The sequence below is a fragment of the Gossypium raimondii genome, chromosome 5, assembly GCF_025698545.1.
Source record: "Gossypium raimondii isolate GPD5lz chromosome 5, ASM2569854v1, whole genome shotgun sequence".
Lineage (NCBI taxonomy): Eukaryota > Viridiplantae > Streptophyta > Magnoliopsida > Malvales > Malvaceae > Gossypium > Gossypium raimondii.
Window position 1 is genome coordinate 20559307 of NC_068569.1, and position 104811 is coordinate 20664117.

The following is a 104811-nucleotide window of genomic DNA, read 5'->3' on the forward strand; positions in this document are numbered from 1 at the left end:
AAAAAAAAAAAAAAAGAAATCAAACACTAGAATTCATCCTAGGGTTCATCTCCCCTAAGTATTAAGATATGGTTCTTAATGGTAAGAGTAAACACCAAAAATACAATATAACCACTAGAATAAAAGAAATCCATGATAACTCCCTTGGAAATCAACTTGAACTCTTGAATCCTGGTGGAACATTGCTTGAAAATTGGCTTCAATGGTGTTCTCAAGGTAATTTCATGCTTTCTTTTGGTGGCTACTTCTTTTCTATCTTATTTCCCTATTTATATCCTTTTAAAGTGCTAAAAACCCTTAAAATTGTAACTTTCAGCCATTAGCACACAAAAATCCCGAGATCGACACACCTTGACACGACTGTATGGGTTGCCTGTGTGAGAATCTATTGTATGTGTACAACTTTTGAAATGCTGCAATGTTCTAATTTCCACCGTTTTTCACTTTGATTGCTCCCAAGTACCTTATTAAGCATCAAAACATTAATATAAAGGATTAGGAGTATATATTTCATAGTTAATGCCACACAATCATCCAAAATTGCACTAAGAATGAGGCTAAAATATGTTACTTTTAACACTTATCACAAACAAATTTTATAACTTAAATTTAGTACTTAAATTTTCAATACTTAATTTTTCAACACTTACTTTTTTGGCACCTAATTTTTCAGTTTATCAAACAACACCTTAGTGTTATAGTTGTTGTGGTGCCCCAAACCCGATCGGGACGGTCCAACCCGAATTTCAAATGTCACATTAGCCACCTAAATGACTCTCTGTTTAAACCACCACAAAACACACCAACCGACCAATTACATCACACAATTAATCATGGAATATTTAATAAAAACATAATACCATACTTCCGTTGCGCTACTCTGATCAACAATCTACAATAAGACTAATTCATAATTTAATATTTAATAGACAATTACCTCGAAAACTTTAGTTAAACATACATACATGCAGTAGGATATTTTTAAAAAGGCTATATCTGTAGGGACTTGAAAAACCATTTAGTTTAAAAACATATAGTTAGATTTAAAACGTAATATATAGTAATATGTTGGAAAAACTCCAATTCATAAAGTTTAACATTAGTATTGTAAGATTTAACGATAAGTCTTATTTTGGAAATTTTATTAAAGCATCTCACACAACCTCATAACATTATTAATTAATTAGTTAGCAGACATTTAACAATTTACATGACTTAACCAAATTCTATGTTACAGCTCAAGCATACCAAACACATGTTTGTATCCAAATCACACATAAAACATCTAAGGCTTACCTCGATGTCTAGGGACTATTCAACCTGCACTTACAAGTTAGTTGAACAGTTATTCGAATAGTTATTGAAACCAGTTGTCAAACAATCATAATCCATCAATCAATCATCTATCTAACACAATGATAAAAGTTTTAAACCAAACAATTACATAGTCTATAGTGTCCAATTACAACATCCCATAACTTGGTTCCATATTGCCTTCTTTACTGGATTTGGGAACACAACAACATACCCAAGTATAGCCTCGATTTGGATCACTTGGATGACTCACTCCTACACCTCTTCACAAGATAAGTCATTGTAATATTAAAAGGGTAGATGAGCTTATGAAAGCTCAGTAAGTGCCCAAACATACTACAAATAAACATATCGGTTAGGTTAAAAGGTGACAAACAATAATGATTCACATATTATTGCAATCTACACAAAATAGTATCTCACACGACAGAACAATTCTTATACAATAAGCAGTGTACATATAATAAGTAATTCGCATAAAATGGGCAGATAACATAAATTATCAATTCGCACCAAACACCTGTTCATATGAAATAACAATTCTTACCAAATGGCAGCTCATGCAAAACAATAGTTCATATGAAATATCAGTTCATACTGAATAACAATTCATGCAAAATAACAGTTCATGCTCCATCGTAACTCATTTATCTCAAATAATGATAAATTGACATTTTTGTGATTATGAAACTTATAGGGGACTCTATCACCACCTATAAGTAGACTCTATAACCACACAATGGATAAACGGATCTCCAAAACAAACCACATAACTCATAAAGTCGTACGCTATCTCCATGTAAGTGTAGCACGTATGCTCACACTCTCCAAACACACCACACTATGTCCAGTGAATGGAGCTATGCTCAACATTCCTTTATCTCTCCAATGCATCTCCGGGCCACAATGCCTATCGTAATAAAAAAGGGTGAGTACTCACAATCCTATGACATGCCAACTATATCCAATGGTTCCATAAGGTCACAATGCTAAAATATCTCTTTAACACATTCACAATATTTAGTATAATAGAGCTCACACAATATAACACAGTTCGCAATTCACAATTCGCAATAGAGCATGGTTCGCAAGTAATATTACCTCCATGGAACATATATTGCATTCATAATCACAGTTCATATATCATTCATGACATAGCTCACATAAGTCATTGTTCTCATATTTTATTTAGCATAGGGCACTCAATAGCTCAGTTTACATGCAATACAACTCAAAATCTCACAATATACAGTTTGACAAAATACATCTCACCATATTAATACAAATCACCAAATTAACACAGTTCACCATAATAATATAATTCACCAAGTTAACATGGTTCACAATATAACACAATACAAAAATATAATTGGCTCGCATTACAGTTGAACTTGCACTTAGCATTTCACAATAGTATAATTTTGCACTAATCAAAGCTTGCAATATCGTAAAACTCATAATTCACTTAAGGGTTCGTGCATGCATAAATGTGCATTATCATTAAAATTCGCATATTATAGAAGTCCATATTATATTATTTATTTTAATATCCGTTTGCAAGCATTACAAAATCATATACGAATATATATTACATATATATACATATCTATTTAGTGGCCTTTGTCTCGTCAAATTTTAGCATACATTAAAAGTCTCATATTTGTATAAATTAGATAATACAAAACCTATAAACACATATATATTATATATAATAAAACCCACACATATAATATATGTATTCAACCCCACACGTTTATATATATGTATATTACCAGAACCCATTAATATATATACTATATATAAAATAAAGCCCATGTATATATATCATAAGTTCATGCATTTTTTTCACCATTAAAATCGCACAGTGTATATACTCAACGATTCAACCAAAATTGTAAGGATTTGCACGAGGAAGAAGTCAAGGTTCGCATACCATAAGTGGGGTTCACATATGTTACCTTCGCCTATGTATTGGAGTTTAAATGTAGTATATCAAACCACTCACCTTAGCAACCATTGCTTCAACTACCATGCTCAAGTAAGCTTCTATTTGCCTTTGTCCATGGTTGTAAAGGCTCCCAAATGAATTGACGCTTTTCATACACATCAAACACATTACAAAGGTATTACTAACATCAACAAACACCATTAAATCATTCTAAAATCCTAGATCAAAGCCAATTAACTTCTATATCGAAATTTTAACTGGTTTTATAGAAATAGGTGCTTAACCACTCAAATCTTACTTCTAAGCTTAAATTTCAACTTCATACATCCTAAATATCATCTAATTACAAATCTAAAACATCAAATTTACCCAATTTCATGGATTTAATTTTTCCGGAAAAATCAAGCTTGTGTGATCTTTTAAAAGGGAAGACATTCAATTTGCTTAAATTCATCAAAGATTTATTAAATTAAGATCAAATAATTTTAATTAGGTCAAAATGAGTTAGAAATCACTTTAACACCAAAGCTTAGTTAAGAAATACGAGATCTATCATTTTCAAGCCAAAATCAACTTAAAATCAAGTGATATATTGAGATTTGATTAAATCATTTAAATCTCAAATTGAAATAACAACTCACTTAGTTTAATCATAAAAAGTTAGAATCTCATTTTGATTTTACAAAATCGATGAGCTATGGAGCTAATTCTAGCTAAAATATGTGAAGATCTCTTGAGGATTTTAAGGATGAAAACATGAGTTTTCTTCAAAATTGAAAAGAGATTTTGTGTTTAGAGAGCTTAGGAATAAAAAAGGATGAACTAATTTAGGAAAAAAAAATTTTGATTTGATGTTTGACAAATTTTGGAAGAAGATGAAGAATGGGAGGGAAGGAGACGTGGGGCTGTTAAATAGTCAACCCATTTTTTAAAATTGGGCCATTGCCCATTTAACCACATCGAGTTTCTTCCCTTTTTCAAATAGGTCTTTACTTTGCAATTAAAACCAAATTCAAAATTATTTTCAAATCAAGCCTCGTTTTTATATAAAATTGAACATTTCTTGAGGACTTAAATTTCGTGGGCATATGATAGCCTTTTGTTTTCTTCTTTGATCAGTTTTCAAATGAATACCAGCTCCACCCAAAGTGTTGGAAAGAAAATTAATTAAATTGGCCCCTCACGTGTGGCTTGGCGACGACAGCTTTGACACGTTGTTTCATTTTTCCAAGTCTGTTTCAGTCTTTCCTGGAAATTTAGAGACAAGTCTTGACAGTATATTTCATACTATTTCTCATTTCTCAATCAGCAGAGGGAATAATAAGTAGGTAGACTTTGCATGAGCCGCCAGTTTCGCTCTAATTTTGCTTCTTTAACCTTTTATCTTCTTTTGAAATTTAGAAATTAGTTTTGTGATTCATCCTCATATTTTATGAGAATGTTCAACTTTTAATAATTTATTAAAAATTAATCTTAACGAAAGAGTAACATACAGTTGTTGAAAGGTAGTCAAACTCCTGGATATCAACATGGAAATTTTAAATTAAATACAAATCTTGTTAGTTGATAATCCTTCGAGATCGTAATTAATCTCAGGACTGACCTATTCTTTTTTCCTCAATATGAAAACAAACCCTAGAGGCAAGACTTTACCAATTGTTAGATATACATTTCATTGAACTTTAAAGGATAGCTACAAAGGATAAGTGAATTCTTATTTAAAATCTATCGAGTAGTGAAATTGTGTCCAGCAACTCAACTCCATCACCGTTAAATACAAATTAAGAAAATAAAGTAAAAGGTAAGCTTTTTTAACTTTACAAAACATTTCACTAGCAATTTCCGATTAATCATTAAAACTAAAACTAAAACACCACTTAGCTACCCAACACAACTCCACAATTTACTCAAAACCTTTATCAATCAACACCTTTGCCCAATGCTCTGAAATAAAATATACCAAAAGATTAGAAAAAAAGTCGTATATTTTTCTTCCTATACAACACAAAGGACCTTTTCCATTAATTCCAATAAACTAATAATTACAATTTATATTTTTGAATGGTGATTAAATTTGTATTTGATAATAAAAAACATAAAAATAATAGAGGAAATAAACTTCACAAATTCCAATTATATATTATTATACAAATAAAAATTTGTGTTGTTTTAAAGAAATTTAAAATGATCATGATCATACTTTGTCTTTAATCAGCATTTTCTATTTTTAATAGGGTTGACGGAGGATGGGATCTTGAAGTTTTAATGTTACTTTTACTCTCATATTAATTATTTTGATTTAAATATTATTATGTGCCAAGTTCTCCAAAACTTAGTTTACTTTATGTTAGATACATTTTCAATTATTAGCCCAAAATTTAGTTATCATAATTTGCTTATAATAATGAAATCTTCTCTTTTATATTGTTGTCTGTATTTTGAAGATTATTATATTCCTAGAAAGAGATTAGTAAAATATTGGTTTTGTGATTGTTGAATGAATTTGATAGAATTAGTGAAGCTCAAATGCAAGGAAACAACATTATCAATTCTCTTCTTAGTGCATGTTTATTGGAAAGAGCTAGTGAAAGGGATGGAGAAGTTTGTGTGAAGATATATGACATGATCCGTAACATGACTTTATGGATAGTAAGTGAGTGTAATGCCCCAAACCCGGCCTAGACGTTATGGCCGAATCTAGAGATGTTATAAATGAGGGTTTTGAAAACAGAGTCATTCGATAAATCATCCAAATTTCATAACCATTACTGAAAGCGTTAATTAATTCGTTCGCCAAAACATAATTTATAGCGAAAGTCTTAGAAATGGTTATATTTGAAAAATCCCGTTCGTATTTTCAAAAAAAACCTTCGTTTAGTAAAAACCATGTTTTTAGCCAACCGTCGCAAATAAAAAGTTAATTTGAAAATCCGAATCCAAAATAAAACCAAACAGTCCGGAGAGTCCTTTAATTACAAAAATCCCAAAAATAATCCATAATTAAACAAAAACCATTAATTAAAAACATTTCACAAACTTGTGGTCACTGTGAGATTCTGCCGCACCGATCCACGTCCTAAGTCTGTGGATTACCTGAACAGAATAGACAAACAGATGTGAGTTTTCGTAAACTCAATGTGTAACCCAACAGAAGCAAACATGCAATATACACAGAAATCTCATATACAGACAGATACAGATTTGGACTTAGGTCCATGACAGATGCAAATAACATAATTAGATAAGCAAAGTCCTACCCCCACCCTCTACACACCATCTCTGACCATCCCATCACACCATGTGGGGTTAAAAACACTCACCCATCCTTACACACCATATAGTGTCGATGTGACACATGTTAGACAATTTGCAAACAAGCTGCCAGAAAATAGACAAAGAGTCGTCATATAGATCACTTCCTCCACATATACAATTCCCACCCCAATCATCAATACAAAAATATAGATACAGTAATAACATGCATAACATAACAGAACAGTCAGATATACACATAGATGTCCTACTCAGAGCAGTCTATCATAATATCAAATCACATAACCTAGGGTTTGGTTAGCCCTTACCGACCCTATGGTAGGCCCACAGTCAATCGGAATGAACCGTGTGACTTTAGAGAAAATTCCAGAATTATGGGCACACATGCCCTTGTGGCCCACACACCCAGATTGGCTTGCCCGTGTGGCCCACACGCCCAATATGGCCTATCTCGTGTGGCTCACATGACCACACTCACACTATTACACAGTCGTGTCTTGCACACGACAACACCTTCGTCAGACACATAGTCGTGTCTCGTACACTGCGAGGCACATGCCCATGTTGCGTCGACAAAATACTTTTTCAGCTTTCATCGAAACCTATTTTTCTACGTTTTGGGAATACACCTGGTTCGTTTTAGATGTTACAGCAATCCTGAGCCCTCCAAAACCTAAGAAACAGTATCCCATTCATCAATTAGCAATCAATTTACGAATCGACACATAACCCGAAATAACTCACAGAACTTATCGACAACACGAACAACCACTAGCGCGATTTAGGGTGAATTTGGATGGGCGATTGGGTGCGGTGCGGTGCGTTTAGCTTACTTTTTGTCTCACGCTACAGTATCTAATCTCACCGCCACCACTATTTTTACACTAACCACAGGTAAACGCACCGCCTATATAAACTCACCCTTAGGCTATCGGAGTAAAACTTCTCTGCTCACAACCTTCTCTTACACCACAAATTTGCAGAAAGCAAACCCTTATCTACTCACCAATTCGCCAAAACAAAAGGTAAAGCTCTAACCAGCGTTTTGTAAATCAAAGGTTATAGAAACCAAAATCTCACTTACCCGAATTGTACGAAGAACACCATAATATTGAGAAACAAAGATACGACAGCAGATAAAAAGAAACAGAATCGCCGGAAATGAGAGGAAGAAGAAAATGGCAGGGAACAGAGAAACTAACGTCATATTGTTTTTGGGTTCACTCCCCTATTTTTCTCCCACTAACCACTAACCCACTAACTCACAACCACCTCAGAATTTTAGCTCTACCGAAACTCTATCAGACAACCGAGAAAAAATTAACACCCTTGCTCATGCAAGAATTCAAACACGAGACCCCTAACACAACAACTCCTTACCACACGAACCAACAGGCTCATTCTGACATAAGTTTACTAAAGATAGTATAACCCAATCTACCAAGGATAAGACTAATATTAGAAAAATAACAAAATTTACAAATATGAGACTTGAACCCAAGACCTCAAATATACACCCACAATACTTAACCACTAAAGTAGATACACACTTGTGTTAAGTATTTACAGAAACAAAAATAAATTAAGCAGGGCGTTAAAGTGAGCTTGAAGCAGAAGAGAATGAAATTTTTTGTCAAAGTCAGGGTTCAATTATTCGAAGAACTAAATGTTAGGGCATGAGAAGGTGCAGAAAGAATGTCAGCGATGAAAAATTAGATTGAAGTTCTCAAAGAAACTCCTAAATGCCCAAATCTTCGAACTTAAAGGGCTTTATTTAGGTGGTCTACCAGAATTGAAGAGCATATATTTGGATGCCCTACCCTTCCCATGTTTGGAAATTATTTGGGTAATTAATTTAAGGCACAAATCGGAACCACTAATTTTGATTTGGGCCTCCATTAAGTAATTTTTTTTTACGTAGAAAACATATTATTTGGGTAATTAATTTTTTACCTTTAGTAAAACTATATATATTTCATATTATTTGGGTAATTTCCTCTAAAATGGTTTTTGCGTTTAAGTTTTTAGTCTAGGATTATATGTATTAAATCAAATAAAATTATCGGGATTTTTGAAAAACTAGTTGTAATACCTAAGATTACATTTGGTTTTAAAAATATTTTATTTTAGTTATTTTTTCATTTTAAAAATTTAAAAAGGTATTTAGTGAATAAAAAATATTTTAATAATAAAAATAAAAACACAACATCCATTTTTCTATATTAGAAACATAATAAAATTTTCTACATCTATATATATTTGAAGCAAATAATGATTTGATATTTAAAATTGTTGAAAAAAGTTATTTTTGTTATGAATTTTATTATTAGGTGGATGTCCATCAAGACCAAGATAAATTTTGATGTACTTTAAATTTTAATAGTCATTAGGATTAGAGTTCTATTTTATTTATACTTCTTATGTCTATAAATATAAACTTTGGAGAAGCATTGTATATTATTCTCATTGATCAATAAAATATGCACCCTCTTTTGCTCTCCCATTTCCTTTGCTCTTTATTCTCTGTCATTTTATTTTATAATACGTTATCAGTATGATGATTCTCTCTGTCTCTCTTTTTTTTTTTTTTTCACTTCAAAATCTTTTGAAGTCGTACCACAAATCCAATTCCTCTTTCACCCTTATAACTTCATCTCGAAGATGTTCAAAGATTCAATTTCAAAATGAATCATGGTTTTTAGTCCCGATTTTTTTATTTATCATTGTACAAACATGAGTAAAGTATACATTTGGTAAGAAACTTTTATATTTTGACCATATTTTCTTTTTCAATTAAGGTATGACTACTACTAATTTTTATTTGACATAAATTTCACATTCGATGGTATTTGATTTTTGCCTCTCTAAGTTAAATTTTTTAATGTAAAAGACATATTTGTTGATTACATATGTTTGCTATTAATATGGTATATGTATTACTTTTTATAACTTATTATTTTAGGATGAATTCTCTTTGATTAGATTCAATGTTTTGTCATAAGTTATTTAATTTCTTTCATAGTTAAATTATGATTAACTTATATATCAAAATTATTAAGTGATTTTTCATGTACTCTATTAATGAATAAAATAATCATGATCCTCTTTGACTTATTGGTTTTTTTAAAAATATATATTATCTTAACGTTATTTTTATATATGTCATGTGAGACAATATTCGTCTCTAAATTGGTTTCCTATTTTCAGCCAACTTTTGTGGAATTATTGAATTTTAGATATTTCAATCAATTGAAAATAGTTTGAATTAGGTGCTTGTCGATTAAGCATTAAGAAATTATATATATTTATGATTTAAAGTAAGTGCTTGTCGATGAAACACTAAGAATTTACTTGAGTCGTACCCAAGGGATTGCAGCTTGGGAAAAACTACTATTAAGCCAATTTCCAGAAATAATTACTAATCTACTTGAGTCATGAATTAGTAGTGTTAATTTGGAAGCAAGATGATAATAATAAACCAATTAAATTTAACTAAACCTAAATGTACTCCTAGGTTAATGTATCAACTTTTCCTATAACCTAAATGTACTCCTAGGTTAATGTATCAACTTTTCCTATTCCTTGTTTCAACTACACGAGTTCCTTTAACCTAGATCCAATTGCTTTACCTAATTAACTATTAATGTAAGACTCTATTCAACCAGCTAGCCATCAACCTAGCTGCGCTTCTTGGCGTCCAACTAACCTAATGATTTGGCAAAAACTACTTATCTCTCAATGTCACAGTCCAAACCAAATTGGGGTAAGGTTATCACGGATAGGTAATATCAATTTCGGGTTCATTCTCACCTATATGACTTCATAGGATCATCAAGCATAGGGTTTTAGGTTCTTCTTTTCCCAACCAACTGATCCGCTAAGAAACTCTACTTTCTAATCAATTAATTAGGTTAATACAATTGAAACATGAAAATATGTATATAGCACAAATTCTAATCTTTTCACAAACATTCAATTAACAATGTTAAAGGAAGAGATATAAAGAATAGACTAAAGGAAAGAGATGCTCATGGATTTCATCAATGTAAAAGTGTGACTTCGAAGCAATCTCTGCTTGCTATTGTCTAATGTCGAAATAGGATCTTTTGATTACACGAACATAATATAAACTAAGTAAAAACTAAAAACGAAATAAATACCTAAGAATAATTTATCTCCCAAAAATTGTGTGTTTAATCTGGTTACAATGACCTTTATATAGGCTAAACTTGTAATACCCCAAACCCGGCCTAGACGTTATGGCCGTATCTGGTGTGTCACATTAAAGTGTCTCTCAAGATTTAGACTTGTTGGAAAAACTCGTTTCTTAAGTTTGGAAACCTCTTTAGTAATGTTTAATGGAACATTTAACCAAATATTTGCCTTATTAACTGCCATTTTTATATTAAGTTGATTTAAAACGCGGAAGCATTTGTTAAATCTAACGATTAAAGTTTGTGTCTTTGAAAACAATAATTATTTTGAAAACTTGTTTCGTCTAACTAGCAGTTTAAAATATAAATCAATAGCCAAATTAAAAACTTAAACCAAATTAAAGGCCTTAATGCAAAAACAAAACCCAACTTATTATTAAATTAAAAATCAAGGCTAATGTGAGCCGCAGTGATTGTGTGGCCATCTCCGAGTCCCTCGCAGCACTGAATCGTCTAAGGCTGAAGATTACCTGCACAGTAAAAGGAAAGGGTGAGTTTACGAAACTCAGTGTGTAATCCCCTTTTAAACAATCACTATACAACATGTAGAATCAGTTTGGGCTTGAGCCCTACACAATATCAGTACAGTGTGGGCCTTAACCTATTACAGTAATAGTGTGGGCATTAGCCCAATATAGAAATTAGTACAATGCAGTGATGTAACCCATCTCAATCCAGCCAACACACCACTCCGTACCACCAACACACCATGTGGGGATAAAATGGACCCACCCAGCCAACACACCAATATCGCAGCAAAGCTGCCAGTAATAATATCATAGCAAAGCTGCCAATAACAGTAACGCATCAAAGCTGCCAGTGACAGTATATGTGGCAAAGCCACCAGTACAGTATACTTCCCTTATATCAGAATCCCAACCCATGTAGTATGTCATGTCATAAATCATACGTGTATGCAGTATGTCATATTCAGTAACAGTCATGTATATATATCATAGAGCAGATCAGTCATACACATATTTCAACTCCTAGGGGTACAACAGTCATTTTACCCAATAGGGGTATTTCGGTCATTTTACCATTCGAAGGTATTTTGGTCATTTTACCCTATGGGGGTATTTCGGTAATTTTACCCTTCGAGGGTATTTCGGTAATTTTTACCCTTCGAGGGTATTTCAGTACTTTTTTAGCCCAAGCCCATGAAAATGCCCATGGAGGCCTCTACAGTCCAACACCCACTTTCGTGGGCTCGATTTTCTGCACGAGCGATCGCACGCTCATGTGGCCTCGATTGTCGTGTTTCAGCTTTTCAGCTTTTACCGATTCGCGGTAGAGATGGTGTGGATACACACTTGATTGTGAAGATGCGTTAAATCCATGGATGCCGAACCTATATTTGGCAGACAAACTTCGTTAATCGACTACACAGTTATATAATTAATTAAACTTAAGTTGTTACGACCGCTCACTTACCCTACTTCGATCGAGCAAAGAAGAACGGTTTGCTTACTTAGGTATCCGCCAACCCTCGTCCCTTCACGAGATTCCTAGGCACCAACAGAAATTAGTAAACACTTAAGTTGATTTGATATGAGAGAATCACTTATTTTGCTATACTTACCCAACGTGCGAGAGTACGACGACGAGAAGTGGCCCGACGATTGGCCCCAAAAAAGAAAAAGAAAACGACGATCAGAGGAAATAAGAAGGGGGAGTTGATTGGGGGAAAACTGAATAGGTGAGGAGGAAAAAGAAAAGAAAAGGTGGGGGAAGGTAGTTGTGAAATTTGGCCACAAGGAGAGAGGAAGGTTCGACCAGAAGGGAAGAAAGAATCGGGTTGGGAAGGAAGGATGAGAGAAGAAGAACAACCAAATAAAGAGGAGATGAGCTTTAGGCAGCAGAAGAAAAGAAGAGAGGGGAGAGTTTCGGCCAAATTAAAAAAATAAAGAAAAAGATAATATGAGCAGAAACAAGTTCGATACTTGCCGAAATGAGCACTTAACGTGAAAAGAAAGTGACCCGAAGTTGGCGTCACAAAAAAAGGCAAAACACTTCCAAAACCAAAAGCTTCTACTGTCAAATGACTGATTCGGCACAAGCCTAGCCGAAACCTTGAGTACCAGTGCCTCAATTCGGTACAACTCTCCCTTTCAACCCCTCCTCGATTTTCTCCACATTTCTCTCCCCTTATCACTCCACCATTTCCTCCTCAACTTCCCCCATGACCAATTCAAACTTCATTCGGCAGTATTTCACTCCAACTCTGCCACTTACACGACTCAAGCAACAAAATAACAATTCATTGCACAACCTAAGACTTGAACCTCAGACCTTACAGCTACACAGCACACCACCTTACCACTAGACCACAAGCTCTTTTTGTGTCATAAAACCAACACTAATATTTATAAAGCCTATATGCCAGTGTCTAGATTTATTTAAGGGTAAAACTTAAAAATTCTGCAAAAGCCAAGACTTGAACCCAAGCTTCTTAAACATTCCCATACACACCTAAATCACTTAGCCATTAAAGCAAACAAGCAATTTGTGTCATTTCCTTGAACAACTAAATATTTATGTGCAGTCTCCTAACTACTCCCTTTTATCAAAACCTATTTCTTCTAGGCCCAAAAATCGGGGTGTTACAAAACTCATAATATTAAAGTGCCTAGTTCGATTAGAAAAAAATACTCCTAATTGCCCTAAAAATGCAGCTGTCACATGTAGGGATTTTGGGCCGCGCATTAATGGTGTTGCAACATAGGTCGGTGTCGCAACATAGTAGGCAGTTTGGCTCCATGACTTGTTTTTGCTTATATCTTTGGTGTTGCGGCATTAGTGTCTTGATGTTGCGACATAGGCAACAGTTTTGGCCTAAATATGCATATTTAGCTCCCGATTGTTCTACATGACCATGTATCCTTATTTAGATATCTAAGATGTAATAAAAACTACTAAAAAAACATAAATCACTACTTCAAGAATGAAAACATAGATATATACTAAGATGATTTTATTTACTATTAAACAAGCTACGATTATATGTATAAAGGGATTTAAATAAGAATGTAATTAATGGCGAGATCAAAGCATATTGAAATTCTTGGGAAATTGTTCATTTATATGAATTGAAATAACTTGAACATATGTAGTAAATTTGACTTAGTGAATAGTACTCGAAGGAGGATTATAAAATGATCCAAAATACCTATTTGTATTTTTATAGAAGAATCATGACTAAATTTTTTACGATTATTGTTGAAACTCTTGAAGAGATCAAAATATATTTATCCAAAATTTTCCTCACTCATGACTTTTAAAAGAATGGTGATATAAATGCTTTGCGAATATGCTTATATAATCATTTGAAAACTAGTATTCAAGATTGAATACATAGAATATGAGATATTATATGATGTTTCATGAGGGGGAGTAAACACATGTTGTACTCTTTTTCCTTAACCGATATTTTGTCCCATTGGGTTTTCCTGATAATATTTTTAATGAGGCAACATGTTATGCGTATTATAGATATGTGTACTCTTTTTCCTTCACTAGGAATTATTTTCCCCACAGGGTTTTTATATTAGTAAGGTTTAACAAGACATATTATCTACCAATGGACATCCAATGGGGAGTGTTATGAATATTTTATTATTAAGCGGATATCCATCAAGATCAAGATAAGTTTTGATGTACTTTAAATTTTAATAGTCATTAGAATTAGAGTTCTATTTCATTTATACTTCTTATGTTTATAAAATAGATTTTGGAGAAGCATTGTATATTATTCCCATTGATCAATAAAATACGTTCTCCTTTTGCTCTCTTATTATTTTTTGTTCTTTACCCTTTGTCTTTTTATTTTATAATAATTTTTACATTTATTTGAGTTTGCACTAGTAAAATTTAAAAAAACCCGATATTTTCAACATTTTAATTTTACAAAGTATTTTTAGATAAAACAATGAAATTTACTTTTATTATTATTTTTAATTTTCACATATTTTTAATTTTATTTTTCCAAAATAAATTTTAAAATTTTCAATCAAACACCTTTCTTTAAGATGCATCTAATATTGAATTTGAATGTAATTGGTTGTAATATGCATGATATGTTTGGGTAACCACATTATAATTAGTGATTCATTGAATTAGATGTAATTGGAGCACCTCAATTACACTCTCAAATTCTTAAGGAGAGGTGAGAATCGATGTAATTAAGTAGGTTACAAACAATTACACTTAAATCTAACTATTCGTTGACTTTAGAAACAAACTCATACATGATTTAAGTTTAAGAAGTTATTTTTATACAATAATATATATTGTTATGAATATCTTATTAAGTGGATGTCCATCATGATTAAGATAAAGTTTTAATGTACTTTAAATTCTAATAGGTATTAGAATTAAATCTCCACTTCTTTTATACTTCTTATGCCTATAAATAGAGACTACGATGAAACATTATAATCACTCTTTTGATCAATAAAGTACATTCTTTATTGATTTCATATTTTCTTTGTTCTTTGTTCTTTATTCTCTCTATCTCTCTTTATTTTTAATATATATATATATATATATAATTAATTTTAAGACATGTTTTATTTTTAAAATATAATTATATGCTATTTTCTAACTTCATTTAAATAATTTGAAATTTTGATTGGTGAGAGAAAATTTCCCATACATTTGACCTACTAAATAGTTAACTATATTATAAATTATTTAGACTAGTTTTAACTAATTACATGATATTTATTATTAATTATTTATACTTGATCAGACCTATTGATGATAACAAAGAGTTTATGTTTAATATTATAAGATGAAATAATCTAACAAATATGAAATGCTAGAATAATTAGATAAAGTTGTATGTTTATTTTTCTTATTAATTTTATCAGTAATAATATTGATCGATACTTTCTTGGACTAACTTATTACATATGCCAATTTAAATTTAAGTTTTGTTACTTATTTAAAGTGTTTTTTTCAAGTATTATTGATATTTCTTAATAATATTCTTTTTTATAATTTAAAATTACACAATTGTGTAATTGTAATTTAAAATTATAATTTAAGAATTATATATAATTGTAATAGCCAATTTTAACCCGGGGCCCAAATTAACCAATCAAATCCAATAAAACTTGGGCCAATCCTGACCCAATTGCATTTGGCCCAATAAGGCCCAAGTGTGCTAACCCTAGCCTAACCCTAAGCAGCAGTTAGCAGTAGCCACCCCACGTCGCAGCAACCTCCAGTGCCGTGCACGCCCCACGTTCGGCAGCCTCCCAAACTGTCCCACATCTTTGCTGGCACGTCCACTCGCAAAACGCTCACACATTTGCAAGCCACAGACAACACTAATAGGATATACACACAACAAAACAGTTGTAAAAGGATTTAGGGAGGGCTATATAAAGGCCAATGATTTTCTGTAACTTGGTTAGAAAAATTTTGTACTAAAAAGAGAAAAATATTGTATTGTAAAAATACTGAAATACAAACAAAGAATCAAAAACAATTTTTGAAGGTAATTTTCTTTGTGTTTTATTTATTTATCTACTTTTTTTTTCTTTGCTTCTCTGTTTTTGGTGCAAAAGAAAAAGCAAAAAGAAAAGGACGAAACTTACCTGAATCGGAGTCGGCGGCGAAGCTTGAACGGCGGTGGCGTGGCGATAGTTAGGGCTTTAAAGAAGGCCTAGCAGATCCCTCTTTCTTCCCTCTGTTGTTTTAAAAAAGAAAAAGGAAGATGAAGCAATTTTGCGCCTATTGCTGCTGCAGAGTAGGCTTTTAATTGGAGATGAAAAGGGTTTTAAACACTGATGGGTTATTTGCGTTTTTAATCCTTCATTTTATCCCATCATTTCAAAATCATTGTGGTTTGTTTTCAAATTTTGCCATGAAATGTTGAATTTGTTTTATTAATCCATTGCTGCGTGGAGTTTTGGACGGAGGGATTAATTTCACTTTCGGTCCTCCACTGTTAACTGCATGTTCCATTTGATCCATTGGTGTTTTGTTTATTTCAGATTTGCCCCTAAAACTTCAATTATTTTCAATTTAATCCATAATCTTTCATTTTAAGTTTTTTAGTTTATTTTATTAATATAGTTATTATTATTTTTATTATTACTATTATTATTATATTTATTATACTTACATATATACACGCATGTGTACTTTATAATATATGTGTATATTTTTTATTTCTAAATGTTTTAAATATATATATATATATAGTGCGTATATATTTTATTACCATATTTTATATATATATATAGTTTATATATATATATATATTATATACATTCATATTTTTATAATTATTTATGTTTTCATGTTTTATAATTCATATGTTTATACATTTTTATAATATGTACAAATCATATACTTCATTATTACTTTATTTTTCTTAGTTTTATATGCATACGTACATATACTTACATTTTATGATTTTCACATCGTTTTTCATTTTTTTAAAAGAAATTAAAATATATATTTTTACATATATGCATATACATATATTATTCAAAACTTTTATAAATATATTTTCCATATATTTTATATATACATATATACCTATATTTTCATAATTATTAATATATTATGCTTACGTTTTATTTTTATGACAACTAATTATATTTTATGATTATGTTCTTTTATAATTTTGTATACATATATAGGTATATTTTAAATTAGAGTAATGATTTCATGTTACGCATTAGCGTTTTATCATACTTTTAAAGAAAAATCTATTTTTGCTTCGTCAAAGCATTAAAATCGTTTTTTTTAATTTTTATATATTTAGCAATCATGGTTCTCGAGAAAGATCGTGTCCTAACTTACTGGATCGTGATCATTTTTTCGATGAATTTAACGAGTTAAGTATTTATTTTACAATAAATTTGCAATTTTCAAATAAAACCTTATTCTCAGGAATTCAAAATGTCGGGTCCTAACTTACTGGTCGTGACATTTCGTTATCTCGAAATAAGAATTTCTAAAACAAAAAGTAATATTCGGTATTTTGAAGATATAAAATATTGTGCCCTAACTTACTGGGTGTGGTGTTTTATTTCTTTGAAATGAGAATGTTTTATCATTTTAGATCCATTCACGGGTTAAAAATTTCTATTTAAAATCTTTTCAAATTTTCGACATCAAGACATTAAATAATCAATTTGGTACCGATTTTTGGGCGTTACGAGGGTGCTAACCCTTCCTCGTGCGTAACTGACTCCCGAACCTGTTTTCTCAAATTTCGCAGGCCAAAATTGTTTTTAAGGTGAGCCGATCACACCTCAATCAAGGATCGGTGGCGACTCCAATTTTTATTTTCAAAGTCGATAACTTATTTTTGTTTTCAAAAAAATGGTTTTGACAGCTTGACGACTCCAGTGGGGACCATTAGAGAGTCGAGCCATGAATTGATTATCTTTTGTCTTTTTTGTCAAAAATTAAAATTGTTTTAAAACCTGATTTTCTCTTTGCATTCATTAGTTTTAATTGTCATATGCTTGTTTGGTTGGTTTAAGTCTGTCGGTTTATTTGCATTTTTGCATTTCATGGTCAATTTTACCCCTCTAAGTGGAAGTGAGAAACTAGTCCTTCGTGAGGTTTTCACCTCCGTGTACGATAGTGGATCGCTTTCGGAATACATCTGTACCTATGTCTTCGTGAGATTTTCATCTCCGTGCGACCATAGGAAATGTATTCCCCGAACCGAACTTGGTCCATATGAGCCTATAATGGGTGAGGATCGAGGAATCTGCTGGTTCGGGTACCCTTGCTCTAGAAGCCAAAACCTCATATAGTGAACCTTAGGAACCCACCCTAGGTAGAATTACTTTGAACCTTAGTAGACACCTAATTAGGAGTTTTTACTATTTCTTGGTTGTATTGTATTTAATTGTTACTGACTTTTTGTGTTTTACTCTGATTGCATGGCATTACAATTACATGGCATTCCATTATAAAGTGGCGTTTCGTATTCGGTTGCTAGACAGAAAGTTTATCATGGGAAATGGGTTTCTTGATAAAGTAGAAGATAATACGTCTGCCTGAATATATTCTAAGAAACGCTAGAAGGGTGATGGAGGAATACATGACTTTACTTCGTGCCTCAAGGTCAAGCTGATTATTCAAGAATTTCTGACATTTCAACCTCATTAAAGAAGCTGATAACCCTTACGAGGATGCGCAGACGTTGGATTATAACCAGGATCAAGTAAAAAGGGAGGTAGAGGAGATACCCCTTTTGAAGAATTCGCAAGATTTATCTTAGCATCCAGATGAAGAAGGAGAAGATGTCTTCGCCTGGAGTATGAGGCAAAGCCGTATATATATATCCGCTTTATGTAAAGAAATTCGTCTTCTAGTAAAGTTTTCTAAATGGAATTGAATCAGAATCAACGTCTCTTTTTGCATTCATCTCATGCATTTGTATTAATCTCATCATATGCACTAAAATCCACCAAAAGAGCCTAGTCAATTAAAATTATTCTTCAGTTAACCCGGAAACCAACCAGCCAACCCAGCCCCATTACAGTACAAGAGCGAAATCAAAGAATATGGATCAAAGATTAGAAAAGCTCGAGCAATTTCAAAAAGACATGCAGGATCAGCTCCAGCAACAAATGAAGGAACAGCTTGAAAAAATTTAGTAGAAGTTGATGGACAAAATGGAGGAATCCTAAGGAAGCATGATAACCCAGTTAACTCAGCTCTTAATTGGCGGAAAGGATAAGGAAGGAGCCTCAGAACAAATATTGAGGAGGAAGGCGAGGATGGACTCCAAGATCCTCCGGCTTCACTCCCCGGATGTGCGACCCTAAGTGGAAATGTGCCGCGTAAATCTTACATTACCATTAGGCCTCAGCAATTTCAGGCCGATACTTCAAAGGCGATGAATTACCAAACTGGATCAGGCTCTAGCCCTGAGAATATTCCCGTCAATCTTGTAGTCCCTAACTTCGATGAAGTGGTTGAAAAGGAAAAAGCAAAGGAAGAATTGCCAAAGCAATTTGAAGAAAGATGGAAGTGGGTCGAAGAGAAGTTCAAGGCAATGGAAAGTACTGAGAGATATGGTGGGATTGATGCTAAAGATCTGAGTTTGGTACCAGATTTGGTGCTACCTCATAAGTTTAAAATGCCAGAATTCGAGAAGTATAATGGGACCAGTTGCCTTGAGACCTATATTACCATGTTTTGTAGACGAATGGCTGGGTATGTCAATAATGAGCAGTTATTGATACACTGTTTTCAGGATAGCCTCACGGTGGCAGCGTCTAAATGGTATAATCAATTGAGCCGTGCTAAGATTAGTTACTGGAGGATTTGGCACAGGCTTTTATGAAGCAGTACAGTCATGTGGCAGAAATGGTTCCTGACAGAATTACTTTGCAAAACATGGAGAAGAAGTCGAATGAAGGTTTCAGCAAGATGCGCTTCGAGAGATGGAGGGAGGTTGCAGTTCAGGTCCAACCACCGCTCCTTGAAAGAGAAATGGTGATGCTCTTTATAAATACGTTGAAGGCCCCATTCATCACACATATGTTGGGAAATGCCACAAAAAACTTTTCTGACATAGTTATGAGTGGTGAGATGATTGAGAGTGCTATTAGGAGCGGAAAGATTGATGCTAGAGGAAATAACAGAAATCAAACCCCAAAGGAAGAAGAAAATGAGGTGAACAGCGTGAACACGTACAGCAAATCGATTACGGTGAATCAGCCAAGAAAGGTGGTTACTAATCAGCAGGGTTCATCAAGACAAGAATCAGGTGTGAAGCCAGGTACTGAGAAGCTCCAGTTCACACCAATTTCGATGTCCTATAAGGAGTTGTATCAAAGCTTGTTCGATGCGCATGTTGTTGCTCCTCATTACTTAAAACCTCCACAACCTCTGTATCCTAAGTGGTATGATGCGAACGCGCAATGTGACTACCACGCGAGAATTACGGGGCACTCAATAGAGAATTGCATTACCTTTAAAAAGCTAGTTGAAAAATTCATCAACATAGGTATTGTCAAGTTGGGTGACTCATCTAATGCAGAAAATCCGCTACCCAATCATGATTGACAATAAGGTGAATGCGATGTATGAAGAGATGTTGGGAAGTGTTCACATCAATGTCATAGATGAAGACACAATCGAAAAGGGAACTTATTAGATATCCACCTTTGTAAACCTGTGAGTGTTTTAAACAATCGAACTGCGGAAGAAATATTTGTAGTATTTAGGGCTTATTTAGAGCAATGTTCAAAACACACTTGTTGCTTTTAGCCTAGAGCCAATAAGAATTCCTTTGTGAAGGAGGCTCATGTCTAAATGTCGTTATTTTAATGAAATGCATCCTTGCGATCATTTTTGAACCAATATTCTTTCAGTCTGTCTGAATAGTTATTCTTTCATTCTTTTGGATTTTCTTCCACATCATTCATTCATTCATAATCATATTGTATAGATAGTTCTTCATAAATCTATACATTCTTTTGTATATTCTTTGATATTTATTATGGGCCCCTAGATATCAATGACATGAATGACACTGCTACAGATTTAGAATCTCTTTTTGAGCAAGACATGTGTTTAGAGGGATCTCCTGACTTTGAAGATGACATAGATCGTAGCCTATCTCCAGACTTGTTGAGGATGGTAAAGCAAAAAGAGAGCAAATTTTACCTCCTGAAGAGACAATGGAGATTGTGACTTTAAGAGAACATGCATAACCGGAGAAATGAAGCAAGACCTTGTTAAGTTACTTCGAGAGTTCAAAGATGTTATCGCATGGTCATACCAGGACGTGCCCGAGTTAAGTACTGGTATTGTAATTTGAGCAACAGCACAACGTCAAAAATTTGCAGTATGTTCAAGATTCACATCATGAACGATGTAGTTAGAATTCTTTACCGGGGTAATACCTTCTTCTCTGGCTTATTCCGTTGAAGTCAAGTTGTAATTTTTTCCGTATTTTTGTTAGATTTGATCCTAATTGAAAAGGAAGATCTAAAATTTTCTCGTCATAGTTAAATTTCGCCCCAAAAGGCTCTATGAGAGAAACCTGATGCCAAAGAAGATCTTTCGTATACAAAATGAAAGTGGAAGTTATGGGGAAGACCTTATCTGGAATAATATTGATTCTGATCGAAAGAGATGACCAGGACTTGCCTAATCCTATAAGTGCAGATTCAATCCAAAAAAAAGAAGAGAGAAAACAAAAAAAAACAAAAAAATGGGAAAAGAAAAAAAAGAAAAAGAACCCCGCTGGGGCAATGCCTTTCTCTTTAGCTTATCACAGTTTTCCATTTGAAATTCTTTTTCTTCGGGTATTGGCTGAGCTGAAGTAGGATGAAGATCCAATCTCGATAAGATCAGTTGAACTTAATTGAAGGAAAAAGGCTATTCGTCACGATCAGATGTACCAAAAACGGATGATGCGAGCTTACAACAAAAAGGTTCGTCCCAGAAAATTCCACGAGGGAAACCTGGTATTGAAAAAGATCCTTCGACAAAAGGATTTTAGAGAAAAATGAGTGTCAAAGTGGGAATGTCCTTATATTGTAAAGAAGACCTTTTTTGGAGGAACACTGATTTTGAGTGAGACGGATAGTAAAAACTTGTCTAATCCTATAAACTCAGAATCAATTAAGAAATGCTTCACTTAAAGAAGGAGAGGACCAAGGTAAAAACCTGCAAAGGGCACTTTGAGTCACAAAAAAAAAGAAGAAAAAAAAGATGTGAAAAATAAAAAATGAAAAATGGAAAAAGTAAAAGTGGAGAGGCTAAGGTGAAAACCCGCAAAGGGCGCCTTAGACCAAAGGGGATTTGAGTTGAAAACCCGAAAATGGCGGCTCAAATATTGGTCAAAATGGGCATGAGGTAATCAGAGCAGCTCAAATGTTGATTAGAATGGGACATGTTGTGATCTTGATATGCCTTAGTACGCGACATCTTGGGACATCGACAGAGTAATGTAGATCTCCTAAACACATGTCAAACTCAAAATGGTCTTCAAGAAGTTTGTACAGAGAAGTTCAAGCTACGACATCTGGGGCACCTCGTCTCCATACTATTTATTTTGAATTTGTTATTCTTGGAATACTTCATTCTTTTCCAAGATACGCATTCCCAATCAATTTCTTTGTTATCTTTCTTTACTATTTTTGATAATTTATTCATTTCGAGCTATGCTCAAAACTAACTTTATTCTTATCTATTGTTATGAGCTTTTTGCAAGCATGTTGCATTGGAATAATGATTAATGGACTAATAAAACTTTCACAAGGGAAGTTTTACATATTACTCTAGAAGTTTCTAAACAATATAGGAGCCTGAAACAGGACTGTTGTTTAGAACGCACCAGGTTTAAAGGTTGGAAATCTGAGAAAGAAAAGTCTAAATTAGGACTTTCTTTTTGATTTTGTTGTCAAAAACATTGAACAAAATGACAGGATGATAGGTTGGTGGCAAGACTTAAATGAACAAGCAAGCAATAATCACCAAGTAATAAAAATGAGTTTTTTTGGAGAGAAGAATCCTTCATTCGTGCATAGGCATTTGGGTATGACACCCTGAGATTGGTATGAAAGACCAAAGAGCTTCACATTTTGCATCCTTGAATTGCGATAGATGAGGATTGAGAAAGACCAAAATTTTCTACCCTTGGGTTACTGTGGAGAAAGATGGTACAAATTTTACGTCCCAATGGATGAAACTTTGAGGTTTACTGAGAGGGCAATTTGATCAAGCGTTTATTTGGAGATGTGATCCGAACAAAAGACGTTGTAGCACGTCAGTGATACGACTTTAATAAATTTCGAGTAATGACAACCTAAGCGGGATCATTCTCGGAGAGTAAAATTTTGCATTCATGCAAACACCATTCACACATGTCTAGTTAGGAGCTTTTGATTCATTTTGATCATGCCATCCTAATCATTAGGCATAATTAGGTTCATTATACAGGTCATGTTCTCCGGAGAACAGATCAGTGAAAGTAGCAGATCTTGCCTTCCTGCATCGACAGCGAAGGAGATCGAAGATACTAATTCTATCTCCCTGGTTGGTAGTGGAATAGATTGAAGATTTCAGATCTTATCTCCCTAGGCATTAGTGGAGCAGATCGAAGATGACAGATTTTACCTCCCTGTGGTTACAGTGGAGTACATTGAAGCCGTAATTCTATCTCTCTGGTTGGCAGTGGAATAGATTGAAGATTTCAGATCTTATCTCCTTAGGCATTAGTGGAGAAGATCGAAGATGGCAGATTTTACCTCCCTGTGGTTACAGTAGAGTACATTGAAGCCGTAATTCTATCTCCCTGGTTGGCAGTGGAATAGATTGAAGATTTCAGATCTTATCTCCTTAGGCATTAGTAGAGTAGATCAAAGATGGCAGATTTTACCTCCCCGAGGTTACAGTGGAGTACATTGAAGCCAGTAATTCTATCTCCCTGGTTGGCAGTGGAATAGATTGAAGATTTCAGATCTTATCTCCTTAAGCGGTAGTGGAGCAGATCGAAGATGGCGAATTTTACCTCCCTGGGGTTACAGTGGAGTACATTGAAGCCAGTAACTCTATCCCCCTGGTTGGCAGTGGAATAGATTGAAGATTTTAGATCTTATTTCCCTAAGCATTAGTGGAGCAGATCGAAGATGGCAGATTTTACCTCCCTAGGGTTACAGTGGAGTACATTGAAGCCAGTAATTCTATCTCCTTGGTCGACAGTGGAATCGATCGAAGAATAGCAGATTTTATCTCCCTAAGCAGTAGTGGAGTAGATGATGACGACGGATCTTGTTTCCTCGACATTGTAATTGGATATATTGAAGAAGATAATCCTATTTCCCTGAAATTGCAGTGGAGCAGATTAACACCACGGATCTTATCTCTATGAATTGCAAAGGAGCAGGTCGCGTCAACTTTCAGTGGAATAAATTGAAGCTACAAGTCATATCTCCCTGAAGTTGCAATGGAGCAGACTAAAGATAGCAAATTTTGTTCTTTTGAGAAGTTACAAGATAAGTCCTATCTCACTAACGTTGTAGTGGAGTGGATTGAAGCACCAATTCCTATACCTCTGAAGATGCAGTAGGTTGGAATGAGGCTACTTGAAAAAGAATGGCGCTAAGGTTCAGCACGACCGGGCAAAATTGGCTATTTCTGAAGTCTTTGCTATGTTTTCGTTACACGATAACAAGCAAAGAGAGGCAGCTGTAATAGCCAATTTTAACCCGGGGCCCAAATTAACCAATCAAATCCAATAAAACTTGGGCCAATTCTGACCCTATTGCATTTGGCCCAATAAGGCCCAAGTGTGCTAACCCTAGCCTAACCCTAAGCAAGCAGTTAGCAAGAGCCACCCCACGTCATGAAGAACCTCCAAAGGCTGCACGCCCACGTTCAGCACCTCCCAAAGCGTCCCACATCTTATTTGCACGCCCACTGCACAACGCCACACATCTGCAAGCCACAGACAACACTAATAGGATATACACACAAGAAAACAGGTTGTAAAAGGATTTAGGGAGGGCTATATAAAGGCCAATGATTTTCGTAACTTGGTTAGAAAAATTTTGTACTAAAAGAGAAAAATCTTGTATTGGAAAAATAATGAAATACAAACAAAGAATCAAAACAATTTTTAAAGGTAATTTTCTTTGTGTTTTATTTATTTATCTACTTTTTTTTCTTTGCTTCTCTATTTTGGTGCAAAAGAAAAGCAAAAAGAAAAGGACTAAACTTACAGAATCGAGTCGTGGCGAAGCTTGAACGGCGGTGGCGTGGCGATAGTTAGGGCTTTAAAGAAGGCCTAGCAGATCCTCTTTCTTCCTCTGTTGTTTTAAAAAGAAAAGGAAGATGAAGCAATTTTGCGCCTATTGCTGCTGCAGAGTAGGCTTTTAATTGGAGATGAAAAGGGTTTTAAACAACGATGGGTTATTTGCGTTTTAATCCTTCATTTTATCCCATCATTTCAAAATCATTGTGGTTTGTTTTCAAATTTTGCCATGAAATGTTGAATTTGTTTTATTTTAATCCATTGCTGCGTGGAGTTTTGGACGGAGGATTAATTTCACTTTCGGTCCTCCACGTTAACTGCATGTTCCATTTGATCCATTGGTGTTTTGTTTATTTCAGATTTGCCCTGAAACTTCAATTATTTTCAATTTAATCCATAATCTTTCATTTTAAGTTTTTAGTTTATTTTATTAATATAGTTATTATTATTTTATTATTACTATTATTATTATATTTATTATACTTACATATATACACGCATGTGTACTTTATAATATATGTGTATATTTTTATTTCTAAATGTTTTAAATATATATATATATATAGTGCGTATATATTTTATTACCATATTTTATATATATATAGTTTATATATATATATATATTATATACATTCATATTTTTATAATTATTTATGTTTTCATGTTTTATAATTCATATGTTTATACATTTTTATAATATGTACAAATCATATACTTCATTATTACTTTATTTTTCTTAGTTTTATATGCATACGTACATATACTTACATTTTATGATTTTCACATCGTTTTTCATTTTTTTAAAAGAAATTAAAATATATATTTTTACATATATGCATATACATATATTATTCAAAACTTTTATAAATATATTTTCCATATATTTTATATATACATATATACCTATATTTTCATAATTATTAATATATTATGCTTACGTTTTTATTTTTATGACAACTCATTATATTTTATGATTATGTTCTTTTATAATTTTGTATACATATATAGGTATATTTTAAATTAGAGTAATGATTTCATGTTACGCATTAGCGTTTTATCATACTTTTAAAGAAAAATCTATTTTGCTTCACAAAGTATTAAAATCGTTTTTTTAATTTTTAAATATTTAGCAATCATGGTTCTCGAGAAAGATCGTGTCCTAACTTCTTGGATCGTGATCATTTTTTCGATGAATTTAACGAGTTAAGTATTTATTTTACAATAAATTTGCAATTTTCAAATAAAACCTTATTCTCGTGAATTCAAAATGTCGGTCCTAACTTATCGGTCGTGACATTTCGTTATCTCAAATAAAATTTCTAAAACAAAAAGTAATATTCGTATTTTGAAGATATAAAATATTGTGCCCTAACTTCTTGGGTGTGGTGTTTTATTTCTTTGAAATGAGAATGTTTTATCATTTTAGATTCATTCACGGGTTAAAAATTTCTATTTAAAATCTTTTCAAATTTTCGACATCAAGACATTAAATAATCAATTTGGTACCGATTTTTGGGCGTTACGAGGGTGCTAACCCTTCCTCGTATGTGAATCGACTCCGAACTGCTTTTCTCAAATTTCGCAGGCCAAAATTGTTTTTAAGGTGAGCCGATCACACCTCAATCAAGGATCGGTGGCGACTCCAATTTTTATTTTCAAAGTCGATAACTTATTTTTGTTTTCAAAAAAATGGTTTCGACAATAATTGCAACAAAGCTTAATTAATATGCTAGTAATTATACTCTATTCAATTAGTGTCCAAAAATATTTTAGTGTTTTCAATTTAAAATAAAATAAATAAAATGACCATTGTTTCTTGAAAATGACCAGTGTAGTGTCCAAATGTACTTTGATATTTTCTTTTAACTTTTCTTAAAATAGCTCTAAATTTTTAAAAAAATTAATAATTCATTCTATTTAAATTTCTATATTTTGTGATTTTTAAATTTTTTCTTTAAATATTTGTAAAAAATATTTGTGTAATACAATAAAATTTTATTTAATTGTATGAAAATATTTAATTAATTTCAAATATGAAATATTATTAAAGATATTTAAAGATATTTTTTTAGAGTAAACTACACTCAAAGTACGAAACTATTAGTAAGTTTACGTTTTAGTCACTCAACCTCAAAAAGCTACAAAATGATCATTGAACTATTTGAACTTTTATTTAGAGATTGGGCTATTAAGTTTTTTTTAAAGTCTAGCTACTGAGCTCCAAGCATTGATTTGGTGATCAGTATGGTGGATTAGTAATGATTGACGAGTAGGAGAACATATTTTAAATCCAAGTTAATCTAATGGTCAATGTTAAAGATTGAAGAAGAAAGTTGTTTGGATTTTTGTTTGCAGATACATTGCATTTAAAGTTATTTCATAAAAAACAAATTGATTTGTAGAAGAGAAGGGGAAGAAGAGTTATTGATTGGTGCAAGCAATGCGAATGAAGAAGGCTGTAAAGTAGTAATTTTAAAAGCCCAATGATTTAAATGAAAGCTTTCAAATAATACAGTGATCATTTTGTAACTTTTTGAAGTTATATAATCAAAATGTAAATTTACTAATAATTTAATGACCTTGGATATAGTTTACCCACTTTTTTTAATACACTCTTGAACTTTTGTTACAAAAAACATATCTAACATATTAATTTTAATTCGATAAATACATCTTCATACTTATTTTGTAATTCATGTTCGAGTTTCATTTTGTGACTACTTCTTTCAATAATGTTGACTTCAAAATAAAAATTGATATTCTCTTTTAAAAGTGTAATATGTGTTATCATTACACCCGGTAATGATTGATTTTCAGCCACTAATGTCATCCCCCCCCCCCCCCCAAAAAAAAAAATTAGCATTGAATTATAGTGAACTTATTAGATACGTTTGTGAGATAATTGCTAAAAGTCAAAACAAGAAACAGAGGGACAAGGTGTTTCTGTTTTTAAAATAAACATAAAAAGAAAACAAAGGCGCAATCTCCTCAAAAGACCCCAATATACATATAGATAGATACATATCATGGTGAAAAGGATGGCCCTCTAGAATTTCTTGACTTTTATGAGCCTAAAACCCCACTCAATACCACACCCTTATTAAAACCAATTTGTTAAAAGAAACTGATAAAGCGACTATAAGGGTCGTTGGTTAAAGATAATGGCTCGACACCCACTTTCTCATAAACAATCCTCTATCATTCCCCTGACACTTCCTTCGCCTTCCTCCCAATTTTCTTCCCCAGAAAACATGCTTCATCCTCCCAAATCTAGTTTCTGTTTATCGGAACACATGGTGAACAACTATGATTCTAGAGTGCAAAAGACAGCTCAAAATTATAGGCGTTGGAACACCATGGAAGCTGATGTGACTTCGATGATGGAAGACGATTCTGGAGCATCCACTCCTTTATGGGGATCAACCAATCCTTCAAGGAGTCCTTCGCATGGAAAGAACATAAATTACCGATGCTTATCACCGTCATCCAAGGCTCAAGCTATCGCTAGAGGCCAAAAGGAGCTTATGGAAATGGTCAGCAGAATGCCCGAGTCTTGTTTCGAACTTACTTTGAAAGATCTTGTGGAACAACAACAGCCTGTGGTTGTTGAACCGAAACAGGAGAGTTTTGCTGAAGGGAGAGCTACCATCGACCAACATACGTACAACAAAGAGAAGGGGAAGAAGAAGATGAAGAAGAATCCGAAGCCTCAATTTAATAGAAGTGGGAGCATAGATAATGGAGGGCTTCTTCTGAAAATGGTGTTTCCATTTTCCTTAGGGTCAAAGTGTAAGAACAAGAAGAAGAAGAAGAATGAGTCTAATACAAATCATAATTCCAAAGTTTCTCCAAAGCCAACTGTATCAGATGAATCTGGTAAGATCGTAGATAAAGAGTGGTGGAAGAAGAGATCGGGATCGAGCGAGAGTGAAGGTGGTGGATCCAATATTAACAGTGGAAGCAGCAAAAATAGCCATAGTAGCAGCATCGGTAGCAGCAGCAGCAGCAGCAGCGGGAACATCAACAATACCGGCCACAGGTATGTCATAACTGAAAATTTCAGCTATCTTTGTGCTTTCAAATGTTGGATTTGCTTAAATGATAAAAAACTCAATTTTCACTTCAATCATGTGTCTGAATTTTTCATACTCATATCAAAATATGAATAATAGCAAAGGTCGGACACTGATTAGGAATTTCTTTAACTTTATGCAAATGATAATTATTTCCTGGTTTTAGAGTAAGTTTCATATAGGAACAGAACAAACTTTTGCTGTAAATGCAGGGACAGCAGAGTCATTGGCCTTATTGTAGTGGATACATATAGCAAGTAATATTTAATTCTTTTTTCAAAATTCTAGAATAGCTAAACAGAGGAAAATATCATCTACTGTAAATTTCCAGCTCACAACGCCTAGTCAAAGTCTTTCATAAAGAAACAAGGAAGCAAAAGGAGATAAAATCATATACGACATATATTTTTATTTCAAACAGGACTGCAGCTTTTGCACCAAGAAACCTTTATATATAATATCAATTAAAGGCAAAGATTCAAATTTCAATCTGGAGACCTCCATTTTGAAGGTTACCATCAGCACTTAATGTTTAAGCCAAATAGTCAAAAGCTATTATAAATTACATATAAGTTTCAAAAAGTTGTGGGGATTGTGGCTAAATGCATACTAAACAGGAAAGGACAAAAAGATTCTCTTAAAGCCTTTAAGAGATGACCAATGTTTATGAGCTCTAACATTTGAGTTCTTATGTTGAAATAATGCAGGCATAAAGGGAATGGGTGCTTAGCTTTCATCTTCACTAGGAAAAGCAAAGCATCGCGGTGAAAGGGCAGCCTTCGGCCTACTTTGGAAATGAAGTTCAAGGTGTAATTATGTTCCAGTAATGCTAAATGTTTACGCTAAATGAGGTTGGCATGCAGCTGCAAAGCCTCAGAGATTGTAATTACAGAGTTCTCTGTTTTTTCTTCTTAGCTGAAGATGAATCATAATTTTGGTGTCCTCTAGTTTGAAATGAGCAGAAGACAAGTGATTAAGGAGTGCCAAGATGAACAGGTTTATGGGGAATCTGTGAATGATATCTCTTACCATAGCGACCAGATTTAAACTGTATCTTGTATATCTTCTTTCTTTATGTGTTAAAACTTGGGAACTTTTTTGCTTGATCTTAACATTTTACTGAAATCATATTCATGGGGTTGTGTTTTTCATTTTGATTACGCCTTTATCTTTTCAACTCGACCTTGGTATATTCATTTAAAGTGAATCAAACAAGGGCCTGGCAACAATTCCTTTTTATAGCTCATATAATATCATATCATATCATATCCCATTCCCACCCCCATCACATTGAACCATGGTCTCCTCTCAAAGTCCAAATTTTCAGGCCCATTATTTCAGCTTCGAATAGACATTTATCATTAATCGTTTCCTGGTCCACCTTCCGTTTATTTATTACCTTTATTTGATTTTCTTCAACGGCATTGCCTACCTAAAACTGTCATCCCATTCTCCTCAAATGGCACCTTCTTAGATAGGTAATCTGTTGTTTATTCATTTCATATTAACATATTTTATTATATTATAATAAAGTTTAGAATATTGTTATACACCTATCCCAATGGGGACACATGGCAATATGAGAACCAGCTAGAAACATTTGTGAGCAACCCTCCGCCTTGTATTGTCCGGATAGTCACCTAATGACCGACTATCTCTCCCCCAGAAGGAACCATCTATCCTTGACCAACTGGTCGAGTCCTTTATTAAGCCATCCGTTATTAACGGGTGCACTCTTCTTAGAAGGGGACCACTAGAGAACCATCACCTCTCTTATAAATATCCCAAAAGCACAAGCCAACAAAGCCTAAGAAGCCAAGCCATCATCCTCTCCCCTCCACTCTCCTATTTTTTTGGCTCTCGGCCCCACTATGGGTGAACCGGTCTTCCTCGTCAACATCCCCTCCTCTTTTTCTAATCTCATTGATTTCGCATATCAACAATGGTGCGGTGAGTGTGGATGGTGCCTTCTTCATTCCCTGCATTTTTCACATTGATTTTTCTTTGTTGTTTTGTATAGTTTCGTCCCTACGACTACTTTCTTTGAGCTCTTTCATGGTGATCCGTACATGCTAATCACTAAGTTTTCCTCTCTCCCTCTCCTCTCTTATTTCCCTTTCCCCGTCTCTCTTTTATTCTTATTTCGTTTCATGATATGCTGTTTTTCTGATGTTTTTTAAAGATTGGTTTAAGCCAAGGCCATCAAAAGTTTCTTCGAGAAAGTGTAATGATGTGCTTTTTTAGTTTCTTAGCACTTTGTTATATGGTCAGTGACTGCTGACCGTTTGCCTTAGCTGTTAGAATATTGCAATACATTAGGGCATTGCTCTATGAACATATGGTTTGATGTATAGGGGTCATTGTTGATGCTATTGTTGTTGTTGTATGGTTAAATTGCCAAGAGTAGCAAAGATTTAGCAAAAATGAGTGCCATGAAATTCTTTTTCCAAGAAAGACTTGTGCGTACTTCAGTCTTTTTATTAAATGAGAAACCTTGGTGATTCATGTTTTTATTATCAAGTGACACGTTATCTAAGTGATTGGGGAGGATAACATATTTGCATTGATTAATTCTTTGAATTCAGCAACTATATCTTTTCTCCTTCAATATTCCTTTTAGATTTCTCTAATCATTAATTTGGGTTGATAAAAAAATTCTATTCTTTTTTGGGTCATCCCATGTGGTGTCTTCTACATGTGGGTTAAGGCAGTAAAAGAGTTGGAGCTACATCATAGGGATTTTTATGGGTTAATTTTTCTTTCAGTATTAGAGACTTTTTAGTAGAGTTGCGTAGATGTTAGTATAGTTTCTTGTCAAAAGAAAGAGCGAAGAGAACTTGAAATTTGTTAAGGACCTTTCTTTTCAATTATTGTTATTATTTTATTTTTAATTAGTTCGTGTTAAGCTTTAGGATTTAAAATTTTCATTATCTTATAAAATAATAATTTTGTTAATTACCAACTTTACCTATCACTCGTACAAAAGTACTTGAAAGTGAAAATTTTAGGTAATAGCTAACTAGCTCTCTGCTCTGCTTTGGTCTTTCATTTCCCTTTCACTGACCCGCTATCCCTATTGTAAGTCAGATCTTTCTTTTCTTTTAATATGCATAAACATACAAGCATATTAATAATATATGAATAGCAATAGCAATCTCATGAAGCGGGGTTAAGGAACCTCGCCAAGGGTGACAACATGCAATGCAATGCATGTATCTATATTTAATAAATAAAGAAGGAAGTTGTTAAAGGGAAACCACGAAGGGTTACGACTTTTTTTCCGTAATAATTTGGAAAAAAAAAGGTAATGATCAGAATAATATGAATTCTTTTAACTACATTATGACAGCAATGTTTGTAGCATGGTACGACACATCAAACCATGGAGTATGGCTGCGAAACTTTATCACTGGACTGCGCATTTTGGAGAATATAGAATATCACTCAAATTATTTTGTGACAATTAGTCAACAGTGTTGTATTCCAACAACAACAAAAATTTATTTTAAGTCAAATCATATTAATATAAAATTCCTAGTTGTGAAACAAAGAGTGTAAAGTAGACAAATATCAATATAGCACATTGGGACAAACTCTATGATAGCGGATTTGCTCACAAAAGATTTACCATCCAAGGTTTTTCATTAGCACACTACTCATATGAGTTTGTATTTTATTTGCTTTATGTTTGTTTTCAAACATTTATGTATTTGGTTTTTTTTTTTTATCAGAAATGAAGTATTCAATTTATTTGATACTAACCTCACTTAAATTTAAGGAGGACTAATTGAAAATAGACATGTTTGGTTCACATTGCATATAATTTTCATGCTACGCATTCATTATTCACACCTTTCCGCTAAGGGTTCATTTTCATTCCACTAAGGGTTTATTCATCAAATGGTGGCTCATCTTATTACATTTGCATAATCTTGAATGGTTGCTATTACCTTTAAGGTGAACTTAATTTCGAATGGTCATTTTTCCTTCAACGTTAGGATAATTTTAAAATACTCACGACTAACATTTCCTTCAATTAGGAAGGAGAAGGCAATTATTATAGACATGAATGCTGACCACAATGTGAGTCCCACAAAAAACCCTTATATATATACACCCCATTTGGGATCCGCCGACGTATTGTTAAAAAGAGTAGACATGAATTTTAATAACCTTACAAGGCATTGTACATTATTGGATCATTGAGCTAATAATTGCATCCTTCGTCCCGTTGCTTCATTTGCAACAACTACCACTTGCGAGGGCAACTTGCAAATGGTCTCAAGGCACAATCACTTTATAACCTAACTCTTGACTGGGAGAGGGGACTATTGTTATACCCCTACCGCGATAAGGACATGTGGCAACACGAGACCCAGTTGGAGAGACTTGCAAGAAAATCTCCACCTTTGACCGTTCAAACGGTCTCTTAGTGACCAATAATCCCCCCCACCGAAGGAACCGTCCATCCTTGACCTCTCGGTCGAGTCTTCTGTTAAGTCATTTGTTATTAATATGTGCACTCTCCTCAAAAAGGGATCGCCCAGGAACCACCATCTCTCCTATAAATACCCCCAAAGCCTAAGAGACCAAGCCATCATCCTCTCCCCTTGATTCTCCTACTTTTTCTGCTCTCAGCTCCAACGTGGGTGAACCGACCTTCCTCGTCACCATCCCTTCCTTTTTCTCCAACCTCGTTGATATCGTGTATCAACAAATTTTATATGTTTATGTAAATTTTGATAAGTTAGTAATTTATATTATAAATTTACCTACTAGTTAAATAAGAAATTTTATCTAAATGAATTATCTAAAGAAAAAATAACTCTACTTAAATAAAAATAATGATAAACTTTATCTAAATAACTACATTAGTCCCCTTCTCAAAAAAGAACTTGTCCTCGAGTTAATTCATCTTCCAAATATAAAAGTTCATCAGATGGATGATAAAGGGAGAGATCAATTACATTAAAAGTCCTAGAGATTTTGCATATTCTTTGACAGCTCCATTACATAACCATTATCATTTATCTTCTTTAAAATGAGTTCGTCCCATACATATTGTGTTGTAGCTTGTTATACGTGCCAACCAGAAACCTTTCCTTCAGCAAAGCACCATAACATTATATTTTTCTTCGAAAGTTTGACAACTTCGATGCTTATCAGCAACGACTTTATATTTAGCATTGATCTTTTCAAGTCTTTGTTTGATCTCTGCTTGTATATTTTGTACTTGTTTCGCCATGTGGGATGCAATTATGCTTGATTGCTAACAACATTGAACAGTGCCTAGTGGAAACATTCAGTTCATATGGTATTGGCGATTGGAACACATTGTTCTACGTAGTCCATCCCGGAGGACAATCTATCCTTAGAGGAATTGGGAAACGAGAAGCTTAAAGCAAGCTGGCATGTGCTAAGTGAATATGGAAACATGTGGAGTCCAAGCGTGCATTTGTTCTTGATGAGACGAGAGAAAACAAAGTAAAAGCAGGCAAAGCCGTCGCCACCACCACCACAAGGGAAGGGTTAGACTGGGGTGTCTTACTCGCCTTTGGGCCGGGTCTCACAGTGTAGACCGTGGTGCTTCGAAGCTTTGCTTTGGATTCAACTTAATTACCAACTAGCCATCAGATGCTAGCTTTGTTACCGCTACATTATTAATAAATTCTCTTTGGATGTGAAAAGATGAACATGAAAAACCTAGTTATTACTCTCCATTGCCCTGTCATTTCTTCTTTCTTTTCAAGCATATAAGTTTCTCTCTCTTTTAACAAATGAATTTTCATTAATAAGCGACAAGCAGTTACAAGACAAAAAGTAATTAACGGAATTTTGTCTTATTGACTGGCAATAACCAAAGTTTGTTCAAGTTATTCTCGAGTGAAGCTCAAATTGCAACTTGAATCACGCAGCTTCTTGCAACTCTGCCTTTGCATTATACCGAGCGGGGCAAGGGGGACGAAAGCTTACACCTTCCATCTTCTAAAACTTAAAGTTTCCGAATTACCATTAATCAAATTAATTAAAATAATAAGTCTTAATTGTTAATCAAATAAAAAAATTTTACTCACGGAAATAATTTAGGGTTTCTTTCTTTTTATTTTTTATTTGTTTTTTTAGCTTAAATATATATAAATCTATTGTGATTTTAAGCTCATTATAATAATTTGTATAAAATTCATTCTTTAATTTTTATATTTTGAGCTTAAATATTATATTAGGCGTATCTAATATATTGGGCCTATAATATTTTATTATTAATAATTCTGGTTAATTGATTAATTTAGTTAATTATCCGATTTCGAACCGAATTAATTACTAAACATAATTTTAAAAGAAAAAAACCTTAATTAATCCCTAACTGAATTAGATTCGGTGGTTTCTCGATTAACCAAAATAATTCGATTCGATCGATTAATTCAATTAAAACCAAATTATGCACACCCCACCCATATTCCAAGAAAAGTGATATTAACAACTAAATTTCACAATATTTCATGTTGTAATATCAAAATATTTAGTTGCTAAATATAATCTTCAAAATATTAAATAAAATGACAAATGTTGTTATGAATTTATATGCAACAATAAAATAAGTTGTTAAATATTATAATATTAGCAACGAGTAATTTAACTTTTATTTATTAATAGTAACAACATTAAACGTCGTAGTGTAAGATTGAAATATTTGCAATTGTTGCTAAATTTAATATATTAATAATCCCAACAATAAAGTTTTTCGTTCTAAATTTTAATTTTAAGTTAAAATACTTTGTAAAGTTTTAAATTTAATCTTTATATTTTAATTTAATCATTTTTAATTTTTGTATCTTTTAAAATTTAAAATTTTATTTGTAATTTTCGTTACCATTTTGATGGTAACCCACCAAAAACCATCCAAAAGGCAAACTGACTAAAGTAAATCATTTTTGTATAAAGAAAGGTGAAAAACGTGCAAATTATGTGTCTGCATCGATTCCCATTGTGATGGTTGAAAAAATATAAATATCTCTTAGGAATATGTGAATTTGTGGATCTCATAAACAAATGAGCTAAAGAAATAAAAAGAGAAAAACTTTGAAAAAAGATCTGCGACAACCGGAAAGGTAAAAGTAAATCTGGTTTCCTCCACCAAAAGCTTTCATTGTCATCTCTACCCTCCTCTTACTTTCTTCTTTTTATTTTGTCCTAATATGACATGTGATATTAATCACATTGATTTCTTATCGTATAAAGATTATGAAATCTGGCCTCAAATGTGTATATATATATCAGAGAAGAAAAGTAGATTAACAATGCTCTTGGCCTCTAAATATTAAACAGCCACCACCATCAACCATAATATACCATTTCTGGCCCAATCCCATTCTAATCAACTCAATTTGAAGAAAACTGAAATAGCTGGATGGGGTCGTTAGATACAATGAATGAGAACAGCCGAGGAAGAGCTGCGGTTCTAGCGATTGGCACTGCAAATCCGCCCCATTGTTTCAACCAAGTTGATTACCCTGATTTTTACTTTCGAGTTACTAAAAGCCACCATCTTACATCTTTGAAGGATAAGTTTCGACGTATCTGTAAGTATCAAAGGGTTACCTTGATTTTCTTTTTACTTTTTAATGCAAATCTTTATTACCAAAGAGAGATTTCTATCAACTGAGATAGGAATAATTATAAATTTAGTCCTTTAGTACTTACATTTTTTTATCAATTTTTCCTTCATTCTTCCTTTTTTTTTTTTGAAGCTAAATTTGGTCTGCCTCCAACTTTCAAAAAATCGTTAGCTTGCTTTTTTTTAACAAAATATCATCTAAAATGTTAATCTTTTAAACATGATACACTATATTTCATTCTAATTTTTTTGCATGTTTTAATAATTCTTAAATTATTTTTCAATATAAATAATATATGTCAACATAAAATATCACACCAACATCTGAAAGACAAAAAATTTAAACATCAAGGGCTCAACGAATAAATAAGAGAAATAGATACCCTTAGAAGTCCAAAAACATGTTGCGTTTAGTTAGTTAACCAAAACTTGAACTGATGACCGATATTTCAAATAAAAACAGTTTACTTTATATTTTCATGGAGATGTCTGCTATGGTTTTAAACTTTTAGTGTTTTTAGGTGAGAAATCTGCAATTAGGAAACGTTACATGCACCTGACGGAAGATATTATCAACAAGAATCCAAACTTAATTATCTACAAGGCTCCATCTTTTGATGCTCGTCAAGAAATCCTTGTAACTGAAGTGCCCAAGCTTGGCAAGGACGCGGCATTGAAGGCCATCAAAGAATGGGGACAACCCATTTCAAACATCACTCACCTTATAGTTTGTACATCATCAGGGATCGACATGCCAGCTGCTGACCATCAGCTTGCAAAGCTCATCGGCCTAAAATCTTCAGTTCAGAGATTCATGCTTTATCAACAAGGTTGCTTTGCTGCTGGGACTGCCCTGCGCCTCGCCAAGGATTTGGCAGAGAACAATCCCGGAGCTCGAGTACTTGCTGTGTGCTCTGAGATCATGGTAGGGTCTTTCCAGCCACCCTCGGAGACCCATTTAGACGTACTCGTGGGATCTGCACTTTTTTCTGACGGAGCTGCAGCTGTCATTGTTGGTGCCAACCCTAACGCCACCATCAACGAGCGCCCTTTGTTTCAAATTGTATCAGCTAAACAGGCTGTTATCCCCGACTCTGATGACGTGATAATAGCAAAAATACGTGAAATGGGTATGGCGTATTATTTGTCTAAAAAGTTGCCCAATGTGATTGCCAACAACATTGAGCAATGCTTATTCGAAACATTAGGTCCATGTGGTGTTGATGATTGGAACAAATTGTTTTACGTAGTTCATCCCGGTGGCCCAGCTGTTCTTAAACGTATTGAAGAGAAACTTGGATTGGGAAGCGACAAGCTTAAAGCAAGCTGGCATGTGTTAAGTGAGTATGGAAACATGTGGAGTCCAAGCGTCCTATTCGTTCTTGATGAGATGAGAAAAAGGTCAACAGAAGAAGGCAAAACCGCCGCCGCCACTGAAGGGCTAGAGTGGGGCGTCTTACTGGCCTTTGGGCCGGGTCTCACGGTGGAGACCGTGGTGCTTCGTAGCATTGCTGCGGATTCAGCTTAATTATTAACTAGCCTTTTGAAAATGGAAACAAGGCGGAAAAGGCCGCAAGCCGAAGAAAATCTTGCGACATGATCTCCAAAATAAAATCCCATTACAATTAGGTGTAGTGTCCATAATATCCACTTGTTAAATAAGACAACTAAATTAAAGTTATCGTCCCATCTTTAATGCTTTATTGTGGTTGAGTGGGTGAACAATATTTATTTACTATTTTATTGTTGATACAATAAAAAATTGTTATGTTTTATCATGTAATTTACAAATTTCTATGGAAGTTTTGTATTCTCCAGCTTGAATTTCATAAAATTCTTTTGGATCATCATTAATTACTAAATTTAATTTCTTTATTAATAAAAGTTGATTGGCGAGAAAAAATGTGAGCATAATCAGTAAGAAGGTAAGTTGATGTGGCTTTTATTGACAAAATTTCAGCTAATAAAAAGGACACAACTGTAACAGATAAAATCTTACTTAAATTTTGCATTGTAAAATGCCATCATTATGGGAAAGCCTTTCATCAAGTTTTTTCCCTTTTGAGAAAGGTAAGCAAGACTTTTTCCCAACCAAATTCCTTAGGATATCTCATGTTTCTTACTACACAAACTAATTCTGGGTTTTTTTTAAAACATTTATAAATTCTTGGTTTTTATTTTAAGCTTCAATCTTTATATATATGTTCACTACCATTTTACTTATATTCATGCCAAGCTTACATACCTTTTACTGTTTTAATTTTGATTAATATTCATAATAAAAATAGCCAACAGTAATAATTAAATTTCTTTCCTAAATTTACTACCAAAACTTGTCACTCACTTCCAATATATGCATAACTAGTAGTAATATGAACATTAGAACATTATTAATTGCAATAAATTATGTGGGAAAAAACAAAAGTCAATTTGATTTATTTTTAAATTTGAATAAAAATTTGGGTAATCTTGTATAAAAGAAACTCACTATGCTAATAACAAAATTAAAGAATTAATTACTCATACTTAATAAATATGTGAATTTCATTAAAAATATAAAGATTGATAGTAGGGTTATAACCTACTCACAATAGGTTTATTGAGTGGCCTACTTATATTTTATAGAGTTATCAATAAAGTTACGAGAATTTTTATAGGATGTGATGTAAGACCTATCAACATTTCACAAAGTTTAGAGGAGCTTTTAGTTGGACAAGCCCTTATAGCTGCCAGCTCTCACTTCATATACCTGGTTGACTTGACAAGGTCTTTTAACTAAGGTTATAATTTGTAGCTTTCTCAATTTGGTCTAAATGTTACAGCAGGATTAGGGAGATTATATCCGTCACTAAATAGCCTAGTAGCGACGAGGGTTTAAAACAGCTATTTTAGAATATTTGTTTAATTTTAGAAAACGTACGAGTTATCAAGAATCGATTTAATTTAGCTCTCTTATGTAACAGTGACTACTTTTAAGAAAACTTAGTTAATTTTTCGATTTATTTAATACCTAATTCTTATTTATAAATTAGCAATGAAAAGTGATAATAATTTAAATTTTAATAAAATTAGAAGTTTATGCATAATTAATTAATATTCATATTTTGATATCCTAAAATCAATTAAATGTCATGTATGCTAAAAGAAAACAAAACCTAAGTCCTATGCCACGGTAATCCTTAAGATATCAAATAATAACTTAAGAATATTTTAGTAAATAAAATTGAGCTGAGACCCTAATTAGCAAACAACAAACAAGTCAAGCAAAATATCAACTCATAGAACAAACCACAACTAAATTAGCAAATACAAAATATGGTAATTCAGAGCAACTAATCAACATAATATTTCAATGTTTGTAGCCATGTAATTGCTTATGAATGCAATGCAAATTTGGTTTAACAGTAAAAAGGTTCTACCCTACCGCTACACACCACAATTAGGAGTTCCTTAGAACTCCTCTACCTTCATACCATGTTGTGGATAAACCACTTCTTTGATATAGAAATCAATATTCCGAGCCGACCCTCAGAATGTCAAGTCCGCGTCTTAACCTTGTGGGTTATCTAAAAGGAAAGAAAATAAGGGGGTAAGCTAAAAAAGCTTAGTGTGAGTTCAATCACAAGGAACCCGAAACAAAACAGTATAGAAAGCACATGAGTAAACAATTCTAAGAATAATCACAATCATAAAGCACTTTAGATTAATGATTTTACATTGCATCACTTCGCGGCACTATTTCAGAAATCATAGTTTTGTATGCATATGCTAATGAATGCAATGCAGTTTCAAATTAATAGAAAAATCCTACTCAACTCCACTACACACCTCACTTAAGAGTTCAGAACTCATGTACCATATCACTCCAGATTGTGGACGAGCCACCACTGCTTTGTAGATAAACTGCCGCTTTGTAAAGAAAATGAAACGTAGGTAAACCACTAGTATTTTAAATAAAAACATTTGCAGTTACTGTCACTTGTTATGAATACACAACATAGTTGCAAATTAAACAAACTGCCATTGGGTTTGTGGACGAGCCACCACTTGTTTGTAGATTTAATAAACTGTCACTCTTCCTTCATATAATGTCCCGCCTCATGCAATGCACTATGTCATGCTATGTAATAAATCAACACTAATAATAGTCATGTAACATATACTCAATTCATCACTATCACTTAACATGCTTATCATGTTTTTCATAGGACGGTAACAATATCATCACTTTCAATTTATCAGTTTCACTTTATCAAAAATACCTCTTCTAGCCACTTGTTTCAAATTCTAGAAGCAACATCGACATCCTTACATGGAGCTTGGTTAGTGAGATTGAAATATTTTTTTCTAAATTTAAAATTTGATTAAAAAGTTAAAAGATTACAAAGCCAATATAAAGTTAATGAGACCACAAGTAAAAACTCATCATGCCTAAGCACTAAATTACCAATGAATTGGCGCAACACCATATTTAGAGCTTAGGGTCTTTTGTTTTTCCCAATAAGCATTCTTCAATTTCCTCGAGCACTTCGAATTTGTTTCGTAAGGCACCCTAGTAGTATTTCAACATGGCCCAAAATCTGGACCTATTTCATATAAAGGCAATGAAGGCCCAGGTTTGTTAGAGAAGAACAGCCCATCGTTATTATCCCCACTCAATCTCATTTTATCGGGTCCCATCTGACTCTTTTCTAACCTGGTTATACTCACGTGGGTGCTTTTATCTAGCCACTTGTTTCAAATTCCAAGGCAGCTAGGAGTGTTTTTGTCGATACCCTTACTTGCAATTAGCTTGGATTAATGTAGTGAGATCAAGATTTCCCCGATGTAAAGAGAAAATTATACATGTAAATGTTTCGTTCGTGAAAGCTAAATCATTCATCAATCAACCATTTTTTTAAATGTCAAATTTTACTGATTTTATATCTTAATAGATTAGTAAGTGTTGATGTTATGTTTGTAGTTTAAGTTTTTATATCAATAATATGAAAAAAATTATAAAAAGATAGAAAACATATTATTTATGAAAATGGTTTGTGCTAAAATAATCTACATTCCACCCCATTTTCCTAAGTTATTTATTTTTCATATTATTGACGTAAAAAACCTAGTTTTTTATTTGTTATTTTTTATAGAATCTGTTAATTTTTTTATGTGTAGAATTTATATATTATTATGTTTATATTATATTTTTAATAAATATACTTATGTTTTTATAATTATTTATTTTTTATGTATACTATTTTTATAAAATTATAAAACGCATAATTTTAAATTTTAAAATTTAAAATAATATATAAAATTGAAAAATTAAAAATATTTAAATTTCAAGTTTTGCAAAAAAAAACTTGAAATTTAAATGCCATTTTAGAATTTTAGAATTATATATTTTGGAATTTTATAAAAAATATTTTAAAACTTTTTATAATTTTTACATTTTTGTAATAATATTATTAATTTCAACTAATTTCTTTTCAATTATCATATTTTTGTTGTAAATTTTAGTTTTATAATTTATATGTTTTTTCTAGATTTTATATTTTTTCTGAATTTTATATATTTATTTCTATTTTTATATTTTTAATGTGTCTATACATTAAATAAATTTTTTTGTAATACCCTCAAAATTTTGGTTTCTAAGAAAGGACAAGTGTTTTAAATATAAACTAAGTATTTGGAGAGAAAGTATGAATAATGAAATTTAGTAAGGATTAAATTGCAAAATTTTAAAAGTTGAAAGGTAAAAGTGTAAATTTATCATTTTAGAAAAAGGGCAAAACTTTAAGAAATATTTTTATGAATGTGACAGGAGATATATTGATATATGAAGTTGGAAAATCAAGATAAGGACTAAATTGAATAAAATGGAAAATTACAAGACTAAAGTGTAATTTTCCCATTTTGTGAAGGAGGGACCTAAATGCAACTTTTCTATTTTTAAATAATATTTGGAGACAGAATGATGATGTTAAACACCTAAGCTCATGAGTTGTATATTTTAAGGAAAAATGTGGTAATTATGGATGAAAAGTGGCATAATTTAATTGGTTGATGAAATAAGGATTAAATTGAAAGAAAAGAAAATTGTAGATATTTCTATAGGAGAGGTAAAGTGGGATGGCAGAAACTTGGATAACAAAAATAAAAGGGAAAGAAAGAAAGAAAGCGAGAGAAAAAGAAAGAAAATTTTCCATGAATTTCGTATCTTAGAGTGTTATGGAAATATTTTCAATCATAGAAACAACTTAGATGAAGATGAAAGTGAAGGAAAGCTTGAGAATGTGAAGAAAATGTTTATTTCAAGTGAAGAAATAGGTAAGCACTTAATTGAAATTCAAGTTTTTTTTTGAATGTTTGAGTATTTAAAACTTTAATATGAAATAAATAAATAATATATGATTGTGAATATTGAATTTAGTAGTGAATACATAAATAAAGGTATGTTAGTAATGTAAGAAATGATAAAGTGATAATTTAGTGATTAATGAATTTCATGAAACTAAAGATTAAATTAGAAAGAGTGAAAATTTATTTGTTTGTCATAAATTGATAAGTGAATAGATGTTGTAAACCAAATTATTATAGAGAGGACTAAATTGGAAAGTGGATAAAATGTGCTATGTGAAACCAATATTGTGATTAAAGACTTAAATGAAGTGTTATGTAATAGTAATGAAGTGTAAAGTGATATAATAATTATTGAATTTACATGAAATTAAGGATTAAATTGTAAAATATTCAAAAGTTACTATGTGTGCTAAAATAGTGAAATAAAATATTTTAAGTGAAGTGTTATAAGGAAGTAAAGTGCTTAATGATAGTGTTGTGAATATATGTTATGTTTGTATTTTTATGAACTGTGAATAAAGTGATATATGTGAAATAAAAATGTAGTGAATGTGTTTATGTGATTCAAAGTGATATATGTGTGATATATCAAGTATGTTATATGAAAGTGACATGTAAATAAATGCCTTGGTGAACTCAAGAGGAAATATGATATTTGATAATGAAATGACTATGGAGTTGAGAGGGGTTGGGGGTTCGGATGGGAACTGGGTTGGTAATGCTGGGGTTCAGAGGGGATCAAGAGAGGAGTATTGGGTTATGTAATGTGTTAAATGGAGTTCCTCTATATTTTTTTGGAGTTCCCTTTAACAAAGTTCCATTATAGGTCAGGAGTTCATGTTTGGCCTAAATCTCTGCAATGTATCGAAATTGTTGAAATCCTTTAAGATTTACTAAGGACTGCAAAAAATGATATGTGAAAGTAAAAGTGTATGTGTATGTGTATGTGTATGTGTACGTGTTCGTGTACGTGTACGTGTGTGTGTGTGTGTATGTGTAATAATATGTGAAAGTAAAGATAAATGGAACATGTGAATGAAGTGTTAAATGATATGTGTGAATTAAGTTGTAACAGCTCATTTTCAGTAAAATCGGAACAGTAGTTTCGATACCACAAATTCGAGTTCAAAAGAAAATTTATTTTAACAGTATTTTATGGTCTACCGTATGTTAGGAATATCGTATAAAAATTTTGTTAGGAAAATTTTACCAATTGTTTAATTGGATCAAATAACTATGGAATTCAAAATTTGAGGTCCTTATATGACAAAAAGACCATTAAAATGAGTTAGTAGATAAGTATGATGATTCATCATTGGAAAATTAAATAAAGAAAATGACTAAATTGGAAAGATGAAATAATAAAAGATGATAAATTAATTAAATAAAAAATATCATTATTTATCATCATCTTTCCCAAATTAAAGACATGGAAACCCTAGCCATAAGAGCTTAAGCTCTAGCAAACTTACTTGGCTTAATTAGGTATGTGTTCTTGTCCCATTTTTAGTAATTTTCATATTTTCGAGATCGTAATAGCTTAATTTAGTTATCTCGGGGATTAATATGCAAAGTTATCAAAGTGTTAGGGTTTTTTCATGGACGAGTATAGTTGAATTATGAAATTTTATGGTAGAAAATAAAAAGTTGTTGATAGATAAACAAATTTTGTAAAGGAAATTTCGATGAAATTATGATTTAGGGACTAAATTGAAAAGTTGTAAAATTCATGAAAAATTCTAAAATTTTGTGAATTATACGGGCTGCTATTGTTACATGTAAAAACGACTAGGCTTGGAATAAGGATTAAATTGCATGAATTTCATTTTCCAAGCCTAGGGACGAAATCGTAATTAAATGAAAGTATAGGGGCAAAATGGTAATTTTTCCAAAGGTGTGAATTGAATTGAATTGAATATGAGTTGATGTTAAATTCATTCATATAGATTAGGATAGACCAAATACGAAGTTAGAATTAGGAAAAGAGAAGGTATCGGATTAGTAGATTACAAATACACGAACACTTGTCGAAGTAAGTTCGTGTAACTAAATTGAGAATTTATATGTGTTAATTTAATTGTATGTATGTGAATGTATAATTGTCATGTATAAGAAATTTATCACATATCCGACAATGATCATCAAGTATTAAGTTCTGTTTGAATAAATAAAAATCGATGGATACAGGGTTCCCGAATTGGTTGTGGTCTTGCATGTGTTGCAGACACACCATAGCTCGAAAGAGCGTCTCGTTATTAGCTCTCATGAGCTTCCCGATATATGGTTCTTGCGAGCTTCCCGTTAATAGCTCTTCGGAACATCCCAATTGGTTGTGATCAGCATGTGTTGTGGACACACCACAGCTCTTATGAGTGTCTCGATATATAGCTCTTCGGAGCTTCTCGATTAAAGGCTCTTTCATGAGCTTCTCGATATTGGCTCTCTTGAACCTTCCCGATATTAGCTCGTATGAGCTTCTCATTAATGGCTCTCCGGAGCTTCCCGTTTATGTGCTTGTATGAGCATTCCTGAATATGAATGACGGTTTACAGTTTTGTACACTTCATGTGTACTACCCTTGTATCCATCGATATTTTAAGTGGTTCAACGGGTAAAGTTCCGATATGAGATAATATGAATTTAAGATGAATTATTATGAGTAAATACTTGAAATACATGGATATGTTTTATTCATGATATATGGACATATGATGTGAAAAATATAAGTATATAGAAATTTGATTATTTTTGCGCTCACACATATTTCTTGATAATTATATGAAATATATGTCTAACATTGTTGATGAGGATATGTGTTAGGGCTTTTGGCCAAATTGCTTGAGTATGCTTTGTATGCTTACCTTAAGTGTAAATGAATGGTAAGTTAATTTTCATTATACGAACTTACTAAGCATTAAAATGCTTACTCTGGTTTATTTTCCCTGTTTTATAGTAATTCGGAAGCTCGTTGGGTTGGAAGCTTGGCGGAGATATCTCACACTATCCTTCGGCTCATTTCGGTATATGTAACAAACTAAATTTTGGTTATAATGGCATGTATAGGTTGAATTGGGCCATTGATGGCATGTATGTATTTTGGTTGTAACTAGCCATTGGAATGGCTTGTGATAGATATGTTTTGGTGAGTATATAAGAGTCTATATATATGGTTGATGTGTGTTTGAAATGAATGAGTGATGGAAATCATATAGATATATAGATGAATGATTGAAATGGCATATTTAGTACAAAGATGTTTTTATAAGTATTAGGTTAATTTGATAAAAATAAATACTTGGTTATATGTATTGATATGTCACGTATGATACTTGGTATTAGCTTGATTTGGATGTACTGTATTGGCTTGTCAATATATTAAAGTGTGAATGTAGGTGAAAGACAAATTGGGTAAGAAATAAGGCTTGAAAATGGCCTATTTCATCCACATGGGCAGAGACACGGGAGTGTGTCTCAGCCGTGTGTGACACACGGCCTAGCACATGGGCGTGTGGTTTGGTCGTGTGTCCCCTACATCTTTAAAATTGCAAAACAGAATGCTCAGAAATTTTCACACGGCCTAGCACACGGGCATGTGGCTTGGCCGTGTGACCCAAGTCAGTAACCTCTCTAATTTGGACACGGGCTGGGACATGGCCGTGTGTCCTTGATTTGAATGCCCACACGACCTGAGACACAGACATGTTACTCGACCGTGTGAGACACACGGCCTGGCCACACGAGCGTGTGTCCCCTGCATCTTGAAAATTTTTTGAAATTTTGCGAAAAATTCTCTGAGTACCCGATTTAGTCCCGAATTGTTTCTAATACATATTTTGGGCCTCGAGGGCTCATATAAGGGACAATATGATTGAATAGGATTGATTTTTGATATAAATGTTAAATGGTATGAAATATTTGTATTTGATTTGTAAATTTTGATAATGCTCTGTAACCCTGTCCCGGCGACGGATATGGGTTAGGGGTGTTACATAAGTGTTTATGTTATGTTTGTGAAATGAGAGAATGATTTTGATATGTGAATGTGAAAGTTAATTAGTGATAATATATGTGTTAAAGTAAAAACTATAAGTTATAAAGTTAATTTAAATAATTTTATGTTTTGGAAATGAATTAAAAGTTTAAGTATATTAGTGAAAAAAATTATATGAATAAATGTTATTAAAATTTTATTTAAATTATATATATATATGGGGTAAGATTGAATTTAGTTGAGTGCTTACTAAGCTATTCACGTAGCTTAATGCGTTTATTTAGACGCATAGATAAAAGAAGCAGATAAAATATACAAGGAGTTCTTCTTCACAGGAATCACATCGACTCTCAAAGTTCCAAGTTCTTTTTGGTATATGTATAAATTTTGGACTTTAGAGATGGCATGTACTTAGGTTTGGTATAGTGTAAATATGAACTATAATTGTATAATAGAAATATTATAAGGCCAGTGTATGAATGTGATTTCAAAGATGATTATGTGCTTAAATGTAACATCTCTTGCTCGGATCTATTATCAAATCAGGTGATCAGTGTTACATGTTTTTACATAAAGATGCACGTGGCACTTTGTGATTGATTATAATATATATTTTTAACCTCTGGCAAAAAATGGACTAAAAAATAAAACGGAGGTGTGTTTTAGGTACCAAATTGGAAAGTGAATGTACTTTAGATGTCAAATGGACCAAAAAAAAATTTAGGCACCAAAGTGAAAAATTGGGTATACTTTAGGGGCCAAATCTAGATGAAGCCAAAAAATAACCCTATTAAATTTTGTTGGCATTGTTTATTGCTTTAAAAATGCTGAATGTTAAACTTGAACTTATTAACACAAAAATTGTCAATTAGCCTAATGAAAGAACCTAATTGATACAATGTTAATATTTTAATGACCCGATTAGAACATTTTGAAGTATAGTTACCAATTTAAAAGAGGAGAGATAGTTTGAAGAGGTTTGGTGAAATTAACCTATATTGAAATAAACAAAAATGATAAATGTATGACCTGTCAATGTCTGAGTGTCGACCATATCTAATCTCCCGCCGAATGGCGTGTCGACAAAATAAAAAAAAGATATCTCTTCCACCTCACTTTGCCCTCCCATTTTCCTTCAATTCAATACCAATCCATTTACGTTCTTTCACATTGATTCCTTTTCAGTTTTCCTTCTATCTTTTCATTAATTATACCATCTAGGACTAGCTCTATAATCAAAAGACATAAAATCAAACAATAAAAAGAAAAGAAAACCTTTGTTCTTAATTAATCTCCCATGGCGAATTGGTTGAGAATATCATCAAGAACCGTTGCCAACCACATAAAGAAACGTATGAACAAAGAGTTCATGGGGGGTGCTGTCCACGTTAACCAAAGTTCTGGTTTATGGTGGGGTTTGAACCGTGGAGGGCCGGTTTCTGATCGGAACCGGAGACATATGGATCCATTGGCATGGAACAGGGCTACCCTTCTCTGCGTTCAGCGTTTCAAGACCACCTTAGCTGAAAAGCAACATGATTCGTTTCTGTCTAGCGATAGTGATGATGATAATCAGGTACGTACTATTGGCTTGCCTTCTTTGCATGCTTATTACGCTTGAATGAAATTTTTGGGTTAATCTTGCTAAGTTAGTAATTCCCAAGAATGCTGAAAAATTTAAGAGGTTTTATATATATATATATATAATATAGTTATAACATTATTCATATTGAGTTACAGAATGAATGGAAAGTGATCTTTTTAATCATCTAATAATAAATAATAATTATCAAATGTTCATCTCAAAATCTTAAACTCCATCGGATGCACTTTCACTTCATGAAAAATGTCGTTTTCCGATAACTTTTCTGTAATAAAGTTTTACTCTCTCTCTTTTCTTTTTTTTCCAATGAAAAACGTGTAAAATATGAGCCGTTAAACAAGGGTATTGTTTTAGACGCCACTGTACGTTTTTCAGCTTGCCTTATCTGATTCGTATTGCTTTTTTCTTTGGGTTGAATTTGCTTCTTAATTATTTTATAATAATGGTCCTTTTAATTAAAGAAATTAGTATTCAAACCAAAAAAATGGGAGCACAAAGGTGATTATACCTAAATGTATATATCTGACTTGAGGATATTTTTTTCTAATCCTCTTAATTTTTTCTTAATCAATTGGTACAAACATGAACATAGTAAATTTTAAATTTATTAATATTAAAATATATTTTAAAATTGTATTAAATTTATGCAATAAATAATAGACGTAGTTATTTTTGCTTCATACTTAAAGAGAGAGAGAGAGAGAGAGATTTAGCCGACAACCTTTTGGTGTTGGCATAAAATATATTTCAATGGTTTTCAGAGTTGAATTTCCGACGACCTCACTTTTAGTCACAATTATAAAAAGAAAAGGAAAGGAATAGAGATGGGCTCCTAGAAGTAAAAATGAAGGCATAAAAGCGACAAAAAGAAATGGGGGAACAGACGTCTCACACTGGAACTCTTCTACCATCTTCTTGTTCAGCACAATAATTAATAGTAGGAAAACAACAACCACCAAAAAAAAACCAAACAAACGTGGGCTGGCTTTTACTTGCTTTGCTTCAATTCAATCAATCAGGGTGAATGCAAGTCTCTATCTTCTAACGCATTCGACCTTGGATGGATGCTAATCTCTAATCTCACGGTACTAACGCTACCACGTCTTAATTGCCCTTACTTCAACTAAACCCCAACAAGACATCTCAAATTTTTATCATTTAATTATCATTCAAGATTGGGTTGGGGCTTGGGTGATCCACCTGACCCTCTTCCTCTTAAATTTATATAAATTATTTTTATTTAAATTTACTATATAAATATTAATTTATGATATTTAAACCCTAAAAATATTTTAGGTAGGATACAACTCATATTTTACATTTACAATAAAAAATTAAAATTAATGAAGAGATTGACGTATTCATAGGTAGGTTAGATTATTTGTTCAAGTTTGAAAGTCCACCCTAAATATGAAAAGATTTAGACAAAAAAACGAGATTTGAAAATTGAGCTTGAATAAAAAACTAGATCCGTTTAAAATATGGATCGAGTTTAAACTTCAACATTCAAAGTCCGAGCTTGATCTAACCCAACCTATTTTATACTTTTGTAATATGTTTTCATTTAATTTGGTATATTATATAATTTAATTTTATAATAATATAATATTATATAAACATTAAAAAAATTATGTTGTGATGTCTAAATTTAAAATTTTAACAAAACAAAACCCACCTTATAAATAATATATTTAAAAAATAATAAGTGTGCCTAAAATACGTTTATGTTAATTATTCATAAATATGTACAAATATTTTGAGTAGAGTTTGTACAAATACAAATGTATTAGCATCATGCATGGTCTCAATACAAACCCCGTCCAATCTGATCCCGCACCTGAACGCTTAAAGCTGCATGAAACCTATATAGTAGTACATTTGTACAGGAGGGGAATCATATAGCTGAGAGGAGAATTTAGCATATTTGAAATTTATCACTAATAAATTATAAATGACCTTGGCATGGCAGTCAGTGGACTTTCCGGGGGGGAAAGTTTCCTATACTTCCGAAATGAGTTTCATCTCAGAATCTTCACAGACCAGAGTACCTTGCTATCGAGTTCTGGAAGATGATGGAGACTTGATTTCGGACTGTGATTTTCAACAGGTTTTCGTTTTGCTTCTCGGTTTAAAATATTGACAATGCTAACCTTTTAATACCCTCATTAAAACTCAAAAATATTGTAAAGTTAAAAATAATAATATATTATTGCAGGTAAGCAAAGAAGATGCAGTAAAAATGTACAGTAACATGGTGACTTTACAAATAATGGATAACATATTCTATGAAGCACAAAGGCAAGGAAGAATATCTTTTTACCTCACCTCTGCTGGTGAAGAAGCAATTAGCATAGCCTCTGCTGCTGCTCTCTCTGAACAAGACATTATCTTGCCTCAGGTGAACACCTACTACTCCTCTCTTTTTTCGACTTCCCAACACAGCAAGAAGCAAAACAACAGTTAATATTAGTCCACTGTCTTGTCTGTGTGATTGAAATTGAAGCATTATTTAACCAATGTAATGCCAGTACCGTGAACCGGGAGTTTTGTTATGGCGTGGTTTCACGTTGCAAGAATTCGCCGACCAGTGCTTTGGAAACAAAGCTGATTATGGAAAAGGCCGGCAGATGCCGATTCATTATGGGTCCAAAAAGCACAATTTCTTCACCATTTCGTCTCCCATTGCGTAAGGCTTCTACACCCCATCTTAAACTGCTTTCGCTCTTTACATAATCCGCATAAATTTTCCTCGAATGTACCTAAGTTTACCAACTTTTGGAGTTCATTTCTAGAACACAACTTCCCCAAGCTGCAGGCATAGCTTATTCTCTTAAAATGGACAACAAAAAAGCATGTGTTGTGTCATACATTGGAGATGGTGGCACCAGTGAAGTAAGTAGACGAATAATCTCATACTTTATTTGCTTATTATAGACTAGTTAACTCATGGTTTTCCATTTTTATCTGTTGCAGGGTGATTTTCATGCTGGTTTAAATTTTGCAGCAGTTATGGAAGCTCCAGTCATTTTCTTCTGTCGCAACAATGGCTGGGCAATCAGTACAAATGTATCTGAACAATTTCGAAGTACGTTAGCTTTCCTCATTGTTTGCTTAAAGGGAGCCCCTCTAGAGTTTCCAGTTTGGAACTTATTTAGAATACATTAATTATGATGGGCAGGTGATGGCATTGTTGTAAAGGGTCGAGCCTATGGAATCAGAAGCATCAGGGTGGATGGAAATGATGCACTTGCTGTTTACAGTGCAGTTTCTGCAGCCCGAGAAATGGCTATAAATGAGCAGAGACCAATTCTTATTGAGGTGACGTCTCATCCAGGATTTAAAGCAAAATAACGACCGTAACCTCGTGTTTTAAGCTTTTATTTTACTTAATTTCAGGCCCTTACATACAGAGTAGGACACCATTCCACATCTGATGATTCAACCAAGTATCGCCAGCTTGATGAAATTGTCTACTGGAAAAAGGCTAGGAACCCTGTAAACAGATTTCGAAACTGGGTTCAAAATATTGGCTGGTGGAGTGAACAACAAGAAACTCAGCTTCGGAACAGTGTGAGGAAACAGGTGATCATTTGATTAATCGGTTTTGATTACCAGAAATTTGCATTTTGGTTCATGTTTGTAATACACAGAAAGCAATTTGGTGCAGTTATTGGAAGCAATTCAGGTGGCAGAGAAAACTGAGAAGCCTCCACTTTCGGAGTTGTTCACCGATGTGTATGATCATCCACCATCAAACCTTGAGGAACAAGAGAAACATCTCAGGGAAACCGTCACCAGACATCCAAAAGATTACCCTTCCGATATTTCTGTCTAGATTTTTCTTCATCTCTATTAAGATTGTTTTTCTCAACGTTTGAAGTAAGATGAAGCTGTTAATATGTAAGGATTTGCATGATGTCGATAAAGCACTTTCCTGTATTAATTTGTGTATATGCATTTGGCATTTGATTTCAGCAAGAAACCTGGCGACTTTTCCTCTTAAAATGAGCTTTTATTATTAGAAAACTTTGTAAGTGTTAGTAACTGAAGCAAACCCCTGCAGTTCATAAAATTAACAACTGAGGTAATTTTGCATAAACACAAAGTTGACTCAACAAGCAAATTTATCAATCGTTATCACTGTATATAAACAGAAAGTTGAAATTTTATTTATATATTTTGATAAGCCTAGTATTTGCCGAAATGCTATTGAACTAATCCATATTAACTTTTTATATCTATTTTTAAATTAAAAAATATATAAAAAACATACAGAACAGTTGTAATAATCCACACTTCTAAGGAGGCAAAGTAATTAAAAGGACATGAAAATTTGGTGAATGGTCAGCAACACCTTGAAATTAATGTTGCCATATTCTCTTTGTTACGGGACGGCACATTTCCCTTAACTTTGTGGTGAAATCATACGGCATATCCAAAGGCATATTTCCTCCGATATGCTCAACAATCTTTCCCGATATTCACGCAAACTAGACGAAAGAAGAAAAAAAAAAGAGAGCTTCAACAAATAATCAAATTCAATTCATTTCACAGTTTTATCATAAACCCATCAAACAACAAGTAGTAAGATTTAAAACTCAAGTGATCAAAGAGAAGTAAGTAAGGTAGCCATAATGGGGACAACACCTCCTTCACCATCGCATGTTGTTATAGCATTGGATGCAACAAAAGATTATAACGAACGAGAGCTGCGAATTGCCATACAAAATATATTAGTAAGAGGTGACATTCTACGTGTTGGTGATACGCTTCTTATGCTTGGAGTTTTGCATAGATTCACTCACCCAAGTAAGTGCAATTTCTTCTTCATTCACTATTGCTACCTACTACTACAAACAAGTACTGCTCAAGCAAAGCAATCGCGATCCCCATCAATTTTTGTTGTACCTATATCTATTCACTTTAGTTGGTGGATAAAACGTTTTACAACATGTCTACTCACCCTGTTGTTGTCTTTAATGTTCCCTTGTCTCCTGTTCTCCTCTCTGGGTTGGTGCACTGCAGTGGGTTACCAGAGCAAAGCATGTCCTGAATCTTTTGGAACAAGCATCCGCGCCATGAAGGAAGAAATCTCAAAGAAGGTTGATGCATATGTTAATATGCTCCAACAAAGTGCTGAAGATTGTGAAGACCAAGGGGTAAAGTTTCTCTTGTATTACATTACATAGATGCAATTTTTAGTTTTATTTTCCGCTAAGTTTGTTTAATAAGATGGCAAGTGATCGGATAGAGCACACAGGCTCACTGTCACTTTCTTTACTCACTGATGTCACGTTAGGGTTTCAAAGGCTAGATTTGGCTATGAACTTGAAGCTTGACAATGGATATATATCTCTGAAATTGCATACATTCCTACTGAAAGATTCTCATTTAGAAGTGTTGTGGATTCAAACTCTCTTGAATTTATTATGGCCATTCACTGTGTTGGGATGCACTTGCCTATTTGGTGAACTTAAATATAACTATTGAGAAATATATCAATCTGAAAAAGGGTGTGTCAACATAGCAGTCTTCATGTGTATCAGTTCAGTAATACATCCAACAGTTTGGTTAAATCCTAGGAAGAGGAGATGGGTGGGATGGGAGCAGGCTACGCCTTGGTTTTTAGCTCAAGAATCACTAGACCTTTTGAACAAAGGAAGCGCCTTCCTTAAAAGGGGTTCGTCAGATTTATAATAAATGTAAAATTATACCCTAGAAAAATTTCTATGGATCATGGACCTATCCAGATCTATCATCAAAACAAACACTACACAGCTGGAAGCAGCATGCACATATCAGTTTTATCTGGATTCTGATCCCTCCCCCACTTATCGTGCTCTGTTGGTGATAGTAACAATTTTCATGTATAGGTAAACATTGAAGTTAAAATTACAGCTGGATTTCCCATAAAGAATGTCATTATACAAGAGGTGCAAACCTATAATGCAGCATGGGTTTTCCTTGATAGGTAAATATTTTGTATTCTGGATACTTGGATCATCATTTACCTTGGACACTTTCCTAGTTATCTGTTTTATGTTTGACTGTTGAAAATTATTCCTTCACTAATGAAGGTTTTCCATCTTTGACACTTTCTTGATAGTACAATCATGTAGTGTTTGATTTTACTATTTCTTATATATCAATAGGTAGCATCTTGTATGCATAATCTTCAATACTGGTTTCAATGGGAAAAGAATTAACAATCTCTATTTCCAAGGCTCTGGTGATATGCTTACTTGCTTTTAATCTAGAATTAGAAGCTAATTACACATGTCGAAAATTGAAACATGATATAATTATTGATCATTTGATATCTTTGGTTTGACATGTTTGATGAAAGCATATTGGTAACTTCAGCTGCTTCCTTTCTGTATTCCTTTAACTATGTCATGTCATGTTGACTTACAATCTTAACAGGCATTTTAGACGGGATTTGAAGTTATATGTTAAACAGATACCTTGTAAGGTTGCATTAGTTGATGATAGCTTGAACGTGGAAGTTTTGAGGAATCATACTCTAAGTCAAACAGATGTGGTAGGACAGAAACCTTCATATCCTTCCGTGTCCAAGCCAGTGCCACAGTTTGGTGAAAATATCGAGCAGTCAGAAATCTCTGTTAGAAGCTACTCCTGGACCCCGATTTCAATTGAAAACTCCAGTAGTGGCCACTTGATGCCTTCGTTTACATTAAAATCAGAGGAGCAGAACTTCTCATCTTCTAAGCTGGAAAAATCAGGTAATTCAATATGTTTGCAGTTTTACATGAGTTGACAAATACTATATGTTGCTTTCCACGTCCAATTCTAAACATTTTTCCTTATGCACGGAATGGTTTCTTCCTTTCTGCTCCATTAATTCTCTTAATAGTACTTAGCATAGATAAATTTTAGATTCATTATGATCATACATGGCAACCTATTGAACGGCTTAGCATCAGTAATAATGGATTACTTGCCTCAGTATTTAACAGAGATACGTATTTCAGATACACATTCAAGAGGAGAAAATAAGCAACCTACTATGACCTTTTTCCAAAGGAAAAGAAGAAGTTGCTGCCATACTAAAAGCTCAGGAGCACCTCTTCTTTGTGCTGCTTGTGGGCTAAGGACTGAAATGTACATCCAAGATTCTAAGAAATTCACTTATTCAGTGATTCAACAAGCCACCAATGATTTTTCCATGGAGAACTTGCTTGGAGAAGGTGGATACGGCCGTGTATATAAAGGTAAGCTTAAAGATGGACAGCTCATTGCGGCAAAGGTTAGGAAACAGGAAAGCACCCAAGGATTTACTGAATTTAATTCTGAGGTATCTGTCTTAAGTTTCGCTCGACATAAGAATATTGTGATGCTGCTGGGTTATTTTTGCAAGGACAAACTCAACATTTTGGTATATGAGTATATATGCAACAAGTCTCTTCATTGGCATTTATTTGGTAAACTCAATTCTAGTATCATCTCATGTTTCTTACATTAAATTTTGTAAACTGAATTACTTTTTTAAAATTTTCTAATCTGCTTGGAAATGGGGACATTTCCACAGATAATACAGAAAATGTTCTTGACTGGCACCAAAGACGTGCTATTGCAATCGGCACTGCAAAGGGCTTGCGTTTTCTTCATGAAGAATGCCGTGGGGGTCCTATTATTCATAGGGACATGCGTCCAAGCAATATACTTCTCACACATGACTTAGTTCCAATGGTAAATTAATTATGTTCTTTAATGTTCGACGTTATCAATATGAGTTCATTTATTCTTTACAACATAAACCATTGATTATAACTAGGCATCAGCATTATGATAAAGTCCATTGGTATTAACGTATGATTTTGAAACAAGGTGAAAAGTCCTTTCTATGAATTTGCTTGCTCACTCGAATAATTGTTTTATACACACAGCTAGGTGACTTTGGTCTTGCCAGAAGGAAAATAGATGAAGATACTCTACAGACAACAGTACTTGGAACACTAGGGTAGGACTTTCATTCATTTTCAGACTGTATGCGCCTGATTTTTTGAGGACTTCCATTCATTTTCAGACTGTATGCGCCTGATTTTTACTGTTAAACTAGTGTAACTGGACTTTTGGTTCATGTAGATACCTTGCACCAGAGTATGCGGAGAACGGATTTGTTTCAGTGAGGACAGACGTTTATGCGTTTGGGATAGTTCTGCTACAACTAATGTCAGGGCGCAAAGTAATTGATCTGGAAAGTAAAGGACAACACGTATCTCTGCGACAGTGGGTATGTTGGTTTCAATGGCCACAAACTTAGATGTGTAGGCATTGATAAATTTTCTACTTATTCTTATGGCTCTGATGCTATTTGTCCATTTAGGCAAAACCGTTGATCAAAAAGCTTGCACTACACGAGCTCATTGATCCTCGAATCGGAGAGTCATATGACAGTTATCAACTATACCTCATGGCTAAAACAGCTTACTTATGTGTGCAAAGAAGCCCTGAAATGAGGCCATCAATGGGGGAGGTAATTGTCCTTTGATGCACACCATATAATCATGAGAACTTAATTTCAATTGTCATTTTTGGTAGGGGGTGTACCGGTGTAAGTTAAATCAATAATCTGCAAAACAAAAGCATTATCACGTTGATTATGTTTCAAAGTTAGCAGAATGAAAGGCTACCAGAAATCACTGTTTCTTCTAATTATGATCAATGTCATCGCCTTGTTTCCATTAACTCTGTGTTTGAATAGTAATATTGAATTGATAGGTTACATCCCACAGGTTTTGCGGCTTCTCGAAGGAGAGAGCGATCATTTCCATCGCTTGAAGGACAAGATTGGGCCTCATTATACAAAGCGATGAACAACAACTACACCCAATCAAGATTTCAAAGCATGTCCGTCATTGTCAACATGAGAATGCTGATTTGATTAATGGGTAGAAGTAGTAGTTGAAATTTGTAAATGTATATACAAACATATTTGTTTATATTATATGAGAGTGAGACATTGACTGGAACAAAGGCTAAAAATCATAACTGATGGAACACTCTAGTTAGTGCTGGGGATTACCACATGTTGGCATGCACCAAGTTTTAAAGCATTTGTGAATCTGATTTGGCCCACACAGATTATGATTTAGACATGTAACCAAAGACTCAAGTATGTTTTGTTTCTCTTCCTCTCCTTGAAGAAGTGGGGTTTTTCTAAGGGGAGTCTTTGCCCTTTCTCTTGGCCTGCCCCCTTCGTTTCTTTTTCTTTTTGCGCTCCTATGCTTTGTCTGTGTTGCTTGCCTATATGGATCTAAGCGGGTGTCCGCCTGGCGTAGAAACAAGGACCACAAGAAGTTTGAGCCATGGCCTCCTCCGCTGTTATTGACAAGTTTGAAGTAATAGTGTAGTCTTAACCTTTCTGTCCCAAGAAAAAAAAAGTGCAAAGGCCTAAAAGTTGTTGCGACTCTAGCCATGAATAGATCCTACGTGTTGTTGTTTTGGCCTAGAGGGTTGCATGCAATTCTGGTTTTATTCGGGTTAAGCTGTATTTAGAAGATTGTTACAAGGCCTGCAAAGGTGAGGGAGGGTTCACTCCAGGGAGTTGCTGCTATGGCTTCTCCTGTCAAGGTTTGGATACTGATCCCACTATTTTTTTTGTCTCATTACTGTGCGTTTGTTTTGTTTGGATACCTTCCTTAGCTGTGCGGGCTTAAGATTTCGTATTTTGTTGGTCCTTTCAAGCTTATATTTTGTTGTGGCAATTGCTCAGGGGTTCATCCTTTCGGATAAATAAGTTGAAACGACTAAACTCAATCCAATTAATAAGTTCGAACCCCTGGATTGTCTAGTCATAAACCCTTGGCTGTTTTTGTTTTTGTATTTTTACACTCATGTATGCCCGCTGGCCAGAGGGTGTTTTAAACGAAATAAGATGATGTTTCCTTTTTATTAAAAAAAAATTATATTATTAGTGAATAAATTATGGGCAAGTTTTAGTTTTAGATTATTTAACTAAAAAATATATAATTTGGTCACTTCTTTGGTCATCTGTATATTAAGTGGCAATTTTTAATTGGTATAATAACAATTTTAATTCTCAACTTTTATATTTTATGTCAATTTGACCCATATTCATTATATATATATATATATATATATAAACCTCAAATTCATTAAAACTTGGAAGTTCATATTATGGATTTAAGTTTTAGTTCTCTATTCATATTAAAAGAAAATTAAAATCTCTAAAACAATCAATTATAAACCATAAAAATAAACTATGGTAATTAGGTTCAATAATTGCTCAATTAAATTCATACGATCAAATTAAAATATAATAAAATATTAGAATTTACAAGTTATTCTTTTCGACACAATTATTTTGTATTTTCATAATGCAGTTCGTGAAATTCATACAGTCATGTGTTTAGCTCGTATTGCTCCTAAAACTTGCTCTGATTTTTCGTTTTTCGCTCCTAAATGTTCTCCTAAATATAGAAACATGAATTTAAAGGATTAGGAGTATAAAATTTACTATTTTACATACAAAAACATATTAAAAATGAGACTAAAACATGTTATTTTTAGTATTTATCAAACTATAAATAGGAGCATAATGAATTTCAGCGAACTCGAATCCACGTCTCCTATATTGACAATAATACTTATAGAAGAAAATTCAAATTATTCTTAAACAAACGTAGTCAAATTTACAATATAAAAAGTCCCGATGTACAATACAGAAAGCTAAAACGTAGTGTAGGTGACGTAACGATCACGCGCACAACTGAGAGTGGGTTTACAATTGTTATGCATACACAAAATACATTGAAGAGATGAGATCAGGTGGCCGCGTCATTTCTGAGTAAGAAACCAATACAATATTAAATATGTAAAACGAATACAATCTCTGTCTGTCACTTTTGCTTTTATTCCATAAATGTTCTGTTGTTGCACATAAATTCAAAAACCATATTTATGTGAAACTGCCACCTTTTTCCTTCACCAAAAACAATAAACTTGTCCTTTTCTTTCTACCTTCTGTTTCTAAGAGAGAATATGAAGAAGAAGAAGAAGAAGAAGAAGAAGAAGCAGCAGCAAAGGTCTATAAGTTTTTGAACAGACATTTGCAAAGGTAAAATTTATTTACGTAAAGTATTTGCTTTTGACGTATCTCCTGACACCTGTAATCCCTCCCTATGTATTTTCTTTCGGTTTTTTCTGCATGTATTTCTTGTTTACAGTACCATAAATGAAAACTACAAACAAATTTGCTCTGTTTTCCAGTTCAGTCATTTTCTTCTATTTTCAAGATTTTGGTTTTCTTTTTCCTTCTTCTGTCCATCTATTCTTTTATGTTTCCTTTATACATGATTCTCTTAACAATTTGTATGTTTCTTTCATCTCCTTTGATATAGATAATTCATCAGATAAAAGGAATCAACTTCTCTTTGTTATGTTGTTGTAGGATGATTTCTTTTGCAGCTTTTTAAGCTTTGCTTGATCTTCTCTTCTAGATATTAGAATGATTACTGAAGAACGATAGATTTTGGCTATTGCTGGTATAGACAGTATGATATGCTCGTCTACTCAAACTCCAGTTGTCTATATATATATATATATATATATATATAAAGGTCTGAACAGCAATATTAGAAAGCAACAAAATTCACATAAATTTCTACGGTAAATCTGGGGAAATTCGTTTTTCTTTTCCTGTGTATGCTCTTCTTCTTCTTCTTTTTTATAGCAATCCAAAATTCACATCCTTCTCTTTGAAAAAGATGCTGATGGTAAAGCTCCCCCCAACTTAATTATTATTATTCAGAATTGAATAAGACTGTAGTGATGCTAACAGTGAGCTTTAGGGGTATGTCATTTTCTTTTATATATTTGTAGGGTCATACCTGAGGTTTAAAGGCATAAGCAACGAACTTACCTAGTTGCTTAGGTAAATGGACTGTTGTGGTACGGATGATAAAGGGGAAAAAAGCAATTATTAGGAACCAAATCCTTGTGTTAATTCAAAATCGTTTTGGTGTATTTTGTTCTTCCCTTTTTGTTTTGTAGCATTCATTCTAATCACATACTGCCTCCTGCTTGTGGGGCCCCTTTTTTTTTTTTTTTTTATCTTTTGCGACTCCAAACAGACCATTGCAGTAGTAGGCACATGGTAGTGAAAAATGAAAATTTAGGTGCATCTATTTTCTCAAGCTGGGGTTCTCAAAGGATGATCAGAAGACTGTTGTTTTTGAATCCCTTTTCCATGCTTTACCATTGAGCCAAGAGAATTCCCACTTGCTTTGTTTCATTCCAGGTTTGGAATCGTAGAGCTTTACTTGTTTATACTTCAAGTTAAAAGGTTAAATACAAACCGTTCATGATCGATTAGGTTAAACTTACTCACAAGTGCCTGATAAATCTCCTGTAGTAACTTGTAGTTGAGGTATGTAACTTGTCTTTCTTCTTTATTAAGTACTTTGTTGCTCTGTTATTTGAATTTCTCAATTAGAAAAAGTAAATGATTTGTTAATGCTGTGCCATTATAACAAACCTCTAAAAAGGGAGGAGAAAAGCATAGCCACAAAGCCACCTTTCATTATCAATTCATAAATATATAAGTCCCTGCAATTGATGGTCCTCCATTTATGTGCAGATAATTTACAGCCATAATGTGAATCTGATGTCCATCTATAAGGGATTGTCACATTAAGTGTCAACCTTAACTAGAAGATAAATCATCAAGAATCCCTCTTGTTTCTTCAAAAACGGTAGTTCTCTTACTCTCTTAGACAAAATTTAATAATATTGTCTAGCATTGTAATTAAAAGCTCCTTTAAGTCCACCTAAAATACACGTCTTCCAATATAGAAGTTCTTAAGCTTTCTCAATTCATTTGCTCTTATTAAACAAAAGTTTGGAAACATTTGCATTGCTATGTTTTACTTTGAATGAATTTTCCACAATAATTTTGGTTAGATTGTCGGGTTAACATGCTTCTTGCCAAAAGCAGCTAGATCATACATGATGTTCTCCTCCATCATTGTTGGATGGCTTGCATAGAAGAATGCGCCTTTGGCTTTTGCTTTCTGCATATCCTAGTGCAAATAGACTACTCTTACTTTCCTTGAGGGGGGGTGGGTATTTTGAAGGTTTCTAGCTGATTAACAAATAGTAATATCTTGTCTACATATTTAAGTCGGTTTCAGTTTTGGAGGAAGGTCAGCTTCTGTCTGCCGTGAGAAACACATCCGGAGTATTTTGAAGCTGTGGTTTAAATGGCTAAAGCTTGTTGGCCATACTTTGATCCCGAGTATGAGACCCTAAGTGCCAGAATGAATCCTCCAAGGTTCTTTTTCTTTCTCTGTACACATTTCTAAAGATCATTCGTCAATTTTGTTCCAAAACGAACTGCATTCAGCAACCTTGATGGTTTAGTCACTATAATTCATTGGATTTACAGTTTGCTAAAATAGGTACTTTGATCAATTTTATGGTAGAAATTTGCGTGCTGGTGGTATGGGTTTTTTAGTACTAGAGGAAAAGCCAACTTATAAGACACTTGCACGCATTTTAGCTGCTCTCATCCTTCTATAATTATAACTCTTTGTTTCTCATACCTTTTCTGGCAGGGTGTCTGTGGACAACATTAGTTGCAGACACTGTACTGTTGTAAAGGTAAATTTCAATATAAATGAATTTTGTGCCTCGCTGGCTTTTGAACTTCTAATACTTTTAGTACCAACAAGTATTTCACCATTTTCATATAGATTCACAGCGTGAATAAACCTGGAATATTGCTGGAAGTTGTGCAAATACTAACTGACCTCGACTTCACTATTACTAAAGCGTACATCTCCTCTGATGGTGGATGGTTCATGGATGGTACGGATACTGCCATTTACCAAGTTCTTTTATATTAGGTTATAGAGCTTTGTACCTATATAGTCCCTTCCCTGTTTCCCCTAATCTCTTCCTAATACTAAGTGAATATTTGACAATGTTTTTATTTCTTTCAAACAGTGTTTCACGTCACTGATCAACAAGGGAAAAAGATCACTGATGGAAGAACAGTTGATTACATAGAAAGGGTACGACCTATCTTTTCCTTTGGAACTCTTATGTTCCTTGGTCTACTAAAATTGCCCCTAAACAAAGCTCAGCTAGTACCGTTTTGAATGTTCCTTTCGAAACAACCATACATATGCATTATGAATCCGTACCCGTTGCCTCTTATGATTCTTTTCTCATATTCCATATATTTTTTTGGTCCAACTTACATGTACTGGGGAATTTGGTATGGCTCCGTGCAGAACTCAGACACTTGTAAGTGGCAAGGGTTTCCATAAATGCTTCATTTGGGCATTTCCCTTATATGCTCTCATAATGATTCGGAGTGAAATAGGAAGCACTCACTAATTTATTTGAAAGATGCAGCAAGTGTTAAGATAGCACCTAATTTCCTCGTAAATTAATGACCCTGAGCTGTTATCATTCCGAATAGAGATGAAAAGAAAACAAATAAAAAATGAACCCTCAACAACCCTTTCCTTCCATTATTCTCCATGCGTCATATTCAGTGCACTTTCCTTATTACTGTTTTACATATTAGCTGCATTTTATTTCAATAGGCTCTAGGACCCAAGGGCCATGCAGCTGACGGGATGAAAAACTGCCCTGGTAAACGTGTCGGGGTGCACTCCGTTGGTAATCACACTGCAATTGAACTCGTTGGGAGGGACAGACCTGGTCTATTATCAGAGATCTCTGCTGTCCTTGCCGACCTTCAATTCAATGTTGCTGCTGCAGAAGTATGGACACATAATAGGCGAATAGCTTGCGTGCTCTATGTCAACGATTATTCCACAAATCATGCTGTGCATGATCTAAACAGACTGTCTATTATGGAGGAGCAGCTTAAGCATATCCTGCGTGGTAGTGAGGATGACGACAAAGTGGCTCGTACAAGCTTCTCCATGGGATTCACACACACAGACCGGAGGCTTCATCAAATGCTGTTTGCTGATAGGGATTATGAAGGCAGTGGAGTGACAAGTGAAGTTGATTATCCCTCATCCTTCAAACCCAAGGTCACAGTTGACCGTTGCGAGGAGAAGGGTTATTCTGTTGTCAGTGTCCAGTGCAAAGATCGAGCTAAGCTCATGTTTGATATTGTCTGCACACTCACAGACATGCAATATGTAGTTTTCCATGCCAATATCTCATCCAATGGCCCCTATGCTTCACAGGTATGCTTATCATTTGTCATAGCTTTAAAGAAAAAAAAGGGGGGGGGGGGGAGGGGGGGCATAAGTATTCTACTGAAATATCATTTTTGCAAATGTTGTTAATCAAGTATCCCAAGTTACCAAAAATGAAAAAGGCGATTTTGCTCACTTATGCACATAGAAACAAAATTACCTGCAAATATGGTATTTATGGCCAAATTTATACAGATACAAATCATCAATTCCGTTCTTCTACAATCTGAGGTCTCATCGTTTAGCTATATATATTATAAAGTTGGAAAGATTAATGACCTTTGGAGGAAATTATGGCTTATTAATGAGCACAGTTCAAATGAACAGAAGTTTCCATGGCTCAGCCAATTGTAGACTATTTGTAATGGCTTACATCCTTTAATCACTGTGCTAACTCCAAAAATCGTTTTTGAAGGATTACATATGCATAAATTATCTTAATGGCTTTCATGCAGGAATATTTTATCCGCCACATGGATGGCTGCACACTTGATGCTGAAGGAGAGAAAGAAAGAGTCATTAAATGTCTAGAAGCTTCAATTCATCGAAGAGTAAGCGAGGTGAGTTGTATATCTAACTGAAATGTTCTGTTCATGTTAAGCCATTGATTGTTTTTGTTGTAGCTAGGGTACCTTTCATTCAATTAAGACAACAAATGTTCCTTTTTCTATTGAGAAACATCTACTTGTCATTTAAGATTGGGTTTCAACGAATGCAGGGTCTAAGTCTGGAGCTTTGTGCAAAGGATAGAGTTGGTTTGTTGTCTGAAGTAACGAGGATTCTCCGAGAGAACGGATTGTCAGTAAGAAGAGCAGGGATCTCTACAATTGGGGAGGAAGCAGTGAATGTTTTTTACGTGAGAGACACTTACGGGAACCCAGTAGAATCGAAGAAAATCGAAGCACTCCGCAGGGAAATCGGGCACACGATGATGCTTAATGTAAAGAAGGATCCAGGCAGTGCCAAAGCACCCGAGGCTGAGGCTATTAGTACTGGATGGGCCAAGACAAGTTTTTTCTTTGGAAACTTACTGGATAAGTTGCTGGCATGATCAAAGAAAATGAAATATCTCCATGTTTGACTGTAACAGAAACTCTGAACTGTCTACAATAAATTCAAGCTTTTGCATACCCACCATGCTAAGAACTTGATGTCCCTGCTTTGTTAAAGAAATAAATGTTAAAAAATTTGTTTCAAAAATAAAATTTTGTTTGTCTGACAATCTAATTACTTAAACCAAACTTTGACAACCTACGTTTGTGCTCATGGGTTTTCCCCTTTCCTGTCATTGAGTACAAATTATTTAATGTGTTTATATCCTAGACACCCAACCTATTCTTGCTAAAAGTTGAAAAAAGTTCATAAATTTTTTTTAGCTGGAAATCGACTTAACTATTAGAATTTTAATAGTAAAGTAATTTTCATTAACTTTTTTCTGAAATATTTTTTTTGAACTTTTATGAAGTATACTAAATTTCAATACAAGTTGTCATATTAACATCATTAAAATTTAATAGTTTAATTGATTGAGTTTTACTTTAGTTTTTATCGGCATTGTTATCAAAAGAGGAGAACATAAATTTTAGTGCGCTTAAATATATTTTATTTTCCTATTCAAGAGTTGAGAGATATTATAAATATGAATATTTTTAGGCATTGTATAAAAAAATAACGGCGAATTAATTTTTTCATTTGAAAAAAAACCATTTTAACTAAAATTTAGGACAACTAAATAAAAGAATAAAAGCTAAAGGAACTAAATTTATCATTTTATTAGGTAATCTCGATTCCATTAACAAATTATTACTTAAAAGAATTGTTAAATGACAAAATTTTCATTCCTCTTGTCTCGTTTAGTTACTAATTAATATAAGCTGATTTTATATACATTATATAATAGCTAATCATAAAATAAAAATAGTTAACACAAGTTTAAATTTAAATTTTTCTCATGAGAATAATTGAATATTATTAATTAATATATTTATTATTAAAAAAGATAATACACTCATATTTATACTACAGGAAGGTGTTAGACCTTAGGCCTTAAGGCCTTCCTTCCTTGACAACAGTTCATTTCTATTTACTTTCTTTTTCTTTTCTTATGTAATAAGCTGTAAGGCCTTCCTTATTTGGACACTTTCTCCATTTTCATTTCTTCTTCTTGTTTATATGTTAAAAAAGTTTTTAATAAAATGTAAAAGAAATAAATTAAATCCTTATATTAAATTCACATTCAATTAAGGCTTTGTCATTAACTGAAATAATCACTTAAGCCCGTGTGGACGAAAATAGATCATGTCCTAAGCCACATTTCTTACCCAAATAGATACCAACTTAGTTTCAACAATTTACACATCAATAAGCCAACAATAGAATAAATGCATAATATCATTCATCAAATTTATACAAATATAAAATTTTAACTGTACGAACTTACCTTGGTTGAATTGTAGCAATTGCAAAAGTTTAGGGACTATTCTATTATTTTTCCTTTTTCACAAGTTTCTACAGGATCTTGATCTAAAATATAAAATTATTCATTCATTAGCATATATTTTACTTCCAATTCATTTCACAATTAATACCCTTTTATTTTTGAATTTACACAATTACCCCAAACTTTTACAAATTTTGCAATTTAATCCTTTAATTAGTTAATCTATCAAATAACTCATTTTCCTCAATCAATAATTTATTCAAATATTCTAAGCCATTATATTGTCCCTAATAAACCAAAAATCACTATAAACCCTAATATTTTAACATTTTCACAATTTAATCCTAAAATCAATATTTAACAAAATTACTTTATAAAATCATCATACAACACAATCAAAGCTCTAAATCCATGTTATTCATCAAAACATCTAATATTCATCAATGATAACTTCCAAATTTTTAATAAAATCAAAAACTAGGGTAATATTTAGTTGAACCTAATTGTAACAATCTCAAAAACATAAAAATTACAAGAAACGGGTAAGAATTGAATTCACTTGAAGCAAAAATATAAAAAAAAAAACCAGCTTAAGCTCTTCTCCTATGTCGATTTTTGGCAGAATATTGTAAAAGAAATGCATAAAAAGCTTTTCAATTTCAATTTGTTTTATTTAATTTCATAAAAATACAATTTTGCCATTAAAGGCTTTATTTTATTATTTTTTCTCTTATGCCGCCTCATCCTTTTAAGTTAGGTTTAATTGCTTCTTAAGTCCTCCCTCATTTATTTATCAAGCCATTTAATCACTTAAATTCTATTGTTAGCAAGTTTTGCATCTTTTTCAATTTAGTGCTTTTTAATTAATTAACTATTGAAATATTAAAATTTTTCAACGAAACTTTAATACTACCTTAATGACACTCCGTAAATATTTTTATAAATATTTACAGCTCGGTTTATAGAAACGAGGTCTCGATAGCTCACTTTCTAAAACCACTTGATCTAATAAATCATTATAAAACACAAATTACTAATTCAAAAACCTTTTTAAAACCATATTTGACTCATAAATATCTTACTCACCGAATTTGGTGATCCCGAACCACTATTTCTAACACCACTGAAAAATCAAACTGTTACAGAACCACTTTAAAGATTGGATATTTAAAAGATAACATAGCAGCTACCACACCCATCTAAACTACTACACATGCACGGCTTGACCTTAAAGATATATTGAACACCCTGAATCAATAAGTCAAATGCTAGGGTTCTAACCTAAATCAAATGATTCTAAAAAATATATATATATATATATATATATATTCTAATCTTGTTGTCATGATGCGAAAGGAACATGAAGTTATTGAAGATAATAATTTAGAGAAAAGTATAAGACCCAAGCTAGATATATCAATAATGGACCCAATTTGGTTCAACTTATTTAAAAATCATCAATGATAAGAGAAATTCAACATCTATCAATCAATTATTATAGAAAATATATAAGCGTCCGTTAATAAATCAGCAAAATGCTACTGGTACAATAATTTCTTTTTATAAAATATAAGTTTAAGTTATCCTTCTTTTGTTTTATTACTCCATAATCACCTACTCGGAGAATACGATCAAAAACACCAATCAGGCTATTATTAAAAAAATAATTAATTGAATAAAATTAAGAGTAAACTATTAAAATAGTTATTTTTGTTTATTTTAAATTACATTTTAGTCATTTATATTTGAAATCTTATGTTTTAGTCACTTACATCAACGTGCTGTAATATTTTAGCCACTGAGCCATTAATTGTCGTTAATGGTGTAACGGTAAGTTGATGTGGCACGTTACATTATTATTTCAAAGAAAAATTTTAAGTTAAATTATAAACTTAGTCCCCATATTTTTTCGTTTTTAACAATTTAATTTTTTCGTTTTATGTTCTTTTAGGGTTCAAGAACAAGAAATTTTTAGGCTTCAAGTCCCTGTGCATTAACCCCCCATTGAATGACAATTATGACCACCTTCACGATTTGCCTACACAAATTAGCCGCTTCCTTTTCTGAATAATTACCTTTGGTTATAATCCGAGCAAACAACTCCCCTCTGACACATAGTTCTATAATCAAATTCACTGAGTGTCGATCCTCATAAACAGCTTTTAGCTCAACAATATCCCTATCAACAACACCATTAACTTAAAAATCTTTAAAATGATAAAAATAAACAATAAGTTTTGCTTTGAGAGGGGCACCTGTGGCCAGTGAGATGATACATTATCTGAACTTCACAGCAGACATCTTCGATATCATTATGGTTGATAAGCTTACGACTGGAGATGGATTTACAAGCGAACTGTTGTTTGGTTTCCTTATGAGTTACCAAGTAGGTAATGCCAAACTGACCATAGCCGAGTTCACGGTCGAAGACGTAAGTTGACCGGACGTCCTCCATGGGGCGGCTGAACACACGATTGAATAAGCTGTCTATAAACATAAAAAAAATTTTAACAAATGGAAAACAGAAAAAAACTACGTTAAAAGAGATGGAAAAAGGAGGAAAACAGAGGGAGAAGCAAAAAAGAATAGAAAGAAAAGAAAAAAAAGTTAAAAATAAAAAATTACTTAAAACAAAAACATATGGGGCCCAAATGTATAATTTAACCTAAAATTTTTGTTTGAAATGATGATTTAACGTGTCACGTTAGCTTACCGTTATACCGGTAATAACAATTAATGGCTTAATGACTAAAATATTACAACATGATAAAATAAATGACTAAAATATAACATTTTAAACATAAATGACTAAAATATAAGTTGAGATAAAAAAAAGTACCTATTCAATCATGTCTTGAACTCAAAACTTTGCTTTTAAGTTTTGTACTTGTTCTTGTTTAATAAGGCTTTATTAGCAAAACATTTTTGGCGTATTTTAGATCAGCCTCATTGTTTGTTAGCCAGAGTCTTAAAAGCCCGTTATTATCCTTATTCTGATATTCCATCAGCGAAAATTGGATCTTACCCCTCATTTACCTGGAGAAGTATTTGCAGCGCTCGTGAGGTAATTGGAGAAGGGGTTTTGTGGCGGGTTGGGAAGGGTGATCGCATTAACATCTGGAACGATCCCTGATTACCTGGAAGAGAGAATAACAGAATTCCAGTTCAGGTGATTAGCCTTCTTGGACTACTGTTAATCAATTAATTATGACTGGGACTAGTACCTGGAATAGGGAGCTGGTTCATAACTTAGTTGATGAGAGTACAGCTGATCGAATTCTCTCTATTCCCATATCTGGAAGTGGTCCGGAGGATAGGTTGGTTTGAAAACATGAAGGTTTTGGGGACTACACAGTTAAGAGTGGGTATCGAGTCCTAAATACAAAACACTTACAGGACACTATATACATGTCCTCTATTGATGAGGATTACAAAGATTTTTACAAAGCCTTATGGTCGTTGAACATTCCAGGAAAAATTAAAATACATATTTGGAGACTGGTGAATAATTTGGTGCCTCACTTTGGTAATTTGGCGCGTAGGACTTTGTGTGTGGAAGTATCTTGTCCACTGTGTAAGGCAGAGCTGGAGGATTCTGATCACCTGTTATGGTCTTGTGGTATTCTGTAGTGGGTGTGGGCTTCGCTGCAAGTAAAGATTCCATCCATTGAAGAGTCGATGTGTCACAAGCTTCGCTTTGTTAGAACATCTTCTGCAGCAGATGACCAACAAAAACGAATCATTGCGATTTCCATGTGGAGTCTTTGGTTTCATAGAAATAAACTGGTTCATGAAGGGGTTAAATTTTCGCTGTAGGTGGTGTTGGGGTTTATTCGGGGATATGAGCAAGATATTTGTCTAAATCACATGAATCTCTGTCTTTCTCCTAGATCTATGGTTAAGGAGATCTGGAGACCCACAAACCATGGAGTTATCAAGTTAAATTTTGATGCGTCTTTTCTAAAAGAAGAGAGGCTCGCTGTAACAGCAGTTCTAGCCAGAGATTTTATAGGTGAAATCGTAGGGACAGAAACTTATCTTTTTGAAGATGTTGCTGACGCGTTTGTGGCAAAAGCAAGGGCTTGTGAAAGGGCTTTAATCTTTGCGAGTATGATGTGCTTTCGACGACTGGTTGTGGAAGGAGATTCATTGACAGTTATAAAAAATGTTAAGAAAAATGAGGAAGATAAATCGGTGCTCAGACAGATTACACATCATATTTATACTTTGGGTATGCTTTTTGATGAGGTATCTTACCTTGCTGTGCCTCGATTGGTTAATGAAGCGTCTCACAAACTAGTGCTGGAAGGCTGGAGAAGAAAGATTTACGAGAGTTGAGTTAATGGAGTGCCTGAATCTGTGAGGATGGCGGCATTGAATGACCGTTTGGTTTGGAACCAGCGGATCTAAGGTCATTTCATTTTTGCTTTGAAAATGGTGGAGGTTCGTTCAAAGTATTTGTTCTCTCATTATACTCGTTTCAGGTTTACGGTGAGGAAAGTATTGGCTGATATTGGGTTTATTGAAGCAAAGCTGGTTGTTGGCTCAAGAGTTTCTTTTTCTGCTCTTTTGGAATTGGTAGTTTCTAGGCTTTGATTGTTCTGTCTTCTAGGCTTTGATTGTTCTGTCTTCTGGCTTTTCAGCTGCTGTTTTGTCTTGAGCCGTGTGTTAATAATATTAGTCTAATTTACAAAAAAAAAAAAGTTTTGTATCACCGGACCCGCATCAAATAATTCTCTGTAATTTCTTTACATGTTTGATTATATTTCACAGCATGGGGACTCCTCTATTGACACCAAATAAAAGACCCAATGTTTTACGAAATGGATATCCAACGTCTCATCTTGACATAAAATCTCATTATCAAGTCCTCTACTACATCTTCCAATCGCAGGTTAAAAGTTGACAATGCCGTCACGTCTTTCAAAAACCCTTACTTGAAAAACTAGAATGGAAATCTCGTGATGTGAAAGTGCACAATCAAGTTCCTCTATCTCTCTAAAAGCCACTCTATCGACCAGGATAATGAACCTAGACAAGTTTTAGCGTCCAATTCAAGGGACAAAAGCAGTGATGGTAGGGGAGGCAGAGGTAAATAAAAATAGTTGATCAGCTTTAGAGAAAACAAAATACTAACTTTTTATTATTTTGGTGGAAGATTACATGGCAATGGCATTTATACGATATACAAACAAATAAAACTGAGAAAGTGATAGAAAAGAAAGTTCCAGAATGCATTTACTTTTCTCCACATCTATATCTCATTTAACGCAGGTACGTATCAATGATTTTATTTTAAGTTTGAACGATTTTTAACATAAAAATATATTAATTTTTTCAGATATTTTTATCAAATAAATTAATTTAATAATTTTTAAAAGAAATTAACGTTTTAACTTTAAAACACCATATAAAATTAAATATTTATTTTCAATATGCCAAAAAAACTATCATAAATATCATAAATATTATAATTCCAAAATTAAATTAAAAAACTTGGCTTTAGTCTTATTTTTCAATACTAGTCATCCTAAATTGCACAATTTATTTTTTCATAAGATTGAACTCATCAATAATAGAATTTGTTAAAAATTCTCAAGTTATCTTTTTTTTGATATATGCCACCAAGTAAGTTGAAAGAAAATTATCATCTATTCTGCTGTGAGGTATTGTCTTCACAATTTTCATGACTAAAAATTCTTGTTTAGTTGTTACTATAGACACAGGAAGAGTTAGCACAAAAAAAATAATTCTATCAAGAAGATGATAAATACTTGACTTAAATGAAATACAATTGAAGAGGAAGCAAATTATATGAAATACAATTTGAGTAAAGGGGCGAATGTTATACAATGTGGACACCAAATCTAAAATACGTAATAATTTATATACAAAACTGAAAATTTAAAGGGAACAACGACCCCGCCTCCCCTGAATCCATTCCTGGTCATGTAAAATTAGAAATTATTTTCTTATAATTAAGTTAAGCTAGTATTAATATTTTCTTCTTCTTACGTTGGTCTCTTTTTAATATGTTTTATTAGTAATAAATAAAAGATGAGGATACAGTTGCATCCAAATTCACTAATCTGCTTTCCAGTTGACCAAAGAGGATTCAGGGGCTTTATTAGATCCTGCTTCACCCTTTATTTTGATATCTAAATGTAATGACATTAATACTTTATTGTTTAATTTTGGCGGTAGGGTTATTTAATGGAAAATCATACTTAATTAATAATATTAATAATTAATTTTATATCATAAACTTTAAAACCTGAAAAAATAGCAAAATTTTAAGTTTAGGGTTGATTTAATTAAAATTAATTGTTAATAATAATATTTTTAAATTATGGGTTTTAATAAATTAATTCTAAAATTTAAACTGAGTACTAAAAATTAACATTGTTACATTTACATATTAAAATATATAACTTTTATCAATGTTAAAAAAAACACATATACTATGTCAGAGAAAAAAACTCAAGTATCAAAGTTTAAACCTTAAACAAAATAATAAAAATTATCACTTAAAAACTCAAATGTCTAGTGATTGAACCATGAGGATTTTATATATAGGTTTATATATTAAAAATTTTAAAAATAAAAAATCAATTAAACCCTTGTATTAAAATTGCACTCCATTAACTAAAATAATGAATTAAGCTCTTACATTAACGATTTTCTTCGTTGATCATGTTGATCGTTAAAATAAATTAACGGACTAATAAGATTGTGACACGTGATATCTTTTAATTTAATCTAATATTATTTTCATAAAAATAAAAAAATAAAAAAATATAAAATTGATATGAAGATATAAAAAAATTATACGGTCCCCTCATGCACTACTATGTTCATCTTCCAAACAAACCACCATGTTCCTCCCCGGTTAATCTGACTGATTAGTAATAATACAAAAGATTTTTAAGGTTAATAATTTTGGGCAAGTAATACTCACCAGCCAAACAAAGCTAAACTACCAAAAATGTTTATTTAATTCTATAATGAGCTTTGATTTATTTTTATTTCCCGCCTTGATTTAATGCGACATCCACCCGAATTTTAAGAAAGTGGCATCTTTATCCTTTTATATTGCTTTCCAGTGCGGCTTCTGTTTTAAACAAAACACACCGAACTTTCTACATTCACCTCAATCCCTCTTTTTTATTTATCCATTTTTTTGGAAACAAAAATAATCTGATTTCTTTTCTCTCTTTTTCCCCAGAAAAAGAAAAAGGAGAGCTTTTGTTATGATTCCTTAATCATGAAAATCTATTGGTCCTATTACGTTGTCACGGATGGATTTCTGACACGTATCCCCTAATTCTCTTCCCGTACGTCTCTCTTTTTTTTTTTAATCTCTCTTTTATGTCTTAATAACCCCCCCCTTTGTCTTTACTTGCTTCTCTGTTTTTCTTTCTAAGAACACAGAAAAACACCCAAACGAATTTTTAATAGAACAAAGCAAAGAAAACGAAGAAAACCCAGAGAAAGGTATGATTATAATCTGAGCTTTCCATAATTTTCATCCCTTCTTTTGTTTTCTGTTGGGAGTTATCTGTCGTTTTAATTTTTGTTTCATCCATTTCTTTTTTGTTGCTTAAATTTGAGCTGCATGTTTTCAAGCTGATTCATTTTTAAATCTTTTAGTTGAAAAACCACAAATTTCTGAACTTATATAAAGTTGTTACTTTTAGCTACAAATATTTAGTCAAATAAAAGTCATGGTTTTAATTTCCTTTTTCGTTTTCGCCGATCATTTCTGTACTTCTTTTTATGGCTATCACTCTAATATCCAGTTTGTTGAAATGGGTCTTTCTTATACCCCAAAAAGGTTTGTTTTTGTTTTTCTTATGAACTACCTGTTTTGGTATGTCCCTTGACGAGTTAAAGCTAAAAGGAAGGTAAATTTTTTAGTTTGGTCCAAGGTACTTAGAATATCCAAAAAGATTTTTTTTTTTTTTTTAGGAATTCGATTGTTTTTATGGTCCTCTGTTTTCTGCAGTTTTTCTGAGGTTTTGGCACATAGAGTTTGTTGCCTTTCTATACACTTGTCGTTTTATTAGGCTTTGGTCACTGAATTTAAGGTCTGTTTTTTGGTTATAGGCATAAAGGAATAATTATCTACTCCATAACATAAAAATATAAGTTTGTGTAAGGTGGTGGTAGAGAAAAGATTTAAATGATAAGCAAAGCAAAGGTGAGAAGTGAAGAGTTGAACTCGTGCTTTGAGAAGCTGCTGATGGTTGCTGCTGGAAATAGTGGCGTGGGAGTTAGGATGGAGGGAGCGGTGATCACTGAGTGGAAAGATATTCCTATGGAGCTGCTGTTGAGAATTGTGCCTCTTGTCGATGATCGGACTGCTATTGTTGCTTGCGGTGTTTGTTGTGGGTGGAGGGATGCTATTTGCTTCGGTCTCACACAACTCAGTCTCTCATGGTATGTGCTCTTTTCACTGTTTACTCTTATATAAACGTACCAACACTTGTGCAGTTGTGCTTTTATTTTTCCTTTTTTTCCCCATTTCAACCATTGTTTGATGTTTATGTTATGCTTTTTGTGCAGGTTAGCTATTATTATATCTCAAATAGTTATCAGATTAGAACTACTAAGTAATAGTATCTCCTTTTGATGTAACTGACGAGTACTGGCACAAGCAAACACATTATTTTTCCTGTAAAACAGTTTTGGGGGTAAGACTTAGATAATAAATAGGTTTTTGTTGTTTGTGAAAACTAGATCTTTGAATTAACATAAAGCTGATTTTCTGTTCTATGATTGTTTATTTCTAGCTCTAAGGTAAAAATTGCAGCCTATACTCATCAGATAGCAAGGCTTTAATCCAGACCTTTTTCTTAATGCTATGTCCATGGTGACAATATTGTTGCTCTCTTTGCATAATATCAATTCTAGATACTGTTCATATACATCAACCCCAACTTGAGGAATTATGAATTTTCTTATTGCTAGTTTCTCAGACTGATAGGCAACAAGAGCCTAAACCATTCTCCCAAAGTACTCAATATACTGGATTGATTCACAGTGCTAGTTATCAAAATGAACCAACTGTTGCATCAGTCTCTATTTTTAAGTGCCTTTAAGGCTTTTCAGTCTTCCTCCTCAAGAATTTGTTTAGTTAATCTCATAAATTTCCATTTTCAGTTTGCTTCTGATTCATGCCTTTTCTATTTGCTCTGCTCACTTTGTGTTTGAATTATGATAAGCCAGCAAACTTGCACGATTTGGAATGCTGGCACCTCCCGAGTGGTCTATCCTGGTCAATTTTAGCCTTCATAGCGTGAAGTATCATGCCTTTTGGCAGTTTAGTTATTTATTTGTCTTGGCTTTTTTTAATTTTAAGGAAGCTTCATTAGGGATACAAGATTATCAATAATATATTGGTCATCCCATGTTTTTATTAATATTGAAGATAGTGTCTGGTTGATTTTATCAGTACACCGAACTTGTAATGCCTAACATCTCTGTTTCTGAATGGATAGCATAAACTTATGTGATCCATGAGCAGAAACCTAACTCCATCTTGGGTTGATCAATTGTCCTAATTTACCGTTAATCATGGTTATGACAGTTTTCGTGCTCCACCTGATAGTTATTACATAACATGAAAAACATATAATCTTAATACTGTTAGGCTTGGTTTAGAAGGAGGATCTTCGGATATCTTAATTCTAGCTTGTTGGCCACAAAAGTTTTTCATATTCTTCTTAGCTGCATTTGCATTTTTTTGTGTTTGTCATGCATTTACTTCTTGTTTTCTCTCCTGTATGTAACTTGTTAAATATTAATTTTTTTGCCCAATTAATACTGTTTTAGCAATGAGTGACATGCGGTCCATTTCCTTATTTTATCTTTTAATTTATTCTTTGCTCGTATTTGGGCAAACATCAGATCATTTGTCCTTTGTACCTTTTTTCCTCAATATCCTACTTGTCATATAATTGGTTTGTGTGAAATCTTGCATCAGGTGCAGAAAGAACATGAACAACTTGGTTCTCTCTCTTGCTCCTAAATTCACCAGATTGCAAACTCTAATACTGCGTCAAGAGTATCCGCAACTCGAGGACAATGCTGTTGAGGCTATTGCAAACTTTTGTCATGATATACAGGAGCTGGACCTAAGCAAAAGTTTCAAGCTTAGTGATCACTCTTTGTATGCATTGGCCCGTGGTTGTCCTAACATTACAAAGCTTAATATCAGTGGCTGCACATCTTTCAGTGATGGAGCTCTTGAATATTTGACTAACTTTTGTCAAAAACTAAAAATATTAAATCTCTGTGGATGCGTTAAAGCTGCAACTGACCGTGCATTGCAGGTACGAACAGTACTCTGAATAGTTATTTTTGCTGATTAAAAACGAGTTGCTTTAATTGATTATATGCACAGGCTATTGGACGAAACTGCAAAATGTTGCAATCTTTAAATCTGGGATGGTGTGATAATGTTGGTGATATAGGAGTGATGAGTCTAGCTTATGGATGCCCTGATCTCAAATGCCTGGACTTGTGCGGCTGTGTTCGCATAACAGGTATTCCTTGGATTCGGTGCTTAGTTGGTATATGTATATGTATATGTATATGTATATGTATATGTATATGTATATGTATACGTGTGTGTGTTTATAATTCAACATATTGCTTTGGTTTCTGATTCTCTAGCCAGATTTATATCTATTTTGTATTATATAGATATGTATCTTTACCTTGCATGTGTCTTCAGGGAATAGCCTTCTATGTGTTGGCGAGGGTAGCAGCAGTCTAATATAGTGAATATGCAGCACCTTGTCCCAATGCTAGCATATAAACTCAAATTTAAAATTATTCATACTTTTTATCGAGTTGAATTTGTCTTGCCCTTCGCTTTTCCTAGAGGTGATTTTGTCTGTCTTCCCGTCACAGCAGTATCAGATTGAAACATTATTTGTTGATTTAGGAACTAAAGTATGGCTTGTTTGGTCGATGAAGACTGATAAGCTCTAAAAATCTTATTGTAGATGATAGTGTGATTGCGTTGGCAGATAAGTGCCTCCATTTAAGGTCACTTGATCTGTACTATTGTCGCAATATCACAGACAGGGCGATGTACTCGCTGGCTCACAGCCGAGTGAATAACAAGCCTTCGTTATGGCAGTCCATGAAGGGTAGATATGATGAGGAAGGTCTTAGAAGTCTGAATATAAGCCAGTGTACTGCACTGACTCCTTCAGCCGTACAGACATTATGCGATACGTTTCCAGCCCTTCACACTTGCTCCGGAAGGCATACCCTTGTCATGAGTGGCTGCTTGAGCTTAACATCAGTGCATTGTGCTTGTGCGGTCCAAGCTCATCGGACACTCAACACTATTCCCCATACTGCTCATTGAAGGGGATTTCAATGTTGATATTGTAAGTAAATGTACTTATCCAAGGGCTTAGGCCAAAGAAGAGAGAGAGAGAGAGAGAGAAAAGATGAGATCTCCTGTACGTAGGGTTGTTTTGAAATATATATTTATCATCTTGTTGGACAGCATGGATTCTATGCACTTTATATTTGGGTCTGGTTTTCTTCCATTACTTTGATCAATCTTTATTCACAAGTATGACTTTACAATTTATGTAGTCACGTGAATGGTAATGAGAATATATGAGCCGGATTTTAATCCTTAGAGTAGCTATCTCGGTCAATTCTGAGTTCTTCTTAAAGCTTGTTGCAGCAGCGGATGTTGCCATAATTTTGATGGATATTATTGTTTACCGAGGTCAATTTATCAAAAAAAAGTTAATTTTTTTTTTAAATTTACCGAAATGGATTCGGTATTTTATTATTTACCAGAATGGGCCTCTTTCCCCTAAATCGCGTCTACGTCAGTGCGATGTTAGGGGATGTGTCAGCAAAGCGCGGTCACGTCAGAGCGCGTTTTGATGACGTGCAATAAAGCGCGGCCTTGAGAGCGCGATTTGTTGTCTCGTCAGCAAAGTGCTCTGACGTGGCCGCGCTTTGATGATGTGGCGCGTCCTTGGGGACGCGATTTAGACCGCGTGTGAACAGTGCAACGGTCAAAAATTTGATCGTTGCCCCCTCCAACGGTAAAAAAAAAAATTTATAAATGCCCCTCACCTTTTTTTTTACAAACAAATCTCTCAAATTTCGTCTCAATTTCCTTCCAGATTTCTTTCAATTTCATATTTAATCTCAATTTCCTTTTAAATTTCTCTTAAATTCCTATTTTTAAATAATTTTAAAAAATTTTGATTTTTCTTAAACCGAAAAAATTACTCTTAAATTCCTAATTTTTAAACCGAAAAAATTTGTACGATTTCAGTAATGGACGAAGGATTGACTCGTCTTGATAAGCACTACATATCCGTGGAACAAATGAAGATGGTAAGTGTTAAATTTAATTTTTAAATATTATTTAAATTTTTTTATTTTTGTATTTTTAGATAATTATTAATTTATTATTTGTTATAAAAGTCTGTAGATCGGGTATTGGAATGCAATGTCCGAAATATGCATGCTCCTCCATCACCGTTGGTAGAGAACTACCTGCGAGAAGCGGGTTTTTGGCACGTGGCGACAGTAGACTGGGGATGCAAGGTGGACCCGAAACTAACCAGTGCGTTGATCGAGAGGTGGAGACCCGATACGCACACATTTCATTTTCCATGTGGAGAGTGCACTGTCACTTTGGAAGACATCAGCCTGCAATTGGAATTGCCGGTGGACGGGTACCTAGCCACGGGGTCTGCCCAATCTAGCGATTGGCCAGCGGTGTGCTATGAGCTTCTGGGCGCTATTCCGGAGAAAATGGACGGATGTAAGATCGAGATGGGCTGGTTGCAAGACACATTCTCAGATCCGGATTAAGATCCAACCGAAATAGAAAGAATCTAATATGCTCGGGCATACATTTTTTAGTTAATTGGAGGTTATCTGATGCCGGACTTGTCACGGAGCCGCGTACATCTAAGATGACTGCTGAAACTCGTTGATTTTAGAGCAGCCGGTGAATTGAGTTGGGGGTCTGCCGTTTTGGCCACATTATATCGGGAGATGTGCGGGGAGACGCGACCGATGAGAGCAAAAATCGGAGGTTGCCTGTCACTATTGCAGTCATGGGCACGGTTATAATAAAAAACATCATTCCAAATAAACAACATCATTCCAAATAAACAACAAAAATAATACAACAAGATTATAATAAAAAAACATAAGTAAAAGTCCAAGTAAATAGCATGAGTCGAAATAAACAACAACATTATAAAAAAAAAAACATATGCAAAAGTCCAAAATACAATAGAAACCTACACCAAAAGAACACAACAAAAGTCCAATTAACCAACAACAATAACAAACCAAACCAAACTAATAACAACAACACATCAGTTCAAAAACCATTATAGAAACGTTTAAGTTTTTTTTTGTGCTTCAAACACCGTTGATAATCTTGAAACATCTAGTAAGAATGAGTTAGTTAAATAATAATTTTTTTTTCTAAAAATAAATTAAATAAATATTTAACTTTATAAACTAATGCTAAGTATGTTACCTTCTTGATCTTCGGGTATTTTGGATAAGTCTAGCAAATTTAAAAACAAAAGTGTTAGTTAAATTAAGGGAATGCTTACTAATATAAAGAATACAAAAGCTTATTTTATAAATTAAAATTTATATATTACCATCTTCCATGGTTTGAAGTTCATCAACATAATCTTCAAGATTGATGGCATCATTAGATTTCCGAAGCCAATCTTGTATGCAAACCAAAGCTTCGACCATGAGAGGAGTTAGAGAACTTCTAAAACTATCGAGAACATGTCCACCCATGCTAAATGCATTTTCCGAGGCAACTGTTGAGATAGGAATAGCAAGAATATCTCGAGCTATTTGTGCAAGAATAGGGAATCTAGGACTGTTCATTTTTCACCACAATAGTAAATCAAACGAACTTAAATTGTTTACTTCTTCATCCTCACCCAAATATCTATCCAACTCAGATTTGCTTTCTAATCCAACTTGTTTCTTCTTCTTAAGGTATTTTTGTTTGGCCAAGCTCGTTTTTATTTTTGACGGATCTATTTCCATTGAATTGCAAAGATTTGTCGAAGAACTAGATCTACCTTCAAACAATTCAATTCTCCCGGCATTAGAAGAATACTCATTGAACAAGCAATGCAAATCTTTATCAATCATTTTCATAATGTCATTAGTAACATTAGGAAAAAGCAAGTTGACCCCAAAGTCCAAAAAACTCATTTTACATCACGGATCAAAGATGACCACCAAGTAAACTAGCATGTTGATCTTGTTTCATTCACCCCAATACCTATTATATTTCTCTCTCATGTTGGAAGTCATAGAAATTATGTCTAGATCTCTACAATCTTGCCACCCATCAAAAAGACAATGCACATACGTCAATACTTCAAAAAGTGAATGAGACGTAACATGCAAAGATCCGGACACCTTCAATGTAAGATGATAAAAAGGCTCTAATACTTTTATAACTCTTCGAACAATTTCCCAATCATCAAATGTAGGAACTCCATCTCCAGCAGTAAGGTAAGGTTAAGAAAAAAATATGGTAATCACGTACATATGATTCAAATGCACGCTCATATTTTTCAGCCACCTTTAACATCATATATGTTGAGTTCCATCTAGTAGGCACATCTAAACACAATTGAGCCTTACTATCTATCATTTCTTCTTTTACCCGTTGGTTGAATTTTGTCAACCTCAATGGTGATGCTTTTATATACCTCACAACACGTCTAACTCGATCCGCAGACACAGAAGCATCCTTAATACCGTATTGCACAATGAGATTAAGAATGTGTGCAACACATCTCATATGAATAAATTTTCCATTTGCAACAGAAGCATTTCGATGATTCAATTTCTTTCTCAAATATTCAATGGCAACACTATTGGCGGATGCATTATCAACTGTAATAGTGAAGACCCCTCTCAATCCCCCAATCTCAAAGACATTTTTCAATGGCTTAACCTATGCTTTCACCTCTATGAGCGGATATTGGGCAAACATTTATAATCTTTTTTTGCAACCTCCACTCATCATCCACCCAATGTGCTGTTAAAACCATATAAGATATCTTCTGAAATGAAGTCTAAGTGTCTGTCGTCAAACAAACTCTACTTATATCTTTTTCAAAACAATTCTTCATCACACTCTTCATGGAGTTAAATAAATCAAGACAATCCCTTCTAATTGTCCAACGAGATGGAAGACGAAACCGTGGGCATGCTATAGAAAGAAAGTATTTGAAACCCTCTCCTTCTACAATTTTAAAAGGTAGTTCATCCATAATTATCATACGAACCAATGCTTTTCTAACAACATCTTTATCAAACACTCAAGTTGATAAATCCGTTGTTTCTTGGCTAACCTTCACAAATGTTAATTCTGATTGCTTCGGATTAGAAGTATTACCTCAAGGTCTTTTTAGGCATGCTTTCAAATGGTTATTCACATTCGTTGTAGAACCCGAAGTTGATTTCATTGTGTAAGTAGCATCACATGCATTGCACCTTGCTCTCATCTCCCCCTTTTCAGTCACAAATTTGGTGAAATGGTTCCAACAAGCTGCCCTTGGAGTAATCCTTTTTTGAACATTTTTCTTGGTTGTTGTTTGATTATCTCTACTTGGGGAATAATTTTGTGAACTTTGAGTGGAACCATCTCGCTTTGGATCACTCATAAATTAAACAAAAAAAAGTATGTTAAACTACATTTTAAACTTTAAAGTTAGTTAATTGAAGCCTAAATTAATATTATTGTAAAATAGCATAAATTAAACAAAAAAAGTCATTAAGCTATCGTTTAAACTTTAAAGTTAGTTAATTGAAGCCTAAATTAATATAATAGTACAAGTACAACAGCATAAATTAAACAAAAAAAGTATGTTAAACTACAGTTTAAACTTTAAAGTTAATTAATTGAAGCCTAAATTAATATAATAGTGCAATAGCATAAATTAAAAAAAAAGCAGTTTAAACTTTAAAGTTAGTTAATTGAAGCCTAAATTAATATAATAGTACAACAGCATAAATTAATTAATTGAAGCCTAGTTTTCTTTATAACTAACTAGCCAAAAGATTTATTATTAAAAGATTTAGGTGTCTATTAAACTACAATTTAAACTTTAAAATTAGTTAACATGGTATTTAAAAATTACGGTGGAGTGTTATTTTATTTTTAAGGTCCGGTATTTAATATTTTAATTTTAATTTATAATTTAAATATGATAATCTAATATTTTATTCATCATTTAATGTTATTTTATCGAATTGTATTAGCAAGCTGCAAAATCCTTTAAAAAGAAGCACATTTTATGCATTTTTTCTCTATTAATATTACGTTATTACTAATATTATATTATTATTAATATTACATTATTACTTTGGGAATTGGGAAATTAATTGGCTAACATTTTTCTCTATTAATATTACATTATTACTAATACTATATATTTTTATTAGGTTGTGCTTCCTGCTTAATTATTAATAATAAAAAGAATTTTACATCTCCCAAAACAAAAAAAGACAAACAACAATTAAATGTTTCATTTTTAATTATTTTAACAGTGTAATTAAAGGTTTCATTTGAGCGGGGAGATATCATTTTTAATTATTTTAAAGGTAAAAATGGCTTTACCAAGAGATTCCAACAGTTGCACTCAAAGTCTTAAATAAAATAAGTTAAATTCTTTCATTTTAAAAAATTAGCCCGATGATGATTGTACTGTGCCAGTGTGCCCCGTTCTACAACAGCAAACAGGTAAGTGGAGAAGGAAAATAGAGCGAAAATCATTCAATAGAGCGAAACAAATGCAAATAGAGCTAAAATCATTCAATAATTCAAAAATATTTCAAGACAAACTTTAAAGATGCAAAAAATTCGAGCTTACAATGGAAGAGAACAGACTGCCTCGGTCAGAAGGAATAGCAACTCGATTTGGAGGTAAGGATTTTGATTTGAAGGTTTATTTTAAGAAGAAGAAGAAGAAGAAGGAAGAAGAGTTTATTTTAGGGTTTTTTTAGAAAAATAAATTTTAAGGTTTCAACTTTGAATGGAATGGAAACAGAGAGAAGAAGAAAAATAAATAGGGCTTTGGACGATGGAATTTGCTGAGGGTGATTTGGGGGGAGGAATTTGAATTTGGGAAAATAAATCTTTGGGGCATGGGCAGACGGGCTTGGGAGAAATTGGCAATTGGGTTAAAGACTTAAAAGTAATTAAGTAAAAGCCTATTAAAAAATTTTTAAAAAATATAGTTTATATTCGGTTTATTCGAATTATTCGAGTTATTCAAATTCGAAAATTCAACTCGACTCGAACTCGAAATTCGAAAAAAAATTCAAGTTGATTCGATTAACTCGATTCAAATAATTCTAAATTTAAAATTTTTTTTGATTTTTTCGAATTAAATCGAATTTTACTCACCCTTACCCTCATCAGTCCAAAAATCCAAGAAAATAGTAACTCCTTATCACTCAACCAATGAAAATTTAATGTAAGAAAAAAATAGATTATTAGGTTCACAAATGAGGTAAAATAAACATTTATCAATCCAGACAAGACAACTATAACAATATGTTACATTGAAAGTTAATCAAACACGAAAAAGCTGAACATCCTTAGCCTTCAAAGAAGCATAGTCTCCCAGCATGTAAACTTCCAGGTGATCCGACAAGGCAGATTTGTCGATGTTTTCGTGGTTGTACGATTTGCAGACAAAGTAAACCACTGTCTGGATGACTAATTGGAAGAGAATCCCCGTGGAAAGCAACAAGAAACAAATGATTGCATACACAACCCTGTTAGCCATGCCCATGTCGGTTCCTTCCACAACCAGCCTCTTGAATGCCATATGGTTTAACCCCATCGCCGGTTGCAGGATAAAAAACACGGCTATCGCCAACCCTAGCTTTCCTTTGATGAGCGCTCCTCACGATGGCTGCAAACCCATATGCCTCTTCTAAAACAGATACAGTGGTAGCCAAGTGCCAGATTGTGGCCAAATAGAAGAGCCCCGCGGGGAACAAAACCACTAAAACGGCTAACACTGCATCAGCCATGGCGTCCATTTGTCCCACTGAAATTGCTGCCCAAATAATCAAGACAGGAGCAGCTACAACGAGATAGATAAAAATGGCAACGAAAATACTCAAGAAAGTAACAATCAGCCTCTTCCAAACCTTGGGAACAACTCTTATGATTGTCTTGAACGTGATTTCCCGAGCTGTATATATGCAGGCGATGGTGTAAACAACTGCAGCAGTTGAAAGAAGCGAAAAGAAGTAAAACATAGTGAAGTAGGCAAAGTTGAAAAGCAAAAAGTAAAGGGCTTCATGGGAGATAAGGTTAGATGAATTCTCGTATTCGGCAGTGTCTGATGGAATACGATCAAGTTGTAATTTGCTTGAGAATAGACTTGAAACTTGCACGTGAACAAGGTAAATGAAGGACAGAGGAAGGATTAAAGCTAAAGTGATGTTGGTGAAGAGCTTTCTCCATGATGATATGATTTTGTAGGATTCCTTGAATATGCCAAACAACCCTAGAAATTGCATCTCTTCTTGCCCTCTATCCATGCTCTTCTGTTTTTCTACAGTTACTTGGGAGATATTTAAGAAGGGGGGAGATGAGATGGGAAGATTATAGGAAGCTGGGTTCCGATTCCTTTCCATGATAAACTATTAACAGTCTCCACATTTTGACTTTTCCACATACAATTATTTAAAGGGAGAATTGAGTTATTGCCACGTGGAATTGACTCACAATCATTAGTTATTATTTGTGTTCAACTGATCAAAATACCATTTCGTGAGAAAGATTATATTATACAAATTCTAAAAGAATATTTAAATTTAAAGTAAGATTATTTTGACATTTCAACTTTATCGCCTCATTTTTTAGTTTTTATATTAATATTTTTGTTATATAAATTTCCCGCTTACTTGTGAATAAATTTTTTAATTAATATAATAATGATTAAACAGAGTAGAGAGTTTCCCATTAGAAAATCCACAAAAGATTCTTTTCTGATACCTTAGTTGTATAATATGCTTAAATTAAATTCTACTCAACTTTAATTTTTTTTGTATTTTTATATAATTTGAAATTTTGATTTAAACCGTAACATCAAATTTTTATATACGTTGGAATTAGTGCTCTTATCTTACTGGGCATCCCAATTAAAAGGCAAGGGTAATCTGGGAACTGGAATTTCGATGCTTTTATTTCCTCCCGAAAACACGCTTTGCTCTCTTTCGGACAAGTTTTCTCATTTCTTCAACTTACCAAATTGCCCTATACTTCAGAAAATTAACAAGAAAAAAGAAGCGAAAATTCAAAGTTGGTCACCCAACTTTCACAGCTTTTTCATTTACAGCATTAAGAGTAAAATTTTTGCAAAAAGGGCACTACTATTACTAACCATTTTCATTTACCGACCTACCTACCATCATCAAAAATGTTTCCAAAAACCACTATTCCAACTCTTTATTCATCTGATTCATCCAAAATTTAGAGTCTCTTCAACCCAAATACACTCACTAGTCACCACCAATCTTCAAAAATTTTCATTCATATCATAGGTGTAACATAATTTAGTAAATTGAGTCCTAACTACAATATCGGGTCTCATTCCTCCTCCCTTTATATATATGACTGTTCTTAATTGATGATTTCAAAAGTTGGCATCAAGAAAATTTTGTAGGGATTCAGTGTGTATTCCATTTAGCATTGTTCCGAAATAGATATGAAGTTGTTTGGTAATTAGTAACAATTTTATACTAGGGACTCAAATAAAATAACACCCTTTAGTGTGATCATATTTCAAATCTATAAATTAGAGAAACAAGAAACTGATTAGTTCTTGTAAAAATCAATTTGTGAAATCAAAATGGAGAGAGAGTAGTTTTTGTTGAACTATGATTGAAGTATCATAATCTATATTTACTCTTATTCCAATATAAGTAGAACACGGATGTTAAACATAAATATTTAAAATAAAATAAAAAAGTTGGAATAACATTCTCCTTAGTTAAAACCAAAGACGACAATGTAGTAGCACATTCAACCTATTATTTAGAAGAGAAGGCAATAATCTGTGTCACACTGCATTTATTGCAATCTTCATTCCAGACTCACAGTGACCAGCAGTGCTGCACATAAAGAAGTTGAGTCCCTTGGCCAGTTTTATCTTATCTTTCCCTGAGTTGTACACTTTTGCACCTGCAGGTGTGGTACAACTAGTGTACCCTCGTCTGTTCACTGCTACCACATTGTGGATAGTCGCATCGTAGTTGAACACTGCAACATCACAGTATAAAGTTTTTTTTTTTTGAATTACTTCAGACACAGACTAGGAAATATTTTCATCATTTTGTTTAGTTATTTGGAGTTACCTAGCACGTCGCCGGCCCTGAACCGCTTCCCTTTTGGCCAAGTAGCCGTGTTAAAAGTCCAACCATTAGAGCCACCGACAGTGTAAGTAGCTGCATCAATGGTTTCCAGGCAAACCATTAAGCACAATAGCAATGCAATTACGGACATGGTCGCTTGACTTGCACTGCCCCTTCCCTGCGCCATCTCTGAGAAAAGCTAAAGGTTTTAGAAGTGGAAAAGGCTGTTGGAGTGAGCGAGGTGGGGGGAAGCACAAGTTTTTATGCCTATATAAGCAGTTTCAAAACTGGGACTAGACAATCACAAAAGTGGGGGGGCTTTTGAGATTGTCATTGATTAAAGTTGAAGCCAACAACCGCATTAACGACTATTAACTTTCGGTGTTGATAATAAAGATTTGAAAATAATTAGAGGTGAATGATGACATTAATTGGGATGGGAGTATTCAAAAGAGAAGATTGTTTAGTGGTATGTGAAGGGGGTGTGGTGGACTATGGCACTCACATGGAAGAGTTGTAGCAGCAGTCACAAGCCGTGAACTGAGGTTGAAGTTATTGGGCGGAAGCTGATAGTTTCAGGGGAATAATGGGATGTCAATTCAAAAGGCAAAAAGGACAAGATTTTCAGGGACTATAAAGATGGCTAGCTTGACTAGTTGCTTAAATTGTGTTTTAAGAACATCAAGCAATGAAGGAGCTGATGTCTAAGCTTCCATCATGTAACAATCTCTTTAACCTTTTCTGTGGCGTCTGGTCCCGAGAAGGTTAAAACCGAATCTTGGTCGGACATCTAACTTATGCCCCAATCCATTTATCATACCATTAAATTAAGTTAGGTACTTAAATTTCATTTTAATGTTTAAATTGATCCATATCGTTTTTGGTTTAAACTACTAAGTATGTTTGACTTTCATTATACAAATACCTCACTCTTTTAAAATTTAAAAAAATTTAATCGACGTTTTTAGCTGATCATAAATGAACAAGTGGTTTGAATGATTATTATTATTATTTTGCATATGTGGATTTTATATTAGAATATTATTCTAATATCCTAAAATATTTAAAATTTTAATTTAATTTAATATTATTTTAATATATTGAGAATCCAAAGTTTTCTCTCTTGATTGTCTTTTTCGGTTCATGACTTGAATTATCTTCATAGGAATAAAAAGATTAAGATAAAAATTTAGAACTCAAACCTATTTTGTTGGAATCCTCTTTTTAGTATGACGGTAACCCATAGCTATATTTTTTTTGAAACCCATAAATCTCTTCATGTAGCTCCTTTCTCCGGTTTGTGTGTTTTGAAGGCTAAAACCAAAAATTCATTTTGATTGGAACTCATATCTTCCTCACTCATCCAAATTTAAAATTCTATAAATCAATTGGTTAAAATCTTCAGATGAATTAAAGGGGTTGAATCCTAAATTCCCAACTGGACCACGGAAAAGCATCTAAGGCTTATTTGTTGAAAAATGGTTTCCCAATCCTGATCAAATTGATGAAGCATAAACACGGGTACATCTCGAGCATACTCCAGTAAGCAACAAGTTCTTGAATTTTCATTCAAGATGAAGAAGCAATGCTCCATACACGGATCAAACAATAGTCAAAATGTTAGGTACTTTTTTTTTTACCACATCTATCATAGTTTTTGTACAATAAAATAATGTTTTTATTAAAATTTGGGTAAATTATATTAGTAGTCACTCAATTATGAAAAGTTACAATTTTTTTTTGTTATCTAACTATGAAAAGTTATAAAACGGTCACCCAAATATTCAATTTTGTTTTTTATTTTTTGTTTTTTTATCACCAACTAGTAGATGTGATCATGGGTTGAGCTTCAATAGAATTTTAGGCCCTTTTTTAACCTTGGGTCTGGCCTAAAAATAAGCCCAAAATTTTGTCTAAGCTCGGCTCGAATAAAAATGCTAAAACTTGAGCTCAGTCTGCTCATGTTGATTTTTTATATATTATTATTTTTATATAAAAATAAATTTAAAAAATACAATACATAAAATATACTAAAAACAATAAAATAAATGTTTCCCAACAAATTGAAAATAAATTTTAAAAATTATTTATACTTAAATAATACTAAGATAGGTACAATTTAACAAGTAAATACCTCTAAAATAGTAGCAAAATTAATAATAAAACAAGAGTTATATAATACCAAACAATAACAATAAAATCATATCAATATAATAGCGATATGACACCAAAACAACAGAGTAAAAATAGTAAAAACAACAGCATGTTTTTTTTTTTTGCAAATTCGGGTCAGGCCGAGCTAGGCTGAGGCCAAAAAAAGCTTACCCAAGGCTTGACTTGTTTAGAAAATGGGCTTTGTTTTTTAACCCAATCATATTTTTCAGGCCTATATTTTTTCCCAAACCTTTCTACTTTTTGGACGGGCTAGGTGGTCCGACTCATGATCAGGTTTACCAACTAGCTAATGTAAAAAATGGAAACATATGACCAAAAAAAATTAATTGTTGAATGACCAATTTGTAACTTTTCATAGTTATCTAACAAAAAAAAATATACTTTGATATAACTTTTCATGTTTCTAATTTTTTTTTTCGGCTCACCGCTCACCTTGCTTTTTCATCCATCACTCCTCCTCTTCCAATCATTCATCGTAAATTTTTTTCCAAGGTTTTTTGAAAGTTGGGGAAACATTTTAGTGATGTCTTCGCATCCTGTTTTTTTTTTTAGTTGTCAATTCCTCACAAAATTGAATGGTAAAGATTATTAAAACTTTTACAAACTTAGTACTCACCTTCCGTTTTTCATTTTTAAAAAAATTTTTCTTGTCAATACCTCAAAAATTGAATTAAAAGTTAGATTGGATTTAAAGAACATAATTTAATTTTTAGATTTTCTCAAAAAATGATAATTTTACTCAACTACCATTCAAACTCAATTCTCACTATCCTAATAATTTTATTGGCTGCTGTAACTTAATTTAACTATTTAATATTTGCAATTTATTTCAAAAGATTGTTCAAAAGCGAATAAACTTGTATGGCGTGATAGGCCAAAAAGGAGTTAACTTTGTTTAGGTTTCAAAATCTGGAAAAAAAAATTGGGATTCAATAAGCTTACATGGTGTGATCAGCAAAAATATCAGTTTATTGTAGTATATTTCAATAGCTTGTTAAGATAGTTCCAAAACCTGAAAAAAAAAAAAAGTGCAAGATGAATGATTGTAAGAGAAAGGAATGATAAGTGAAAAAGGTGAGTAGTAATTCTTCATTGCTTTTGAAAAGTGCCGTGGAAAAGTACTTTTTAGAAGTGCTTTTGAAAAGATTGGTTTAAAATTTGAATGTTTAGCATTGTTGTCAAAAAGTGCTTTTGAGAAATAAAATATCCATTTTAGACATGTTATTATCAAGTAACAAATATGCATTTAAATAATATTTAAATTAGTTAATATTATTATATTTTAGTAAGAATATAAAAAAATTATTATAACTTGTTGTTAATATTTTAATATATGAAATATAAATTTTAAATATTTTTAAGCAATAGATATTAATTATTTATAAAATTTAATTAGAATATATAAACTATATTTTAAATATTTAAATATAAATATTAAATATTTGTAATTAGTATTTTAAAAAATATTTTTTATATTTTAATTAATGATTTTAACACAATTGTAATTAAACACCAAGAAAAAAAAATCATGTTATTGGAGGGGTGAAAAAGTAATTAAGCACCAAAAGTGCTTTTGGGAGAGGAAAAGCTAAAATTTTTAGCTTCTCCTTTTCAGAAGTGTTTTTCAAAAGCACTTCTGAAAAGCTAAAAATTTCAGCTAAAAGTAGCTTGTTCTTCACAACTTTTCTTTTAAAAGTGGTTTTGGAGTCAGAAGTGTTTTTTTTAAGTAATGAAGAACTGTCCCTAAGTCGGTAAGAGTTTTAACGTTGTGTAACTATTTTCTTATCTCATGGGCTGCACAAAACAGTTCGTAATTAAGCGTGTATATTTCATATTTTTCATGGTTTTTTGGGTGATTCGGCCCATCAGGATTGACTCATCACTTTAAAAAAATTTAAGGTTTATCTACTTGAATCCTAATTGAATTAAAACGCTTTAATAAATTATATTTTACCAGGATAATTATGGTAGATGGGAACTAATTTCAACCATTGATTTAATTTAATCTGTACAATTGGATATGAGGAAGCTCAACTATAAATAGAGGCCTCCCCTTCATTTATAATAACTTCATTCTCTCTTAGTTAAAGAATATATTGAGAATATATATTCAAATATCTTGTGTGCTTTATTTTCTTGTTGTTTTTTAGTTTTTTGTTACTCTTTTGTTTTGAGTTATTTTTATTATATTTTTCGATGCCCTAAAAAAATTTGCGGAAGAATTCTTACTTTTCGAGTTTTAGGTTGACTTGGATAGATTTGAAGCGAAAAAATCATTAAGACCGCGAGATTTGCTAGATTAAAATTCTAACCACATAACATAATTTTATAAGACAAAGATCATGACTATAGAGATAAAAAGGCCTACCTAATAAATTTTTGAAAAAGATGGAGATGGATTTTTATTCTTTTTATACCATATCTATAATCTCACCTCAACTTTTTTTATTAAAAGATAAACATGCATGCTTGATTCCACGCCATTTAATTTTTTCTTTCTTTAATGAAGGAGATAAAATAGGATTTCATTATCCTCATTTATTTTCTTTTTAATTAAACCTAATTTTTTAATAATTAGTAAAATCAAAATAAAGTAAAAGCATTTTATTTAAAATAAAATATATATATTTTATTTCCATCATAGAAATTAGGTGGGTTTTTTTAATACACATGTTTGGTTATAATTAGTTAAAATTCATAGTTTAATGTGAAATAGATTATATATCCAATTTTAGTATTAAAATTCTAAAAATAAATTAAATTTAGATAATAAGCATTCAAGGATTAATATTTGTAATAATTGAAAACTTCAAATATTATTTGAATTCATAGGTATCCTTAAATATCCAATTTAAATGTAAATTTAGCATTTAAGAAGTAATTGAAAATTTTAGCTTTTGCTTGGTACTAGGCTAAATCGAGAAAATTTTGTTAGGATGGTCGAAATTAAATTGTAATTTTTACGATACAAAAATACAATTTAATTATTTTAATAGCCTATATATTTATATTTTTAAAAGATTAAATTAAATATTTATATTTTTAGAAGGTTAAAATACAATTTTACTTACTTTTACTAATTTAAAATTTTAAAAAATTTAAGAGGCATTTCATTTTAGGGAGGCCTTGCTAGCCCCCCTAGGTTCACCCCTATTTGGTATGAAGGATGTGAATCATGTATACAAATATGAGTAGGTTTAGATAAAATTTTAGGGTTGAATCAAATTTAGATAAATAGAAAACGGAGTAACTTCATGCTTAAACCCGATTTAATTAGGTACATGAGCTCTTAACAAACACTTTGAAATATGCTATTGAATTAACACAAGTCATAAGCTTAACCCCATAATTTCCAAAAACCCTTCACCAAAACTGCCGCAGGATTTATGCATATCAAAGTTGGAATGCCCTTGTGATGCCTTTCCACCCAACATTACCAGAGATGTATCTATTCCTCGCAAACGCATAGGAAATAATGTGATGAATATAGTTTTATTTCTAAAGTAGATAATTACTTAAAAGTTGAAATAATATATTTTGTAAATTACATTTTATTATTAAATAATTTAAATTACAAATTTGGTGAATATATCTTAGCTTTTAGGTATTCAAATTTCCTACCTTTTATATTAAATTACTTCCTTTTGTTAAGCATTTAACTTTTTCGATTGATGTGAGATAAGGAATAAAGGGAGGTTGATATGTTGATTTTTAAGCTCGAGAATTAAACCGCACAATCTTAAATGATAGGGTTTTTAAATTATGGGTTGGTATAATATATTCCTAATCAATAATAAAATGAAGCAGATTTATTTCATCTGAATGGATGATCTCAGAAAATAATTAAGATAAGACTATATTTCATTTGATTAACAAATACTTGGTAAACTTTTTTATATTCAACAAATATCTCCCATCAATAAACTGAAAAATTAGATACTTGATGATAAATTAATATTCTACTCTAAATATCTTTAAATTCAATACACTCTAAGAATGCTTTTTAGAAAGAAATATTTTCCCACTTATTTATTTTCATCAAATTCAAGTGAAGTGCTATTTAAAAAAGAAAGCAAGTTTGTGGTATGTACTAAATACTGCTCCTTAATCGGTAGTTTTATACATAAAGATCTCCACGTTTCTTCTTTTTGGTAAATAAAGAAAAGAAAAGAAAATGAACCCCAACAAGTCTATCACCATGTAGAATACATATTAAGCATCAAGATCCATTATTCTGTATGGGGATTTGTGTATTCATGGCCAAATTTGTAACCCACAAACATCATCTAATGTACCCATCCTACAACAAAACCCTTCAACACGTGTAAACATTCTCCCCAGTTGTCTCTGTGTGAACATTTTCCTGTGGCAGATACTACTAGTGAATAAAAGTTTGAACCTAGTGTCACATATCTAGTAGCTGGCTAGTTGATGTTGATGCATGTCTCCTTCAATCGGCCCAAGCTACATGCAAAATAATATATATGATGATAATGAAGCTACACTATATATAGTGGCTGGTGACATTCCCCTTTTTCATTTTCATTTCTTGATTTTCTTAGCTATTATCATAAACCCTTTGCTTCAAACTCACAAGGGTACTGTTCATTAAATTAATTAACCTGTGTATGTATGTATTGAAAGGAACTTCCAACAAGAATGATTTTTGACCCTTGTCTTCTACTTGCACATCAGCAACTCATGATAGTTTCCTACGAAAGCTTTAGCTCTTAACAACATTGAAAACCTTTTGATGTTCAATTTTAATGTAAGGATGCAACTGCAACCAGCTGTTTAGGTTTGAATTTAGAAATTTTATATATAAGCATATAGCTGGAGTTGCATATATTTATTGACATATTTCCACCACCACCTTTCCACTTTAAGGAAAACTTATAGTACTTCTGTCATCTTTTTTTCCTCAAATACTTGATACAGATCAATTGAGGAAAAAAAATGCTAATGATTACTGTTTTTTTAGCACTTTGATGCATTACATTGAATGCAACAACAGAAGATATATTGAATCAATGAAGGATCCCAAGGACAAAGAATTGCTAGCCTGGAGACCAATATTCATGTCCTATACGAATTAGAACTCTTAACTTGACTGAATTGTCTGAAAACTTGCACACAGACCTTATTTAAAATATTGGATATTGAAGAAAAATGTTGTTTTTCTTTTCCTCTAACTGCTAAAAAGCTAACATATTGTCTTTTCTGCTTAACTTTTGCATGTTAATTATCAACATGTATGATCATAATGATGCAATGGAAAAGCAAAGCTAGTGCTGTTATGCATACCAGGAAAAATAGTTAAATAAGATGGGATTTTTTTTTATGATCATGATGAAATACCAACACCAAGAAAATCTATGAAAGGAACATCCTTTGGTTTGTCTGATTCATCTTCTTGCTCCTGCTGGGAATTACTCACTCTAAGATTTGCAGACTTGGGTGCATTATCAGTAATGCTCAGAAACTCCTTTGTCATCACACCATTATTGCTTTCAAAAGTATCACCAAGTTTAAGGTAGCCAAAAGGACTTGGAACCACCCTCCTGTAGTTATGGATTCCAAATGCACTGGAATTTCTGAAGCTGCTACAATATGCCGAGGCATTTGAATGATATTTATAAAGAGATTGATCTAAAAGCTTTGAGGTATCCATGGAGTAATAACTAGAACCAGACCGCAGTAAATGATTTTTCCCGTCTCTTATTGATAACTGAGCTGAAGATGGGTTGTTTGAAGCCACCATTGTTGATGAAGCAAAATTCCAAGATGGTGAAGAAGTAGTCGATGTGGATGAGACTGAGAAAATCTTATCTTTACCTTGGTTTTGAAACTGGTCGAAAAACCTACTGTCTCCAAACCCAAATCTGGAGCTAAAAGCCTCTTGACATCTTGCTAATTTCCTTGAAGTACTAAAACCAGTAGAGCTTAGCTTAGAGTCGCTAAATGCATCTTGAAAACTTCTCTTCCCACATAACTTGGATTGTTCTCTTTGTTTTCTAGCCATTATAACGTGCCAGTGATTCTTCACTGCATTGTCGGTTCTACCAGGAAATAATCTAGCTATCAATGCCCATTTGTTTCCATGGATATGATGAGCAGCAAGGAGCCTTTCTTCTTCTTCTTCTGTAAATGGTCTTCTGTTGATTCTAGGGTCAAGTTGATTAAACCACCTCAATCTGCAGCTCTTCCCTGTGGAAACATATGCATAAAGATTAAGCCATATGGATATGGGGGTAAATATTTGCATAAGTGTATATTATATATACTTACACTCTAAAATTAAAGGGAAAGAGAGGAAGAGATCATCCTTTAGTTTATCATGAGTTCATGATTGTAGATCAGAAGCAAATTAATTATTAATCATGCATATCTTCTCCTGTGCTATTGAAACTTAAGAGACTATAATTAATTAAAAAAGGTTGGTTAAGTAGGTAGATGAGAAATATTTGACATATGTGAAGAAAAATGAAATCTAAAAATATACTAATCAACAACCTATATGATCACACCAACTCAATCATGGCGGAAGAAACATCTTTTTCTGATTTAATCTTGAGTTTTGAAGCAGCTTATTAAAATTTTGCATGCTTCTACATCATACTTTTAACAAATTCCCCTAAAGACTATATTTAAAAGAAAGTTAAACCAAGTTAGAGGATCAAGAAATAGCTTATAAATTAACCAAGACTCTAATATATTCCAACAGTAATGAATTATAAAATGATCACCTGATCTTCCTTGGAGCTTTTCTGCAATAGAGTTCCAGTTTTGTGCACCATACTGTTCAACAAGTTGCCTGAGCTTTTCATCTTCAGCTGGCCTCCAGTGTCCTCTAGGACAAGTCTTGTTGACATCATCACTAGAAGCAGCTCCTGAATCCTCCATGGATATAACTGATATAGATAGATATATGTTAATCACAAGCTAGCTATGGGAGAGCTGTAAAATTATTTGTCAACAAGCACAACAAAAAGGAAGCCCCCAAGAAGATATATATATAAAGGAGGTAGCAAGGAGAAAGGGGGGAAAATAATGAAGAGAGAATAACAAGAAAGTGCGGTTGGTTTAGGGTTGTGGATGAGAAGTCACTTTTGTTGGTTTTACACGACACATTAAGCCCTATATGTATGCATCTGTAGAACCACTGACTGACTTACCCTTTCTTTCAACTGTTATGCTATTGGCCCATGAACCACTCTTTATATATCAATATTTTCCCAACTATGTCTATCACACACACACACACACACACACACACATATATTGCTTTCTTAATTAATTGCTTCCCTCAATTTCTCTCTCACTTACAAGTTTAAGCCATGGTATTACGTTAAATCAAGCCTGGTGATTAGGGCAGCTAGTAGTTTTTATTAAAGGGACAGCTCTCCTGGTCCAAATTCATTAACAAGGGATCATGATTCATAATCATGATTTATCACCTTTAATATACTTTTATTTCGTTTTCGAAGGGTGTTTTGTCATGCATATAGTGCATGGATGCTGCACCTTCACATTATTAATCAATACTCACCCTTTTACTTTTAATTACCCTGTTAGCATGAAAAATTGTCAAGTATCTTATTTGTATAGCTGTGAATTACATCAATTTCAAACTTAGTTAACATTCGAAACCCCTAATTATCAAGAACGAAACTCAACTAAAACAAAATGCACTGTGGGTTGTTATGGATAAAAAGATACCTTAATGACCAATGAGTTCAATTGAAGAAAATGATCAACTAATAATACATAAATAAGGGTTAAAGATTGAAATTTTCTATGATATTGCATCTGGAATCACATAGTTAAGTTGAAATCAGTGGGAAAAAAAGGTAGGTAAAATTGGAAGCTGTCATATACCAGAATCGGGAACAAGATAATAAATGATGATAAGCAAGCATTTTAAAGCATGCACATGCATGCACTATGCTAAATCAGATGAATATTCCTAATATAGGGATTTCATTTGTTTGTTTTTTGACATGATTATTTTTGATTTCCAGAAAGAGTTGCTCTCTTTGTTATACCGACTTAAAATCAGCCATTTTCAGTTGAAAGACATCAAGTTTTAAGTATTTTAACAATGTTAAGCTAGCTGTCCAAGTAATTATATCTTTTCAGTCTATATGAATGCTTCAAAGTAGACTACGGTCTAAGAAGCATGGAATACAGGTATGAGATGATACGGTTCAAGGTTTAACATAATTTGGTTTCTGACTTTGGCATTTCGATACACGTATTTGACAAAAGTTATGCATTTTAATATTTAAAGGTAACAATGTTAATTTTTTAGTATTTAATTTAGATTTTAGAGTTGATTTGTTGAAAACTCTTAATTTGTTAATTAAGTCACATCCATCATATTGTATTTGACAAATTAAATGCAAAATTAAACAAATTCACAATTAGCATTAAATTTATTTTATTAACAAAATCATGAAAACTCCAAACCTAATAATATTAGCAATTAACTTTTACCAAATCAATTCTAAAACTCAAATTAAACACTAAAAGTTAACATCATTACCTTTGGTACCAATATATATATGCTTCAAATATAAGTATCAAATTGGACAAAAAATAACATAGGTATCACATTAGAAGAATGTGTCAAACTAGGGTACCAAATTCTATATTAAGGCCAAATTTAAACATTATGTGTGGATATGATCAATGTGAAGCCAAAAATCATTTTAGGAAGTTAAATTTGAATTATAATTTTTTGGGAGAACTAAAATATAGTTTTACCGTTGTATTAACTTTGTGTGTGTATATATATATATAATTACAAAGACTTTAAAGCAATTTTATCATTTTGAGGGGCCACGGCCACCACCAATCCTCTAAGATATGCCACCAGGTATGATATAGTATGAAAATAAAAAATAATTTATAGAATAATATAGAATAAAAATGTAAAAAAATATATATTTATGAAAATTTTATATTAAAACCAAGTGAGTCATTGTTTGAAATTGTTAACTTAAAAATTTAGAATTCATGTGTTCCAAGTTTAAATCCTATTATAATATTATTTTATTAAAAATATGAAAAAATAAAAATACCCTAATATTAATATAAGTTATTTTGCATATAAAAGGGTATTTCAACAATTTTCTAATTGAGTTGGTACAAGGGCAGCACTAGAGGAGCCCAAGTAGGGGCCATGGACCCCTAAAATAGAAAATTTGTGTTTTAACCCCTCTAAAATCCAAAAAATTATAAATTAATATATGATAAAATTGTATTTTTGAGCTGACAAGGAAAATAATACATTTTGGCTCTCATAAAAAAATTAATTTAATTTTAACTTAAAATTGATATTAATTTTGGTGTAAAATTAAGAAATTTGGATTGACATGTATTTTGTTAAATAAAATTTGGATTTATGCATTGGAATAAATTTGTTGATTGATGAAAAAGAAAATAATCCTTGTTCGTATGACCAGGTGTGTCTAACAAGACCTATTCTGGAACCAGCAGTTAGTTTGTTCAACATTCCTTAATATTTTGATGATAATAACAAATTTATATGACAAGACAAAAGAAGCTTACTTCCTGCTTTGTCTTCATATATTATATTACTTTTCCCCCATAGTAAAAAAAGTATACGTAATTTCTTCAACAAAGTCCTCCCCGATGCCTGCCATTGCACGCTTGTCTTTCTTGTTATAGCAATAACATGTCAAACCAAGCATAAGTAATATTTAAATAGCAAACTAAGGAGACTATTTCAATTTTATGTCGAGATTCACAATACTGAGGGATCCAAATTAATTGTGCGCTCATAATCTAAACCTTTAAGTTTGTTGTCCAATGATGCATATAAAGCAATGAATAGTTGGGAGAAAATGACATAAATAACAGTTGGGGCATAATAATAATGTTAGAGAAGATTATTGGTGATGAGGAAATGTAATCTTACACACAAGGGTTAAAGCAAATGCCGTGCAAGGAGGGCATCAAGAAAAGTATGGGTAAACCGTCTGCCTTTTTTCATACTTGCATGCAGATGGCAAGTCAAATACAAACGTTGAAACATTATCATGTTGAAAATATAAGTAGCTATTTTATAAAGAAAATTATTGGCTTTTCTTAACTGATTGAGATTTTATACCCATGAAATTAAAACATCTCAAATCGCTTCTAAATCCATTAACATCATCAGGTGTAGTAGATGTAGAACCCTGACGTTCTTAATGTAGAAGCTATGTAAATTGGTGTCTAATTCTAATTCGTTGATGGTGTTAGTTTATCTATACTCCGTATTCCATCACACTTGTATCATTTATAAACCAAAATAGAAAGGATTAATAATGTTCATTTCATTAGTTAATAGAAACCCAAACTCGATCCCCAATAACCAATTACATGATCATGTGCGACTTTGTACCCCCCCCCCCAACATCTCCATATTATTCTATTTTAAATTTCAACATCATTCATCTATCCATCCAAACTGTTTAATGCTTAAAGCTCATTTGATATGTTGTTGAACCCTTTGTGATGACTATGAGGACGATGAATTAGTTTTTGGGTAGGTAGGGGAGGTTGTCGATCAGGTTTCATGTACAAATCAGTATAATAAACCCAGAGATCAAAGTTTTTGGAGTGTATTGCAATTTTAGAAATTTCCTACTGATATAGAACAACCTCAAAACCGCCCTCTTTAACTCTTATGCTTGACTTCAGATTTGTGTGTATATATATAGCACAAATGACCATTTCGTTGATGTTTCTTTCTGCCAGTATAGCAGCTTGAGGGACATGATTGAATGATGCCAACTGACCGGTGAATCTCAAAGCAACTTTAAGAAGGAATGACTTGTAATAGTAATGATTGCAAAATGATATATTAATAAAGTCTCTTTGTTAATGACATTTAAAGCAATCTAATTTCCAAATATAATACTTATATATTTATATTTAATGCACACCAATATATAAATTGTTATACCTCTATTAGAATACGACACGTGGCAAGCTATTGGACAATTCACAAAGCGATAACCCTCCACGAGGAATGGTTCGTAGGTGACCTCCACGAGGAATGATTTGCGAGCAAGCCTTCATGTGGGACGGTTCGTAGACGACTTTTCATGAACCCTTTCTAAGTCAACCTAGATACAGTCCGCTACACACCCCTCGCTAGGACCACCAAGGCATACCTGCCTCATACGACTTTAAGGATGGAAATGATAGAGCAAGACCACATAGTACACTCCATGGCGACAACGAACCTACAACAACACTGCCACCTAGCCAACCCGCACAACCATGCAGGACACAGTGCTGTCGACTATGTGTTACTATAGGACAAGGGGTGACCCCTCTATATAAGCCTGAGTGCATAAGAGGCCAATGATTGACTTCTCTCCCTAGTAACCCTTACACAGCAACCCTAGTGCATCCTCCTCCTTCCTCATAACACCGACTCTTCGACAACCACAGATGAATCGACACTCCTCTCCACCATCCTTTCCTCCCTATTGATAACTCATACCAACATAAATTTAAATATGATCAATTACATGATGGATATTGTTGGGGATCAACCCGATTAAGCAACGAACAAGTAAAAATAGCGGAAGAAATTGAGAAATTAAACACACAAATTTAACGTGAAAAACCCCCTCCAAAGAGGATAAAAAACCACAGGTAAATATAATTTTACTATAATGGCAAAATAACGAAGAGTACAAAAGATGGAGATAAAAACTAAACCCCGAAACTCGAAAACAAAGAACCCTTAAAACGTAAACACAAAATTCTCTAAATGTGTTATGAGTTCTAATCTCTAATGGGTGTGAACTCTAAGGTTATAAAAGAGCCTATTTATGGACTAAATTCATAGGTCAAATAATAATAAAATAATCTAGACTAATCAAAGTTTGATTGAAACAAATAAATAGAGTTTAATTAGAAGATTATTTATCAAATTTGACTGAAATAGGAGTCATACTCAACAAATCTCCACCTTGACTCATATTTCCACAATGTCATCTTCGCCAAAGCCCTCCACGAGCCTATCTTTAACTATGCAGGGAATTAACTGAGTTGAATCTGTGCTTAGAAACTAGAAGACTTCTAGCCTTCGACTTGTACACTGCCAAATCTAAACTAACCCAGGTCTGATTTTCACGAACATAGTGTCCTAACTTTTCAAAACCTGCACCTAAAGGAGAACCTCTCTTCAACGAAACGATCATACATTTTTCCCTCCTATGACCAAGTTGCCTCCGCTCCAAACGAGTTGATTTCGACTCCGTAACAGACGAGGGACGTTCGATTTCACCGGTCACTGTAGAACCTTCTAGAATATAAAGACTACCAGTTCTTTTACCTTTTAACAAAACGAGAGCTCCACGAGATACTTTAATGCCGCTCGACTCGATGTTGATTTTACATCCTTTCAAGTCTAAAATACTCAAAGAGATGAGATTCTTTCGTAAATCAGGTACATACTTGACATATGAGAGTGTCCTAATCGTCCCATCGTGCATTCTAATTTTAACAGTACCAATACCAATTACCTTACTGGATGAATCATTTCTCATGCACACAACTCCACCTTCAATTGAACTGTATGTGAGAACCATTCTCTATTGGGACACATGTAGAAAGAACATCCTGAATCTAGAATCCACTCAGACGTAAGCTCGGAGCTTTCGCTCGTTGACACTAACAAAAAATCATCACCGCTTTCGTCGGCCAAATTAACATCAGCTACATCTTCCCCGTTACTCTCAACATCTCTTTTGTTTCGCAGTTTATAACAATTTGCTTTGACGTGACCTAACTTTTTACAATAGCGACACCTTTTGTCTCGCTTCTTTGATGCTACCAAAACATAAGCTTGTCTATCTGCCTTGCCATCTAAACCAAACTCATTGTCAAGTTTGTCTCTACTCAACAAATAACCCTTCACATCTTCAAACGAGAGTTTGTCTCTGCTATAAATTAGGGTCTCCCTAAAAGACTTGTATGAAGGGGGTAAAGAGCACAATAATAGCATAGTTTGATCTTTATCTCAATCTGAACGTCAACGTTTTTTAAATAATTTAAAAGAGTAATGAATTGACTGATGTGATATCTAAGAAGCTCACATTTGTTCATGCGAAACATAAATAGATGTTGTTTCAACACTAAACAATTAGTCAGAGACTTAGTTGCATAAAGAGTTTCTAACCTTTTCCACAAGGCGGATGAGGTTTTCTCCATCAATACCTCCGGCAATACCATATTTTCGAGGCATAACTAGATTGCAGACAAAGTCTTTTCATCAAGTTCTTCCCATTCTGTTGGATTTAGATTCTCAGGCTTTTTCCTGGTAACAACCTTTTTCAAGTCAGTTAACTAAAATTGTCATCATCCGAACTTGCCACAGATTGAAATTTGTCTCACCATCGAACTTCTCAAAGTCAAACCTTGTTGCTGTCATCTCTGAACAGACTGATCTATGAAAATTGAACTAGCTCTAATACCACTTGTTGTGGATTGACCAGATTAAGCAATAAACAAATAAAAATAGCAGAAAAAGTTGAGAAATTGAACACACAAATTTAACGTGGAAAAACCACTCCAAAGAGAATAAAAAACCACGGGAAAAATAATTTTACTATAATGAAAAAAGAACGATGAGTACAAAAGATGGAGATAAAAACTAAACCCCGAAACCCGAAAACAAAGAACCCTAAAAACATAAACACAAAATTCTTTAAATGTGTTATGAGTTCTAATCTCTAATGGGTGTGAATTGTAAGGTTGTAAAAGAGCCTATTTATAGGCTAAATTTATAGGTCAAATAATAATAAAATGATCTAGACTAATCAGAGTTTAATTGAAGCAAATAAACAGAGTTTAATTAGAAGATTATTTCTCAAATTTGACTGAAATAGGAGTCATACGCAACAGATATATTTAATTATCTTCGAAAATGCCTGGTTATCTGAAGTGCTACAAGAAATGTTGCTTGAATTATTGGAATAGTTTATTTAACACTAATAATAACAAGTAAAGAACAAAGCACACAAGTGCACTAAGAATTATGTATGTAGTTCGGTACATAAACCTACATTCGCAAAGTCTCACCTAAAAATGATCCTCTCTATTAAGTCGATAGTAGGTTAAATTCAAAGGATAATCCCCGTACTTATCAATTTACGTGTATTTAGCCCATCTATCTTTATTCGCTCAAAGTTTGTCCCTCTATTTTTCGATTTGCTTATTTTCAGCCATTCTGTTAACTTATTTCATTAACTCTATTAAAAAAAGGTCAATCACAAATATAGCCCCTCAACCTTTACAACTTTTGTCAATTCAGTTGTTACTCTTTTTTTTTCCTTTAATTATAAAAAGTTTTTTAAAAATTATTAAGATTTCCCAAATGTGTCAACAAGTTAAATATAGAAAATACCAAAACTTACTATTGATCATTACCACTAGAAATTTTAACTGGTGATAACAAGTACCATACATATCTATAAAAAATAATAAGAAAATTAACATTGATGAATATAAATGTTAATAAATGATGTCATGACCAACCCCTCTTATTGAATCTAAATGACTTTGATGTATCCTAGAGATATAATAGATTTGAGAACTGCAAACTAACTAAGCACTCATCTCTTTGGTCTTCAAAAATTTTACATCCTAGAAATACAAAATAGGATCTTGTCTTTTGCTTGTCTTTGCTTTGATTGGACATGGCTTGCTTTTATCACATGGAAACTCAAACAAATTTCCATGATTTTATGAAAAATAGATTGGTCATTGTTTGAATCAATGTTATACACTTACTCTTATAAATTGAAGGCATAATTCAAGCTTATTTTGGACTCATTAAAAGAGGGATTGGTCGAACATTATTTATAAACATTTAGATTTATCAACACTAAACTTGTAATGATTTTTGTTAAATATATACCGTACTTGTTCTTGAATGAGAATTGCAAGTTAAATCTTTAGTAGTGATTAATAATTTTTCTTCTATCTTTGATTTGTTGATGTGTTTGGAAAATTTTATAAATTTTAACTAGTCTATAATTTTTTTATTTTAATATAATTTTTTATAATTTTCTATAAACAGAAAAAGAGAGTGAGCGTTAAATTAATTGACAAAAATTGTAAAGGTTAATGAGCTAAATTTGTGATTATACCTAATTTTAAATAGAGTTAACAGAGAAAGTTAATAGAATGACCTAAAATGACCAATTAAAAAAGTAGAGGGACAAATTTTAAGCAATAAAAGTAGATGAACTAAATTTACACAAATCGATAAGTATAAGGACTATCCTTAGAATTTAACCCCATAATACATCCACCAATTTAAGCCTAATCAATTTTAGGACTATCACAACCTCAACGTCATACACTTCTAAGTAG

General features: G+C 32.9%; 9 protein-coding genes and 1 long non-coding RNA gene across 22 annotated transcripts; 6 read left to right on the forward strand and 4 right to left on the reverse strand.

The window, feature by feature from the left end:
- Positions 1-15779: 15779 nt before the first annotated feature.
- Positions 15780-16628, reverse strand: LOC128041381 (uncharacterized). Its single transcript, XR_008196388.1, has 2 exons — positions 16353-16628; positions 15780-16082 (listed from the first exon to the last, which is right to left on the reverse strand). It is a non-coding gene; the product is annotated as an uncharacterized LOC128041381 (long non-coding RNA).
- Positions 16629-28626: 11998 nt separating this feature from the next.
- Positions 28627-30725, forward strand: LOC105770627 (uncharacterized). Its single transcript, XM_012591908.2, has 2 exons — positions 28627-29540; positions 30282-30725. Exons 1-2 carry the CDS (start codon positions 28663-28665, stop codon positions 30340-30342), a joined length of 939 nt encoding a protein of 312 aa, XP_012447362.1. The 5' UTR covers positions 28627-28662; the 3' UTR covers positions 30343-30725.
- A 6114-nt stretch (positions 30726-36839) lies between these two features.
- On the forward strand, positions 36840-38991 carry LOC105770782 (chalcone synthase 2). The gene is made up of 2 exons (XM_012592119.2): positions 36840-37154; positions 37711-38991. The coding sequence occupies exons 1-2, from the start codon at positions 36983-36985 to the stop codon at positions 38715-38717; spliced, it is 1179 nt and encodes a 392-aa protein (XP_012447573.1). The 5' UTR covers positions 36840-36982; the 3' UTR covers positions 38718-38991.
- Positions 38992-48628: 9637 nt separating this feature from the next.
- Positions 48629-53113, forward strand: LOC105770674 (2-oxoisovalerate dehydrogenase subunit alpha 1, mitochondrial). The gene is made up of 9 exons (XM_012591991.2): positions 48629-49104; positions 51101-51238; positions 51347-51529; positions 51660-51817; positions 51924-52023; positions 52105-52216; positions 52310-52449; positions 52528-52713; positions 52799-53113. Exons 1-9 carry the CDS (start codon positions 48826-48828, stop codon positions 52964-52966), a joined length of 1464 nt encoding a protein of 487 aa, XP_012447445.1. The 5' UTR covers positions 48629-48825; the 3' UTR covers positions 52967-53113.
- A 652-nt stretch (positions 53114-53765) lies between these two features.
- Positions 53766-58993, forward strand: LOC105769764 (inactive protein kinase SELMODRAFT_444075). The gene is made up of 9 exons (XM_052630252.1): positions 53766-54290; positions 55005-55102; positions 55555-55874; positions 56124-56573; positions 56681-56841; positions 57039-57112; positions 57238-57385; positions 57479-57628; positions 57888-58993. The coding sequence occupies exons 1-9, from the start codon at positions 53766-53768 to the stop codon at positions 57966-57968; spliced, it is 2007 nt and encodes a 668-aa protein (XP_052486212.1). The 3' UTR covers positions 57969-58993.
- Positions 58994-60062: 1069 nt separating this feature from the next.
- On the forward strand, positions 60063-65488 carry LOC105769765 (ACT domain-containing protein ACR3). Of its 8 annotated transcripts, XM_052630713.1 has the most exons (11): positions 60063-60232; positions 61248-61414; positions 61490-61543; positions 61754-61868; positions 62297-62446; positions 62730-62775; positions 62868-62982; positions 63121-63188; positions 63729-64346; positions 64814-64918; positions 65077-65488. In XM_052630713.1, exons 5-11 carry the CDS (start codon positions 62376-62378, stop codon positions 65407-65409), a joined length of 1356 nt encoding a protein of 451 aa, XP_052486673.1. In that variant the 5' UTR covers positions 60063-60232; positions 61248-61414; positions 61490-61543; positions 61754-61868; positions 62297-62375; the 3' UTR covers positions 65410-65488. The 8 variants fall into 8 exon arrangements, with proteins under 8 accessions (XP_052486673.1, XP_012446072.1, XP_012446079.1 ...); XM_012590618.2 differs by having other exon boundaries at positions 61248-61543; positions 62307-62446; XM_012590625.2 differs by lacking the exon at positions 61490-61543.
- Positions 65489-68262: 2774 nt separating this feature from the next.
- On the reverse strand, positions 68263-71538 carry LOC105769767 (calcium-dependent protein kinase 1). 5 transcript variants are annotated; one of them, XM_052631254.1, is made up of 5 exons: positions 71056-71538; positions 70023-70510; positions 69824-69935; positions 69054-69260; positions 68263-68977 (listed from the first exon to the last, which is right to left on the reverse strand). In XM_052631254.1, the coding sequence occupies exons 2-5, from the start codon at positions 70042-70044 to the stop codon at positions 68770-68772; spliced, it is 549 nt and encodes a 182-aa protein (XP_052487214.1). In that variant the 5' UTR covers positions 70045-70510; positions 71056-71538; the 3' UTR covers positions 68263-68769. The 5 variants fall into 5 exon arrangements, 3 of the variants coding, with proteins under 3 accessions (XP_052487214.1, XP_052487213.1, XP_052487215.1); XM_052631253.1 differs by having other exon boundaries at positions 70023-70926; positions 71056-71533; XM_052631255.1 differs by having other exon boundaries at positions 69054-69285; positions 70023-70926; positions 71056-71528.
- Positions 71539-74138: 2600 nt separating this feature from the next.
- On the forward strand, positions 74139-78463 carry LOC105769990 (F-box protein SKP2A). Of its 2 annotated transcripts, none has more exons than XM_012591004.2 (5): positions 74139-74292; positions 74905-75237; positions 76784-77132; positions 77204-77345; positions 77811-78463. In XM_012591004.2, exons 2-5 carry the CDS (start codon positions 74981-74983, stop codon positions 78179-78181), a joined length of 1119 nt encoding a protein of 372 aa, XP_012446458.1. In that variant the 5' UTR covers positions 74139-74292; positions 74905-74980; the 3' UTR covers positions 78182-78463. The 2 variants fall into 2 exon arrangements, with proteins under 2 accessions (XP_012446458.1, XP_012446460.1); XM_012591006.2 differs by having other exon boundaries at positions 74187-74292; positions 74958-75237.
- An 8281-nt stretch (positions 78464-86744) lies between these two features.
- LOC105767467 (basic blue protein) lies at positions 86745-87492 on the reverse strand. Its single transcript, XM_012587022.2, has 2 exons — positions 87235-87492; positions 86745-87139 (listed from the first exon to the last, which is right to left on the reverse strand). The coding sequence occupies exons 1-2, from the start codon at positions 87416-87418 to the stop codon at positions 86940-86942; spliced, it is 384 nt and encodes a 127-aa protein (XP_012442476.1). The 5' UTR covers positions 87419-87492; the 3' UTR covers positions 86745-86939.
- Positions 87493-94546: 7054 nt separating this feature from the next.
- On the reverse strand, positions 94547-96463 carry LOC105771341 (transcription factor MYB14). The gene is made up of 2 exons (XM_012592774.2): positions 96153-96463; positions 94547-95613 (listed from the first exon to the last, which is right to left on the reverse strand). Exons 1-2 carry the CDS (start codon positions 96307-96309, stop codon positions 94751-94753), a joined length of 1020 nt encoding a protein of 339 aa, XP_012448228.1. The 5' UTR covers positions 96310-96463; the 3' UTR covers positions 94547-94750.
- Between the last annotated feature and the right edge of the window lie 8348 nt (positions 96464-104811).

Bases quoted from the DNA above. Each gene is read 5' to 3' on its own strand.
- LOC105770627 (XM_012591908.2), top strand. From the start codon at position 28,663: ATGGCTCGACACCCACTTTCTCATAAACAATCCTCTATCATTCCCCTG. The intron at 29,541-30,281 runs GTATGTCATAAC...GAAATAATGCAG, and splicing joins ATCAACAATACCGGCCACAG to GCATAAAGGGAATGGGTGCT.
- LOC105770782 (XM_012592119.2), top strand. From the start codon at position 36,983: ATGGGGTCGTTAGATACAATGAATGAGAACAGCCGAGGAAGAGCTGCG. The intron at 37,155-37,710 runs GTAAGTATCAAA...TAGTGTTTTTAG, and splicing joins GGATAAGTTTCGACGTATCT to GTGAGAAATCTGCAATTAGG.
- LOC105770674 (XM_012591991.2), top strand. From the start codon at position 48,826: ATGGCGAATTGGTTGAGAATATCATCAAGAACCGTTGCCAACCACATA. The intron at 52,024-52,104 runs GTAAGTAGACGA...TATCTGTTGCAG, and splicing joins GAGATGGTGGCACCAGTGAA to GGTGATTTTCATGCTGGTTT. The intron at 52,450-52,527 runs GTGACGTCTCAT...ACTTAATTTCAG, and splicing joins AGAGACCAATTCTTATTGAG to GCCCTTACATACAGAGTAGG.
- LOC105769764 (XM_052630252.1), top strand. From the start codon at position 53,766: ATGGGGACAACACCTCCTTCACCATCGCATGTTGTTATAGCATTGGAT. The intron at 55,103-55,554 runs GTAAATATTTTG...CAATCTTAACAG, and splicing joins GCATGGGTTTTCCTTGATAG to GCATTTTAGACGGGATTTGA. The intron at 57,629-57,887 runs GTAATTGTCCTT...TACATCCCACAG, and splicing joins TGAGGCCATCAATGGGGGAG to GTTTTGCGGCTTCTCGAAGG.
- LOC105769765 (XM_012590618.2), top strand. From the start codon at position 62,376: ATGGCTAAAGCTTGTTGGCCATACTTTGATCCCGAGTATGAGACCCTA. The intron at 62,447-62,729 runs GTTCTTTTTCTT...CTTTTCTGGCAG, and splicing joins GCCAGAATGAATCCTCCAAG to GGTGTCTGTGGACAACATTA. The intron at 62,776-62,867 runs GTAAATTTCAAT...ATTTTCATATAG, and splicing joins GACACTGTACTGTTGTAAAG to ATTCACAGCGTGAATAAACC.
- LOC105769767 (XM_052631254.1), bottom strand. From the start codon at position 70,044: ATGAACCAGCTCCCTATTCCAG. The intron at 69,936-70,022 runs GTACTAGTCCCA...TCTCTCTTCCAG, and splicing joins GAACCAGCTCCCTATTCCAG to GTAATCAGGGATCGTTCCAG. The intron at 69,261-69,823 runs GTAAGATCCAAT...TCGTGTGTTCAG, and splicing joins CTTCTCCAGGTAAATGAGGG to CCGCCCCATGGAGGACGTCC.
- LOC105769990 (XM_012591004.2), top strand. From the start codon at position 74,981: ATGATAAGCAAAGCAAAGGTGAGAAGTGAAGAGTTGAACTCGTGCTTT. The intron at 75,238-76,783 runs GTATGTGCTCTT...ATCTTGCATCAG, and splicing joins ACACAACTCAGTCTCTCATG to GTGCAGAAAGAACATGAACA. The intron at 77,346-77,810 runs GTATTCCTTGGA...ATCTTATTGTAG, and splicing joins CGGCTGTGTTCGCATAACAG to ATGATAGTGTGATTGCGTTG.
- LOC105767467 (XM_012587022.2), bottom strand. From the start codon at position 87,418: ATGGCGCAGGGAAGGGGCAGTGCAAGTCAAGCGACCATGTCCGTAATT. The intron at 87,140-87,234 runs GTAACTCCAAAT...GTGATGTTGCAG, and splicing joins CAGGGCCGGCGACGTGCTAG to TGTTCAACTACGATGCGACT.
- LOC105771341 (XM_012592774.2), bottom strand. From the start codon at position 96,309: ATGGAGGATTCAGGAGCTGCTTCTAGTGATGATGTCAACAAGACTTGT. The intron at 95,614-96,152 runs GTGATCATTTTA...ATGTTTCCACAG, and splicing joins AAAGCTCCAAGGAAGATCAG to GGAAGAGCTGCAGATTGAGG.